This window comes from Pseudophryne corroboree, chromosome 6, assembly GCF_028390025.1.
Source record: "Pseudophryne corroboree isolate aPseCor3 chromosome 6, aPseCor3.hap2, whole genome shotgun sequence".
Classification (NCBI taxonomy): domain Eukaryota; kingdom Metazoa; phylum Chordata; class Amphibia; order Anura; family Myobatrachidae; genus Pseudophryne; species Pseudophryne corroboree.
In genome coordinates this window covers 71,414,615-71,558,793 of record NC_086449.1, presented here as the reverse complement: position 1 = coordinate 71,558,793, position 144,179 = coordinate 71,414,615, and the positions used below count along the sequence as shown (strand labels likewise).

Sequence of the window (144,179 nt, the reverse complement as noted above, 5' to 3'; positions counted from 1 at the left end):
TATCAATACATTCTGTGTGCAACCTATGTTGTGCTTCAGCTGTTGGGAGACTACAAGTCCCAGCATTAGTATAAAGTCGCCGCCGTGACTACGGCTAAAGACATTAAAGCCATTGCAGCAGCCTGCCATGTATACCCCTTTCAGACATAGTTCCCCGTCTTCATCCTGGCTCGGAACCGGAATAACTACCTTGGTTAATCCCGGGTCATCACCCTTCACACCGGAACAGGGTCTTCCAGTGACACGGGTCTTCTGGCTTTCAGTGGGCACTTGGTGATGATGTCATATCCAAACGCTGCTGTCCCCGGCCAAATGAATTTTTTTTTCCGGCATGATCTGGGTCATCAGGATCTAGGTTGCACCTTTCAGACATAAGTCAATGTTAGGCGCCGAGGGTCCGCCCGTCAGTGCGGCCCGGCGCCTAGCAACTAGGGACGCCGCATGCGGACAGCCGCCGGCTCTCTAGCAACGCTAGACGCCGGGCGCACGGAGCCGCTCAGACCCTAGCAACGGGGACGCCACTGTCGGACCGCGTTCCCCGTTGCTGGGTCTAGATTAATCACCTCATTGGTATCCTGGCCGTGCAGCATGCAGCTGCACGGCATGATTGTTAATTACCCTGTCTGGCTCCTGATTGGAGAGCTCCCAGTTAAAAGCACTCTCTGGACTTCTCACAGACGCCGGTAATAGCTTCCTGTTTGCTGTGTCTGTTGCAGAGAGTTTTCCAGTCCTGTCTATCCGGTCGTTCCTGTCCTCAGTGGTCCAATACTCGGAAGTTGTCATCTTTTCCTGGAGTCCTGACCGAGCACCTTTAACATCCTGTGGTGTTCGTGAGTCGCGGCGTAGCCGTGTGTTGCGGCTTAACCGCTTACTATTTATTATTTGGTTATATTGTGTTTCGGAGCTTTTGCGGAGGATTCCGCTCCCACAAATCCACTCTGGTATCCAGCGGTGCTGGATAGGAGTAACGGATTCGTGGATTTTTGGTTGTCCTTTTCCCTGGCGGTTTGTCCGCACATACTTCTGGTTTAAGTTAGTTAGCTTATAGCCCCTGGCCTGGTTGCTTAGTCAGAGGGCCCCTTGTTATCACCCTGTCTCGGATTTCCCTTTGTCTCCCATTAAGACCTGAGGGGGCATCGGAGTTGGGCAGACATAATCCGCCCTTCAAACGCGGCTGCCATGGGCTCAAGCAACCATAGTCTCGCAGGGGATTTCTGATAACACGGGCGAGACAACGGAGTTAGGGCGCCAGGGGTTACTAGGCTTTCCTGCTCCCGTAACCAGCATTCCATTCCAGTACTCTGACCTCCGTCATAAGATCACCTCTGGTCAGACGTACTGGTATCATAACATTATTACCGGCCAGACTAAAATTTAAAATTAAACAGGGTTTGATTTTTTCCCTTATTTCAGTTTGGAAGATTTGTCGGCCTCATGAATCCCACTGGTGTAGGGCCAAATCCTGGCCAGCTTCTAGTTAGTCAGATTCAAGAACTTACTCAGATGGTTCAGGATCTATCCCTTCGGGTGAGGTCACAGGAAGATCTGTTACGGACTTCCCTGAGGGTCGTTCCTGAACCAAAAATGCATTTGCCTGACCGTTTTTCTGGGGATAGAAAGCAGTTTTTTAATTTTAAAGAGTCTTGTAAACTTTATTTTCGTTTAAGACCAGTCTCCTCAGGTACGGAATCTCAGCGGGTCGGAATTATTATTTCTTTACTTCAGGGGGATCCCCAGACCTGGGCTTTTGGTTTAAGAACTGACGATCCGGCATTGTTGTCTGTAGACGCCTTTCTGGGGTCTTTAGGGCTATTGTATGATGACCCTGATAGAGAGGCATCCGCCGAGTGTCATTTGCGTGCTCTCAGACAGGGTAAGAATCCCGCAGAGATTTATTGTACGGAGTTTCGCCGTTGGTCGAACGACTGTGGATGGAATGACCCAGCCCTGCGCAGTCAGTTTCGCCTCGGCTTATCTGAGTCTATAAAAGACAGTCTCCTTCAGTATCCCGCTCCTGAGACTCTTGATAAACTCATGGAGCTTTCTATTAAGATTTCGTCGTCTCAGAGAGCGGAGGGCTGAAAAAGGAGCATCTGTCGGGTCTACTCCTGGTGTTTTTTCCATTCCTGTGGACATAGAGGAGCCCATGCAGATAGGTCTCTCCAAGCTGTCTCCTGAAGAAAGAACCAGAAGGCAAAATTCTGGTCTTTGTTTGTACTGTGGGAGTAAGGGACATTTTGCCCGTAATTGTCCGAACAAGTCGGGAAACGCCTCGACCAAGTGAATTGTGAGGGGGTTCACTTTGGTCTGCAGCTTATCTCCTCAAATAATTCACTGTTAGTCCCAGCTAAAGTTTCCTTTGGCAGCCTCTGTTCCTCGGTGTCGGCTTTTGTTGACAGTGGAGCTGCAGGGAACTTTATGGATTTAACGTGGGCCAAGGCCTTAGGTATTCCTCAGTTAGCCTTGGGTAGGTGTATCACCATTCATGGTTTAGATGGGAGTCCCTTGTCCAATGGGGTTATTTCTCTCTGTACACCTCCTGTACTATTTTCGGTAGGAGCTCTTCATTCCGAAAAAATTGAATTTTTCCTTACCCATTGCCCAGCAGTTCCAGTGGTTCTGGGTCACCCTTGGCTGGCCTTTCATAATCCAATCATTGATTGGCAGTCGGGGGAGATCTCACAGTGGGGTACCATCTGTAATAAAGAATGTATTACGCTTCCCATCAGAATAGCTGCTGTCATTCCCGCACCCATTCCTGTGGAATACCAGGATTTTGTTGATGTATTTTCCAAGGGCAATGCGGACATTCTGCCTCCCCATCGGCCTTATGATTGTGCTATTGAGCTAATTCCTGGTGCCACTTTGCCTAAGGGAAGGTTATATGCATTGTCCGGACCAGAAACTGTGGCTATGAATGAATATGTTAAAGAAAGCCTAGGGAAAGGATTTATCAGGCCGTCTAAATCCCCTTTAAGTGCAGGCTTCTTCTTTGTGGAGAAGAAGGATGGATCACTCAGACCTTGCATTGACTTTAGAGCCTTGAATAAAATCTCAGTAAGAAATACTTACCCTTTGCCGCTGATTTCTGTCCTCTTTGATCAGCTACGTTCGGCTGTGATTTTTTCTAAGATTGACCTGAGAGGAGCATATAACCTCATCCGAATCAAGTCAGGGGATGAGTGGAAAACGGCATTCAGTACTCAGTCGGGTCACTATGAGTATCTGGTTATGCCATTCGGCCTGTCTAACGCTCCGGCAGTTTTCCAGGATCTCATTAACGATGTGCTCCGTGATTTTCTTGGAAGATTCGTAGTAGTCTATTTAGACGATATCTTGATATATTCTGACTCTATTGAACAACACGTTACCCAGGTGCGTCAGGTTCTAAAAAAATTACGTGAAAATCACCTATATGCCAAGCTGGAGAAGTGTGAATTTCATGTCACGGAGGTATCCTTTTTAGGGTACATTATTTCCCCTCGGGGATTCTGTATGGAACCGAAGAAGCTCCAAGCCATCCTTAGTTGGGCGCAACCCACCAACTTAAAAGCAATTCAGCGCTTTTTAGGGTTTGCGAATTATTATAGAAGATTTATTCACTCTTTCTCCGACCTAGTTGCTCCCATTGTGGCACTGACTAAGAAGGGAGCGGATCCAACCAACTGGTCACGTGAAGCTGAGTTATCTTTTCAGGCCTTGAAACAAGCCTTTGTCTCAGCCCCGGTCCTCAGACATCCCAACCCAGAATTGCCTTTCATTGTTGAGGTTGATGCCTCGGAGGTTGGAGTAGGGGCTATCCTATCTCAGAAGGATCCGGATTCTCTAGAATTACATCCTTGTGCCTTTATGTCCAGGAAATTCTCATCTGCTGAATCCAACTACGATGTTGGTAACCGGGAATTACTGGCTATTAAATGGGCTTTCGAGGAGTGGAGGCATTGGCTTGAGGGAGCAACACATACCATTTCAGTTTTGACTGATCACAAAAATCTTCAGTACATTGAATCAGCTAAACGGCTGAATGCCCGGCAAGCTCGTTGGGCTTTATTTTTTACTCGTTTCAAGTTTATTATCACCTTCAGGCCAGGTTCCAAGAATACCAAGGCGGATGCCCTGTCACGCAGTTTTCTTCCAGTTCATGATAACAGTCCTGTTACTCCCATACTTCCGTCTTCAGTCATTCGGGCAGGCCTCACACAAGATTTATTTACCCAGTTAAAGCAGCTTCAACATCAAGCTCCTGGAAATACTCCTGCTGGTCGTCTTTATGTCCCTGAGTTTTTGAGAGCAACTGTTTTGACGGAGTTTCATGATAGCAAAGTTGCCGGGCATCCGGGGATCGCTAAGACTTTGGAATTAGTCTCCCGCTCAGTATGGTGGCCTGGTCTTTCCAAAGACATTAAGGAGTTTGTTTTTTCGTGTCAGGTCTGTGCACAGCATAAAGTTCCCCGTTCCTTGCCTATCGGTCAACTTATGCCCTTGAATGTTCCTCTCAGGCCATGGTCTCATATTTCCATGGATTTTGTGGTGGACCTCCCTCTGTCAGCCGGATGCCGAGTCATATGGGTGGTAGTTGACCGTTTTAGCAAGATGGCCCATTTCATTGCTCTTCCCCGATTGCCATCTGCCCAGGGATTGGCAGTTTTGTTCCTCCGCCATGTTTTCAGACTCCATGGGTTACCCACTGATATTGTTTCTGATCGGGGTCCACAATTCATTGCACAATTTTGGAAGTCTTTTTGTGCCTCTTTAAAGATGAAATTGTCTTTAACGTCTGGCTACCATCCCCAATCCAACGGGCAGACTGAGCGAGTTAATCAATCATTAAAACAATATTTGCGTTTGTACTCGGCCAAACTCCAAAATGACTGGTCCGAGTTTCTTCCGTTGGCGGAGTTTGCTTACAACAATGCCTGTCATTCCTCCACCAATGTGTCTCCATTTTTTACAGTTTTTGGTTTTCACCCCAGAGCTAATTCCTTTTTTCAACATTCCTCTGTCTCCTCACTGACCTTGACCGCTCATCTCAGACTCATTTGGAGAAAAGTGCACCTTGCTCTCAGAAAAGCGGCATTTCGGGAGAAAAATTTTTCTGACAGGCTCCGGCGGCCGTGCACTTTTAAAGTTGGAGATAGGGTGTGGTTGTCGACTCGCAACATTAGACTTCGACAAACCTCAGCCAGATTGGGCCCTAAATTTATTGGACCATTTCATATTATAAAAAAAATCAATCCAGTTGCTTTCCGGTTACGTTTACCAAGAACTCTCCGGATCGGAAATACTTTCCATTGCTCCCTGTTGAAACCATACGTTTCTTCCAGTAGATTTCCTCGGAAGATCTCTCAGGGGAAATCACCAATAGATGTACAGGGTCAGCAGGAGTTCTTGGTGGAGAAGGTTCTCGATTCCAAGTTGTCCCGGGGTCGGCTTTATTTTTTGGTACATTGGAGAGGTTATGGTCCAGAAGAAAGGTCTTGGGTCCTGGATAAGGATCTCCATGCCCCGAGGCTCAAAAAGGCATTTTTTCGAGAATTTCCTCAGAGACCTGGCCTTAGGGGTTCCTTGACCCCTCCTCAAGGGGGGGGTACTGTTAGGCGCCGAGGGTCCGCCCGTCAGTGCGGCCCGGCGCCTAGCAACTAGGGACGCCGCATGCGGACAGCCACCGGCTCTCTAGCAACGCTAGACGCCGGGCGCACGGAGCCGCTCAGACCCTAGCAACGGGGACACCACTGTCGGACCGCGTTCCCCGTTGCTGGGTCTAGATTAATCACCTCATTGGTATCCTGGCCGTGCAGCATGCAGCTGCACGGCATGATTGTTAATTACCCTGTCTGGCTCCTGATTGGAGAGCTCCCAGTTAAAAGCACTCTCTGGACTTCTCACAGACGCCGGTAATAGCTTCCTGTTTGCTGTGTCTGTTGCAGAGAGTTTTCCAGTCCTGTCTATCCGGTCGTTCCTGTCCTCAGTGGTCCAATACTCGGAAGTTGTCATCTTTTCCTGGAGTCCTGACCGAGCACCTTTAACATCCTGTGGTGTTCGTGAGTCGCGGCGTAGCCGTGTGTTGCGGCTTGACCGCTTACTATTTATTATTTGGTTATATTGTGTTTCGGAGCTTTTGCGGAAGATTCCGCTCCCACAAATCCACTCTGGTATCCAGCGGTGCTGGATAGGAGTAACGGATTCGTGGATTTTTGGTTGTCCTTTTCCCTGGCGGTTTGTCCGCACATACTTCTGGTTTAAGTTAGTTAGCTTATAGCCCCTGGCCTGGTTGCTTAGTCAGAGGGCCCCTTGTTATCACCCTGTCTCGGATTTCCCTTTGTCTCCCATTAAGACCTGAGGGGGCATCGGAGTTGGGCAGACATAATCCGCCCTTCAAACGCGGCTGCCATGGGCTCAAGCAACCATAGTCTCGCAGGGGATTTCTGATAACACGGGCGAGACAACGGAGTTAGGGCGCCAGGGGTTACTAGGCTTTCCTGCTCCCGTAACCAGCATTCCATTCCAGTACTCTGACCTCCGTCATAAGATCACCTCTGGTCAGACGTACTGGTATCATAACAGTCAAGTCATTGACCCAGCTTGCAAGTCCCTGGAAAAACCCTGATAGCAGCCAGGATCGCAGACACGGGTTGGAACTTTCATACATAAGCTGGATCTGGGTCAATGTGCATTCAGGTACAAAAAATATCTATCTGAAAGGGGTATTAGAAATAGCCCCATATATAGGTGAAATAAGTAGAAGGACGTTAGATGTGGTGAAACAAGGGGCTAAATGTAGCTCCACCCACCAAATACATTTTTCCCAGAAGTGTTTTTGGAATAATAATAATAATTTTTTTAAATCCAATCTTACTGTGGTGGCCCTAAAACAAGGAGAGGTCACTATCGGACGTCTTCAGTAAGGTCGAGCCCACCCGTGTCACCTACTCTCAGCTGTAGCAAAATCAACGGTCCAGGTTTCATGTTTATCCATGCTTGGCCACAGGTGACTTAATTTTCACCTCTGTCAGTTTGCCTTAACTATCTGTGCTGAGCCAGGGATATACCTAAAACCTGGACGTGCCTTGAGGACCGCACTTGACAACTTCTGGTGAAAGTTATTTTACACATTCACTAACAGAGTGCTATAAAAGTTGGGAATCAGGGCAGTATGGCCATAGAGTGTGGGTGTGGTGGCTCTAAGGTGTACACGACATATGAGAGGGGAACATGTAGGGGGGAGGTAGTTATGTGACCGGCGTTCTCCTGGCGGCTCCAGTGGTGTCTTTCATACCCTGGTGGTCATTTGCCACTTCCAGGTCAGAGCAAAGTGTTTATTTTTTATACATACCTTGAATGACGAATATTACTGGATAAGGACCATATCAGGTGATAAAGATACCTTAAACTGCGGGCATTCAAGATCAAAGAAGTAAGCGTTCATGTGAGCACCTATCTTTAAAGATACCTTTATATGTACCATCTCTTCACTTTTATGTAGGAAAAAAGTGAACAGTGTTTATTTGGATAGAATCACGCGTGGTGATCCTTTAAGCAATCCGTCAGGAATCGCCACCCCTTAAAGTTACTCATTTATGATAAAGGAGGGACCAATGTGTTTAGAGAATTCATGGAAAGGATTTACACTGTGGGGGGAATTCAAATGTTTGAAAACTGACTTTTCAAACAATTGAATACCGCCCTATGTGTGGTTTTTATCTCTTCACATGTGGTTCTCTGAGAAAAATTGATATAGCATCAGTCAGCGGAGGTCTGGGTCCACCGGAAATGCCCTCCATGCAGCTATATTAGCGGGCCCTCCTGGGACCCACAGGGCCCTAAGCAGCCACCTTGGTTGCCTTGTGGCATACTTGCCTACTCTCCCGGAATGGCCGGGAGGCTCCCGAAAATCGGGTGGTGCTCCTGGCCTCCCGGGAGAGTGGGCAAGTCTCCTGGCCAAGCGTCCCGTTGCCTTTAACCCCCCTGAATCCCCTGACAAAGTCCCGATGGCGCAGTCAAAGTTGGCGGTCGGGGGGTCAGTTGATGCGATTCGCGTCATCCCGGCCCCGCCCCCTGCCTTGCAATGGCAATATTGGCGTTGCTAGAGAGGGGGCGGGACCAAGGTGACGTGGACATGCGGTTACGCCCCCAATCCCACCCCTAAACATCGTCATCCATCCTCACCACGCCCCTGCTGCTCCGACCTGGCTGCCTCCTCCCGGAGGGGGCAGCCAGGTTGTCGGTAAGTATGCCTTGTGGTAAATCCTCCTCTGCTCTGATTGTAACTCACGGCATACTATAAGGCGCATTGTGGCTGTGGGCATTTGCCTGTGACCTCTCTCTCTGGTGCTACAACCCAGCCTCCCTTATCTGTCCTCCATAGAAGAGGTCAGTGTTACTCCCCGCACGGGTGCACAGAGTTGGCAGCTACTGAAAGTAATAGCAGGCAGTATCTTGCACAGCACACACAATGGGATGGAGACGGAGGGGGATTTGTTTTATCCTTTGCTTTGCCAACCAATATCAGCTCCTGTCAGACAGGGTGGCGGCTGCTGTGTAAGTGAGTAATGAGTATATGTAACACCTGCTCTATATATAACTCCACCGTGCATCTACGCCCCGCTGCCTATCACTATGTCCTTTGCAAACACAGGACTGTTTCCGCTGTGGCCTCACCCACACTCTCTCTTCTTATCCCCTCTGCCCTAAAACCAGCCTGATCTTAGCACTGTGCAGGTGGGCACGTCACTGGAGGTGAGGGGGCACTGCCAGATCCATCTGCCCCCTGGTCACACCTCAGTGCCTGAGACATGCGGCTCTCTGGGTGGAGAGCTGAGTGTTTGACATGAGATTAGGCAATGATTACTGAGCACTTATTATAACTAGCTGAGAGCTAGAAACCTGTGAGAGAGAGAAACTGGCTCACAGGATGACATCACCAACGGCGACCACAGGCAGCCAATCCTTCTGCTGCAGCCCACACACCTGGGAGAGCTAACCAGGTGCTGGAAGGTGACCGTGCGCACACACACAAGCTCTATAGCATGGGTCTTCAACCTGCGGCACTCCAGCTGCCGTGGAACTATACATCCCAGCATGCTCTGCCTCAGTTTTTGCTTGCCTTAATAGCAAAATTGTGGCAGGGCTTGCTGGTATGTGAACTTCCACAGCAGCTGGAGGGCCGCAGGTTGAAGACCCATGCTCTATAGGTTATATCTCACTGCCTAGGTGTGGGTGCTGCTTGCAGGGGAGCAAAAAGTTCTATAATACCTCCTAGAACAGGCATGTCCAAACTGCGGCCCTCCAGCTGTTGTGAAACTACATATCCCAGCATGCCCTGACACAGTTTTGCTGTCAGAGAATGCTAAAGCTGTGTCAGGGCATTCTGGGATGTGTAGTTTCTCAACAGCTGGAGGGCCGCAGTTTGGACATGCCTGTCCTAGAAGGATAAAGAGATACTGTGCAATGTTTAAGATGTCCGTCACTCTGACATGCCAAATAAATGTCACCCCTCAGCCTGATCCACAATATATAATGGGTGGATTTAAATAGCATTAATAATTAACTTCATTTATGGCTAAACACTCCATCCTGAGTTGAAACGTGTTGGTGATGAGACAGAGGGACCACCCATTTGTTTGGGGACATCAGGGGAATCACCCCTATGCTTTAGACAGTGCTGCAGATTCCTGAACCTGGGAGGTGTGAACACACGGACTTGCAAGCATAGGTGTACGCTGTATGGGTGTGGATTATAGGGTCGACAGTCATTAGGTCGACACCTGAAATAGGTCGACACAGCCATTAAGTCACCTGAAATAGGTTGACAGTCATTAGGTCGACCACTATTAATCGACACCTGAAATAGGTTGACACGGTCATGAGTTTTTTATTTATGTATATTTCTCTAACGTCCTAAGTGGATGCTGGGGACTCCGTAAGGACCATGGGGAATAGCGGCTCCGCAGGAGACTGGGCACATCTAAAGAAAGCTTTAGGACTAACTGGTGTGCACTGGCTCCTCCCCCTATGACCCTCCTCCAAGCCTCAGTTAGATTTCTGTGCCCGACGAGAAGGGTGCACACTAGGGGCTCTCCTGAGCTTCTTAGTGAAAGTTTTAGTTTAGGTTTGTTATTTTCAGTGAGACCTGCTGGCAACAGGCTCACTGCATCGAGGGACTAAGGGGAGAAGAAGCGAACTCACCTGCGTGCAGAGTGGATTGGGCTTCTTGGCTACTGGACATTAGCTCCAGAGGGACGATCACAGGTTCAGCCTGGATGGGTCCCGGAGCCGCGCCACCGGCCCCCTTACAGAGCCAGAAGAGCGAAGAGGTCCGGAGAAAGCGGCGGCAGAAGACGTTCCTGTCTTCAAATAAGGTAGCGCACAGCACTGCAGCTGTGCGCCATTGCTCTCAGCACACTTCATACTCCGGTCACTGAGGGTGCAGGGCGCTGGGGGGGGCGCCCTGAGACGCAATAATACATGACAGAAATACCTTACATGGCAAAAAAATGCATCACATATAGCTCCTGGGCTATATGGATGCATTTAACCCCTGCCAGAATATACAAAAAACCGGGAGATAAGGCCGCCGAATAGGGGGCGGAGCCTATCTCCTCAGCACACTGGCGCCATTTTCCCTCACAGCTCAGTTGGAGGGAAGCTCCCTGACTCTTCCCTGCACTACAGAAAGGGTTAAAAAAAGAGAGGGGGGCACTATTTAGGCGCAGTATTAAAACATACAGCAGCTATAAGGGGAAAAACACTTATATAAGGTTATCCCTGTATATATATATAGCGCTCTGGTGTGTGCTGGCATACTCTCCCTCTGTCTCCCCAAAGGGCTAGTGGGGTCCTGTCCTCTATCAGAGCATTCCCTGTGTGTGTGCTGTGTGTCGGTACGTTTGTGTCGACATGTATGAGGAGAAAAATGATGTGGAGACGGAGCAGAGTGTCTGTAACAGTGATGTCACCCCCTAGGGGGCCGACACCTGAGTGGATGTACTGTTGAAAATTACGTGACAGTGTCAGCTCTATATAAAAAAACAGTGGTTGACATGAGACAGCCGGCTACTCAGCTTGTGCCTGTCCAGACGTCTCATAGGCCGTCAGGGGCTCTAAAGCGGCCGTTACCTCAGATGGCAGATACAGACGCCGACACGGATACTGACTCCTGTGTCGACGGTGAAGAGACAACCGTGATTTCCAGTAGGGCCACACGTTACATGATTGAGACAATGGCAAATGTTTTTATACATTTCTGATAATACGAGTACCACCAAAAAGGGGTATTATATTCGGTGAGGGAAAAACTACCTGTAGGTTTCCTGAATCTGAGAAATAAAATGAGGTGTGTGATGATGCGTGGGTTTCCCCCTGATAACAATTGATAATTTCTTAAAAAGTATTGGCTGCATACCCTTTCCCGCCAGAGGTTAGGGTGCGTTGGGAAACACCCCCTAGGGGGGATAAGGCGCTCACACGCTTGTAAGAACAAGGGCTCTACCCTCTCATGAGATGGCCGCCCTTAAGGATCCTGCTGATAGAAAGCAGGAGGGTATCCAAAAAGGTATTTACACACATACTGGTGTTATACATGGTCGGATTCCCTGACTGGAAATATTGATATCCTAGATAAGGATAGTATATTATTGCCTATAGAGCATTTAAAAGATGCATTTCTATATATGCATGATGCACAGCGGAATATTTGCCGACTGGCATCAAGTATAAGTGCGTTGTCCAATTCTACCAGTAAAATGGTCAGGTGATGCGGATTCCAAACGGCATTTGGAAGTATTGCCTTTGAAAAGGGACATTTGGGGTCGGTCTTTTAGACCTGGTGGCCACGGCAACAACTGGGAAATCCACGTTTGTACCCCAGGTCGCCTCTCAAAATAAGACGCCGTATTATCAGGCGCAGTCCTTTGTTGGCAAGCGGACAAAAGGTTCCTCTTTTCTGCTCGTGACAGAGGGAGAGGAAAAAGGCTGAAGAGATTAGCCAGTTCCCAGGAACAGAAACCCTTTACCGCCTCTGCCAAGCCCTCAGTATGACGCTAGGGCCTTACAAGCTCAGGCACGATGGGGGCCCGTTCTCAATGAATTTCAGTGCGCAGTGGGCTCACTCGCAAGTAGACCCCTGGATCCTTCAGGTAATATCTCAAGGGTACATATTGGAATTCGAGACGTCTCCCCCTCGCCGTTTCCAAAAGTCGGCTTTACCGACGTCTCCCTCTGACAGGGAGGCAGTTTTGGAAGCCATTCACAAGCTGTATTCCCAGCAGGTGATAATCAAGGTACCCCTCCTGCAACAGGGAACGGGGTATTATTCCACACTATTGTGGTACCGAAGCCAGACGGCTCGGTGAGACCGATTCTAAATCTAAAATCTTTGAACACTTACATACAGAGGTTCAAATTCAAGATTGAGTCACTTAGAGCAGTGATTGCGAACCTGGAAGAAGGGGACTACATGATGTCTCGGGACATCAAGGATGCTTACCTTCATGTCAAAATTTACCCTTCTCACCAAGGGTACCTCAGGTTATGGTACAGAACTGTCACTATCAGTTCAGACGCTGCCGTAGGGATGGTCCACGGCACCCCGGGTCTTTACCAAGGTCATGGCCGAAATGATATCCCTTCGAAGGAAGGAAATTTTAGTTATCCCTTACTTGGACGATTCCCTGATAAGGGTAAGATCCAGGGAACAGTTGGAAGTCGGTGTAGCACTATCTCAGGTAGTGTTGCGGCAGCACGATTGGATTCTCAATATTCCAAAATCGCAGCTGGTTCCGACGACGTGTCTTCTGTTTCCTAGGGATGTTCCTGGACACAGTCCAGAAAAAAGGTGTTTCTCCCGGAAGAGAAAGCCAGGGAGTTATCCGAGCTAGTCAGGAACCTCCTAAAACCGAACCAAGGCTCAGTGCATCAATGCACAAGGGTTCTGGGTAAAAATGGTGGCTTCCTACGAAGCAATCCCATTCGCTAGATTCCACGCAAGAACTTTCCAGTGGAGCCTACTGGACAAATGGTCCGGGTCGCATTTTCAGATGCATCAGCGGATAACCCTGTCACCAAGGACAAGGGTATCCATCCTGTGGTGGTTGCAGAGTGCTCATCTTCTAGAGGGCCGCAGATTCGGCTTTCAGGACTGGGTCCTGGTGACCACGGATGCCAGCCTGCGAGGCTGGGGAGCAGTCACACAGGGAAGGAATATCCAGGGCTTAGGGTCAAGCCTGGATACATCACTTCACATAAATATCCTGAAGCTAAGGGCCATTTACAATGCTCTAAGCTTAGCAAGACCTCTGCTTCAAGGTCAGCCGGTGTTGATCCAGTCGGACAACATCATGGCAGTCACCCACGTAAACAGACAGGGTGGCACAAGAAGCAGGAGGGCAATGGCAGAAGCTGCAGGGATTCTTCGCTGGGCGGAAAATCATGTGATAGCACTGTCAACAGTATTCATTCCGGGAGTGGACAACTGGGAAGCAGACTTCCTCAGCACGACCTCCACCCGGGAGAGTGGGGACTTCACCCAGAAGTCGTCCACATGATTAAAAAACTCGACAGGTATTGCGCCAGGTCAAGAGACCCTCAGGCAATAGTTGTAGACGCTCTGGTAACACCGTGGGTGTACCAGTCAGTGTATGTGTTCCCTCCTCTGCCTCTCATACCCAAGGTACTGAGATTGATAAGATGGAGAGGAGAAAGCACTATATTCGTGGCTCCGGATTGGCCAAGAAGGACTTGGTAACCGGAACTTCAAGAGATGCTCACGGAGGATCCGTGGCCTCTACCTCTAAGAAGGGACCTGCTCCAGCAAGGACCCTGTCTGTTCCAAGACTTACCGCGGCTGCGTTTGACGGCATGCCGGTTGAACACCGGATCCTGAAGGAAAAAAGGCATTCCAGATGAAGTCATCCATATCCTGATCTAAAGCCAGGAAGGATGTAACCGCAAAAACATTATCACCGCAATTGGCGAAAATATGTTGCGTAGTGCGAGGCCAGTAAGGCCCGACGGAGGAAATTCAACTGGGTCGATTCCTACATTTCCTGCAAACAGGAGTGTCTATGGGCCTGAAATTGGGGTCCATTAAGGTTCAGATTTCGGCCCTGTCAATTTTCTTCCAAAAAAGAACTAGCTTCAGTCCCTGAAGTTTAGACGTTTGTAAAAGGGGTACTGCATATACAGCCTCCTTTTGTGCCTCCAGTGGCAATTTGGGATCTCAATGTAGTTTGGGTTCCAAAAGTCACATTGGTTTGAACCACTTAAATCTGTGGAGTTAAAATATCTCACATGGAAAGTGGTCATGCTGTTGGCCCTGGCCTGGGCCAGGCGCGTGTCAGAATTGGCGGCTTTATCCTGTAAAAGCCCTTATCTGATTTTCCATTCGGACTGGGCGGAATTGAGGACTCGTCCTCAGTTTCTCCCTAAGGTGGTTCCAGCGTTTTCACCTGAACCAACCTATTGTGGTGCCTGCGGCTACTAGGGACTTGGAGGAATCCAAGTTGCTGGATGTTATCAGGGCCCTGAAAATATTCCAGGACGGCTGGAGTCAGGAAATCTGACTCGCTGTTTATCCTGTATGCACCCAACAAGCTGGGTGCTCCTGCTTCTAAGCAGACTATTGCTCGTTGGATTTGTAGTACAATTCAGCTTGCACATTCTGTGGCAGGCCTGCCACAGCTAAAATCTGTAAAAGCCCGTTCCACAAGGAAAGTGTCTCATCTTGGGCGGCTGCCCGAGGGGTCTCGGCTTTACAACTTTGCCGAGCAGCTACTTGGTCAGGGGCAAACACGTTTGCTAAATTCTACAAATTTGATACCCTGGCTGAGGAGGACCTGGAGTTCTCTCATTCGGTGCTGCAGAGTCATCCGCACTCTCCCGCCCGTTTGGGAGCTTTGGTATAATCCCCATGGTCCTTACGGAGTCCCCAGCATCCACTTAGGACGTTAGAGAAAATAAGAATTTACTTACCGATAATTCTATTTCTCATAGTCCGTAGTGGATGCTGGGCGCCCATCCCAAGTGCGGATTGTCTGCAATACTTGTACATAGTTATTGTTACAAAAATCGGGTTATTATTGTTGGGAGCCATCTTTTCAGAGGCTCCTCTGTTATCATACTGTTAACTGGGTTCAGATCACAAGTTATACGGTGTGATTGGTGTGGCTGGTATGAGTCTTACCCGGGATTCAAAATCCTTCCTTATTGTGTACGCTCGTCCGGGCACAGTATCCTAACTGAGGCTTGGAGGAGGGTCATAGGGGGAGGAGCCAGTGCACACCAGTTAGTCCTAAAGCTTTCTTTAGATGTGCCAGTCTCCTGCGGAGCCGCTATTCCCCATGGTCCTTACGGAGTCCCCAGCATCCACTACGGACTATGAGAAATAGAATTATCGGTAAGTAAATTCTTATTTTTTGGTGTCATTTTCTTCGTAAAGTGACCGGGAATCCCAATTAATGTACCGTGTTCGCTCGCCATGCTTCGGGCAAGGTGCCACGCTCCACTACCGCTGCACTCGGCACAGGTTACCGTTCCAACCGTAGTCCACGTGGATCGTAAAGTATGGAAAAATAAGAATTTACTTACCGATAATTCTATTTCTCGGAGTCCGTAGTGGATGCTGGGGTTCCTGAAAGGACCATGGGGAATAGCGGCTCCGCAGGAGACAGGGCACAAAAAGTAAAGCTTTCCGATCAGGTGGTGTGCACTGGCTCCTCCCCCTATGACCCTCCTCCAGACTCCAGTTAGGTACTGTGCCCGGACGAGCGTACACAATAAGGGAGGAATTTTGAATCCCGGGTAAGACTCATACCAGCCACACCAATCACACTGTACAACCTGTGATCTGAACCCAGTTAACAGTATGATAACAGCGGAGCCTCTGAAAAGATGGCTCACAACAACAATAACCCGATTTAGTTAGCAATAACTATGTACAAGTATTGCAGATAATCCGCACTTGGGATGGGCGCCCAGCATCCACTACGGACTCCGAGAAATAGAATTATCGGTAAGTAAATTCTTATTTTCTCTATCGTCCTTGTGGATGCTGGGGTTCCTGAAAGGACCATGGGGATTATACCAAAGCTCCCAAACGGGCGGGAGAGTGCGGATGACTCTGCAGCACCGAATGAGAGAACTCCAGGTCCTCTTTTGCCAGGGTATCAAATTTGTAGAATTTTACAAACGTGTTCTCCCCCGACCACGTAGCTGCTCGGCAAAGTTGTAATGCCGAGACCCCTCGGGCAGCCGCCCAAGATGAGCCCACCTTCCTTGTGGAATGGGCCTTAACAGATTTAGACTGTGGCAGGCCTGCCACAGAATGTGCAAGTTGAATTGTGCTACCAATCCCACGAGCAATCGACTGCTTAGACGCAGAAGCACCCAGCATTGTTGGGTGCATACAGGATAAACAGCAAGTCAGATTTCCTGACTCCAGCCAACCTGGAAACTATATTTTCAGGGCCCTGATAACATCCAGCAACTTGGAGTCCTCCAAGTCCCTAGTAGCCGCAGGTACCACAATAAGCTGGTTCAGGTGAAACGCTGACACCACCTTAAGGAGAAACTGGGGACGAGTCCGCAGCTTTGCTCTGTCCGAATGGACAATCAGATATGGCTTTGTGAGATAAAGCCGCCAATTCTGACACTCGCCTGGCCGAGGCCAGGACCAACAGCATGGTCATTTTCCATGTGAGATATATCAAATCCACAGATTTGAGTTGTTTAAACCAATGTGATTTTTTAGGAATCCCAAAATTACGTTGAGATCGCCCAGTGCCACTGGAGACATCAAAGGGGCTGTATATGCAGTACTCCCTTAACAACTTCTGGACTTCAGGAACTGAAGCCAATTTCTTTCTGGAAGAAAATCAACAGGCCGAAATTTGAACCTTAATGGACCCAATTTGAGACCCATAGACACTCCTGTTTGCAGGAAATGTAGAAATTAACCTAGTTGAAATTCTTCCGTGGAGCCTTCCTGGACTCACACCCTGGCACATATTTTCACCTAAGTGGTGATAATGTTGTGCGGTCACCTCCTTCCTGGCTCTGACCAGGGTAGGGATGACCTCTTCCGGAATGCCTCTTTCCCTTAGGATCCGGCGTTCACCCGCCTTGGCGTCAACGCAGCTGCGGTAAGTCCCGGAACAGACACGGTTCTTGCCGAATCAAGACCCTTCTTAGTATCTCTTGAAGTTCCGGGAACCAAGTCCTTCTTGGCCAAACCGGAGCCACGAGTATAGTTCTTACTCCTCTCCTTCCTATCATTTTCAATACATTGGGTATGAAAAGCAGAGGATGGAACACATACACCGACTGGTACACCGACGGTGTTACCAGAGCGTCCCAGCTATTGCCTGAGTGTCTCTTGACCTGGCGCTTCAGGTGGGACGCCATCATAACCACCTTTGGTCTTTCCCAACGGTTTACAATCATGTGGAAACTTCCAGATTAAGTTTCCACTTTTCCGGGTGGAATTCATTTATGCTGAGGAAATCTTCCCAGTTGCCCACTCCCGGAATGAACACTGCTGACAGTGTTATCACATGATTTTCCGCCCAGCGAAGAATCCTTGCTGTCATTGCCCTCCTGCTTCTTGTGTCGCCCCGTCTGATAACGTGGGCGACCGCCATGATGATGTCCTACTGGATCAGCACCGGTTGACTTTGAAGCAGGAGTCTTCCTAGGCTCAGAGCATTGTAAATTGCCCTTAGCTCCAGTATATTCATGTGGAGAGAAGTCTCCAGACTTGACCACACTTCCTTGGAAATTTTTTTCCCTGTGTGACTACTCCCCAGCCTCTCAGGCTGGTATCCGTGGTCCCCAGAACACAGTCCTGAATGCTGAGTGTGCTGCCCTCTAAAAGATGAGCACTCTGCAGCCCCCACAGAAGAGACACCCTTGTCCTTGGAGACAGGATTATCCGCTGATGCATCTGAAAATGCGATCCGGACCATTCGTCCAGCAAATCCCCTGAGATCTGCCGAATGGAATCGCTTCGTAAGAAGCCACCATTTTTCCCAGGACTCCTGTGCATTGATGCACTGATACTTGGCCTGGTTTTAGGAGGTTTCTGACTAGGTCGAATAACTCCTTGGCTTTTTCCTCCCGGAGGAACACCTTTTTCTGGACTATGCCCAGAATCATTCCTAGGAACAGCAGACGTATCGTCGGAAAACAGCTGCGATTCTTGGAATATTTAGAATCCAGTCGTGCTGTCGTAGAACTACTTTAGATAGTGCTCTTCCGACCTCCAACTGTTCTCTGGAACTTGCCCTTTTCAGGATATCGTCCAAGTAAGGGATAATTTAGATGCCTTTTTTCTTTGAAGAAACATCTTTTCGGCCATTACCTTGGTAAAAGGCCCGGGGTGCCGTGGATAATTCAAACGGCATCGTCTGAAACTGATATTGACAGTTCTGTACCACGAACCAGAGGTACCCTTGTTGAGAAGGGCAAATTTGGACATGGAGGTAATCCTTGATGTCCAGGGACACCATATAGTCCCCTTTTTTCCGGTTCGCTATCACTGCTCTGAGTGACTCCATCTCGATTTGAACCTTTTATGTAAGTGTTCAAAGATTTCAGTTTAGACTATGTCTCACCAAGCCGTCTGGCTTCAGTACCACAATATAGTGTGGAAAAATAATACCCTTTTCCTTGTTGTAGGAGGGGTACTTTGATTATCACCTGCTGGATATACAGCTTGTGAATTGTTTCCAATGCTGCCTCCCTGTCGGAGGGAGCCGTTGGTAAAGCAGACTTCAGAAACCTGCGAGGAGAAGATGTCTCGACTCTCCAATCTGTACCCCTGGGATAATACTTGTACTATCTAGGGGTCAACCTGCGAGTGATCCCACTGCGCGCTGAGACTCTTGAGACTACCCCCCCACCTTGAGTCCGCTTGCACGGCCCCAGCGTCATGCTGAGGACTTGGCAGACGCGGTGGAGGGCTTCTTTTCCTGGGAAGGGGCTGCCTGCTGCAGTCTACTTCCCTTACCTCTATGTCTGGGCAGATATGACTGGCCTTTTGCCTGCATGCCCTCATGGGAAAGGAAGGATTGAGGCTGAAAAGACGGTGTCTTTTTCAGCTGAGATGTAACTTGGGGTAAAAAGGTTGGATTTCCCAGCTGTTGCCGTGGTCCCCAGGTCCGATGGACCGACCCCAACTAACTCCTTCCCTTTATACGGCAATACTTCCATGTGCCGTATGGGATCTGTATCACCTGACCACTGTCGTGTCCATGACATCTTCTGGGTGATATGGACAACGTACTTATCTTGATGCCAGAGAGCAAATATCCCTCTGTGCATCTCACGTACATATATATAGAATGCATCCTATTAAATGCTCTATATGAATAAAATATTTTCAGTCAGGGAATCCGACCAAGCCAACCCAGCACTGCATCTCCAGGCTGATGGCGATCGCTGGTCGCAGTATAACCACCGTATGTGTGTATATACTTTTTAGGATATCTTTCCAGCTTCCTATCAGCTGGCTCCTTGAGGGCGGCCGTATCTGGAGACGGTAACGCCACTTGATAAGCGTGTGAGCGCCTTATCACCCTAAGGGGTGTTTCCCAACGCGCCCTAATTTCTGGTGGGAAAGGGTATAACGCCAATATTTGCTATCGGGGTAACCCCACGCATCATCACACACTTCATTTTATTTTATCTGATTCAGGAAAAACTACAGGTAGTTTTTTCACTCCCACATAATACCCTTTTTTGTGGTACTTGTAGTATCAGAAATATGCAACACCTCCTTCATTGCCCTTAACGTGTGGCCCTAATGAGAAATACGTTTGTTTATTCACCGTCGACACTGGATTCAGTGTCCGTGTCTGTGTCTGTGTCGACCGACTGAGGTAAATGGGCGTTTTTAACGCCCCTGACGGTGTTTCTGAGACGCCTGGACCGGTACTAATAGTTTGTCGGCCGTCTCACGTCGTCAACCGACCTTGCAGCGTGTTGACATTCTCACGTAATTCCCTAAATAAGCCATCCATTCCGGTGTCGACTCCCTAGAGAGTGACATCACCATTACAGGCAATTTCTCCGCCTCCTCACCAACATCGTCCTCATACATGTCGACACACACGTACCGACACACAGCACACACACCGGGAATGCTCTGACAGAGGACAGGACCCACACTAGCCCTTTGGGGAGACAGAGGGAGAGTTTGCCAGCACACACCAAAACGCTATAATTATATAGGGACAACCTTATATAAGTGTTTTCCCTTATAGCATCTTTATATATATCTCAATATCGCCAAAATCAGTGCCCCCCCTCTCTGTTTTAACCCTGTTTCTGTAGTGCAGTGCAGGGGAGAGCCTGGGAGCCTTCTCTCCAGGCTTTCTGTGAGAGAAAATGGCGCTGTGTGCTGAGGAGATAGGCCCCGCCCCTTTTTCGGCGGGCTCGTCTCCCGCTATTTAGTGAATCTTGGCAGGGGTTAAATATCTCCATATAGCCTCTGGGGGCTATATGTGAGGTATTTTTCGCCAAAAAAGGTTTTCATTTGCCTCAAAGGGCGCCCCCCTCCCAGCGCCCTGCACCCTCAGTGACTGCCGTGTGAAGTGTGCTGAGAGGAAAATGGCGCACAGCTGCAGTGCTGTGCGCTACCTTTAGAAGACTGCAGGAGTCTTCAGCCGCCGATTCTGGACCTCTTCTTACTTCAGCATCTGCAAGGGGGCCGGCGGCGCGGCTCCGGTGACCATCCAGGCTGTACCTGTGATCGTCCCTCTGGAGCTGATGTCCAGTAGCCAAGAAGCCAATCCATCCTGCACGCAGGTGAGTTCACTCCTTCTCCCCTAAGTCCCTCGTTGCAGTGATCCTGTTGCCAGCAGGACTCACTGTAAAATAAAAAACCTAAAGCTAAACTTTCTCTAAGCAGCTCTTTAGGAGAGCCACCTAGATTGCACCCTTCTCGGCCGGGCACAAAAATCTAACTGGAGTCTGGAGGAGGGTCATAGGGGGAGGAGCCAGTGCACACCACCTGATCGGAAAGCTTTACTTTTTGTGCCCTGTCTCCTGCGGAGCCGCTATTCCCCATGGTCCTTTCAGGAACCCCAGCATCCACAAGGACGATAGAGAAAGTTCAAAAAATTTAGAAAGAAAAATGTGAAAAACTCACGTCAACCTTTTCCCATCTCGACATAGTGACCATGTTGACCTATAGACCATGACAACCTAATGCATGTTGACCAATAGTGGTCGGCCTAAAGACCGGATCCCACTCTGTATCCCCACACTATCCGGTGCACTTCCTGTCTGTCTAATGCTGGTTACATTTCGGTATGTTTATGCCTATTGGAATAGGGCTCATTTTATCCACCTATTGTATTTAAACAGTATCCTCACTATTGCAGATCATTCTCTCCTTTCTTTTCATGGATGGAAACCAGAATTACCGTATGAAGGTGGAGGAGATAAAGCAAATTTGACACTATTATATATTGTGGATCAGGCTGATGGGGGACTTATTTACTTGGAATGTCAACGTAACAGACATCTTAACCTTTGCACAATATCACTTCATCCTCTGTGAGCAGGGCCGGAGCTTCCACTAGGCAGCTTTAGGCAGCTGCCTAGGGGCGCCAGGACCTGAAGGGGCGGTCTGCTACAGCTGCATGAAAAAGGTAGTGTGGTCCTACATCTCATAGCCGCCTCAATCTCCCTGGCACTCGTATCTACAGTAGCCGTGACTGCCAAGCTCCTGTATTGCAGCATCCAGCTCCACCTGGCACAGGCAGTAACTTTGACAGCTCCCGGAGTCTTGGCTGGGGGTGACATGCGATGCTGCTCTTCCTTCCAGGCTCTTTCACAGACTACCCAGTCCCAACTCCTCATCGCATCCTGCAGGTAAGGTGGCTGCACAGTGCACTCTCTGCATTTAATAAGAAAAGAGGGGGAGAGCAGCAGTTGGGGGGGGGGGGGGGGGCGGAGATGAGCTGCTGGCATGCACACAGATGGTGGAGGGGATAGAACAGAATACATTCAAAAGAATGGGGTTGGGGTGGGGGGGGCAGCAGGAGACCACACAGACTGGCGAGATGGGGAGAAGAGAGCAGCCATACAACAGACAGGGTGGAGGAGAGCAGCAGTATGCCTTTCTCCTGAAGATCAGGTAGGGGGAAGGGGCAGTAGGCAGTTTTGCCTAGGGTGCCGAGAAACCTTGCACCGGCCCTGTCTGAGGTAATATATGGCTTTTTCCTCACCTACATGCAGCATCCACACCTTGGGAGTGAGGTATACGCTACTGAGTTGTGCGGGGTGGTATTTGTATTGTCATTGGCTTTTTGTGGAGGGTGTCCTGGGGGGAAATCTCCTATTTACCTCCAGCAGCACTCATTGTGAAGCGCAGGTTCTCAAACATTGTTACACCATTGTTTTTTTTCAGGTCAGGGTTAGACTGCGGCACTTGGGGACGGTTAGGCTGGGTACACAATAGATGGTGTGTACCCAGCATCATCGGCAGCGACTGGACACGGTGTCGGCAAATGCATACACACTTGCTGATGCTGGAAGCGACGTCGGGGGCCATGTTGCATTTGGCAGCATGGCCCTCACTAGCAATGTCTTCCGTCGGTCCTGCATATAGGACCAACAGAGGATGTCGCTGACACCGCGCGGGGAGCGCATAATCAGCAACATAGCAGGCACACCCTGGACGATGTGCCCGATATGTCGGTCTAATCCGCTGGATTGGACGACATATCGTCTAGTGTGAATGTGAACCCAGCTTTAGGGTTATGCAGCAGGAGGGGACATGTAGGGTTAGGCACAAGGGGATGTTAGGGTTAAAATATATATATTTTTTTTGAAATATGTCAACCATGATAATGTTGACCTATTGGCTGTCTATTTATGTTCGATCTTTAAATCCACACTCTTAATACTGATCTATTACATGACCCCTCATTCTATAATGTCCTATATCTATTACATTGGTCCCCATCCTATATATCTCCTGTTTCTATTAATGATCTATTAAATTACCCCTTTTCCTATAACTGACCTGTATCTACTGATTTATTGCATGACCCATTATCCTATTACTGTCCTGTATCTTTCACTTATTCTACATCTGTCCTCTTAACTATTACCCTTAATGCTACAGTTGTTCTCCATCACTAATTAATTGTTACATGAGCCGTTGTTCTATAACTCCTGTATTTATTACATTACATGAGCCTTCATTCTATAAATTCATATATGTACAGGTTGAGTATCCCATATCCAAATATTCCGAAATACGGAATATTCCAAAATACGGACTTTTTTGAGGGAGAGTGAGAAAGTGAAACCTTTGTTTTTTGATGGCTCAATGTACACAAACTTTGTTTAATATACAAAGTTATTAATAATATTGTATTAAATGACCTTCAGGCTGTGTATATAAGGTGTATATGAAACATAAATGCAATGTGTGAATGTACACACACTTTGTTTAATGCACAAAGTAAAAAAAAAATATTGGCTAAAATTACCTTCAGGCTCTGTGTATAAGGTGTATATGTAACATAAATGCATTCTGTGCTTAGATTTAGGTCCCATCACCATGATATCTCATTATGGTATGCAATTATTCCAAAATACGGAAAAATCCCATATCCAAAATACCTCTGGTCCCAAGCATTTTGGATAAGGGATACTCAACCTGTACTATATTACATGACTGATCAGAATATAATTTTTCTGTATGTACGGATGAGGGGCTATGTAATAAAACTATAATACATACAGGACAGTTCTAGAATGAGGGCAGGGGCGTATCTAGAGAGAAGGAGGACCGTTCGCAGGCTCCGTCAGGGCCCCCTCCTCTTGCTGGCGGCAGCGCTGTGACTCTGGGCACTAGGGTCCCTAGCGCTATCCCAGAGTCTACAGCGCATACGCAGATCTCCGGGAAAATGGCGCAGCTGCAAATTTTCCCAGTGTTTTTCCTATTGCACGAAGCACCGGGTAAATGGCACCGTACCATTTTCTCAGTGATTTCTGCAGCGCTGCTGCTTGGCCGCGGGACTCTGGAAGGTAAGTATTACAAATAATGGGTGCAGGGTATGCAGTGTGGGCCCCCCTGCACCTCACACACTGTACCCATTATAAATACAACAGTGAATGAGGGGCTATGTAATAAACGAATACATACAGGAAAGTTCTAGAATGAGGGACCGAACCCTACAAGTCATGAAAAACAAAACACACGTGTTGACCGTTTTTTTTTTTTTTGTGACAACCATTTGCACATTGACATTTTCACCATGTTGACCTTTTGACCCTATCGAGCTAAAAGGTGGGTACACACTGTGCAATACGCTTCATGAGAGATATTGCACAGTGTTTCCCCGCCCAGCCCAGCCCACAGACAGTGCGTACACACTGAGTAATATCGGTCACGATATCGCACAGTGATGTCATGGCATAGCTGAAATTGAGCTGCATGAACGGGTGACAGCAAGGATCGTTAACAACCCCCGGGAACACGCATCGGCAGTGGCTTGCAGCATACGCATTGTGCAATATTTTAGTAAATATCGCACAAAGAGGGTAAATGAGCGATATTGACTGAAATATAGCCCATGTCAACCGTTTAACTGTCGACCTTTTGACTGTCTATTTATTGCCTACCAACTAGGTACCTGTAGAAAGGGGGATTATGGATCTCGTTCAGTTAGGATTGCAAATTCTGCTTATTAGAAGAATTTGCAATCCTTTTGATAGGTTACTGGGGGCCGCCCATCGCAGGGCAATGCCGCCCAGCATGCTACCTGCCGCCTCCCCCCTGCGACCATACTGAAATTGTGGTCGCACCGCAATTTCAGCGTGATCGCAGGATTTGTTGATGCCTCTTGCCGCCACAGCCTGGCTGCGACTGCAGGAGGCCCACCGCCATTTTTGTGATCGCAGTGGCTGCATGTGACCTCACGCAGCTGCCCCTATTACGCCCATACCTCCGTTTTCCAGACCCCGCCCCCGCAATGTTCTGTCTCCGCCTAGGAAACGGAGCATTGCTGCCCCCTCCCACTGATTGACAGGCAGAGGAGTTAGCATTTACTGTGGGGTGAGCGCATGTGCCCGCATCTTCTTTGTAATTCGCGTTTTGCGAATGTGTGCCTGTGTATGGATTACTGTGTCTGTTACATGACCCCTCATTCTATAATTGTCCTGTATCTATTACTGTTCTATTGCACGGCCCCTTAATACAGTGATTGGTAATAGGCGGCCCGCCAAACTTTCACTTGAGGCATGTGACGTGTAAATACCTGTATAATGTTATTACAGAGAGGTGACTATTACCATAATTAGATGTATTGATATAATGGGTGGTCTTCAGTATGCCGGCGGTCGGGCTCCCGGCGACCAGCATACTGGCGCCGGGAGACCGACAGCCGGCATACCGACACTTATTCTCCCTCGTGGGGGTCCACGACCCCCCTGGAGGGAGAATAAAATAGTGTAGCGCGCCACCTTGCCGTAGCGTGGCGAGCGCAGCGAGCCCGCAAGGGGCTCATTTGCGCTCGCCACACTGTCGGTAAGCCGGCGGCCGGCCTCCCGGCGCCGGTATGCTGGTTGCCGGGAGGCCGACCGCCGGCAGATCGTAGTGAACCCGATATAATGTGTTACTGAGGTGAAGGGTAATCAGGAGCGGATCTTGGTGCGGGCAAGCAGTGCCTGTGCCTGGGGCACTGTGGCCTGCGGGTGCGACCGTAGTCACCCCGCAGTCGCCCACCACCTACCCGCACCCCGCGCTCCCCGGCTGCAGCAGACGCCGTGGGCTGTGTGGGCGTCCGCTGCAGCCGGCGCACCTGTCAGACACTAGAGGTCATTGACCTCTAGTGTCTGTGCGGCGCTGCTATGGGAGAGACGTCATGACGTCTCTCCCAAATAGAGGAGCCACGGGCAGCCAGATGGAGCAGCAGCAGTCGGGAAACAGGAGCGGGGCTGGTAAGTATTGGGGTTTTTTTGTGTGTGTTTGTAAGCGGCTACTAAGGGGCACAACTACAGTGGAAACTTTCACACTGGGCGCCACAAGGTGTACAACCGGCCCTGAGGGTAATGTGCCTCCTCATGCGGGCCAGCAAGTGTAACATATTGCCTACCGCCTCATTAATAGACACTTGTACTGGACAGTTGGTCCATTAGGAATACCCCTATGACAGGACACCTGCCGACACGCGCTCGCTTCCTTGTAGAACTAGTCATTACTCAACATTTCATGTATTTCGGGGCAGTCCCATTTTCTATAATTTATTACAAATAATTTATACAGGTTACAAAAGCTTGATTGGCAGATTAGATACTGATCACGAGATGTAGGAGGCTGGGCCGGTCGTCTGCTGAGGTCATTTCAAGCGCTGAGGTGAGGAAGAGGAAGATGGCAGTCCGATATTCAGTGAGAAGAAGAGGAGAGGTGGGGAAATCTCATCCAAAATGTCACAAGTTCTGTCCTGACAGTCCTCATCACTGCCTCTCCCTACTCGTCGTCGCCCAGAGGATTTGGGTTGCCAGACTCCCAGCTCTGGATCAAAGCGCTGCGCTGCCGCCGAGTGTAAGGGCTGTCCAAAACCTAAACGGGAGCACAAAAGACAAGTGTATCTGAGTGGAGGGGACCCTTCTATAAACAGCTGTGATAGACCGTATCTTTGGTACCAAGAGATGTTGTCAAAATGGACAAAGACCACAATGGCTCCCATTACAGTGCCCGTTTAGGGCCATACATAATCCAAGCCAGAGAGTGACATACAAAATATTTTACGGATGTTCTTAGACTAAACATTTCATATTTCATTCCCCCCCACCCCACTCCCCCACTCCTCAGTCTGCCTCATGGGATCAAGAGAATACACAACCCAGTTATAATAACCAGCCCTCACCCACACATGCCCCATCCCCAACACCGAGCACAAGCAGCCTGACACAAATAGGATCCTCTCCAAGCATTAGCCCTACAGCCATATTACTGCTGCTGTGGCAGACAGACCACGTGGTTACTAAGGTGACAGCCACAAGAGGGTGATAGGGCCCAGCTAGGCTTTAGATGTCCCTACCCACTCTTCTGATGATCGGAAAACCAAACTTGTTTGCATTTGTTTCATAATTATGTAGCTTTCTTATGGGACACTCTCTCAACAGTGTCTCATTTTGCCCATTACTAAACCATCTAACGTCATTATGTGAATCCAGATCTAATCTTCATCACACTGAAGTATATATAATAATATATATATATATATATATATATATATATATATATATATATATATAATATACCTAATACAATAATAAAAATGTAAAAAAATCTTATAACCAATAAATAGTTTTAGGAATGGATTTACAGTAGTGCCACAGTCCTCCCTGCTTATTGATACTTGAACAGAGAAGAATATTTTGCAACAGGTCATGGGCCCAGACACAACAGAAAAAAAAAAACCCAAAAAAACAAAAACCATTCAGTGTCATCTGCAAAGCGTGTAAGTGAGTAATTCAACACTGTAATTCAAAGTGAGGAAGAAGAGAAAATGAACAGTAACCCAGTGCTTAAACTGGGCTAAACTTAATAATAACAGTTATCAGCTGTGGAAATAGAAGGTTAAGATGGAGATATCCATAGAGGTCTTGTGGGAGGTTATTGCTACAGCAAACAAAGAGGACGACGGGGGGTGCTCCCCCCCACACACCTAGTATGCCCCCTGCATACTGACTAATACCCGTAACAATACCTGAAGCTATCTGGTAAAAGAATTTCAGAGATATTTGTTACTATGACCCCACCCCTTTTCTAGCGCCTGAAAAGTATCTCTAGAGCACAGGTTCTCAAACTCAGTCCTCAGGACCCCACAAGGTGCATGTTTTGCAGGTCTCACAGAATCACAAGCGAAATTAGTTCCACCTGTGGACCTTTTAAAATGTGTCAGTAATTAATACACCTGTGCACCTGCTTGGTTACCTACACAACATGCACTGTGTGGGGTCCTGAGGACTGAGTTTGAGAACCTGTGCTCTAGAGTGATTGAGCAGCTTCCACTGTTTGTTTGCATGTGTGAGAAGGCATTGAATGGTAGCAGCATTTGGAAGGCATGCTAGTCCTTGTAGTCCTAATGGGAGATCTTAGGGGTGGCTCTCAGGTAATAAAACCCTCAATCTGGATGTAATTTTGTATGAGCCTTTATCATGAGGCCTTACTGTAGACAAATCACATGTCCCTATGTGGGCACTGCTATTAGTTAGTGTAGGACTGCTGACATCAGAGAAGCCTTGAAGCGGCTCAGCAGCGAACCATGAATTTGCAAATTCATGTAACAAATATCTCTGAAATTCTATTACCAGATAGGTTCAGGTATTGTTACAGGTATTAGTCAGTTTGCTGGGGGAATACCAGGGGGGGGGGGGGGGGGGGGGGAAGCACCCTCCTCTCTGTTTGCCGTTTGCTGTGACCCCTCCCCTTTTCTAGCACTTGATAAGTATCTCTAGAGTGATTGAGCAGCTACCACTGTTTGTTTACAGGTTATTGCTACAGTCAGACCAACCAGTGGTTAATAAGCATGAATAGGATGAGAAAGACAGACTGACAACTGCTTACTAGTTTGAGAGGACCAGATAATTCATATAGGATATAAAACTACCACCATGAACATATGGAATACACAGCAAAAGCTCCAGTTTAAACTGTAACATGATTTTGCTGAGGAAACATATTAGGCTCGGCACACAAAACACACAGATTCACTTCTACAAGATTAACAAAACCAGGCTTGTATGTGAAAATCAGAAAAGTGACAAATTGGTCTTTAACTCCTTTACTTATCCTGCAGTACACATATCTCCCCCCTCACACACTACTACACCATGACATGTACACACAGCACAGGTACAGTACACACATCTCCCCTCACACACTACTACACCATGACATGTACACACAGCACAGGTACAGTACACACATCTCCCCCTCACACACTACTACACCATGACATGTACACACAGCACAGGTACAGTACACACATCTCCCCTCACACACTACTACACCATAACATGTACACACAGCACAGGAACAGTACACACATCTCCCCCTCACACACTACTACACCATGACATGTACACACAGCACAGGTACAGTACACACATCTCCCCCTCACACACTACTACACCATGACATGTACACACAGCACAGGTACAGTACACACATCTCCCCCTCACACACTACTACACCATGACATGTACACACAGCACAGGTACAGTACACACATCTCCCCTCACACACTACTACACCATGACATGTACACACAGCACAGGTACAGTACACACATCTCCCCTCACACACTACTACACCATGACATGTACACACAGCACAGGTACAGTACACACATCTCCCCCTCACACACTACTACACCATGACATGTACACACAGCACAGGAACAGTACACACATCTCCCCTCACACACTACTACACCATAACATGTACACACAGCACAGGTACAATACAGACATCTCCCCTCACACACTACTACACCATAACATGTACACACAGCACAGATACAGTACACACATCTCCCCCTCACACAGTACTACACCATGACATGTACACACAGCACAGGTACAGTACACACATCTCCCCCTCACACACTACTACACCATGACATGTACACACAGCACAGGTACAGTACACACATCTCCCCCTCACACACTACTACACCATAACATGTACACACAGCACAGGTACAGTACACACATCTCCCCTCACACACTACTACACCATAACATGTACACACAGCACAGATACAGTACACACATCTCCCCCTCACACAGTACTACACCATGACATGTACACACAGCACAGGTACAGTACACACATCTCCCCCCTCACACACTACTACACCATAACATGTACACACAGCACAGGTACAGTACACACATCTCCCCTCACACACTACTACACCATGACATGCACACACAGCACAGGTACAGTACACACATCTCTCCTCACACACTACTACACCATAACATGTACACACAGCACAGGTACAGTACACACATCTCCCCTCACACATTACTACACCATGACATGTACACACAGTACAGGTACAGTACACACATCTCTCCTCACACACTACTACACCATAACATGTACACACAGCACAAGTACAGTACACACATTTCTCCTCACACACTACTACACCATGACATGTACACACAGCACAGATACAGTACACACATCCCCCCCTCACACAGTACTACACCATGACATGTACACACAGCACAGGTACAGTACACACATCTCCTCACACACTACTACACCATGACATGTACACACAGCACAAGTACAGTACACACATCTCTCCTCACACACTACTACACCATGACATGTACACACAGCACAGGTACAGTACACACATCTCCCCTCACACACTAATACACCATGACATGTACACACAGCACAGGTACAGTACACACATCTCCCCCTCACACACTCCTACACCATGACATGTATACACAGCACAGGTACAGTACACACATCTCCCCCTTACACACTACTACACCATGACAGGTACACACAGCACAGGTACAGTACACACATCTCCCCCTCACACACTCCTACACCATGACAGGTACACACAGCACAGGTACAGTACACACATCTCCCCTCACACACTACTACACCATGACATGTACACACAGCACAGGTACAGTACACACATCTCCTCTCACACACTGCTACACCATAACATGTACACACAGCACAGGTACAGTACACACATCTCCCCCTCACACACTCCTACACCATGACATGTATACACAGCACAGGTACAGTACACACATCTCCCCTCACACACTGCTACACCATAACATGTACACACAGCACAGGTACAGTACAGACATCTCCCCCTCACACTACTACACCATGACATGTACACACAGCACAGGTACAGTACACAAATCTCCCCCTCACACACTACTACACCATGACATGTTCACACAGCACAGGTACAGTACACACATCTCCCCTCACACATTGCTACACCATGACATGTACACACAGCACAGGTACAGTACACACATCTCCCCTCACACACTACTACACCATGGACATATATACACAGTATAGGTACAGTACACACATCTCCCCTCACACACTACTACACCATGACATGTACACACAGCACAGGTACAGTACATACATCTCCCCCTCACACAGTACTACACCATGACATGTACACACAGCACAGGTACAGTACACACATCTCCCCTCACACACTACTACACCATGACATGTACACACAGCACAGGTACAGTACACACATCTCCCCTCACACACTGCTACACCATGACATGTACACACAGCACAGGTACAGTACACACATCTCCCCTCACACACTGCTACACCATGACATGTACACACAGCACAGGTACAGTACACACATCTCCCCTCACACACTGCTACACCATGACATGTACAGTACACACATCTCCCCCTCATACACTACTACACCATGACATGTACACACAGCACAGGTACAGTACAGATATCTCCCCTCACACACTACTACACCATGACATATATACACAGCACAGGTACAGTACACACATCTCCCCCTCACACAGTACTACACCATGACATGTACACACAGCACAGGTACAGTACAGACATCTCACACACTACTACACCATGACATGTACACACAGCACAGGTACAGTACACACATCTCCCCCTCACACACTACTACACCATGACATGTACACAGCACAGGTACAGTACACACATCTCCCCCTCACACAGTACTACACCATGACATGTACACACAGCACAGGTACAGTACAGACATCTCCCCCTCACACACTACACCATGACATGTACACACAGCACAGGTACAGTACACACATCTCCCCTCACACACTGCTACACCATGACATGTACACACAGCACAGGTACAGTACACACATCTCCCCCTCACACAGTACTACACCATGACATGTACACACAGCACAGGTACAGTACAGACATCTCACACACTACTACACCATGACATGTACACACAGCACAGGTACAGTACACACATCTCCCCCTCACACACTACTACACCATGACATGTACACAGCACAGGTACAGTACACACATCTCCCCCTCACACACTACTACACCATGACATGTACACAGCACAGGTACAGTACACACATCTCCCCCACACACTACTACACCATGACATGTACATACAGCACAGGTACAGTACACACATCTCCCCTCACACATTACTACACCATGACATGTACACACAGCACAGGTACAGTACACACATCTCCCCTCACACATTACTACACCATGACATGTACACACAGTACAGGTACAGTACACACATCTCTCCTCACACACTACTACACCATGACATGTACACACAGCACAGGTACAGTACACACATATCCCCTCACACACTACTACACCATGACATGTACACACAGCACAGGTACAGTACACACATCTCCCCTCACACACTACTACACCATGACATGTACACACAGCACAGGTACAGTACACACATCTCCCCTCACACAGTACTACACCATGACATGTACACACAGCACAGGTACAGTACACACATCTCCCCCTCACACACTACTACACCATGACATGTACACACAGCACAGATACAGTACACACATCTCTCCTCACACACTACTACACCATGACATGTACACACAGTACAGGTACAGTACACACATCTCCCCTCACACATTACTACACCATGACATGTACACACAGTACAGGTACAGTACACACATCTCCCCTCACACACTACAACACCATGACATGTATACACAGCACAGGTACAGTACACACATCTCCCCTCACACACTACTACACCATGACATGTACACACAGCACAGGTACAGTACACACATCTCCCCCTCACACACTACTACACCATGACATGTACACACAGCACAGGTACAGTACACACATCTCCCCTCACACACTACTACACCATGACATGTACACACAGCACAGGTACAGTACACACATCTCCCCTCACACACTGCTACACCATGACATGTACACACAGCACAGGTACAGTACACACATCTCCCCTCACACACTGCTACACCATGACATGTACACACAGCACAGGTACAGTACACACATCTCCCCTCACACACTGCTACACCATGACATGTACAGTACACACATCTCCCCCTCATACACTACTACACCATGACATGTACACACAGCACAGGTACAGTACAGATATCTCCCCTCACACACTACTACACCATGACATATATACACAGCACAGGTACAGTACACACATCTCCCCCTCACACAGTACTACACCATGACATGTACACACAGCACAGGTACAGTACAGACATCTCACACACTACTACACCATGACATGTACACACAGCACAGGTACAGTACACACATCTCCCCCTCACACACTACTACACCATGACATGTACACAGCACAGGTACAGTACACACATCTCCCCCTCACACAGTACTACACCATGACATGTACACACAGCACAGGTACAGTACAGACATCTCCCCCTCACACACTACACCATGACATGTACACACAGCACAGGTACAGTACACACATCTCCCCTCACACACTGCTACACCATGACATGTACACACAGCACAGGTACAGTACACACATCTCCCCCTCACACAGTACTACACCATGACATGTACACACAGCACAGGTACAGTACAGACATCTCACACACTACTACACCATGACATGTACACACAGCACAGGTACAGTACACACATCTCCCCCTCACACACTACTACACCATGACATGTACACAGCACAGGTACAGTACACACATCTCCCCCTCACACACTACTACACCATGACATGTACACAGCACAGGTACAGTACACACATCTCCCCCACACACTACTACACCATGACATGTACATACAGCACAGGTACAGTACACACATCTCCCCTCACACATTACTACACCATGACATGTACACACAGTACAGGTACAGTACACACATCTCTCCTCACACACTACTACACCATGACATGTACACACAGCACAGGTACAGTACACACATATCCCCTCACACACTACTACACCATGACATGTACACACAGCACAGGTACAGTACACACATCTCCCCTCACACACTACTACACCATGACATGTACACACAGCACAGGTACAGTACACACATCTCCCCTCACACAGTACTACACCATGACATGTACACACAGCACAGGTACAGTACACACATCTCCCCCTCACACACTACTACACCATGACATGTACACACAGCACAGATACAGTACACACATCTCTCCTCACACACTACTACACCATGACATGTACACACAGTACAGGTACAGTACACACATCTCCCCTCACACATTACTACACCATGACATGTACACACAGTACAGGTACAGTACACACATCTCCCCTCACACACTACAACACCATGACATGTATACACAGCACAGGTACAGTACACACATCTCCCCTCACACACTACTACACCATGACATGTACACACAGCACAGGTACAGTACACACATCTCCCCCTCACACACTACTACACCATGACATGTACACACAGCACAGGTACAGTACACACATCTCCCCTCACACATTACTACACCATGACATGTACACACAGTACAGGTACAGTACACACATCTCTCCTCACACACTACTACACCATGACATGTACACACAGCACAGGTACAGTACACACATCTCCCCCTCACACACTACTACACCATGACATGTACACACAGCACAGGTACAGTACACACATCTCCCCTCACACACTACTACACCATGACATGTACACACAGCACAGGTACAGTACACACATCTCCCCTCACACACTACTACACCATGACATGTACACACAGCACAGGTACAGTACAGACATCTCCCCCTCACACACTACTACACCATGACAGGTACACAGCACAGGTACAGTACACACATCTCCTCACACACTACTACACCATGACATGTACACACAGCACAGGTACAGTACACACATATCCCCTCACACACTACTACACCATGACATGTACACACAGCACAGGTACAGTACACACATCTCCTCTCACACACTGCTGCACCATAACATGTACACACAGCACAGGTACAGTACACACATCTCCCCCTCACACACTCCTACACCATGACATGTATACACAGCACAGGTACAGTACACACATCTCCCCCTCACACACTACTACACCATGACAGGTACATACAGCACAGGTGCAGTACACATCTCCCCCTCACACACTACGACACCATGACATGTACACACAGCACAGGTACAGTACACACATATCCCCTCACACACTAATTCACCATGACATGTACACACAGCACAGGTACAGTACACACACCTCCCCTCACACACTACTACACCATGACATGTACACACAGCACAGGTACAGTACACACATATCCCCTCACACACTACTACACCATGACATGTTCACACAGTACAGGTACAGTACACACATCTCCCCTCACACACTACTACACCATGACATGTTCACACAGTACAGGTACAGTACACACATCTCCCCTCACACATTGCTTCACCATGACATGTACACACAGCACAGGTACAGTACACACATCTCCCCTCACACACTGCTACACCATGACATGTACACACAGCACAGGTACAGTACACACATCTCCCCTCACACACTGCTACACCATGACATGTACACACAGCACAGGTACAGTACACACATCTCCCCTCACACACTGCTACACCATGACATGTACACACAGCACAGGTACAGTACACACATCTCCCCTCACACACTGCTACACCATGACATGTACAGTACACACATCTCCCCCTCATACACTACTACACCATGACATGTACACACAGCACAGGTACAGTACAGACATCTCCCCTCACACACTACTACACCATGACATATATACACAGCATAGGTACAGTACACACATCTCCCCTCACACACTACTACACCATGACATGTACACACAGCACAGGTACAGTACATACATCTCCCCCTCACACAGTACTACACCATGACATGTACACACAGCACAGGTACAGTACACACATCTCCCCTCACACACTGCTACACCATGACATGTACACACAGCACAGGTACAGTAGACACATCTCCCCTCACATACTGCTACACCATGACATGTACACACAGCACAGGTACAGTACACACATCTCCCCTCCCACACTGCTACACCATGACATGTACAGTACACACATCTCCCCCTCATACACTACTACACCATGACATGTACACACAGCACAGGTACAGTACAGATATCTCCCCTCACACACTACTACACCATGACATATATACACAGCACAGGTACAGTACACACATCTCCCCTCACACACTACTACACCATGACATGTACACACAGCACAGGTACAGTACATACATCTCCCCCTCACACACTACTATACCATGACATGTACACACAGCACAGGTACAGTACACACATCTCCCCCTCACACAGTACTACACCATGACATGTACACACAGCACAGGTACAGTACACACATCTCCCCCTTACACACTACTACACCATGACATATATACACAGCACAGGTACAGTACACACATCTCCCCTCACACACTACTACACTATGACATGTACACACAGCACAGGTACAGTACACACATCTCCCCCTTACACACTACTACACCATGACATATATACACAGCACAGGTACAGTACACACATCTCCCCCTCACACACTACTACACTATGACATGTACACACAGCACAGGTACAGTACACACATCTCCCCTCACACACTGCTACACCATGACATGTACACACAGCACAGGTACAGTACACAAATCTCCCTCTTACACAGTACTACACCATGACATGTACACACAGCACAGGTACAGTACACACATCTCCCCCTCACACACTCCTACACCATGACATGTATACACAGCACAGGTACAGTACACACATCTCCCCTCACACACTACTACACCATGACATGTATACACAGCACAGGTACAGTACACACATCTCCCCCTCACACACTACTACACCATGGCATGTACACACATCTTCCCTCACACACTACTAGACCATGACATGCACACACAGCACAGGTACAGTATACACATCTCCCCCTCACACACTACTACACTATGACATGTACACACAGCACAGGTACAGTACACATCTCCCCCTCACACACTACTACACTATGACATGTACACACAGCACAGGTACAGTACACACATCTCCCCTCACACACTACTACACCATGACATATACACACAGCACAGGTACAGTACACACATCTCCCCTCAAACACTGCTACACCATGACATGTACACACAGCACAGGTACAGTACACACATCTCCCCTCACACACTGCTACACCATGACATGTACACACAGCACAGGTACAGTACACACATCTCCCCTCACACACTGCTACACCATGACATGTACAGTACACACATCTCCCCCTCATACACTACTACACCATGACATGTACACACAGCACAGGTACAGTACAGATATCTCCCCTCACACACTACTACACCATGACATATATACACAGCACAGGTACAGTACACACATCTCCCCCTCACACAGTACTACACCATGACATGTACACACAGCACAGGTACAGTACAGACATCTCACACACTACTACACCATGACATGTACACACAGCACAGGTACAGTACACACATCTCCCCCTCACACACTACTACACCATGACATGTACACAGCACAGGTACAGTACACACATCTCCCCCTCACACAGTACTACACCATGACATGTACACACAGCACAGGTACAGTACAGACATCTCCCCCTCACACACTACACCATGACATGTACACACAGCACAGGTACAGTACACACATCTCCCCCTCACACAGTACTACACCATGACATGTACACACAGCACAGGTACAGTACAGACATCTCACACACTACTACACCATGACATGTACACACAGCACAGGTACAGTACACACATCTCCCCCTCACACACTACTACACCATGACATGTACACAGCACAGGTACAGTACACACATCTCCCCCTCACACGCTACTACACCATGACATGTACACAGCACAGGTACAGTACACACATCTCCCCCTCACACTACAACACCATGACATGTACACACAGCACAGGCACAGTACATACATCTCCCCCTCACACACTACTACACCATGACATGTACACACAGCACAGGTACAGTACACACATCTCCCCCTCACACACTACTACACCATGACATGTACACACAGCACAGGTACAGTACATACATCTCCCCCTCACACACTACTACACCATGACATGTACACACAGCACAGGTACAGTACAGACATCTCCCCTCACACACTACTACACCATGACATGTACACACAGCACAGGTACAGTACAGACCTCTCCACCTCACACACTACTACACCATGACATGTACACAGCACAGGTACAGTACATACATCTCCCCCTCACACACTACTACACCATGACATGTACACACAGCACAGGTACAGTACACACATCTCTCCTCACACACTACTACACCATGACATGTACACACAGCACAGGTACAGTACACACATCTCCCCTCACACACTACTACACCATGACATGTACACACAGCACAGGTACAGTACACACATCTCCCCCTTACACACTACTACACCATGACATATATACACAGCACAGGTACAGTACACACATCTCCCCCTTACACACTACTACACCATGACATATATACACAGCACAGGTACAGTACACACATCTCCCCCTTACACACTACTACACTATGACATGTACACACAGCACAGGTACAGTACACACATCTCCCCCTTACACACTACTACACTATGACATGTACACACAGCACAGGTACAGTACACACGTCTCCCTCTTACACAGTACTACACCATGACATGTACACACAGCACAGGTACAGTACAGATATCTCCCCTCACACACTACACCATGACATGTACACACAGCACAGGTACAGTACAGACATCTCCCCCTCACACACTACACCATGACATGTACACACAGCACAGGTACAGTACACACATCTCCCCTCACACACTACTACACCATGACATGTACACACAGCACAGGTAAAGTAAACACATCTCCCCCTCACACACTACTACACCATGACATGTACACAGCACAGGTACAGTACACACATCTCCCCCTCACACAGTACTACACCATGACATGTACACAGCACAGGTACAGTACACACATCTCCCCTCACACACTACTACACCATGACATGTACACACAGCACAGGTACAGTACACACATCTCCCCCTCACACACTACTACACCATGACATGTACACAGCACAGGTACAGTACAGACATCTCCCCCTCACACACTACTACACCATGACATGTACACACAGCACAGGTACAGTACATACATCTCCCCCTCACACACTACTACACCATGACATGTACACACAGCACAGGTACAGTACATACATCTCCCCCTCACACGCTACTACACCATGACATGTACACACAGCACAGGTACAGTACAGACATCTCCCCCTCACACACTACTACACCATGACATGTACACACAGCACAGGTACAGTACACACATCTCCCCCTCACACACTACTACACCATGACATGTACACACAGCACAGGTACAGTACATACATCTCCCCCTCACACACTACTACACCATGACATGTACACACAGCACAGGTACAGTACACACATCTCCCCCTCACACACTACTACACCATGACATGTACACACAGCACAGGTACAGTACCGACATCTCCCCCTCACACACTACTACACCATGACATGTACACACAGCACAGGTACAGTACACACATCTCCCCTCACACACTACTACACCATGACATGTACACACAGCACAGGTACAGTACAGACCTCTCCACCTCACACACTACTACACCATGACATGTACACACAGCACAGGTACAGTACACACATCTCCCCCTACACACTACTACACCATGACATGTACACACAGCACAGGTACAGTACAGACATCTCCCCCTCACACACTACTACACCATGACATGTACACAGCACAGGTACAGTACAGACATCTCCCCTCACACACTACTACACCATGACATGTACACACAGCACAGGTACAGTACACACATCTCCCCCTTACACACTACTACACCATGACATGTACACAACACAGGTACAGTACACACATCTCCCCTCACACACTACTACACCATGACATGTACACACAGCACAGGTACAGTACACACATCTCCCCCTACACACTACTACACTATGACATGTACACACAGCACAGGTACAGTACAGACATCTCCCCCTCACACACTACTACACCATGACATGTATACACAGCATAGGTACAGTACAGACATCTCCCCCTCACACACTACTACACCATGACATGTACACACAGCACAGGTACAGTACATACATCTCCCCCTCACACACTACTACACCATGACATGTACACACAGCACAGGTACAGTACATACATCTCCCCCTCACACGCTACTACACCATGACATGTACACACAGCACAGGTACAGTACAGACATCTCCCCCTCACACACTACTACACCATGACATGTACACACAGCACAGGTACAGTACACACATCTCCCCCTCACACACTACTACACCATGACATGTACACACAGCACAGGTACAGTACATACATCTCCCCCTCACACACTACTACACCATGACATGTACACACAGCACAGGTACAGTACACACATCTCCCCCTCACACACTACTACACCATGACATGTACACACAGCACAGGTACAGTACCGACATCTCCCCCTCACACACTACTACACCATGACATGTACACACAGCACAGGTACAGTACACACATCTCCCCTCACACACTACTACACCATGACATGTACACACAGCACAGGTACAGTACAGACCTCTCCACCTCACACACTACTACACCATGACATGTACACACAGCACAGGTACAGTACACACATCTCCCCCTACACACTACTACACCATGACATGTACACACAGCACAGGTACAGTACAGACATCTCCCCCTCACACACTACTACACCATGACATGTACACAGCACAGGTACAGTACAGACATCTCCCCTCACACACTACTACACCATGACATGTACACACAGCACAGGTACAGTACACACATCTCCCCCTTACACACTACTACACCATGACATGTACACAGCACAGGTACAGTACACACATCTCCCCTCACACACTACTACACCATGACATGTACACACAGCACAGGTACAGTACACACATCTCCCCCTACACACTACTACACTATGACATGTACACACAGCACAGGTACAGTACAGACATCTCCCCCTCACACACTACTACACCATGACATGTATACACAGCACAGGTACAGTACAGACATCTCCCCCTCACACACTACTACACCATGACATGTACACACAGCACAGGTACTGTACATACATCTCCCCTCACACACTACTACACCATGACATGTACACAGCACAGGTACACAGGGCCGTCTTAACAGCAGTGTAGGCCCCTGGGCACAGCAATGCACTGGGCCCCCTACCCACTCTCCAGCGGTAGGGGTGGGTGGGTGCTATCAGCGGCTGGTAGGGGGTGTTCTATCTTCCACTGAGCATGTAGGACCTGGAGCAGTAATTTCTGCTAATTACTCTATTACTGCACAGATGGGGCTAAACTGTAGAAGGGGGCATTGGGCTGAATGAAGATGCCCTGGTACATGACTTCCAGGGTTGTAGGGGGTGTTTAATACGTAGGGGAGGGGTAGATAGTGGAGTGGGCTTAATATTTATCATTTTCCAGTGGGAGCACAGCTTGCTTGACTGCAGATATCTCCAGTTCCTGAAAATATATTTCTTAGCTTTGAATGGGATAAAAAACGAGAGAGTCCCACCTTTCAGGAGGTACTGGGGACTTGGGGAACAGAGTTCAGGAGCCGGAGCAATTCACCAACGAAAATTTAAAACTGCATTTTAGGCGTGTGGAGCTGGTGCAGGGACCAGCTGCTGGAAGGCTGATATCTCTGGTTCTGGGCATAATAGAGACAAGCTGCCAGTGTCCAGCGAAAGGGGAAAGTCCCATCTTTTGGATTATACCCTCAGAAAAACTGTAAATCAGACAGAACCTGAGATATCTGGCTGGGAAGAGCAATTAACAGGCTCAGATGGGGTCCACTGCTTTCATGTTGGATATCTCTGGTTCCCCAGGGCCGATTTTCAAAAATCTGGTACCCCTGGAAAGAGGGGACCCTCAGCTATCAGCCTAGGGCCCTTATACTCCTGGGGCCCTTGGGCAAGAGCCCATTGAGCCCATACGAAAAGACGGCCCTGCAGGTACAGTACAGACATCTCCCCTCACATACTACTACACCATGACATGTACACACAGCACAGGTACAGTACACACATCTCCCCCTTACACACTACTACACCATGACATGTACACACAGCACAGGTACAGTACACACATCTCCCCTCACACATTACTACACCATGACATGTACACACAGCACAGGTACAGTACACACATCTCCCCCTTACACACTACTACACCATGACATGTACACACAGCACAGGTACAGTACACACATCTCCCCCTTACACACTACTACACCATGACATATATACACAGCACAGGTACAGTACAGACATCTCCCCCTCACACACTTCTACACTATGACATGTACACACAGCACAGGTACAGTACAGACATCTCCCCCTCACACACTTCTACACCATGACATGTACACACAGCACAAGTACAGTACACACATCTCCCCCTTACACACTACTACACCATGACATATATACACAGCACAGGTACAGTACAGACATCTCCCCTCACACACTACTACACCATGACATGTACACACAGCACAGGTACAGTACAGACATCTCCCCTCACACACTACTACACCATGACATGTACACACAGCACAGGTACAGTACAGACATCTCCCCCTCACACACTACTACACCATGACATGTACACACAGCACAGGTACAGTACACACATCTCCCCTCACACACTACTACACCATGACATGTATACACAGCACAGGTACAGTACACACATCTCCCCCTTACACACTACTACACCATGACATGTACACACAGCACAAGTACAGTACACATATCTCCCCCTTACACACTACTACACCATGACATATATACACAGCACAGGTACAGTACACACATCTCCCCTCACACACTACTACACCATGACATGTACACACAGCACAGGTACAGTACACACATCTCCCCCTCACACACTACTACACCATGACATGTACACACAGCACAAGTACAGTACACACATCTCCCCTCACACACTACTACACCATTACATGTACACAGCACAGGTACAGTACACACATCTCCCCCTCACACACTACTACACCATGACACGTACACACAGCACAGGTACAGTGCACACATCTCCCCCTTACACACTACTACACCATGACATGTACACACATCTCCCCCTCACACACTACTACATCATGCATTACCTGTTCTTGTTGCTGTCCGTTGGTAATGACTCCGGTGCTAGGGGGCCAGTTCACATCTAATCTCCTCCAACTTGGGCGTTCTGAAACACAAAATATGGGTAAACATTTAGTAACTACGTTCAAACTATTAATATCTTATAAATCGTGAAATATATAGCTCAGACATATTTTCCCCAAATATGAACCACCATTTACTCTCTATTGGGTTATAATAATAACATTCATTGTTTACAGTACAGTATACTAATGATAAGACATGGGGAATACATGGTAATGTACTAAACATCCACTTACTTAAAGCCCTTGTTTCTACTTCTAATTTACCCCAGTCCTTCATCACAATTTCCTTAGTCATTACATTTTATTAGCAGCGCTCCTTTCAGTGCCATTTGTGACAGCTCAGAGCAAGTGAGCGCTAGTAGTGAGTAGTAATGACTGCAATGTTAATATGAAGCTGTATTCTTGGCTCTACTGAAGAGTGATTAATTGGACCATTTTGTTAGCATAACCAATATCTTAAGAATGACTGGCGGCATCAGAGGTACAAGTCGCCAGTTCTTAGTGACTAGGCTGAATATGGCTCCACCCACAAATTGGCCAAACCCACTTCGTGTCGGTGTTGGGTGCACTTTAAAATGACACAGCACAAGTTAGGCTCATGCTCTCACCTGGTTGGTAGATCCCACTTTGAACGTCGCTTCTGTTCTCTGGTTCCTTCTGTGTAGTCTCCATGGTGCTGTCGTCTCTCCCGTACACACTGTTCCTCTGTCTCCTGAGTTCTCGCTCTCTCTCCTGCACTTCCTCTATCTCTCTCTCCAGCAGAGATCGTGGGCTGGGTGAACGGAGCAGCTGAAAGGGGCTCCCGGGAGCAGCAAGAGGGGAATCGGCAGAATTAGGGGGAGGGGAACCTCCTGAGTTTGCACGTGAGGCCTCTGCTGAGGGGAAACGCCTGAAATCTGCTGGCGTGGAGCGACGAGAATCTGCAGGGGCGGAACGATATGAATCTGCAGGGGCGGAACGATATGAATCTGCAGGGGCGGGGCTGAAGACGTTTCCTGGGGCAGATCTACGGAGTAAAGAGCTGTGGTCTATGATGATGACATTGCTTCCATTAGCCTCAGCATATGAGGGCCCTTTCTTGCTTTCTACGGGTGCCACATAGTCAGATGCTACAGGGACCTCTGTTGCCGTAGCTACCAAGAACGTAGACTGTTGGAATTCACTTTGACTCTTCTTAATTGGAGGATCTGAGGACTCTGTGCAGGGAAAAAATAAATAAAAAATGATAGAGATATTTGACTAGTTAAAAGGGACAGTAAATATTTTCGACAAAAAAAAGAAAAGAAAAGAATTATGGGGGTAATTCCAAGTTGATCGCAGCAGGATTTTTGTTAGCAATTGGGCAAAACCAGGTGCACTGCAGGGGAGGCAGATGTAACATGTGCAGAGAGAGTTCGATTTGGGTGGGGTGTGTTCAATCTGCAATCTAATTTGCAGTGTAAAAATAAAGCAGCCAGTATTTACCCTGCACAGAAACAAAATAACCCACCCAAATCTAACTCTTTCTGCACATGTTATATCTGCCTCCCCTGCAGTGCACATGGTTTTGCCAAATTGCTAAAAAAAATCCTGCTGTGATCAACTTGGAATTACCGCCTAAATGCAGTGCTGGACTTTGTACTTTGAAATCAGAACCCCCCCCCCCTCCCCCACAGACACACACACACACACACACACACACACTTATCATTAGACTCAATTATAAGGTGCTCTGTGAAATTTTATATTAAAGGCTGAGCAGTCAAAACACCTCTAAATATATATGAGTGTCACCACAGTAACGCCTTACAGAGTAATTAGTAAATTTACCTTTGTGTTTTATGGGAAATACGAAGGCTAGGCAGTGTTCAGGAAACTAGCATCTGTGTCACTCCCAGTATAGACTGGTTTCGCTGCATCGTGTAATTACTGTGACATGCAGCACAGGCAGCGAGCGACAGACTAACAATTTAAAAAACCCGTAGCCTATGGTCAGACCAGACCAAAGAACGGTGATCCTTCTGGAGTGGTCTACCACAATACTTAAAGCTGTCCAAATGTGTAGTGATTTCATCGGACAATTTGGTTAATGTAAACTAAATCTGCCTGAAATGCAGACGGACAGTGATGGCCAATGCTATACGTGGTCACTAGTCTATCGTACTAAATAGAGTCTCTTAGGACCCGGCTCCTTGTCCTGACCACTAAACTCTTTGAACAGTCCAACTTTGATTTCTAGGGGATGTTCCTTTTCAGGTGGTTATGGCTCATCTGCACATGGGTGCTGCCCCATCGATACAGACCATACCTCTTCGTACATATATTAAGAAGATGGAAATATTTTCCTCTGGGACACTATGCTGCCCATAGCAGTACCACAAATTATTATTTCTGTAGTTATTCCTTGTTACAGTCACATAAGTATAAGAGTACAAGCCTGTTTACCCACAAAAAAACCCCATAACAATATAAGCAAGTGCCAATGGCCATGAATGTTCAAGTGGTCCAGAAGAAAGAAACCGCCTAGCCTTATGTTCGGTGATGCGACTGTACCATAAATGCCAACTCATAGAATATGTAAAATGGTAACGATATGGATAACTACTGTACATATCAAACTAGAGAAGTAACAGGCCTACTGTGCAAGTAGTCAATATCATAAAAGTAGGAGCATTTCCAGACTTAGGGGTCTATTTACTAAACCTTGAAAAGAGATAAAGTGGATGGAGATAAAGTACCAAACAACCAGCTCCTGTCATTTTTCAACCACAGGGGTCTATTCATGAAGCAGTGAAAAGAGTGGAGAAGTGAACCTGTGGAGCAGTTGCCCATGGTAACCAATTAGCTGCTCCATAAAATTGTATAGTATGCAAATTATAAATGTTACTTCAATGCCGATTGGTTGCCATGGGCAAATTCTCCACTGGTTCACTTCTCCACACTTTTCACTGCTTCATGAATAGACCCCATAGTCTGTTACATGGTAGTTAGGAGCTGATTGGTTGGTACTTTATCTCCATCTAAGGTTTAGTAAATAGATCCTACAGCCTGCAACATGGCAGAGTGGATTGGCTGGTACTTTATCTCTGTACACTTTCTCTCTCTCCAAGGCTTAGTAAATAGACCCCTAAAAGCTTAAAAATACAGGGACTGTCCATGAAAATTTGCAAGTCAGGGGCAAATGGCAGCCAAGGCTGTTTTAACAGCAGTGTAGGCCCCTGGGCAAAGCAATGCACTGAGGCCCCTACCCATTCTCCAGCAGGGGGTGGGGGGGAGGTGTGTGTGGTGTGTGTGTGTGTGTGTGTGTGTGTGCGCACGCGCTATCAGCAGGAGCTTTGATGTTCCGTAGGTGTTAGATCTTCTGCTCAGTATGTAGGACCTGGAGCATTAATTGCTGCTAATTACTCCTTTACTGTACAGATGGTGGGAGATGGGGCGGGAGGGAGAACACTAATCTGTAGAAGGGGACATTGGGTTGAATGAAGGGGCCCTGGTACATGACTTCCAGGGTAGTAGGGGGTGTTTAATATGCAGGGGAGGGGTGGATAGGCTTAATATTCATCATTTTCCAAAGGGAGGGCAGCTTTCTTGACTGCAGATATATCCAGTTTTTGGAAATAGAGGTGATAATGGGATAAACTAGAGAGTCCCACCTTTCAGGAGGTACTGGGGACTTGGGGATCAGAGTTCATGATCCACCGATGAAAATATAAAACTGCATACCAGGCGTGTGGAGCTGGAGCAGGGACAAGCTGATGGATGGCTGATATCTCTGGTTATGGGCATAGTAGAGACAAGTTGCCAGTGTCCACCGAAAGGGAAGAGTCTCAGCTTTTGGGATATACCCTCAGAAAAACTCTAAGTCAGACAGAACCCGAGATACTGTATCTACCTGGGAAGAGCAATTAACAGGCTCTGATGGGGACCACCGATTTGAAGTCAGATATCTCCGGCTCCCCAGGGCCAATTTAAAAATATCTGGTACCCCTGGAAAAAGGGGACCCTCAGCTATCAGCCTAGTGCCCTTATACTCCTGGGGCCCTTGGGCAACTTCCCGTTGAGCCCATACGAAAAGACGACCCTGCTGGCAGCTACTGCTTTTATCTTAACTTTGCAAGGCTCATGTCTATAATAATTTATTGCATTTCTGCAGTAAATTTGCCAAGTCCACCTTCAGACGACATTAGAAGTGACAACGCCTTTAGCTATTTTTACCTTCTCAGCAGATTTGTTTATTTTGCCAGTGGAATTAACACCTAATAATTGTAACTGTGCGCGGAATATAATTAGCTAGACAGAATCACTGTGAATGTAGGCAAGGGCCGATAAATCTGTGAGGATGGCAAAAATAATTGAAGGTGGAGATTCCCCTTTAATTTGTTGGCTAGTAAATACTGTCTCCTCTAATCTGTACTAGAAAAGAAATGTGGGACCAGTTTATCCAATATCAAATTGCAGTTAGTTAATAGATAAAAGAACTGGGGGCAGATTTACTAAAACCTTTACTAGGTGGTGGTGTCGCCCATAGCAACCAATTACATTCTAGCTATAACTGTTCTAGACTGTGCAAGATAAATGATAGCAACAAATCAGCTTGTAGCTATCTATCACTTTCCTTTTTATAAGACTTAGTAAATCTACCACCCGATCTTGCCTTATCATTAGTGGCTTTGGGGGCCCCAAAAATCATTTGTTATCGTCATATATCGCAGCAATAAAGTATTCATTTCTGGGGCTATTTATTAATTTGCAATTCTGAGCAGTTTTAAAAACTAATTAAGTCTGATTGTAAACATGTTTACGAAACCTGCCATCAAATCTATTCAATTGTAGCTCCGTTCAGGCGTGAATGGCTGCAGCCATGTACATTTCAGTGCCCCCCCTGGGGGTGGAGAGCTGAAATGTGCGAAAAGTGACCCATTTTTTCTTTTCGCGATTGCGCCCAGCGCTTTGGTCGGGTTTAGCTGCTTTAAGCTGAAGTAGGTGACAGGTAAGTACAGGTGAGATTGTACTGCAGCCACAGGTGGGGAAGCTGAGATAGGGGATAGGAAAGCACAGGTGAGTATGTACTGCAGTCACAGGTGGGGAAGCTGAGGTAGGTGACTGGTAGGAAAGCACAGGTGAGTATGTACTGCAGTCACAGGTGGGGAAGCTGAGGTAGGTGACCAGAAAGCATCGGTGAGGCTGTACTGCAGACAGGTGGGGAAGCAGAGGTAGGTGACTGGTAGGAAAGCACAGGTGAGTATGTACTGCAACCCTCAGGTGAGGAAGCGGAGATATGCGACAGGTAGGAAAGCACAGGTGAGTATGTACTGCAGTCACAGGTGGGGAAGCTGAGGTAGGTGACCAGAAAGCACAGGTGAGGCTGTACTGCAGACAGATGGGAAAGCACAGGTGAGTATGTACTGCAGCAACAATTAGGGATGCTGAGGTATGTGACAGGAAAACACAGGTGAGAATCTACTGAAGCCCACAGATGGAGAAGCTGAGGCGACTGATCGTAAAAGCACAGGTGAGTATGCAATGAAGTCCACAGGTTAACATGATGCAGGTGACCAGAAGGTTAGCACAGGTAAGTATGTAGGACAGTCCACAGGTGGGTACACCAATGTAGGTGTCAGGTAGGTAGGCACAGGGGAGTAAGTAGATAGCCCATAGTTGAGTAAAAGGATTTAGAGGACATGTAGCTAAGCACAGGGCAGTATGTAGATTATCCCATAGGTGGATAAAATTATGTAGGTAACAGGTAGGTAACCACAGGGAAGTATGTTTTTTAGCCCATACAAGTTGGCAAGATAAAGTCGATGACAGGTAGGTAAACACAGGTGAGTATGTAGATTAGCCCACAGATGGGTAACATGATGTAGGTAAGCACAGGTGAGTATGTAGATTAGCCTGTAGGTAGGTAAGATGATGTAGGTAAGCACAGGTGAGTATGTAGATTAGCCTGTAGGTGGGTAAGATGATGTAGGTAAGCACAGGTGAGTATGCAGATCAGCCTGTAGGTGGGTAAGATGATGTAGGTAAGCACAGGTGAGTATGCAGATCAGCCTGTATGTGGGTAAGCAGAGGTAGGTAAGCACAGGTGAGTATGCAGAGTAGCCCACAGGTGGGTAAGCAGAGGTAGGTAAGCACAGGCGAGTATGCAGATCAGCCTGTAGGTGGGTAAGCAGAGGTAGGTAAGCACAGGTGAGTATGCAGAGTAGCCCACAGGTCGGTAAGCAGAGGTAGATGGAAGGTAGAACAATGACACTTCTGATAGGTAAGGTGAGATAAGTGTTATCACGCACAATCCAAACAGAAAAACAGGTGTATGAGAATTCCTGATTGTATGCAGGAACAGGTTAGAACAGAAAGTCAGGTCCCTGATTGAAGAAGTCATTGTAGCTGGCTGGCACAAATGAACAGGCTGGGAGAGAATAACGAGAGCACAATGAATAACCAGGGACAGGTAGGAACACACTGTATCAGGGAGAGGATACATAGGTGTGGAGCGGAGAGGACTGTGATCACTGAGGTTCTGCTGGGTAGAATATAGACAATGATTATAGCTGCTGGGGTCTATACAGTATAGGGGGGCATAGCACAGGTGACAGGTGTGGGCAGAGACATACAGACAGTATCAGAAAGGGACTAACCTGTGTTCAGACTCTCAAAGATCAGTTTCCTCTCCTGCAGCTCCTGCTGGGGCCCACGGTCATAGGTGCCCATCACTTTGCCTAAGTCCACCAGGTCCTGTTCCCTGCGCGTTTCCAGCTGGATCTCTCTCAGCATCTGTGCCCCTGCCAGCTGCCGCTCGTTGCCAGCTTGTGCCATGGGCTCCACAGTTATGGTCTTTCTGCGCACCTCCACAAACTCGGGCTGCCCAACAGGGACGCTGATCCCCCTCTCCTGGCGCAGGACCAGCTCCCTCTCCATGGTCAGGCGTATCTCTCGCTCTATGGGGGTCTCAGGGGCCAGGGTTTCCCCTTCCAGCACAATCTCCCTCTCCTTCATCTCAGGTGTCCTGTGACACAGTTTTTCCTCAGTGACCGTCCCTTGCTCTGTCTCTCCTTGCTCAGCAGTGTCTGCCCAAACCTCCCTGCCAGTACAAATAAGAGGCGGCCACTCCTTCTCCCGGCATGCTACTGGGCGTTGTGGGTCTGGTGTCCCCTCCCTGCCAGGGTCAGATACCATATCAGGTGTCACTTTCCTCTCTGCTTCCTCGCCTGAGGCTGTTACCTGTCTACCTGTTTCCACCTTACACGCTGCATCTGTATTTACTTCCTCACCTGAGGCGCATACCTGTGCACCTGCTGCCTCTCTCAGGTCTACGTCTGGTTCCTCACCGGAGAGTTCTACCAGATTACCCCCACCTGTCTCCTCTCTATTTAGCACTACAGGTGTATCAGTCACTTCTACTCGCCCCTCTCTGCTCACCTGTGTACTCTGCTGCTCACCTGGCACAGGTACAGTTATGTCTGTGCGTTCATCACACACCGGTACATGCGCATTTGTCTCCTGTACATTCCCCTGTACAGCTGCACCTGCTCCCTCCGTCACCTGCTCACTTGTCGTTCTGTTTGTCTCTGTCACTTGTACAATGGATCGTGTTCCCTCTTCTGTCAGTGGAACACTGGCATCTGCTACCTCTCCAGGTATTTCCAGCCGCTCACCTGTTCCCCCACCTGCACGAGCCCCCTCTTTTGCCACCTCTGTCACTAGGTTTCTTACCAGCGTCTCTATCCACTTTTCACCTGCATCAGTTACATGTACAGGTACTTTTTCAGGTACATCGGCGTCTGTCTCCTCAACAGGTCTTGACTCCTTGTTTGTGACTCGTTGATCTGTCTCATTAGCTGTTTCCTGGGGATCTGTCACCTCACCTGTCAGGTGTGGAGCCGTCTCTTCATCGGTCACTCGCTCACCAGTCACTTGTGGATCTGATTCATCTCTCCCTAGTAGAACCGTCTCTACATCTGTCACTTGTGGACCAGTCTCATTATCTGTCACTTTGGGAATAGTCTCCTCATCTGTCCCCTGTTGACCTGTCTCTCCCAACGGCAAGACCTCTGTATTTGCCTCCTGGCCTGTCCTGGCCTCACAGGTCACCTCTTTCCCTTGCTCTGTAGCTGCCCCCTCTCCCTCTACATTCTTCACTATATCCTGCCCCTCGCTGCCTGCCCCTTCTAGCTGCACCTCCCTACTGATCTCCAGATCCCCAGTACCTGACCCCTGCTCCTCGCCATCTGTTCTCTGCCCTACTGCACATACTCCATTCTCTAGAGTAGCTGTGGCTGGATGGGTCACTGGCTCCCCCTTGTGTTCAGTGTCGGATGGACAACAGTTGGGTAATTCACAGCCACTCTGAGGATCCAGTGTTTGATGAGAGATGACAGTAGCTTGATTGGGGTCAATTGGGTGATTTTCGCCGATATCTAATCTCTGCTCTGAGGCCATTGGATGTTCCAGTTAATATCTGTGAGGGGGATAAAAAAAAAAAAAAAAAATTTTTTTTTTTTTAGATATATATATATATATATATATATATATATATATATATATATATATATATATATATGTATATGTATATGTGAACAGTGGTGCAAATAGCGCTGCTACCAATAAAACAAGACTATTGTAGGCAAGTATAATGATAAATCCCGTTTAAAGTTCAAAAACACATCCCCTAATTCTGGGGGGCTGCTAGGCAGGTTCTCTTGTGTGGACTCTATTTCCAAAGTCCGGTTAAATTAAAATGTGAAAGAGTGGTAGAACCCGGCGCCTTCTGTGTTGTGTGGTTTCCAAGTGAAGCTAGAATAATACTAAGCGTACCGCATCTCAAGTGTGTACAAGCCTGTAGAATGGATGTAACTTCTCCTGGTTGCGATCTTCTTACTTCCCCGGTTACTCCGTGGGTGGACCGTGAGGAGATTTAAAAAACCACAATAGTGTAATATTGCAAAACAATAACAGGTGTGCTGGTATAGAAAACGTTTTTCAAATGTGATGAATAGTGAAAGAATAATTCACCCAGTGTCAATTACATAAACACAGTGGTGTATCCGCAACCTAAGGTAGTTTAAAAATAAGTACCATCAGGACTTGTAGATCTTGCATATAGTATGTTCCTTTAAGGTGTTCCTCTCCCGTATATATATATATATATATATATATATATATATATATATATATATATATAATATTAATGTTTGCAAACAATATATATTTTTTTAAATAAATACTTTTTTTCCCTACCCGATATTGCTATGTAACCCCATCCTTCCGGGGTGCGATTACATGGTTTGGAGTCGTGCACTATCACCAGTGCGCAGACCCTATGAACGCAGCCGCTGTATGCGGACGCAGCGGCCGCTTCCAAATCTGAATAAGGCCCTTATTACTGCAGCTGGAATGGATCACTATTTGAAGGGTTGTGGGGGTGCTTTTCTACAGACCTGTCCCGTGTCTCAAAGGGGCTGTCAGTCTGTACCTGTGCAGCAGCTGCTGTCTCTTGCCTGTTCCGCCACTCCACCCCGCTGGAGTAAGAGCCACCACCAGGTTCCGGGAACCGCCAATCTGCACAGGATAGATGAGCATCACTCCCGCACACTGCCAGTCGTCATCTCTCCTACAAGGTGGCTGCTAGTCTCCATTGGATGAGCTGCATCACCTCTCCCCTCTCACCTAAGATGGCCGCTCCAACTGCCACCAACTGTCACACTAGCCAGCCTCTCCCTGAAGCTGCATGTCACCTCCAATTGTCACACTAGCCAGCACAAGCCATATTAGATCCTCCCGAGGCGGTGTATTATTGTAGCATGGGGGTCCGTGGGGGCACAATGGCACTATACATAGTTTGGGCATCACAGACTTAAAGCACAGTTCCAGTAGATGCTTTGGACTTTACACACAAACACAGGTTCACCTGCCCGTTCACTGGCCGGGGTCAGTAGTCTCCAGCTACACAGGTTTCACACTCCTCTCTTGGGTTCTGTTGCAATCTGACCCGCTTTGGGGGGAGAGGTCTCAAACCATTGAGAGAGATAAAGTGGAGAAGTTGCTCGTACAGCCAATCAGCTACTAACTGTTTACATAGACCGTGCCAGATGAATGATAACTGGAATCTGATTGGTTGGTATGGGCAATTTCTCCACTGTAAGGTTTGATACCTCTCTCCTATGACGATGTACAGAGTGGTTCGCACCCAGTCTCCATCTCTGCTCCCTAAGGACCAGCAACATACAGATGTCGCCCCCCACCCATCACATCTGCTTCTCTACACATTCACCATCACATGGGACAGCAGTATTCAGACTCGTGTAGCCAGTTCTCCAACAGTGAACTCCCCATTAATGGCTGCTGCAGAGCTTTTATGCATAGAGGTCCCTTCTTCCCCCTTAAAAATAAAGCCATTACTCCTACTTTGCTAAAGTTGAGTCTGGGACATTTGTGCGTGACGAAAGCATGCCCTCCCTCTTCCCATTTTTGGAACGCTGGAGGCATGCCCAGCACTCCGGGAGCTGCCCCCAGTCCCTTTCTCCAGTGACTAGACACTTTGCGCATGCGCACGGCATCTAGTCACTGCTTGCACTGCCATGCAGAACGGCTGGTGAAAGGGTCCCCACCCCACCTGCCGCCCATATATGGGATGGTGGGACAGTGCCTGAAAAGCAGTACTGTCCCGCCCAAATCAGGACAGTTGGGCGGTATGCTTAGCCCATCATTGGTGCTGCAGGATAGCACATGGCTGCTCACACTACAGGGCTTCGAGCTGCAGCCTCTCATCCCCCAGACTTTCTCAAGGGCTCTCTCCAGACTTCTCTATTGGTGTTTCTCCTCTGGCAGAAGATGGGCAATGCCCCCCCCCCCCCCCCCCCTTTGGGGGAGTACAGGAGCTCCCTCCCTGCTCCTTAGCTCTCAGATGTTTCTCCAAAGTAGGAATGGTCATCGACAATCTAAGGCAGGTGTTAGCCATCAATGTCAGGACTCAGATGCCACACCATTGGTTCCTATTCACCCCCATTCCCGATGGGGAAGAACACTGGTGGCAGCCTGAAGTCTGCACATGCCCAACACTCAGCCATCGATAGCTGAATTGGTCCTGTGCATGCGCTCCACCATCGGAGATGGGTTTATGAACTTTATGTACATCTATATCAGGCCCTCAATCATACCTGGGCGTGGGGTTATTTATAGAGGAACACCCCATCTATGGTCAATGGTTTTTAACCATCAACAGGAAACCATCAATCGTTGGGTGCCTCACATGTAGAGACCGTGGTTGCGCATGAACAAAACCTTCGCCATCCGACCTCCGCCACCAAAGCGTAACATTATAAACATAGAATTTGATGGCAGATAAGAACAAGTGGGCCATCTAGTCGGCCTCCTTTTTTTTTACCATATTTTTACCTCAAACCTTATTTGCCTCCTCTACCAGTGGCGAGACCATTGGGTGCTGACCAACGGTGGTTGATCACCATCCCTACCTGGGAAATAGAGAAGAATCAGATTATGCAGAGACCATCACCATATACGCCAACGGAGCCAACAGCACTTAAAAGGGGGTTTGGACTCTTGAAAAGGGCATGACCACGTCCCGATTTATCCGTGAAAGTCAGCTACACATCTGCTACGTCTCTATGACCTGTTCACGCAGTCACAACACTTAGCATGAGCAGTGGACTAGTGACCCGATGCTCCGCTCATGTGTGAACAAGCTTTGTAAACATGCTGCGTCGGCACTATTACATCACGGTTACCACGGAGAAAGGAATTTGGGGGGGGGGGGCTAAAATGTAAGTCTCTCGTGGTGGGGGCTCAGTTACCAGTCACTGCTGTACGTTACTGTATATTGTATATAGAACCATGTCAACGTGCAGCAGGTGGAGAGTTGATTAACCCCTTAATGACCTGTGTCTTTTAGAACTCTGCTGTGCGCTGGTTATGTAGGAAATAAATGTTTGACTACTGCTATGTACTAAAGTAAATTTGACATCGCTCTTATTAGAGCACACAGGAGTTTCCTTTCAGAGTCGATTTGAACAAATAGATCTTTATTTAACTTGGCCTATCCAGGGAAGGCTGAAAAATAATGATAAATAATTCACGAGGGACCTGCCCTTGTTTGCTTTCACACATTTAGTGCAATGCGACAAATCTACTCTTAACTCATAGTGGCTGGCGGTGAGAGATCTTCTGAAAGAGGGCGGCAATATGCCCTGTGCCAGCACCGCCCCATAAACATGAGATCATGAAGCCACTCATAGGGGACAGGGACACTGGCATTGGGAAATGGGACACTGCCTACTGGAGTGCTCCTTGGAAGCTCCAGGTGGCTTTGCAGTAGTGCTGCTGGCTGCAAGATGAAGATACAGGGACCCCGCAAGCCCTGCACAACAGCACCGCTCTCACACAACCGCCAAGAGAGGGGGAACAGGTACTAATTACCTGGGCCTTAAGGGGGCAGCAGCTGCTTCTGTGTGTGTGCTGGCTGGCTAAAGAGGCTTTTTTTTTTTAAAGGGGCGTGACCAGGGCTTGCTTAGGGTCCACATGGACCTGGGGCTGAAAACATTCAAGGGCCTATACGAAGAAGAGGTGCTGTGACCGGTGCTGTGTGGGTGTGGTCAGCATTGTAGGGGTGTGGCCAGTGCCAAGTGGGCATGCACACTCCCTACCCCATCTGCCCCAAATGTGTGGGTCTGAAAACTGCAAATTCACTTCATCTAGCCCCACCCCAAGAATCGCAGCATTTTCCCACTAATGTGACAGCCTGGCCCCGCCGCCTGAAGTTGCCTATAGTGTCCCCTCTCCGGGCTTTTCCTTGAGAGGAGTCCAAGAAAGTAAAGCAAGCAGAACGACCATGCCTCCAAATGTGCAAGGTTTCAGAAGCCATCTTTCCGTGTTAGACGCCTGTCACCACCCGTACGGCGATTCTATGCGCTAGTAATCAGGACTCATTTGCAGTGCGACTTAGACGTATGCACAGTAGAAAAACATTGCTCCACCACGTCCTAGGCCTCTGCCTGACCAGACAGAGCAATGGTGGGTGGGATCAGGGCTTTTACTCTGGCAGTACTCAAAAGCACACATCTGCAAGGTTTATTTTGGTTCCATTTATTCTATTTCCGGAAACAGGAAGAAAAATCGGAAAAAATATTTCAGAAGTGAATTAAATAAGCATCTGAAGACTTGACCACACTGTGAGCAACTATAAATCTTGCATCAGCTTTGAGTCGCATGCTGGCGAATCCCCCTCTCCCACCCCTAGTACTGGCCCATTCCCCCCTCTCCCCCGTGGTACTGGCCCATCCCTCCCCCCCCCAGTACTGGGGCACCCTCCCCCCCCCACCACCCCCCTTAGTACTGTTGGCGCACCCCTCTCCTCCCACACCCCATTCCCCCCCAGCACTGGCACATCCGTCTCCCCCCTAGTACTGGCCCATCCCCCCTCTCCCCCTGGTACTTGTGATGTTAGTGTATTAGAATGCTTAATATGTGTAAGCCTGAATCTTCAGTGATGGTCCCTGGGACCAGGGGGATGCTGGGAAGTGGGTGGTCCAGTGTGCAGGGTGTCTGGAGTTGATGATGGAATAAACAGCACAGCAGTGAACTCACATGTCTGTGTCCTTATGACTGGATTTACAAACATGAACAAAACAGTACTGGCCCATCCTTCTCCCCCCCTAGTACTGGGGCACCCATCTCCCCTCCCCCCCCCCAGTACTGGTGGTGCATGCCTCTCCTACCACACCTCATTACCCCCTTTCCACCCAGTACTGGCACTTCCCTCTCCCCCCTAGTACTGCTGGTACACACCCGCCGACGTGCCCACGATATATCGGCAGTTCAATCGAGCAATCTATATATCGACCAGTGTGTACCCAGCTTAAGTGACACTAAAGCCCGCAGACTTCTGGCCCAGGTGGGACTTCATTATGTGACCGGCCTCATCACGTCCCTGAAACTCTTGTGGTTACTACTAACTGACTAGATTTCGGTGGGATAGTCCTGAATCATGGAAGGGTGGGGAGGGGGTTTGGGCGGAGTTTTGTAACATGCGAGACTATGGCCAGGTTTGGGTAGATCCGGCTTATTTTGTGGTGATTTTCCAGGTTTCAGTCGTTTGAGGCATGGTTTACTGAAGTGGGTGGGGCTTAATGAGACAATTCACACTATGCCCCCCTCCCCCCTTACACACACACACACACACAGTGGCAGGTAGGTGCTCTGAAGGAAAATTAGTTGCTCTCTCAGGAGTCCAGGAGGTCTCCCCCCAATTCTGGAGTCTCCCGGACATTCTGGTAGTGTAGGCGCTTATAACCTAGAGCAGTGGTTCTCAAACTCGGTCCTCAGGACCCCACACAGTGCATGTTTTGCAGGTAACCCAGCAAGTGCACAGGTGTATTCATTATTCACTGACACATTTTAAAAGGTCCACAGATGGAGCAATTTTCACTTGTGATTCTGTGAGGAGACATGCAAAACATGCACTGTGTGGGGTCCTGAGGACTGAGTTTGAGAACCTGTGACCTAGAGTAAAGCATTTGATGTTTATGGTAAAACGTAATGAAGTGGTACAGGTAAGTATAAAGTCGTGGTAAGAACAGGGCCGGTTCTTGCCCTTGTGGCGCCCCGGGCAAAAATATGGGGGTGTGGCTTCATATGGGGGCGTGGCCAGTTGCGCCCCATTTTCCCCCCTTGAAGCGCCGCTGAAAAAGAAAAAAAAAAAGATACATTTATACTTACGATCCCCGCTCCTGATTCCAGACCGCTGCAGACCTCCGCCGGCGCCGCTCTTCTCCTCTCCTCACCTCCGATCTATATGAGAGACGTCAGTCATGACGTCTCTCCCATAGCACAGCATAGACACTAGAGGTCAATTATGACCCCTAGCGTCTGTGCCACAATGCTGTGCGGTGCGCGATGATGTCATCGCGCACCGCACAGCAAAGGTCCTTTCCACGAAGGGAAACTAGACGCGTAGCATCTGGTTCCCTTCGCAGCGGGGGGCACAGTGGCGGATCTTGCCATGGTGCGGTGCCCTCCAGATGGCTCCGGCTCCCTCCGGAAGGCGGCGCCCCGGGCAAAAATCCTGCTTGCCCGTGGCAAGATCCGCTACTGGGTAAGAAGTACTTACAGGAGATGAGTATCCCTTTCCCCGAAAGTGACCATTAATGGCGCAGGCACCGCCCGCTGCACTGAATGGGTACCCGTTAGCCGCGCACATCTTCCGTCTGTCTTGGAATTGGGAGAAAAGTCTCCATCAGCAGAACAGTCCCTCTTAAAGTTGGGATGTATTATCACCGAGGAGTCCCGCCATAGAGAAGTCAGACAGACTTTTCATACAGGGCAGAAATCTGTATAATATATGTACAGTTATAAGTTACAGTAGGGGCCAGTTATTTATTATAATACACAAGTTTTCTTAATTAGTACTAAAATGTTGACATCCGAACTCACCGATTTATTATTCAGTTATTATCTAAGCAGTTTACTTTATACATGTAGTAGCATCACTTGTACATTACAGGGCCATATCACTACTGTATAAGGTCCTGTATGCACAAACGTTATTTCAAAGAGTTTAATTTCAGTGTTGATGCACTAACACAGGCATTCCCAACCTCGGTCCTCAAGGCACACTAACAGTCCTGGTTTTAGTGATATCCAGGCTTGAACACAGGTGACTTAATTAGTAGCTCAGTTATGTTGATTTAACCATCTGTGCTGAAGTCTGGATATCACAAAAACCTGCACTGTTGGTGTGCCTTGAGGACCGCGGTTGGGAATGCCTGCACTAACAGATGACAATAGTGAGAAAGTGAATCTAGCACTTTTTGCTCTGGGGCTCCCTCTGCTGTCCTCTTTTATAGTTGCTAGCAAAGAGCTCCTGACATGTAGGCTGTTGACCTGCCAGTCAATTGAAGGTCAATGAGCCTTTACCAACATCTATACAGCAACAACATTTACCTCAGCATTGTACACGAGCAATACTTTATTTATTTTAACTTAATGCTTTCTTTTTATCATCAAGTTTTACTTTAAGATTTTTAAATGCTGTCCATCTTAAGAATGCCAATAACCAATTTTATTTTTTTAACAAATTAAGTGAGCATTTGATACACCAGATTGTCCAGAAAAAAAAAATTCAATTGCAATTTTGTAGCTAAGGCTGCAGGTATATTAAGCGATGTCGGGACTTACCTCTCCGGCGAACGTCTGGGCTAGGCGTGATTCACTGGTGACAAGGCAACACAAGGCCTGCAGGTCTTGCCGAGAGGAGAGTCACACTGTGCTAGCAAAAAAAGACAGTCACCTTGTGAGAGAGGAGAGGACTGTACTTATTAACTAGTATACAGCTAATGCACAAACACATGTACAGTATGTGCACGATCTCCCTGACCCAACAATCTGGAGGTTGCCTACCTCTTACCTAGGTGCTTCTGCCTACACTAGAGAGCAGCGTTCAGCTTACATTATACAGTAAGAATGTTTCTGTAAAGGTTCAGCTCTGCGAGACTGACAGTGTTCCTTCCCCTGACCAGTCATCCAGGTCACAGAACAGGTAAAACACTCATTAGCACAGACTATAATCTTCAGGACCACAAACAGAAGGCACAACATACAGTATTTACACTAATAACACAGCATTGTACACCTATCTCCTCACCCTTCTGCCATCGTGCTGTACTCTCCACCATGGTACACTGCTTCCAGCTAACTGCGCATCCCTATCACACTCCCCCTCCTGTGCACGCTTCCAAGTAACCGCTCATCTCCATCACACTCCCCCTCCTGTGCACGCTTCCAAGTAATCGCACATCCCCATCACACTCACCCTCCTGTGCACGCTTCCAAGTAACCGCTCATCCCCACCACTCACCCTCCTGTGCACGCTTCCAAGTAACCGCTCATCCCCATCACACTCCCCCTCCTGTGCACGGTTCCAAGAAACTGCGCACATCCCCATCACACTCCCCCTCCTGTGCACGGCTCCAGGTAACTGCGCATCCCCATCACACTCCCCCCTCCTGTGCACGCTTCCAAGTAACCGCACATCCCCATCATACTCCCCCTCCTGTGCACGCTCCAAGAAACTGCGCACATCCCCATCACACTCCCCCTCCTGTGCACGCTTCCAAGTAACCGCTCATCCCCATCACACTCCCCCTCCTGTGCACGCTTCCAAGTAACCGCTCATCCCCATCACACTCCCCCTCCTGTGCACGCTCCAAGAAACTGCGCATCTCCATCACACTCCCCCCTCCTCTGCACGCTCCAAGAAACTGTGCATCCCCATCACAATCCCCCCTCCTGTGCACGCTTTCAAGTAACCGCTCATCCCCATCACACTCCCCCTCCTGTGCACGCTTCCAAGTAACCGCTCATCCCCATCACACTCCCCCTCCTGTGCACGCTCCAAGAAACTGCGCATCCCCATCACACTCTCCCTCCTCTGCACGCTCCAAGAAACTGCGCATCCCCATCACACTCCCCCTCCTGTGCACGCTTCCAAGTAACCGCTCATCTCCATCACACTCCCCCTCCTGTGCACGCTTCCAAGTAATCGCACATCCCCATCACACTCACCCTCCTGTGCACGGTTCCAAGTAATCGCACATCCCCATCACACTCACCCTCCTGTGCATGCTCCAAGAAACCGCATCCCCATCGCTCACCCTCCTGTGCACACTTCCAAGTAACTGCGCATCCCCATCACACTCACCCTCCTGTGCACGCTTCCAAGTAACTGCGTATCCCCATCACACTCACCCTCCTGTGCACGCTTCCAAGTAACTGCGCATCCCCATCACACTCACGCTCCTGTGCACGCTTCCAAGTAACCGCACATCCCCATCACACTCACTCTCCTGTGCACACTTCTAAGTAACCGTACATCCCCATCACACTCACCCTCCTGTGCACGGTTCCAAATAACTGCGCATCCCCATCACACTCCCCCCTCCTGTGCACACTTCCAAGTAACTGCGCATCCCCATCACACTCCCCCTCCTGTGCACGCTCCAAGTAACTGCGCATCCCCATCACACTCACCCCCCTGTGCACGCTCCAAGTAACTGCGCATCCCCATCACACTCCCCCTCCTGTGCACGCTTCCAAGTAACTGCGCATCCTCATCACACTCCCCCTCCTGTGCAGGGTTCCAGGTAACTGCGCATCCCCATCACACTCCCCCTCCTGTGCACGCTTCCAAGTAACCGCACATCCCCATCACACTCCCCCTCCTGTGCACGCTTCCAGGTAACTGCGCATCCCCATCACACTCCAATCTTTTTATAACTGCCCACTTCTTACTCATTCATCTTTCACTGCTTTCCCCATACATGTTCTGCATCCTACCACTGCTTCTTTACATATTCTGCATTATCACTTGTCACCTACATACACCCAGCATTCCCTCCCCGCTCCTCACACTCAGCATTCCGTCCCCGCTCCACTCCGCACACTCAGCATTCCCTCCCCGCTCCACTCCTCACACTCAGCATTCCCTCCCCGCTCCACTCCTCACACCCAGCATTCCCTCCCCGCTCCACTCCTCACACCCAGCATTCCCTCCCCGCTCCACCCCTCACACCCAGCATTCCCTCCCCGCTCCACTCCTCACACTCAGCATTCCCTCCCCACTCCACTCGTCACACCCAGCATTCCCTCCCCGCTCCACTCCTCACACTCAGCATTCCCTCCCCGCTCCACTCCGCACACCCAGCATTCCCGCCCGCTCCACTCCGCACACCCAGCATTCCCTCCCCTCCCCACTCCGCACACCCAGCATTCCCTCTCCTCCCCACACCCAGCATTCCCGCCCCGCTCCACTCCCAGCATTCCCTCCCCGCTCCACTCCTCACACCCAGCATTCCCTCCCCGCTCCACTCCGCACACCCAGCATTCCCTCCCCTCCCCACACCCAGCATTCCCTCTCCTCCCCACACCCAGCATTCCCGCCCCGCTCCACTCCTCACACCCAGCATTCCCTCCCCGCTCCACTCCTCACACCCAGCATTCCTTCCCCGCTCCACTCCGCACACCCAGCATTCCCTCCCCGCTCCCAACATTCCCGCTCCACTCCGCACACCCAGCATTCCCGCCCCGCTCCACTCCGCACACCCACCATCCCCTCCCCACACCCAGCTTTCCCTCCCCACCCCACACCCAGCATTCCCGCCCCGCTCCGCACACCCAGCATTCCCGCCCCACTCCGCACTCAGCATTCCCTCCCCTCACCCAGCATTCCCTCCCCTCCCCGCACACCCAGCATTCCCTCCCCGCTCCACTCCGCACACCCACCATTCTCTCCCTGCGAGTGCACACCCAGCATTCCCTCCCCTCACCCATCATTCCCTCCTCCCCACACACCCACCATCCCCTCCCCGCACCCACCATCCCCTCCCCGCTCCGCACACCCACCATCCCCTTCCCGCTCCACTCCGCACACCCAGCATCCCCTCCCCACTCTGCACACCCAGCATCCCCTCCCCGATCCACTCCGCACACCCAGCATCCCCTCCCCGCTCCACTCCGCACACCCAGCATCCCCTCCCCGCTCCACTTCGCACACCCAGCATCCCCCTCCCCGCTCCACTCCGCACACCCAGCATCCCCTCCCCGCTCCACTCCGCACACCCAGCATCCCCTCCCCGCTCCACTCCGCACACCCATCATCCCCTCACCGCTCCATTCCGCACACCCAGCCTTTCCTCACTACTACCTCCACACACCCCGCATTCCCTCACTGCTACCTCCACACCCAGCATTCCCTCACTACTACCTCCACACACCCCGCATTCCCTCACTGCTCCCTCCACACACAGCATTCCCTCACTGCTCCCTCCACACACCCAGCATTCCCTCACTGCTCCCTCCACACACCCAGCATTCCCTCACTGCTCCCTCCACACACCCAGCATTCCCTCACTGCTCCCTCCACACACTTTGGACCTAATTCATGTTTGTACGCAATGCAGATGTTCACACAATGGCGCAATTATCGTCAGCCTGTGCCACAATCGCACTGCATACCTGCCAAGGTGCCGTTGTGATCACTTTTGCACTGATTGGACTGTTTGGGGGAGGTAACGGGGAGTGGCAGAAAAGCACAGGTGTGTCATGGCTGTATATCTCATCAGCTGTGATCATGTATGTACAAAAACATGGTACCTCCGTCGCTACTACGGCATCTAATCTGCGTGGCCATAAGGCAACCCTAGCAGTCGATGTTCCTTGTAATTGCGGATACAGTAGGCTGCGTCTGTGTACACCGTTGCTAATGATTTGCAATGGCTCCGGTAGACGTCTATCATCTTGCTTGGGTGGCAGCTTCACTTGCTAAGATTAGCAGTTCCATAGTGTATACATTCACAGCTGCAGTGTCGTAACTACAGACTCGGCAGCCACTACATTTGTTGGATTTGATTAACACCTTTTGCTGGAGGTGGAGAGTTGTTGTGTGAGGGTTATAATCTGGATGGACACACGTTTCAGTAGTCCTATTTATTCAGTATAGGTTAGGACGCACAGGGCCTAGCAGGGGTGTAGCGAGGGTGGCTCCGGGCACCGAAAAATTTAGAGGGCGCGCTACTCTACAGTGTGGCATAACGTGTATAATAAGGGGTACTTCTCTGTAATGTGAATAACGGACACTACATTGCGGTGTAATGTGAATTGGTACTATTCTGTGGCCACACACTTTCCCAATGAAGCCATGCCCCTATATTGTTGTTGCAAGCCTTCGGCACGCACTGACCCTATTTTAAACATTGAGGGAACCAAAAGGAAAAACTTTTGCCCTGAGCTCCACAAGGTCTAGAACCGGACCCAGAGGCTGGCTGGCAACTTTAAGCATGGGGGGCAGACTCGAGCAAGTGGCCAAGCTTTTCACAGGGAATGCAATGGAATAATGGCCCTGGAACACTTAAATTGCACTGGCCTGGGGGGTGGGGTCAGATGGCACCCGGCCCAGCCAGCTCCTGACTGGCCCTGTCACCAATTTAGGATTTTTAAATATTCTCTTTTAAATGCAACATACTGCCACATGTTGGCTAAGCCCCCAATTCATTACAGGGCAGGGGGAGCCAAAACATACCCTTGCTCCGGGCACCATGGCGCCTAGCTACACCTCTGGTGCCTAGTATATGCAATGGCTAGTTATAAAGTGGCAGCTTAAGATCAATAATAGCGTTATACCTGCGTTACACCGAAGGCAAACAGACCAACATTACTACAGAAGGACTGGGCTACAATCACAAAGCTCAGAGTCATTATGTGGCCTCTCCACACCTCTGCAATGACAACTCCAGGACCAGGCTTACCCCTCCAGCTGAGAACATCACTACTAACCCTCAACATAATGCCTCACCTGTTTAACGTTTCCGAACATCTGATCAAATCTCACCAAATTTCCAGGAGTTTATACTGCTGTACCTGTGTATAATGCCCAGATGTATGCTTTGGCTCAAAAATTGCATGAAAATCTGGCTCTGGTTCTAGCCAGTGCCTCCTGAGCTATTTAGCTCACCGCACGTCCCTGATTCCTGTAATGTGTACCTCCACTGATTGCACACCCTGCAACCTACACAGTGCACCTCAGATGGTGGCCTTGGATGGTTACTCCGTGAAACAAGAAGAGCGACCGTGCACCGGTATGTATAAATTGCAAAGATTATATGAAACCAAAAATTGGACAATTATATTACTAGAAAGGAAATTTAAACCTTTCTAATTATGTCCCTATTGGTGGTGCGCCCAGAGCTAAAAAGTACAAGTACTGGCAAAGGGAGAGAAAGAAAGCTCTTGTGTGGGCGCACTCTTAGGAAAGAAGAAAATATTGCTCACTTAATTACTGAAAGTTATTAAAATTTATATTTATTGTTTAAGAGTTAAAAACAGAATACCCCTCTACGATCCAAAGAAAAAATGTAAACATAATAAAGACATGAGAAAATGTAAAAATGTTCTGGTCTGTTAATCACATGAGAAGGATTAGAAAGGCTGCAGACACCTAATAGTCTAACACCCGTTTCTCCTGACCAGTACAGATAATCTGTATTAATGAGACCGGCCAAGGAGGTTACTGACTGTAGGAGGTCAAATAATGTGTGTTAGAGAACCACTGAAATCAGGTTGATTCTAAGCAATTTATTATTCACCTATTATACCATGTTACTCAGAATTGGAGATATCTGTATTAATGTACCCTGAACGCAGAAAGAAGAGAAGAAAGTTTTGAAGGAACAAATAGTGGTGATACTGCTGTTGGTGTCCACCCTTCTGAGGAAGGGGAATAGTCCCTACTCTACAACACCGGGTATTCCCAAGGAGTCTCCTCTCAAAGTACTGACCCGGCCCAACGCTGTTTCGCTTCCAAGATCAGACGAGATCGGGCATTAGCAGCGTGGTGTGATAGTAGAGAGGCTATCTACCAATGAGAGTGCACCTATATACAGATGGTAGAGTAAGGATTTAGAAAGATAAGACCATGTAGATCTGCTTTCCACGTTAGGCGGGGTAGGCAAAATGTCACTTAATGGCAAAGTGCACCCTGGATCGTGAATGAGAGTCTACGGAAAATAGTAAGTGATAAAAAGAAAAAAGATATAGTCACTCTTGAATTGGACTGGTGGTTATTAACCCTGGTGGGAGACCACGTCACAGAGTATGCAGCGTCAGGTAAAATAGTACATGTGGATATACTTCACATATGTATGCATTTTTGTGCAAAGCAACACATCATTACTTTGAAAAAAACCTAAAGAGGTATAGCATACTATATACAAAGAAAATGAAATGGTATAAAAAATGAGTACAGTCTGCAATCTATGGGGTTTATCAGGCTGTATTATGCACAGAAAATCCAAAATAATTGGCTTGCGGTGTGAGTGGTGTGTCAAGCATTATTAGTATACTACTAATGCCTTGAGTTCTGTTGGATAAAGAGCGCTATATTAAAAATTTTTTTTTTAATAATAATAATTTATTATTTTTATTATTAAATCATGTTACAATGCAAGGAGGTGCAAATATATTTTTCTTTTTATCCATACACAATAAATACAGTCTGTCTTTACATGTAGCCCACACAGCTTTATTTTTATACTGCAATTAAGATTTGAATTCTACACACCCACCCAAATCTAACTCTCTGCACATGTTACACTGCTCCACCTGCAGATAGGATGTGTTTAATTTGTCGGCTGTCAGGATACAGATGCCGGAATCTTGACAACAGACAATGCCACCAGCCAGAATCCTGGAGCAACAGGACTATTCCCACTCGTGGGTGTCCACGACACCCATATAGTGGGTGGAGATCCTTTGGCGAGCGCAGCGAGCCACCGAGCCCGCAGCGTGGGGAGCGCAGTGGGCCCGCAAGGGGACTCTTTGCGCTTGCCCTACTGCTGGCATTCTGGCCGGTGGGATGTCACTGTCGTGATTTTGAAAGCCGGCATCCCGTCCACCGGTAAATCATACTAAATCCCTGCAGATGTAACTTGTTCTTTGTTTTTCTACAAACACAGAATCAGCCCCTCTATTATTGGTTACATGCATTCTCATCATTCTACCACTGCTCCCCTACACTCCCAGTATTCTGCCACTGATCCACCACTGCTTCCTTACACTCAGCATTCTACCACTGCTCCCCTACACTCCCAGTATTCTACCACTGATCTACCACTGCTTCCTTACACTCAGCATTCTACCACTGCTCCCCTACACTCCCAGTATTCTACCACTGCTTCCTTACACTCAGCATTCTACCACTGCTCCCCTACACTCCCAGTATTCTACCACTGCTTCCTTACACTCAGCATTCTACCACTGCTCCCCTACACTCCCAGTATTCTACCACTGATCCACGGTCTACCACTGCTTCCTTACACTCAGCATTCTACCATTGCTCCCCTACACACTCCGCATTCTGTCACTGCTCCCCTATGTACTCGGCATTCTATCACCGCTCCCTTGCAGACTCCACATTCTACCACTGCTCCCCTACACTCCCAGTATTCTACCACTGATCCACGGTCTACCACTGCTTCCTTACACTCAGCATTCTACCACTGCTCCCCTACACACTCCGCATTCTGTCACTGCTCCCCTATGTACTCGCCATTCTATCACCGCTCCCTTGCAGACTCCACATTCTACCACTGCTTACATACACCCCCACACACCCAACATTATTTCACTGCCCCCCTACACACCCAACATTCTATCACTTCTCCCTGTGTACTCATTCTACCACTGCTTTCTTACACACTCAGCATTCGGTCACTCCTCCCCTACACACCCATTATTCTATCACTACTCCCTTGCAGACTCCACATTCTACCACTGCTTTCTTACACACCCATTATTCTATCTCTGCTTCCCTACACACTCAGCATTCTATCACTGCTGTCCTACGTACTTCACATTCCATCACTGCACCCCTATGTACCCCACATTCCATAACTGCACCCCTTCGTACCCCACACTGCACTCCACATTCCATCACTGTATCCCGCATTCCATCACTGCACCCCTACGTACCCCGCATTCCATCACTGCACCCCCTACGTACCCCACATTCCATCACTGCACCCCCTACGTACCCCACACTGTACTCCACATTCCATCACTGTACCCCGCATTCCATCACTGCACCCCACGTACCCCGCATTCCATCACTGCACCCCTACGTACCCCACATTCCATCACTGCACCCCTACGTACCCCACATTCCATAACCGCACCCCTTCGTACCCCACACTCCATCACTGTACTCCACATTCCATCACTGTACCCTGCATTCCATCACTGCACCTCTACGTACCCCACATTCCATCACTGCACCCCTACGTACCCCACATTCCATAACCGCACCCCTTCGTACCCCACACTCCATCACTGTACTCCACATTCCATCACTGTACCCTGCATTCCATCACTGCACCTCTACGTACCCCACATTCCATCACTGCACCCCTACGTACTCCATATTCCATCACTGCACCCCTACGTACTCCACATTCCATCACTGCACCCCTACATACACACCATTATCACTGCACCCCTGCACACCCAACATTCTACCACTGCTCCCCAATATACCCAACATTCACCCAACATTCTATCACTGCTCCCCAATATACCCAACATTATATTCACTGCTCCCCTACATACCCAGCATTCTATTCACTGCTCCCTTACATACCCAGCATTCTATTCACTGCTCCCCTCCACACACTCAGAATTCTGTGACTGTTCCCCCTACATCTTTAGCATTCCATCACTGCTCCCCTCCACACTCAGCATTTCTTCACTGCACCCCTGTATACCCAGCATTCTATCACTGCTTCCCGAAATACCCAACATTCTATCACTGCTCCGGGCTCCCCTATATACCCAGCATTCTATCACTGCTTCCCGAAATACCCAACATTCTATCACTGCTCCCCTACATACCCAGCATTCTATCACTGCTTCCCGAAATACCCAACATTCTATCACTGCTCCCCTACATACCCAGCATTCCATCACTGCTGCCCGAAATACCCAACATTCTATTACTGCACCTGAATGTACACAGCATTCTATCACTGCTCCCCTATATACCCAGCATTCTATCATTGCTCCCCTACATACCCAGCATTCTATCACTGCACCCCTATGTACTGTACACAGCATTCCATCACTGCTCCCCTCCACATACTCAGCATTCTATCACTACGCACTCAGAGACATTGGTCCTCATTTTAGCATTTTTCTACACACTCCTTTATTGCTATTTTACAAGCCCTGGATTCTGCCATTACCACTCTCTAATACTTTAAGGACATTCCTCTATGCACAATGTTCTATCCATACACACACACACACACACACACACACACACACACACACACTTCCAAGCACTTTGCTCTATATTATACGCTTCACGTATGCAGCCCCCTCGCAGAGCTACTGACTGACAGGGGTCCCTGCCCAGTATACACTGAGCTCTTACCTGGCTGCCTCTGTCCCTGCACCAATTCCTCAGCTTTCTGACGCTTTCACCTTGAGTTTGTCCTGTGTCACACTGTCGTACAATGAACTGATTGTGTAATTTGGTGACTGGTTGGGACTGCCTGGTACTAAGGACAGAGAAGGGCAAAAAAGGTATGCGCATTCACCTAGCCTCTCACTTACCTTTATAATACATACCTGTACTGTCACTCCTACAGTATATACCTATATATGTACTGACCTGTAGTAGTAATACCTGTATAATATACCCCTGTATTACCTTCCATACACTGCACTTACCTTTATAATACATACCTGTACTGTCACTCCTACAGTATATACCTATATATGTACTGACACTTCATAGTACTGACTTGTAGTAATACCTGTATAATATACCCCTATATTACCTTCCATACACTACACTTAACTCTATAATGCATACCTGTACTGTCACTCCTATGGTATGTACCTATCCTCAGCCACTTACCTTACAGCACGTCACTGGCACCTACACATGTACCGACACTTCATAGTACTGACCTGTACTAACACCCGTATGATATACCCATATATTTTCATCCATACACTGCACTTACCTGTATAATACATACCTGTAATGTCACTTCTACATTATGTATATATATATATATATATATATATATATATATATATATATATATATATATATATATACACATACACACACACACATATATATATATATATATATATATATATATATATATATATATACTCACATATATATATATATACATACATACACACACACACACACACACACACACACACACACACACACACACACACACACACACACACACACACACCCCTCATGCAGCTGATGGATTGTTGAATGGTTAAGACAGCTTTCTGTGATTATTATTGAAAATCTCCTGATGATGGTCTGCAAGGACCGAAAACGTTTGAGATACCGTGTATGCTGGAAGGTACATTTGTTATCGTATGGGCTGTGAGGTACAGCTGAATGATGCTGTCAACATAATAAATCTGGTGCATATTTAATATTGAGACTGGTGAGTGCTCCATTTTTTTGCTATATACAATTGGATGTTCGTGAGAACCTCTTTGGATGACACCCCAGCGGATGGACTATGATCTAAACGTGAGTGCGACCCATATATCTATATATATACATATATATATATATACATATATATATATATATATATATATATATATATATTACACATACATACATACACACACACACACACACACACACACACACACACACACACACACACACACACACCTCATAGTACTCACCTGTACTAATACCTGCATAATATACCCCTATATTACCTTCCATACACTGCACTTACCTGTATAATACAATACTTAAATGCACTAATACACTTGTACATGGGTATACTACGATATACCAGTGCTCAGAACACCAAGAGGTAGACTAGTTGTCGTCTCCCGGCGCCGGTGTGCAGAACACCGGGATTCCGACCGCCAGGATATGGCTTGCCTCCCCTTGTACATATATGTATGGTACATGCATGTGCTGTGCTATTACCTTTACAGAATATACCTATACTAGTACTGACTTGCATATCTGAACATTTATCTGTCTAATACATACCTATGCTAGAACTTACCTATACAGAGTACGCCTACAGTACACACTAATACAGTACGGTACTCACATCTACACCTTATAATACTCCAGTGTAGGCTGACCATACTATCCCTTTAAACCGGGACACTCATGAATTACACAGGTTCCGTGGCTGGCTGGCATCAAGCCTGCATTTCACCTGGTTTTAATCAGCCACAGAACCTGTGTAATCCATGTGTCCCATTTTCTCCGACGTCCTAGTGGATGCTGGGGACTCCGTAAGGACCATGGGGAATAGACGGGCTCCGCAGGAGACTGGGCACTCTATAAGAAAGATTTGGTACTATCTGGTGTGCACTGGCTCCTCCCTCTATGCCCCTCCTCCAGACCTCAGTTAGATTTCTGTGCCCGGCCAAGCTGGATGCACACTAGGGGCTCTCCTGAGCTCCTAGAAAGAAAGTATATGTTAGGTTTTTTTATTTTACAGTGAGACCTGCTGGCAACAGGCTCACTGCAACGAGGGACTAAGGGGAGAAGAAGCGAACCTACCTGCTTGCAGCTAGCTTGGGCTTCTTAGGCTACTGGACACCATTAGCTCCAGAGGGATCGACCGCAGGACCCGTCCTTGGTGTTCGTTCCCGGAGCCGCGCCGCCGTCCCCCTTACAGAGCCAGAAGCAAGAAGATGGTCCGGAAAATCGGCGGCAGAAGACTTCAGTCTTCACCAAGGTAGCGCACAGCACTGCAGCTGTGCGCCATTGCTCCTCATACACACTTCACACTCCGGTCACTGAGGGTGCAGGGCGCTGGGGGGGGCGCCCTGAGCAGCAATAAAATCACCTTGGCTGGCAAAATAACCACAATATATAGCCCCAGAGGCTATATATGTGGTAATTACCCCTGCCAGAATACAGAAAAAAGCGGGAGAAAAGTCCGCCGAAAAAGGGGCGGAGCCATCTCCCTCAGCACACTGGCGCCATTTCTCCCTCACAGTTCCGCTGGAAGGAAGCTCCCTGACTCTCCCCTGCAGTCTACACTACAGAAAAGAGTAAAAAAGAGAGGGGGGGGGGGGGGGGCACTAAATTGAGGCGAGGTAAATATTATAGCAGCTATAGGGGACATAATTCAGTTAGTCCCTGCATTATATAGCGCTCTGGTGTGTGCTGGCATACTCTCTCTCTGTATCCCCAAAGGGCTTTTGTGGGGTCCTGTCTCCTTTAAGAGCATTCCCTGTGTGTGTGTGCGGTGTGTCGGTACGGCTGTGTCGACATGTTTGATGAGGAGGCTTATGTGGAGGCGGAGCAGATGCCTATAAATGTGATGTCACCCCCTGCGGGGCAGACACCTGAGTGGATGGACTTATGGAAGGAATTACGTGCAAGTGTCGACTCCTTACATAAAAAATTTGACGACATGCCAAATGTGGGACAGCCGGCTTCTCAGCTCGTGCCTGCCCAGGCAATTCAAAGGCCATCAGGGGCTCTGAAACGCCCACTACCTCAGATGGCAGACACAGATGTCGACACGGATACGGATACCAGTGTCGACGACGATGAGTCAAATTTAATGTCCACTAGGGCCATTCGTTGCATGATTGAGGCAATGAAAGAGGTATTACACATTTCTGATATAAACCCAGGTACCTCAAAAAAGGGTATTATGTTTGGGGAGAAAAAACTACCAATAGTTTTTCCCCCATCTGAAGAATTAAATGAAGTGTGTGAAGAAGCGTGGGCTTTCCCCGATAAAAAATTGGTGATTTCAAAAAAATTACTAATGGCGTTCCCTTTCTCGCCAGAGGATAGGTCACGTTGGGAAACTCCCCCTAGGGTGGATAAAGCGCTCACACGTTTGTCTAAAAAGGTGGCACTACCGTCTCCGGATACGGCCGCCCTAAAGGAACCTGCTGATAGAAAGCAGGAGGCTATCCTAAAGTCTATATATACACACACTGGTGTTATACTGAGACTAGCTATTGCTTCAGCGTGGATGTGCAGTGCTGCTGCTGCTTGGTCAGATTCCCTGTCGGAAAATATTGACACCCTAGACAGGGACACTATATTGCTAACCGTAGAGCATATAAAAGACTCAGTCTTGTACATGAGAGATGCACAGAGGGAGATCTGCCGGCTGGCATCTAGAATAAGTGCATTGTCCATTTCTGCTAGGAGAGGCTTATGGACTCGGCAGTGGACAGGGGATGCAGATTCTAAAAGGCACATGGAAGTTTTGCCTTATAAGGGTGAGGAGTTATTCGGGGATGGTCTCTCAGACCTTGTTTCCACAGCAACAGCTGGGAAGTCAGCATTTTTGCCCCATGTCCCCTCACAGCCTAAGAAAGCGCCGTATTATCAGGTACAGTCCTTTCGACCCCAGAAAAACAGGCGGGGAAAAGGCGGATCCTTTCTGTCTAGAGGCAGAGGAAGGGGAAAAAAGCTGCAACACGCAGCAGGTTCCCAGGAACAAAAGTCCTCCCCCCGCTTCTTCCAAATCCGCCGCATGATGGTGGGGCTCCACAGGCGGAGCCAGGTACGGTGGGGGGCCGCCTCAAAAATTTCAGCGATCAGTGGGTTCGCTCACGGGTGGATCCCTGGATCCTTCAAGTAGTATCTCAGGGGTACAAGCTGGAATTCGAGGCGCCTCCCCCCCGCCGTTTCCTGAAATCAGCCTTACCAACAACTCCCTCGGGCAGGGAGGCTGTACTAGAGGCAATTCACAAGCTGTATTCCCAGCAGGTGATAGTCAAGGTACCCCTACTTCAACAAGGACGGGGTTACTATTCCACACTGTTTGTGGTACCGAAACCGGACGGTTCGGTGAGACCCATTTTAAATTTGAAATCCTTGAACACATACACAAAAAGATTCAAGTTCAAGATGGAATCGCTCAGGGCGGTTATTGCAAGCCTGGACGAGGGGGATTACATGGTATCCCTGGACATCAAGGATGCTTACCTGCATGTCCCAATTTACCTTCCTCACCAGGAGTACCTCAGATTTGTGGTACAGTATTGCCATTACCAATTCCAGACACTACCGTTTGGACTGTCCACGGCACGAGGGTGTTTACCAAGGTAATGGCAGAAATGATGAAACTCCTTCGAAAAAAGGGAGTTTTAATTATCCCGTACTTGGACGATCTCCTAATAAAGGCGAGGTCCAGGGAGCAGTTACTGGTCGGAGTAGCACTATCTCGGGAAGTGCTACAACAGCATGGCTGGATTCTAAACATTCCAAAGTCACAACTGGTTCCTTCCACACGCTTACTGTTCCTGGGGATGATTCTGGACACAGAACAGAAAAAAGTGTTTCTCCCGCAGGAAAAAGCCAAGGAGCGGTCATCTCTAGTCAGAGACCTCCTAAAACCAAAACGGGTATCGGTGCATCACTGCACACGAGTCCTGGGAAAAATGGTGGCTTCATACGAAGCAATTCCATTCGGCAGGTTCCATGCAAGGACCTTCCAGTGGGACCTCTTGGACAAGTGGTCGGGATCGCATCTTCAGATGCATCAACTGATAACCCTGTCTCCAAGGACCAGGGTGTCTCTACTGTGGTGGCTGCAGAGTGCTCATCTTCTAGAGGGCCGCAGATTTGGCATACAGGACTGGGTCCTGGTGACCACGGATGCCAGCCTTCGAGGCTGGGGCGCAGTCACACAGGGAAGAAATTTCCAGGGACTTTGGTCAATTCAGGAGTCGTCCCTACACATAAATATTCTGGAACTGAGGGCCATTTACAATGCCCTAAGTCAGGCAAGGCCCCTGCTTCAAAACCAGCCGGTTCTGATCCAATCAGACAACATCACGGCAGTCGCCCATGTAAACCGACAGGGCGGCACAAGAAGCAGGATGGTGATGGCAGAAGCCACAAGGATTCTCCGATGGGCGGAAAATCACGTACTAGCACTGTCAGCAGTGTTCATTCCGGGAGTGGACAACTGGGAAGCAGACTTCCTCAGCAGACACGACCTACACCCGGGAGAGTGGGGACTTCACCCAGAAGTCTTCCTACTGTTGGTAAACCGTTGGGAAAGGCCACAGGTGGACATGATGGCGTCCCGCCTCAACAAAAAGCTAAAGAGATATTGCGCCAGGTCAAGGGACCCTCAGGCGATAGCTGTGGACGCTCTAGTGACACCGTGGGTGTACCAGTCGGTTTATGTGTTCCCTCCGCTGCCTCTCATACCAAAGGTACTGAGAATAATAAGAAAGCGAGGAGTAAGAACGATACTCGTGGTTCCGGATTGGCCAAGAAGAGCTTGGTACCCAGAACTTCAAGAAATGTTATCAGAGGACCCATGGCCTCTACCGCTCAGACAGGATCTGCTACAGCAGGGGCCCTGTCTGTTCCAAGACTTACCGCGGCTGCGTTTGACGGCATGGTGGTTGAATTACGGATCCTAAAGTAAAAGGGCATTCCGGAGGAAGTCATTCCTACGCTGATAAAAGCCAGGAAAGAAGTAACCGCAAACCATTATCACCGCATTTGGCGAAAATATGTTGCGTGGTGTGAGGCCAGGAAGGCCCCTACAGAGGAATTTCAGCTGGGTCGTTTTCTGCACTTCCTACAGTCGGGAGTGACTATGGGCCTAAAATTGGGTTCCATTAAGGTCCAGATTTCGGCTCTGTCGATTTTCTTCCAGAAAGAACTGGCTTCACTGCCTGAAGTTCAGACTTTTGTAAAGGGAGTGCTTCATATTCAGCCCCCTTTTGTGCCTCCTTTGGCACCTTGGGATCTCAATGTGGTGTTGAGTTTCCTAAAATCACATTGGTTTGAACCACTTAAAACTGTGGATCTGAAATATCTCACGTGGAAAGTGGTCATGTTATTGGCCTTGGCTTCGGCCAGGCGTGTGTCAGAATTGGCGGCTTTGTCATGTAAAAGCCCTTATCTGATTTTCCATATGGATAGGGCAGAATTGAGGACTCGTCCCCAGTTTCTCCCTAAGGTGGTATCAGCTTTTCACTTGAACCAACCTATTGTGGTGCCTGCGGCTACTAGGGACTTGGAGGATTCCAAGTTACTGGACGTAGTCAGGGCCTTGAAAATTTATGTTTCCAGGACGGCTGGAGTCAGGAAAACTGACTCGCTTTTTATCCTGTATGCACCCAACAAAATAGGTGCTCCTGCTTCTAAGCAGACTATTGCTCGCTGGATTTGTAGCACAATTCAGCTGGCGCATTCTGCGGCTGGATTGCCGCATCCTAAATCAGTGAAAGCCCATTCCACGAGGAAGGTGGGCTCATCTTGGGCGGCTGCCCGAGGGGTCTCGGCTTTACAACTTTGCCGAGCTGCAACTTGGTCAGGGGCAAACACGTTTGCTAAATTCTACAAATTTGATACCCTGGCTGAGGAGGACCTTGAGTTCTCTCATTCGGTGCTGCAGAGTCATCCGCACTCTCCCGCCCGTTTGGGAGCTTTGGTATAATCCCCATGGTCCTTACGGAGTCCCCAGCATCCACTAGGACGTCAGAGAAAATAAGAATTTACTCACCGGTAATTCTATTTCTCGTAGTCCGTAGTGGATGCTGGGCGCCCATCCCAAGTGCGGATTGTCTGCAATACTTGTATATAGTTATTGCCTAACTAAAGGGTTATTGTTGAGCCATCTGTTGAGAGGCTCAGTTATATTTCATACTGTTAACTGGGTATAATATCACGAGTTATACGGTGTGATTGGTGTGGCTGGTATGAGTCTTACCCAGGATTCAAAATCCTTCCTTATTGTGTCAGCTCTTCCGGGCACAGTATCCTATCTGAGGTCTGGAGGAGGGGCATAGAGGGAGGAGCCAGTGCACACCAGATAGTACCAAATCTTTCTTATAGAGTGCCCAGTCTCCTGCGGAGCCCGTCTATTCCCCATGGTCCTTACGGAGTCCCCAGCATCCACTACGGACTACGAGAAATAGAATTACCGGTGAGTAAATTCTTATTTTAAAGGGGTAGTATGGTCAGCCTGTCCAAGTGTAGTAACACCCGGGTAATATAGTCTTTCATTATCTAGTGCCTAATTGTATAATACCTACATTTACCATCGTCCTTCTAACGATGCAACTTCTGCCACTTTCTAATAATCATATGAACTAACACCTGGGTAACATAATAATAAATAATAATAATAATAATAATAAATATAGCACCACAAGGGGTTAAGCAGCACCTTACAAAGTGCATAAACAGAAACCGTAAAAGGTGACTTACAGTACAGAACATTGCATGACAAGTACATGGTTTATAAATGCTGCATTAGTAGTTATAATGCCCAAATAAGGCAGTGGGCGGCAGTACCCAAGGGTTAGATGCTGGAGCTGGCAGTAGGGAGGAGATGATGGTAAAAGTGAGGAAAGGAAAAGCACATGAGGGAAGAGGGCCCTGCTCGTGAGAATGTAAAGGGGAGGGGCAGATGGGTAACACTGGGCCTGATTTCAGAGGTGAACGCAGTAGCAGCTGTGACTCTTTAGGCAGTGGCAACTACAAAATTATTTTAATGCCGCAGCCAGTGGTGAAGCACAGGAGACAGCGGAGTCGGTTGCTGCTAGGCACCGGTGCTAAAGGGGCACAGACACCATTGCTCCAGTGTCAGGGTCACATTGCCTGCAGTACGTGCCCCATACTATGGTTTTGCCAGAGGGAGCATGTGGCAGATACTTGCTGAGCCATTGGTGGTGTGGGCAGAGCGACGCTCGCTGCTCCCGTTATGTCCCCAGTATGGAGGCACCCCACTGATCTTAGTCTATTCATCGGGCTCAGCAGGTGATCCTCCCTGCGGTGGAAGCAAAAGCCGGCGGTTAGGACTCGGGAGGGGGGGGGGGGGTATCTCAGTATAGAGAGGTGGAGCAGATCTGGGGAGAGCCGTGCCCGTGTGTGGGGATCTGTATGAGGAAAGTAGAGGGGGAGTTTGGGGGTAGAATCTGTGTGAGGGTGGTGCGCTTAGTGTTTGATGAGATCAGAGTAAAATAGGGGGGGGGGGGAGAGTGTGTGATGAAGGGATTGCTATAACAGTGGAGATAGTGTGTGTGTGTGTGTGTGTGTGTGTGTGTGTGTGTGTGTGTGTGTGTGTGTGTGTTAGAGATGTGCACCGGAAATTTTTCGGGTTTTGTGTTTTGGTTTTGGATTCGGTTCCGCGGCCGTGTTTTGGATTCGGACGCGTTTTGCCAAAACCTCCCTGAAAATTTTTTGTCGGCTTCGGGTGTGTTTTGGATTCGTGTGTGTTTTTTTACAAAAAAAACCCCTCAAAAACAGCTTAAATCATAGAATTTGGGGGTAATTTTGATCCCATAGTATTATTAACCTCAATAACCATAATTTACACTCATTTTCAGTCTATTCTGAACACCTCACAATATTATTTTTAGTCCTAAAATTTGCACCGAGGTCGCTGGATGGCTAAGCTAAGCGACACAAGTGGCCGACACAAACACCTGGCCCATCTAGGAGTGGCACTGCAGTGTCAGGCAGGATGGCACTTCAAAAAAAATAGTCCCCAAACAGCACATGATGCAAAGAAAAAAAGAGGTGCACCAAGGTCGCTGTGTGACTAAGCTAAGCGACCCAAGTGGCCGACACAAACACCTGGCCCATCTAGGAGTGGCACTGCAGTGTCAGACAGGATTGCACTTAAAAAAATAGTCCCCAAACAGCACATGATGCAAAGAAAAATTAAAGAAAAAAGAGGTGCAAGATGGAATTGTCCTTGGGCCCTCCCACCCACCCTTATGTTGTATAAACAGGACATGCACACTTTAACGAACCCATCATTTCAGCGACAGGGTCTGCCACACGACTGTGACTGAAATGACTGGTTGGTTTGGGCCCCCACCAAAAAAGAAGCAATCAATCTCTCCTTGCACAAACTGGCTCTAGAGGCAAGATGTCCACCTCATCATCATCCTCCGATTCCTCACCCCTTTCACTGTGTACACCCCCCTCCTCACAGATTATTAATTCGTCCCCACTGGAATCCACCATCTCAGATCCCTGTGTACTTTCTGGAGGCAATTGCTGGTGAATGTCTCCACGGAGGAATTGATTATAATTCATTTTGATGAACATCATCTTCTCCACATTTTCTGGAAGTAACCTCGTACGCCGATTGCTGACAAGGTGAGCGGCTGCACTAAACACTCTTTCGGAGTACACACTGGAGGGAGGGCAACTTAGGTAGAATAAAGCCAGTTTGTGCAAGGGCCTCCAAATTGCCTCTTTTTCCTGCCAGTATACGTACGGACTGTCTGACGTGCCTACTTGGATGCGGTCACTCATATAATCCTCCACCATTCTTTCAATGGTGACAGAATCATATGCAGTGACAGTAGACGTCATGTCAGTAATCGTTGGCAGGTCCTTCAGTCCGGACCAGATGTCAGCACTCGCTCCAGACTGCTCTGCATCACCGCCTGCGGGTGGGCTCAGAATTCTTAGCCCAGTTGCGGGAGAATGTGAAGGAGGAGCTGTTGACGGGTCACGTTCCGCTTGACTTGACAATTTTCTCACCAGCAGGTCTTTGAACCTCTGCAGACTTGTGTCTGCCGGAAAGAGAGATACAACGTAGGTTTTAAATCTAGGATCGAGCACGGTGGCCAAAATGTAGTGCTCTGATTTCAACAGATTGACCACCCGTGAATCCTGGTTAAGCGAATTAAGGACTCCATCCACAAGTCCCACATGCCTAGCGGAATCGCTCTGTTTTAGCTCCTCCTTCAATGTCTCCAGCTTCTTCTGCAAAAGCCTGAGGAGGGGAATGACCTGACTCAGGCTGGCAGTGTCTGAACTGACTTCACGTGTGGCAAGTTCAAAGGGTTGCAGAACCTTGCACAACGTTGAAATCATTCTCCACTGCGCTTGAGTCAGGTGCATTCCCCCTCCTTTGCCTATATCGTGGGCAGATGTATAGGCTTGAATGGCCTTTTGCTGCTCCTCCATCCTCTGAAGCATATAGAGGGTTGAATTCCACCTCGTTACCACCTCTAGCTTCAGATGATGGCAGGGCAGGTTCAGGACTGTTTGCTGGTGCTCCAGTCTTCAGCACGCAGTGGCTGAATGCCGAAAGTGGCCCGCAATTCTTCGGGCCACCGACAGCATCTCTTGCATGCCCCTGTCGTTTTTTAAATAATTCTGCACCACCAAATTCAATGTATGTGCAAAACATGGGACATGCTGGAATTTGCCCAGATGTAATGCACACACAATATTGCTGGCGTTGTCCGATGTCACAAATCCCCAGGAGAGTCCAATTGGGGTAAGCCATTCTGCGATGATGTTCCTCAGTTTCCGTAAGAGGTTGTCAGCTGTGTGCCTCTTATGGAAAGTGGTGATACAAAGCGTAGCCTGCCTAGGAACGAGTTGGCGTTTGCGAGATGCTGCTACTGGTGCCGCCACTGCTGTTCTTGCTGCGGGAGGCAATACATCTACCCAGTGGGCTGTCACAGTCATATAGTCCTGAGTCTGCCCTGCTCCACTTGTCCACATGTCTGTGGTTAAGTGGACATTGGGTACAACTGTATTTTTTAGGACACTGGTGACTCTTTTTCTGACTTCTGTGTACAATTTCGGTATCGCCTGCCTAGAGAAATGGAACCTAGATGGTATTTGGTACCGGGAACACAGTACCTCAATCGGGTGGTCTTCTGTATGCCGAATGTCGGGATCCCAGCTCACAGTATACCGGCGCAGGAATCCCGACACCCGGCATACCGACAACTATTCTCCCTCGTGGGGGTCCACGACCCCCCTGGAGGGAGAATAAAGTAGTGTGGCGCGCGTAGCGCGCCACCGTGCTCGCAGCGTGGTGAGCGCAGCGAGCCCGCAAGGGGCTCCTTTGCGCTCGCCACACTGTCGGTATGCCGGCGGTCGGGCTCCCGGCGCCGGTATGCCGGGTGCCGGGAGCCCGAGCGCCGGCATACCGTACGACACCCCCTCAATTAAGTCTCTAGTTGCCTGTGAATTAACGGTGGATACCGGCCACACGTTTCTCACTACCCAGGCTGACCAGACCCGAGTTATCCGCTTTGCAGCAGGATGACTGCTGTGATATTTCATCTTCCTCGCAAAGGACTGTTGGACAGTCAATTGCTTACTGGAAGTAATACAAGTGGTCTTCAGACTTACCCTCTGGGATGACGATCGACTCCCAGCAGCAACAGCAGCAGTAGGCGTTACACTCAAGGATGCATCGGAGGAATCCCAGGCAGGAGAGGACTCGTCAGACTTGCCAGTGACATGGCCTGCAGGACTATTGGATTTCCTGTCTAAGGTGGAAATTGACACTGAGGGAGTTGGTGGTGTGGTTTGCAGGAGCTTGGTTACAAGAAAAAGGGATTTAATGGTCATTGGACTGCTTCCGCTGTCATCCAAAGTTTTTGAACTTGTCACTGACTTCTGATGAATGCGGTCCAGGTGACGTATAAGGGAGGATGTTCCTAGGTGGTTAACGTCCTTACCCCTACTTATTACAGCTTGACAAAGGCAACACACGGCTTGACACCTGTTGTCCGCATTTGTGTTGAAATAATTCCACACCGAAGAGGTTTTTTTTTTGTATTTTTTTGACCAGGCATGTCAATGGCCATATTCCTCCCACGGACAACAGGTGTCTCCCCGGGTGCCTGACTTAAACAAACCACCTCACAATCAGAATCCTCCTTGTCAATTTCCTCCCCAGCGCCAGCAACACCCATATCCTCATCCTGGTGTACTTCAACAGTGACATCTTCAATTTGACTATCAGGAACTGGACTGCGGGTGCTCCTTCCAGCACTTGCAGGGGGCGTGCAAATGATGGAAGGCGCAAGCTCTTCCCGTCCAGTGTTGGGAAGGTCAGGCATCGCAACCGACACAATTGGACTCTCCTTGGGGATTTGTGATTTAGAAGAACGCACAGTTCTTTGCTGTGCTTTTGCCAGCTTAAGTCTTTTTTTTCTAGCGAGAGGATGAGTGCTTCCATCCTCATGCGATTCTGAACCACTAGCCATGAACATAGGCCAGGGCCTCAGCCGTTCCTTGTCACTCCGTGTCGTAAATGGCATATTGGCAAGTTTACGCTTCTCATCAGACGCTTTCAATTTTGATTTTTGGGTCATTTTACTGAACTTTTGTTTTTTGGATTTTACATGCTCTCTACTATGACATTGGGCATCGGCCTTGGCAGACGACGTTGATGGCATTTCATCGTCTCGGCCATGACTAGTGGCAGCAGCTTCAGCACGAGGTGGAAATGGATCTTGATCTTTCCCTATTTTAACCTCCACATTTTTGTTCTCCATTTTTAATGTGGCGGAATTATATGCCAGTATCAATAGCAATGGCCTACTACTATATATACTGCGCACAACTTAAATGCACCACAGGCATGGATGGATAGTATACTTGACGACACAGAGGTAGGTAGAGCAGTGGCCTTCCGTACCGTACTGCTATATATACTGGTGGTCACTGTCAGCAAACTGCAAAACTAAAATGCACCACAGGTATAGAATCTAGATGGATAGTATACTTGACGACACAGAGGTAGGTAGAGCAGTGACCTTCCGTACCGTACTGCTATATATACTGGTGGTCACTGTCAGCAAAACTCTGCACTGTACTCCTCCTATATAATACTGCTGGTCCCCAGTCCCCACAATAAAGCAGTGTGAGCACAGATATACGCAGCACACTGAGCACAGATATGGAGTGTTTTTCAGGCAGAGAACGTATAATACTGGTGGTCACTGGTCAGCAAAACTCTGCACTGTACTCCTCCTATATAATATACTGGTGGTCCCCAGTCCCCACAATAAAGCAGTGTGAGCACAGATATATGCAGCACACTGAGCACAGATATGGAGCGTTTTTCAGGCAGAGAACGTATAATACTGGTGGTCACTGGTCAGCAAAACTCTGCACTGTACTCCTCCTATATAATACTGCTGGTCCCCAGTCCCCACAATAAAGCAGTGTGAGCACAGATATATGCAGCACACTGAGCACAGATATGGAGCGTTTTTCAGGCAGAAAACGTACAATACTGGTGGTCACTGGTCAGCAAAACTCTGCACTGTACTCCTCCTATATAATACTGCTGGTCCCCAGTCCCCACAATAAAGCAGTGTGAGCACAGATATATGCAGCACACTGAGCACAGATATGGAGCATTTTTCAGGCAGAGAACGGATAAAACTGGTGGTCACTGATCAGCAAAACTCTGCGCTGTACTCCTCCTATATAATACAGCTGCTCCCCAGTCCCCACAATTAAGCAATAAGCACAAATATTTGCAGCTACATTAATAAACGGAGAGGACGCCAGCCACGTCCTCTCCCTAACATTTCCAATGCACGAATAAAAATGTCGGCGACGCGTGGCTCCTTATATAGAACACGAATCTCGCGAGAATCCGACCGCGGGATGATGACGTTCGGGCGCGCTCGGGTTAACCGAGCCATACGGGAGAATCCGAGTATGCCTCGGACCCGTGTAAAATGGGTGAAGTTCGGGGGGGCTCGGTTTCCGAGGAACCGAACCCACTCATCACTAGTGTGTGTGTGTGTGGGGGGGGGGGGGGGGCTCTTTGTTCTGTGTGTCTGTACTAGGGGCAAAGGAGGCCAAAGATAGTGCCGGAGACAGCTAAGGGGGTCTGCTGACCACTAGCGGCCGCAGCAGGAAGGGAGGAAGAGGGAAGATAAGGTGCAGCAGGAAAGAGGGGGAGGCAGGCGGCTTTCTGTTGGGGGATTGTGTGGGAGTGATGCACTGTATGTGTGCTAGTGCTTGCACTGTATGCAAGCACTAGCAGCAGAGTATATCATTCTCCACGCGGCAAATACCAGTATGTGATATCAAGACCTTATTGGGTCATTGCCATGGCAATGTAATGCTGGTGAAACAGGTGGGCGGGGCCTGCTGACAGGGTCTATCCTTGTACGGTTGTCATTTACATCCTGGGCACCGGTGGAGGAGCTCTCTTATCTTGTTCTGTCCTCGCATGGACAATTATCACCTTAGGGACCTGTCTACCAGGCCGGCAAAGGAAACACAACTTTGTTCTTCCTTTGTTGATGTTCACTTTACTATATTTCTCATACGTCCTAGAGGATGCTGGGAACACCATTAGAACCATGGGGGTATAGACAGGATCCGCAGGAGACATGGCAAGACTTTGAAAGGGTGTGAACTGGCTACTCCCTCTATGCCCCTCCTCCAGACTCCAGTTTTAGAATTGTGCCCAGGCAGACTGGATGCACTCTGAGGAGCTCTACTGAGTTTCTCTGAAAAGACTTATGTTAGGTTTTTTTATTTTCAGGGAGAACTGCTGGCAACAGTCTCCCTACTTCGTGGGACTAAGGGGAGAGAAGTATGACCTACTTCCAGTGAGTTCAAAGGCTCTGCTTCTGGCTACAGGACACCATTAGCTCCTGAGGGTTTGATCGCTAGGTACGCCTAGATGCTCGTTCCCAGAGCCGGCTGTTACCCCCCTTACAGAGCCAGAAGTCAGAAGACCGGTGAGCAGAAGAAGATCAAGAAGACTTCAGTGACGGCATTTCTGAGGTACCGCACAGCAAGGGTGCACCCTGGGCAGCAGAAAAGCCTCAAAATAAAACTGGCAAGGGAGGACATAAGTGCCTAGGCACTGTCCTAACCCCCGCCAGTATAAATATATAGTTAAAAAGAGCGGGACTGAAGCGCGCCATTACGGGGACGGGGCTTCGTTCCTCACAGCTCAGCGCCATTTTCCTCTACACAGGCTGCAGGAACGCTGGTCCTTCCTCACACTTCTGAATAAGTATCAGGATGCAAAACGGAGGGGGGTGGGGGTGGGGGCAGCATATTGGTGCAATATATATATATATATTTATTAATATAAAGCGCTGCAGGTCTGGGGCATTCTTTAGTGTTTCAGAACCGGTGATTGGGCGCTGGGTTACATAGTAACATAGTATCTAAGGTTGAAAAAAATGACAATTGTCCATCGAGTTCAACCTATTTGTGGTCTCCTATGCACGATTATTTTGTATAAAATTTTGACTGAAGTTGATGACTGCCGTTACGTTTTACCCCTCTTTTTTATAATAACCATAGTGCGTGACTATGCCCCGTAACCCTGGATATCCTTGTCCATTAGGAATTTATCTAACCCATTCTTAAAGGTGTTGACTGAGTCGGCCATTACAACTCCCTCAGGCAGGGAATTCCAAACACGTATCGTCCTTACCGTAAAAAAGCCTTTACGCTGTATTGTGCGGAATCTCCTCTAACCTGAGCGAGTGTCCACGAGTTCCCTGTGTTGATCTAACCAAAAACAGGTCCTGCGCAAGATCTTTATATTGTCCCCTTATATATTTGTAAATGTTGATCATGTCCCCTCTTAATCTCTTTGCCAGTGTAAACATGCCTAGTCTTGCAAGCCTTTCCTCGTATTCCAGCGTCTCCATACCCTTAATTAGTTTGGTCGCCCTGCCTTTGAACCTTTTCTAGCTCCAGGATATCCTTTTTGTAGTAAGGTGCCCAGAATTGTACACAGTATTCAAGGTGTGGCCTCACAAATGATTTATATAACGGGAGTATAATACTCTCGCCCCTAGCATCAATTCCCCGTTTTATGCATGCTAATATCTTATTAGCCTTCTTTGCTGCAGTCCTACTTTGGGTAGTACTGCTTAGTTTGCTATCTATGAGGTCACCTAAGTCCTTTTCCAGTACAGAATCCCCTAATTTTACCCCATTTAGTAGGCAGGTGTTATTTTTGTTCTTGTTACCACAGTGCATTACCTTACACTTGTCTGTATTGAAGCGCATTCTCCATTTCGCTGCCCAAGCTTCTAATTTAACTAAGTCGTTCTGAAGTGACTCAGCATCCCCCTCCGCATTAATAACTTTACACAATTTGGTATCATATGCAAAAATTGACACCATGCTCTCTAGACCTGCTGTTAGGTCGTTATTGAAAATATTGAACAATAGCGGTCCTAATACTGAGCCTTGCAGCACACCACTTAGCACTTCAGTCCAAGTTGAAAAAGATCCATTAACCACAACGCGCTGCTCCCTATTATCTAACCAGTTTTTGACCCAAGTGCATATTGTGCTTCCTAGCCCTGATTCTTGTAGCTTGTAGATAAGTCTCATGTGTGGTACAGTGTCGAATCCTTTGGCAAAATCTAAAAAGATTACATCCACCTCTTTACCCTGATCTAGTTTTGCGCTTACTGTTTCATAAAAGCCAAGTAAGTTGGTTTGACAGGATCTGTCCTGCATAAACCCATGTTGATTCCTTTTAATGACCTTATTGACTTCAAGGAACTTCTGAATACTATCTCTTAGAATACCTTCCAATACTTTCCCCACTATAGATGTAAGACTAACTGGTCTATAATTACCTGGTTCAGCTTTACTTCCCTTTTTTAATATAGGCACTACTTCCGCTATACGCCAGTCTTTGGGAACCATACCTGATATTACTGAATCCTTAAAGATCAAAAATAGCGGTTTTGCAAGTTCAGAGTGAAGCTCCATTAGAACCCTTGGGTGAATAATACCATCGGGACCTAGTGACTTATTAATCTTTAAATGTTTTAATCGGTCACAGACTACTTCCTCGCTTAAATAAGTACCTATCAGTGGGATATTCTCATTATTGAGATTATGTGTTAGTCCCTGAATTGGGTTCTCTCTAGTAAATACTGTTGAAAAAAAACTCATTTAGTGTGTCCGCTATGTCATTATAATTTTTGCTTAAGACTCCCAACTTGTCTTTTAAAGGGCCTATACTCTCCTTCTTTAATCTCTTGCTATTAATGTATTTAAAGAATTTTTTGGGATTCGCTTTGCTTTCCTTTGCTACTAGTTTTTCAGTTTCTATTTTAGCCGCTCTTATTTCCTTTTTGCATATTTTGTTACATTCCTTATAGTGCTGAAATGACTCTGCTTCCCCGTCAGATTTGTATTTTTTAAATGCTCGCCTTTTCTTGCCCATAAGTTCCTTTATCTTTTTGTTAAGCCACATCGGTTTATGATTTTTACTCCTTTTTTTGCTGCTCTAGGAATTTTAGTACCTCCCATTTCTCCGTAGTATTTTTTCCTAAAAACAAACCTTCCCATTCAATATCCCTGAAAAATACCCTCATCTTTTCAAAATTCGCTTTGCTAAAGTTTAGAGTCCTAGTTGAGCCAGTATAGGGCTGTTTATGAAAACGGATATTGAATGTGACTATATTGTGGTCGCTGTTTCCTATGGGTTCCCCTACTATAATACCCGATACCAAATCCCCATTGTTAATACCAGGTCTAAGATTGCATTGTACCTAGTTGGTTCCTCAATTAGTTGAACTAAGTAGTTATCATTAAGTGTGTTTAAAAACATATTGCCCCTAGCAGTATCACATGAATCGTTTTTCCAGTTTATCTCTGGATAGTTAAAATCTCCCATCACTACTATGTCTCCTACTCCTGCTGCTCTTTCAATTTGCTTTAGTAACAATTCCTCATCAGATACGTTGATACCAGGCGGCCTATACCATACACCCAATACTAACTTTTTTTATTCCTTTTTCCCCGCATGCAATTTCTACCCATAATGTCTCGACAGTGTCTACAGTCCCCTCCTGAATATCTTCCCGTATATCAGGTTTTAAAAACGGCTTTACGTAAAGACACACCCCTCCACCCTTTTTATTTAGTCTGTCTCTCCTAAACAGTGTATAGCCCTCTAGATTGACTGTCCAATCATGAGATTTGTCCCACCAAGTTTCAGTAATGCCTGTAATATCATACTGTTTGCTTGCTGCAAGTATTTCTAGTTCGCCTTTTTTACCAGTAATGCTTCTGGCGTTTACATACATACAACTAAGATAAGTATTTTCCCTTGCGTTAGGGACATCTTTCACCTTATGTAGCAATGATGACCTGTAATCGTCATTGGTTAGTGCTTTGGTAAAATCTCTTTTAGTACCCATGTTAGTAACCTTACCGCCTGCTCTTACCCTCCCCCCAACTTCTCCCCCATTTCGTTTACTACCGCCATCCCCACTATTCTCACTGCATGACCCGTAGTTTCTAGCTAAACCCTCCCCCCAGGCTCCTAGTTTCAAATCTCCTCCAACCTTCTAACCATCCTTCCCCCCAGCACCGCTACCCCCTCCTCAGATGCAATCCATCACGACAAAAGAGATGGCGCCTGACTGAGAAGTCTGCCCAGTGTTCCAGGAACACAAACCCCTCTTTCCTGCACCAATCCCTAAGCCACACATTTACCTTCCTAATCTCCCTCTGCCTCCCTGGACTAGCGCGTGACACGGGTAATAATTCCGAGAATATTACCTTAGATGTCCTTGCCTTAAGTTTCTTTCCTAAGTCCCTATAGTCTTTCTTAAGGACATGTGAGCTGGCAAACTCTGTGTCCGACAGACTTTACTGTGGGTCTGTCCCCTATATGCCCGGTGTGTCTGTGGGCGTTTGGTGCACGAGTGTTGACATGTCTGAGGCTGAAGGCTCTTCCCAGGAGGAGGCTGTATTAGGAACACAGACAGCTGCGGGGATGACCCTGTCGGCACCATCGACACCTGATTGGGTAAATGTGTTGAACGCCTTGAATGCTAATGTGGCTCTTATTAGTAAGAGGCTAGATAAGTCTGAATCGCAAACACAGGCATGGAAGAAATCTGTGGAAGATATGTTATTCCAAAGTTAGGTCCCCTCAGGGTCATAAAAACGTACGTTGTCCCAGTTGGCTGACACCGATACCGACACGGACACTGACTCCAGTGTCGACTATAGCGATTCCAGGTTAGACCCAAAATTGGCAAAAAGCATTCAGTACATGATTGTGGCAGTTAAAGATGTGTTACACATCACGGAGGACCCAGATATCTCTGATAAAAGGGTCTGTATGTATAAAGAAAGGAAACCTGAGATAACGTTTCCTCCCTCTCATGAACTGAACACGCTATTTGAAAAAGTTTGGGAAGGTCCTGACAGAAAGTTTCAGATTCCCAAAAGAATTATGGCAGCTTATCAGTTTCCCTCGACGGATAGAGAAAAGTGGGAGTCACCCCCCACTGTGGACAAAGCCTTGTCTCGTTTGTCTAAAAATGTGGCTCTCCTGTCACCTGACACGGCGGCCCTTAAGGATCCTGCGGATCGTAAACAAGAGACTACGTTCAAGTCCATTTATGTGACCACGGGTACTCTACTCCGACCTGTCATTGCATCTGCATGGGTAAGTAGTGCTATCAAAAAGTGGGCAGATAACTTGTCATCTGATAAAGATACCCTAGACAGATATAACATCCTCTTGACGCTGGGTTATATCAAGGACGCTGCAGCATACCTTAAGGAAGCTGCGAGAGATATTGGTCTTTTGGGATCAAAGGCCAATGCCATGGCTGTCTCAGCTAGGCATGCGTTGTGGATTCACCAATGGAATGCTGATGCCGACTCCAAGAAAAGTATGGAATCTCTACCATATAAAGGGAAGGCCTTATTTGGAGACGGCCTTGATGATTTGGTGTCTACAGCTACCGCGGGTAAGTCGTCCTTTCTACCTTATGTTCCTCCACAACAAAAGAAAACGCATCATTATCAGATGCAGTCCTTTCAGCCCAATAAATTCAGAAAGGGCCGAGGTTCTTCCTTCCTTGCTACTAGAGGAAGGGGAAGCGGTAAACGATCTCTAGCTTTGTCAGGCTCCCAGGAGCAGAAGTCTCCCAGGCTTCTGCCAATTCCACCGCATGACATTGGGGCTCCTATGCGGGAGTCCGCACCGGTGGGGGCCCGTCTCAAACTCTTCAGTCAGTTTTGGGTTCGTTCGAACCTAGACCCTTGGATTTTACAAATAGTATTCCAAGGGTACAAGCTGGGGTTTCAAGACGTCCCCCCTCGCCGTTTTTTCAAATCGGCCTTAACAGCTTCTCTTCCCGACAGGGAAGTAGTTTGCGACGCAATACGAAAATTGTGTAAAAATCAAGTTATCGTCAAGGTTCCCCAGTCACAACAGGGAGAAGGTTTTTATTTGAGCCGGTTTGTGGTCCCGAAGCCGGACGGCTCAGTCAGACCAATCCTAAACCTGAAATCCCTGAATTTCTACCCAAGGAGATTCAAATTCAAGATGGAGTCTCTCCGAGCAGTGATCTCCAGTCTGGAGGAAGGGGATTTTATGGTGTCGGTGGACATAAAAGACGCTTACTTACATGTCCCCATTTATCCTCCGCATCAGGCTTACCTGAGATTTGCAATTCAGAATTGTCATTATCAGTTTCAAACGTTGCAGTATGGTCTATCCACGGCTCCGAGGATTTTCACCAAAGTGATGGCGGAGATGATGGTTCTCCTTCGCAAGCAAGTAGTCACAATTATCCCATACTTGGACGATCTCCTAATAAAGGCGAGATCCAGGGACCAGATGGTCCAAAACGTTGCACTCTCCATGACAGTTCTTCAACAACATGGTTGGCTCCTAAACTTGCCAAAATCACAGTTGATTCCGACGACGCGGTTGTAGTTTTTGGGAATGATATTGGACACAGAACTACAGAGAGTCTTTCTTCCAGTGGAAAAGGCTCTGGAACTCCAGAGTCTGGTCAAACAAATTCTGAAACCAGCAAGAGTGTCAATCCATCAATGCATTCGGTTGCTGGGGAAGATGGTTGCGGCCCATGAGGCCATTCAGTTTGGCAGGTTCCATGCCAGAGTGTTCCAGTGGGACCTGTTGGATAAGTGGTCCGGGTCCCATCTACACATGCACCAGAGGATAATCCTGTCTTCCAAGACCAGGGTATCACTTCTGTGGTGGCTGCACAGCTCTCACCTCCTAGAGGGGCGCAGGGTCGGGACACAGGACTGGGTCCTAGTGACCATGGATGCAAGCCTCCGAGGCTGGGGGGCAGTCACAAGAGGAGAAAACTTCCAAGGAAGGTGGTCAAGTCAGGAAACTTGTCTCCACATACATGTTCTGGAGTTAAGAGCCATTTACAACTGCCTTCTGCAAGCAGAACATCTTCTTCGAGATCTCCCTATACTGATCCAGTCGAACAATATAACAGCAGTAGCGTACATAAACCATCAGGGAGGAACGAAAAGCAGAGCGGCGATGACAGAAGCCACAAGGATTTTCCGCTGGGCGGAAAAATATACAAACGCTCTGTCAGCGGTATTCATTCCAGGAGTGGACAACTGGGAAGCAGACTTCCTCAGCAGACACGATCTCCATCCAGGAGAGTGAGGACTCCACCAAGAAGTCTTCACAGAGTTAACAAGTCGTTGGGGAGTTCCTCAAATAGATATGATGGCATCTCGTCTCAACAAGAAGCTTCAGAGATATTGTTCCAGGTCAAGGGACCCTCAAGCAATAGCAGTGGATGCACTGGTGACACCGTGGGTATTTCAGTCGGTGTATGTATTCCCTCCACTTCCTCTCCTTCCAAAAGTTCTAAAGATCATAAGAAGAACAAAGATCCGGCCGATCCTCATTGTCCCAGACTGGCCAAGGAGGGCCTGGTATCCAGAGCTTCAGGAATTACTCATAGGAGATCCCTGGCCTCTTCCTCTGCACGAGGACCTGTTACAACAGGGGGCGTGCGTGTATCAGGACTTTCCGCGTCTGCGTTTGACGGCATGGCGGTTGAACGCAAAATCCTAGCCCGTAAGGGTATTCCCAATGAAGTCATTCCCACACTTATTCAGACCAGAAAAGGGGTAACGTCTAAACATTACCACCGTATTTGGAGAAAATATGCTTCTTGGTGTGAATCCAAGGGGGCTCCTATGGAAGAGTTTCGCTTAGGACGTTTTCTCCATTTTCTACAAGCAGGTGTGGATGCAGGCCTAAAATTGGGCTCGATTAAGGTACAGATTTCAGCCTTATCGGTTTTCTTTCAGAAACAATTGGCTTCCCTTCCAGAAGTTCAGTCTTTCGTAAAAAGGCGTGTTGCACATCCAACCTCCATTTGTGCCTCCAGTGGCACCATGAGATCTTAATGTGGTGTTGCAGTTCCTTCAATCACATTGGTTTGAACCTTTACGGAAGGTGGAGTTAAAATTCCTCACTTGGAAAGTGGTCATTCTGTTGGCCTTGGCATCTGCAAGGCGGGTGTCTGAGTTAGCGGCCTTGTCTCACAAGAGCCCTTATTTAATCTTCCATGAAGATAGAGCTGAATTGAGAACACGTCAGCAATTTTTACCGAAGGTGGTTTCCTCTTTCCACATAAACCAACCTATTGTGGTACCTGTGGCTACTGACGCCTTCGCGGAGTCGAAATCTCTGGATGTGGTCAGAGCTTTGAAGATTTGTCGCCAGAACGGCTCAGATTAGGAAAACTGAGGCTCTGTTTGTCCTGTATGCTCCCAACAGGGTTGGGTGTCCCGCTTCCAAGCAGACCATTGCACGCTGGATCTTTAACACGATTCAGCATGCTCATTCCACGGCTGGATTGCCGTTACCGGAATCGGTGAGGGCCCATTCTACTAGAAAGGTGGGCTCGTCCTGAATGGCTGCCCGGGGGGGTCTCGGCATTGCAACTTTGCAGAGCAGCTACTTGGTCGGGGTCAAACATTTTTGCAAAGTTCTACAAGTTTGACACCTTGGCCGATGAAGACCTTAAGTTCGGTCAATCGGTGCTGCAGAGTCATCCGCACTCTCCCGCCCATTCTAGAGCTTTGGTATAACCCCATGGTTCTAATGGTGTCCCCAGCATCCTCTAGGACGTATGAGAAAATAAGAATTTACTTACCGATAATTCTATTTCTCATAGTCCGTAGTGGATGCTGGGAACTCCGTAAGGACCATGGGGAATAGCGGCTCCGCAGGAGACTGGGCACAAAAAGTAAAAGCTTTAGACTAGCTGGTGTGCACTGGCTCCTCCCCCTATGACCCTCCTCCAAGCCTCAGTTAAGATACTGTGCCCGGACGAGCGTACATAATAAGGAAGGATCTTGAATCCCGGGTAAGACTCATACCAGCCACACCAATCACACCGTACAACTCGTGATCTGAACCCAGTTAACAGTATGATAACCGTAGGAGCCTCTGAAAAGATGGCTTCCAACAATAAACAACTAGAGATGAGCGCCGGAAATTTTTCGGGTTTTGTGTTTTGGTTTTGGGTTCGGTTCCGCGGCCGTGTTTTGGGTTCGACCGCGTTTTGGCAAAACCTCACCGAATTTTTTTTGTCGGATTCGGGTGTGTTTTGGATTCGGGTGTTTTTTTCAAAAAACCCTAAAAAACAGCTTAAATCATAGAATTTGGGGGTAATTTTGATCCCAAAGTATTATTAACCTCAAAAAACATAATTTACACTCATTTTCAGCCTATTCTGAACACATCACACCTCACAATATTATTTTTAGTCCTAAAATTTGCACCGAGGTCGCTGTGTGAGTAAGATAAGCGACCCTAGTGGCCGACACAAACACCGGGCCCATCTAGGAGTGGCACTGCAGTGTCACGCAGGATGGCCCTTCCAAAAAACCCTCCCCAAACAGCACATGACGCAAAGAAAAAAAGAGGCGCAATGAGGTAGCTGACTGTGTGAGTAAGATTAGCGACCCTAGTGGCCGACACAAACACCGGGCACATCTAGGAGTGGCACTGCAGTGTCACGCAGGATGTCCCTTCCAAAAAACCCTCCCCAAACAGCACATGACGCAAAGAAAAAAAGAGGCGCAATGAGGTAGCTGACTGTGTGAGTAAGATTAGCGACCCTAGTGGCCGACACAAACACCGGGCCCATCTAGGAGTGGCACTGCAGTGTCACGCAGGATGTCCCTTCCAAAAAACCCTCCCCAATCAGCACATGATGCAAAGAAAAAGAAAAGAAAAAAAGAGGTGCAAGATGGAATTATCCTTGGGCCCTCCCACCCACCCTTATGTTGTATAAACAAAACAGGACATGCACACTTTAACCAACCCATCATTTCAGTGACAGGGTCTGCCACACGACTGTGACTGATATGACGGGTTGGTTTGGACCCCCCCCAAAAAAGAAGCAATTAATCTCTCCTTGCACAAACTGGCTCTACAGAGGCAAGATGTCCACCTCATCTTCACCCTCCGATATATCACCGTGTACATCCCCCTCCTCACAGATTATCAATTCGTCCCCACTGGAATCCACCATCTCAGCTCCCTGTGTACTTTGTGGAGGCAATTGCTGCTGGTCAATGTCTCCGCGGAGGAATTGATTATAATTCATTTTAATGAACATCATCTTCTCCACATTTTCTGGATGTAACCTCGTACGCCGATTGCTGACAAGGTGAGCGGCGGCACTAAACACTCTTTCGGAGTACACACTTGTGGGAGGGCAACTTAGGTAGAATAAAGCCAGTTTGTGCAAGGGCCTCCAAATTGCCTCTTTTTCCTGCCAGTATAAGTACGGACTGTGTGACGTGCCTACTTGGATGCGGTCACTCATATAATCCTCCACCATTCTATCAATGTTGAGAGAATCATATGCAGTGACAGTAGACGACATGTCCGTAATCGTTGTCAGGTCCTTCAGTCCGGACCAGATGTCAGCATCAGCAGTCGCTCCAGACTGCCCTGCATCACCGCCAGCGGGTGGGCTCGGAATTCTGAGCCTTTTCCTCGCACCCCCAGTTGCGGGAGAATGTGAAGGAGGAGATGTTGACAGGTCGCGTTCCGCTTGACTTGACAATTTTGTCACCAGCAGGTCTTTCAACCCCAGCAGACCTGTGTCTGCCGGAAAGAGAGATCCAAGGTAGGCTTTAAATCTAGGATCGAGCACGGTGGCCAAAATGTAGTGCTCTGATTTCAACAGATTGACCACCCGTGAATCCTTGTTAAGCGAATTAAGGGCTGCATCCACAAGTCCCACATGCCTAGCGGAATCGCTCCGTGTTAGCTCCTTCTTCAATGCCTCCAGCTTCTTCTGCAAAAGCCTGATGAGGGGAATGACCTGACTCAGGCTGGCAGTGTCTGAACTGACTTCACGTGTGGCAAGTTCAAAGGGCATCAGAACCTTGCACAACGTTGAAATCATTCTCCACTGCACTTGAGACAGGTGCATTCCATCTCCTATATCGTGCTCAATTGTATAGGCTTGAATGGCCTTTTGCTGCTCCTCCAACCTCTGAAGCATATAGAGGGTTGAATTCCACCTCGTTACCACTTCTTGCTTCAGATGATGGCAGGGCAGGTTCAGTAGTTTTTGGTGGTGCTCCAGTCTTCTGTACGTGGTGCCTGTACGCCGAAAGTGTCCCGCAATTTTTCTGGCCACCGACAGCATCTCTTGCACGCCCCTGTCGTTTTTTAAAAAATTCTGCACCACCAAATTCAAGGTATGTGCAAAACATGGGACGTGCTGGAATTTGCCCATATTTAATGCACACACAATATTGCTGGCGTTGTCCGATGCCACAAATCCACAGGAGAGTCCAATTGGGGTAAGCCATTCCGCGATGATCTTCCTCAGTTGCCGTAAGAGGTTTTCAGCTGTGTGCGTATTCTGGAAAGCGGTGATACAAAGCGTAGCCTGCCTAGGAAAGAGTTGGCGTTTGCGAGATGCTGCTACTGGTGCCGCCGCTGCTGTTCTTGCGGCGGGAGTCCATACATCTACCCAGTGGGCTGTCACAGTCATATAGTCCTGACCCTGCCCTGCTCCACTTGTCCACATGTCCGTGGTTAAGTGGACATTGGGTACAACTGCATTTTTTAGGACACTGGTGAGTCTTTTTCTGACGTCCGTGTACATTCTCGGTATCGCCTGCCTAGAGAAGTGGAACCTAGATGGTATTTGGTAACGGGGGCACACTGCCTCAATAAATTGTCTAGTTCCCTGTGAACTAACGGCGGATACCGGACGCACGTCTAACACCAACATAGTTGTCAAGGACTCAGTTATCCGCTTTGCAGTAGGATGACTGCTGTGATATTTCATCTTCCTCGCAAAGGACTGTTGAACAGTCAATTGCTTACTGGAAGTAGTACAAGTGGGCTTACGACTTCCCCTCTGGGATGACCATCGACTCCCAGCGGCAACAACAGCAGCGCCAGCAGCAGTAGGCGTTACACGCAAGGATGCATCGGAGGAATCCCAGGCAGGAAAGGACTCGTCAGACTTGCCAGTGACATGGCCTGCAGGACTATTGGCATTCCTGGGGAAGGAGGAAATTGACACTGAGGGAGTTGGTGGGGTGGTTTGCGTGAGCTTGGTTACAAGAGGAAGGGATTTACTGGTCAGTGGACTGCTTCCGCTGTCACCCAAAGTTTTTGAACTTGTCACTGACTTATTATGAATGCGCTGCAGGTGACGTATAAGGGAGGATGTTCCGAGGTGGTTAACGTCCTTACCCCTACTTATTACAGCTTGACAAAGGGAACACACGGCTTGACACCTGTTGTCCGCATTTCTGGTGAAATACCTCCACACCGAAGAGCTGATTTTTTTGGTATTTTCACCTGGCATGTCAACGGCCATATTCCTCCCACGGACAACAGGTGTCTCCCCGGGTGCCTGACTTAAACAAACCACCTCACCATCAGAATCCTCCTGGTCAATTTCCTCCCCAGCGCCAGCAACACCCATATCCTCCTCATCCTGGTGTACTTCAACACTGACATCTTCAATCTGACTATCAGGAACTGGACTGCGGGTGCTCCTTCCAGCACTTGCAGGGGGCATGCAAATAGTGGAAGGCGCATGCTCTTCACGTCCAGTGTTGGGAAGGTCAGGCATCGCAAACGACACAATTGGACTCTCCTTGTGGATTTGGGATTTCAAAGAACGCACAGTTCTTTGCGGTGCTTTTGCCAGCTTGAGTCTTTTCAGTTTTCTAGCGAGAGGCTGAGTGCTTCCATCCTCATGTGAAGCTGAACCACTAGCCATGAACATAGGCCAGGGCCTCAGCCGTTCCTTGCCACTCCGTGTGGTAAATGGCATATTGGCAAGTTTACGCTTCTCCTCCGACAATTTTATTTTAGGTTTTGGAGTCCTTTTTTTTCTGATATTTGGTGTTTTGGATTTGACATGCTCTGTACTATGACATTGGGCATCGGCCTTGGCAGACGACGTTGCTGGCATTTCATCGTCTCGGCCATGACTAGTGGCAGCAGCTTCAGCACGAGGTGGAAGTGGATCTTGATCTTTCCCTAATTTTGGAACCTCAACTTTTTTGTTCTCCATATTTTATAGGCAGAACTAAAAGGCACCTCAGGTAAACAATGGAGATGGATGGATTGGATACTAGTATACAATTATGGACGGACTGCCACGGTTAGGTGGTATAAAAAAACCACGGTTAGGTGGTATATATTATAATAATAATACAATTATGGATGGACGGACTGCCTGCCGACTGCCGACACAGAGGTAGCCACAGCCGTGAACTACCGCACTGTACACTGGTTGATAAAGAGATAGTAGTATACTCGTAACAATTAGGATGACACTATGACGGTATAAAGAATGAAAAAAAAACCACGGTTAGGTGGTAGGTATATAATAATAAATAATACAATTCTGGTCGGACGGACTGCCTGCCGTGTGCCGACACAGAGGTAGCCACAGCCGTGAACTACCGCACTGTACACTGGTTGATAAAGAGATAGTAGTATACTCGTAACAATTAGGATGACACTATGACGGTATAAAGAATGAAAAAAAAAACCACGGTTAGGTGGTAGGTATATAATAATAAATAATACAATTCTGGTCGGACGGACTGCCTGCCGTGTGCCGACACAGAGGTAGCCACAGCCGTGAACTACCGCACTGTACACTGGTTGATAAAGAGATAGTAGTATACTCGTAACAATTAGGATGACACTATGACGGTATAAAGAATGAAAAAAAAAAACCACGGTTAGGTGGTAGGTATATAATAATAAATAATACAATTCTGGTCGGACGGACTGCCTGCCGTGTGCCGACACAGAGGTAGCCACAGCCGTGAACTACCGCACTGTACACTGGTTGATAAAGAGATAGTAGTATACTCGTAACAATTAGGATGACACTATGACGGTATAAAGAATGAAAAAAAAAAACCACGGTTAGGTGGTAGGTATATAATAATAAATAATACAATTCTGGTCGGACGGACTGCCTGCCGTGTGCCGACACAGAGGTAGCCACAGCCGTGAACTACCGCACTGTACACTGGTTGATAAAGAGATAGTAGTATACTCGTAACAATTAGGATGACACTATGACGGTATAAAGAATGAAAAAAAAACCACGGTTAGGTGGTAGGTATATAATAATAAATAATACAATTCTGGTCGGACGGACTGCCTGCCGTGTGCCGACACAGAGGTAGCCACAGCCGTGAACTACCGCACTGTACACTGGTTGATAAAGAGATAGTAGTATACTCGTAACAATTAGGATGACACTATGACGGTATAAAGAATGAAAAAAAAACCACGGTTAGGTGGTAGGTATATAATAATAAATAATACAATTCTGGTCGGACGGACTGCCTGCCGTGTGCCGACACAGAGGTAGCCACAGCCGTGAACTACCGCACTGTACACTGGTTGATAAAGAGATAGTAGTATACTCGTAACAATTAGGATGACACTATGACGGTATAAAGAATGAAAAAAAAAACCACGGTTAGGTGGTAGGTATATAATAATAAATAATACAATTCTGGTCGGACGGACTGCCTGCCGTGTGCCGACACAGAGGTAGCCACAGCCGTGAACTACCGCACTGTACACTGGTTGATAAAGAGATAGTAGTATACTCGTAACAATTAGGATGACACTATGACGGTATAAAGAATGAAAAAAAAAACCACGGTTAGGTGGTAGGTATATAATAATAAATAATACAATTCTGGTCGGACGGACTGCCTGCCGTGTGCCGACACAGAGGTAGCCACAGCCGTGAACTACCGCACTGTACACTGGTTGATAAAGAGATAGTAGTATACTCGTAACAATTAGGATGACACTATGACGGTATAAAGAATGAAAAAAAAACCACGGTTAGGTGGTAGGTATATAATAATAAATAATACAATTCTGGTCGGACGGACTGCCTGCCGTGTGCCGACACAGAGGTAGCCACAGCCGTGAACTACCGCACTGTACTGTGTCTGCTGCTAATATAGACTGGTTGATATTTAAAGAGATATTAGTAGTATACAACAATACTATACTGGTGGTCAGGCACTGGTCACCACTCCTGCAGCAAAAGTGTGCACTGTTAATTAATATAATTGTACTCCTGGCTCCTGCTAACAACCTGCAGTGCTCCCCAGTCTCCCCCACAATTAATTATAAGCTTTTAATTTATACATTGATGACTGTGCAGCACACTGGGCTGAGCTGAGTGCACACAGACTGAGTCACACTGTGTGACTGACTGTGCTGTGTATCGTTTTTTTTTTCAGGCAGAGAACGGATATAGCAGAGAGAAGTGAACGGATATATTATATTAAATAAAAGTTAACTAGCAACTGCACTGGTCACTGACTGTGGTAAACTAACTCTGTCTGCGACTCTGCACAATCTCTCTCTCTCTATCTAATCTATCTCTATTCTAATGGAGAGGACGCCAGACACGTCCTCTCCCTATCAATCTCAATGCACGAGTGAAAATGGCGGCGACGCGCGGCTCCTTATATAGAATCCGAGTCTCGCGATAGAATCCGAGCCTCGCGAGAATCCGACAGCGTCATGATGACGTTCGGGCGCGCTCGGGTTAACCGAGCAAGGCGGGAAGATCCGAGTCGCTCGGACCCGTGAAAAAAAACATGAAGTTCGGGCGGGTTCGGATTCCGAGGAACCGAACCCGCTCATCTCTATAAACAACCCGATTTGTTTGTAACAATAACTATATACAAGTATTGCAGACAATCCACACTTGGGATGGGCGCCCAGCATCCACTACGGACTATGAGAAATAGAATTATCGGTAAGTAAATTCTTATTTTCTCTGACGTCCTAGTGGATGCTGGGAACTCCGTAAGGACCATGGGGATTATACCAAAGCTCCCAAACGGGCGGGAGAGTGCGGATGACTCTGCAGCACCGAATGAGAGAACTCCAGGTCCTCCTCAGCCAGGGTATCAAATTTGTAGAATTTAGCAAACGTGTTTGCCCCCGACCAAGTAGCTGCTCGGCAAAGTTGTAAAGCCGAGACCCCTCGGGCAGCCGCCCAAGATGAGCCCACCTTCCTTGTGGAATGGGCTTTTACAGATTTTGGCTGTGGCAGGCCTGCCACAGAATGTGCAAGTTGAATTGTACTACAAATCCAACGAGCAATCGTCTGCTTAGAAGCAGGAGCACCCAGCTTGTTGGGTGCATACAGTATAAACAGCGAGTCAGATTTTCTGACTCCAGCCGTCCTGGAAACATATTTTCAGGGCCCTGACTACGTCCAGCAACTTGGAGTCCTCCAAGTCCCTAGTAGCCACAGGTACCACAATAGGTTGATTCATGTGAAACGCTGAAACCACCTTAGGGAGAAATTGAGGACGAGTCCTCAATTCCGCCCTATCCGAATGAAATATCAGGTAAGGGCTTTTATAGGATAAAGCCGCCAATTCTGATACGCGCCTGGCTGAAGCCAGGGCCAACAGCATTACCACTTTCCATGTGAGATATTTCAAATCCACTGTGGCAAGTGGTTCAAACCAATGTGATTTTAGGAACCCTAAAACTACATTGAGATCCCAAGGTGCCACTGGAGGCACAAAAGGAGGCTGTATATGCAGTACCCCTTTGACAAACGTCTGAACTTCAGGCACTGAAGCCAGTTCTTTCTGGAAGAAGATCGACAGGGCCGAAATTTGAACCTTAATGGATCCTAATTTTAGGCCCATAGACAATCCTGCTTGCAGGAAATGTAGGAAACGACCCAGTTGAAATTCCTCCGTAGGGGCCTTCTTGGCCTCACACCACGCAACATATTTTCGCCAAATGCGATGATAATGTTTTGCAGTTACATCCTTCCTGGCCTTGATCAGGGTAGGGATGACTTCATCTGGAATGCCTTTTTCCTTCAGGATCCGGCGTTCAACCGCCATGCCGTCAAACGCAGCCGCGGTAAGTCTTGGAACAGACAAGGTCCCTGCTGGAGCAGGTCCTTCCTTAGAGGTAGAGGCCACGGGTCCTCCGTGAGCATCTCTTGCAGCTCCGGGTACCAAGTTCTTCTTGGCCAATCCGGAGCCACGAGTATCGTTCTTACTCCTCTCCTTCTTATGATTCTCAGTACTTTTGGTATGAGAGGAAGAGGAGGGAACACATATACCGACTGGAACACCCACGGAGTTACCAGAGCGTCCACCGCTATTGCCTGAGGGTCCCTTGACCTGGCGCAATATCTGTCCAGTTTCTTGTTGAGACGGGACGCCATCATGTCCACCTTTGGTTTTTCCCAACGGTTTACAATCACTTGGAAGACTTCTGGATGAAGTCCCCACTCCCCCGGGTGGAGGTCGTGTCTGCTGAGGAAGTCTGCTTCCCAGTTGTCCACTCCCGGAATGAACACTGCTGACAGTGCTATCACATGATTTTCCGCCCAGCGGAGAATCCTTGCAGCTTCTGCCATTGCCCTCCTGCTTCTTGTGCCGCCCTGTCTGCTATTTAAACTTTTACTTCTAAGCAGCTCAGGAGAGCCACCTAGCTTGCACCCTTCTCGTTCGGGCACAAAAATCTAACTGAGGCTTGGAGGAGGGTCATAGGGGGAGGAGCCAGTGCACACCAGCTAGTCTAAAGCTTTTACTGTTTGTGCCCAGTCTCCTGCGGAGCCGCTATTCCCCATGGTCCTTACGGAGTTCCCAGCATCCACTAGGACGTCAGAGAAAATAGGATTTCTCCGACGTCCTAGTGGATGCTGGGAACTCCGTAAGGACCATGGGGAATAGACGGGCTCCGCAGGAGACTGGGCACTCTAAAAGAAAGATTAGGTACTATCTGGTGTGCACTGGCTCCTCCCTCTATGCCCCTCCTCCAGACCTCAGTTAGAATCTGTGCCCGGCCAGAGCTGGATGCACCTAGTGGGCTCTCCTGAGCTTGCTAGAAAAGAAAGTATTTGTTAGGTTTTTTATTTTCAGTGAGATCTGCTGGCAACAGACTCACTGCTACGTGGGACTGAGGGGAGAGAAGCAAACCTACCTGCTTGCAGCTAGCTTGTGCTTCTTAGGCTACTGGACACCATTAACTCCAGAGGGTTCGAACACAGGGCCTGACCTCGATCGTCCGTTCCCGGAGCCGCGCCGCCGCCCCCCTTGCAGAGCCAGAAGACAGAAGAGAACGACGAAAACGGCGGCTGAAGACTCCTGTCTTCATTAAGGTAGCACACAGCACCGCAGCTGTGCGCCATTGCTCCCACAGCACACCACACACTCCGGTCACTGTAGGGTGCAGGCAGGGCCGGAGCTTCCACTAGGCAGCTTTAGGCAGCTGCCTAGGGGCGCCGGGACCTGAGGGGGCGACCTGCTACAGCTGCCCTACCTTTTACAGCCACTGCAATCCCCCAGAATGCGTATCTTACAGTAGCCGTGACTGCTAAGCTCCCGTATTGCAGCCTCCAGCTCCACCTCCACCTGGCACAGGCAGTAACTTTGACAGCTCCTGGAGTCCTGGCTGGGGGTGACATGAAGCACTGCTCTTCATTCCAGGCTCTTTCACAGACTACTCAGTTTCAACTCTGCACTGCAGCCTGCAGGTAAGTTGGCTGCACAGTGCATTCTCTGCATTGATAAGAAAAGAGGGCGAGAGCAGCGGTGTGGTGAGGGGGTGGGGGGAGGAGATAAGGAGCAGGCATGCACACAGTCTGGGGGTATGAGCAGTAGCATGCACACAGAATTTGGGGGGATAGAACAGCAGACATTTACCAGAGTAGGGGAGAGGGGGTGAGAGCAACATGCCTTTCATCTGAAGTGTGGGTAGGGGGTGTAGTATGGTATGCCGGCGGCCCGACCGCTGGCATACCGACAGCGTGGCAAGTGCAAATGAGCTCCTTGCGGGCTTGCTGCACTCGCCGCGCTGCAGCACGCTATTTATTCTCCCTCCAGGGGGGGGCGTGGACCCCCACGAAGGAGAATATGTGTCGGTAGCCTGGGTGTCGGGATTCCGGCGCCGGTATACTGTGCGCCGGGATCCCGACATTCGGCAACCAGAAGACCACCCGGGGGAAGGGGCAGAAGGCAGAAGTTTTGTCTAGGGTGCCGAGAAACCTTGCACCGGCCCTGGGTGCAGGGCGCTGGGGGGGGGGGGGCGCCCTGGGCAGCAATTATAATACCTTTTGGCACAAATTATACACATAATACAGTCCGGCACTGTATATGTGTGCAAACCCTCGCCATTAAGTTACACAAAACACGGGACAGAAGCCCGCCGCTGAGGGGGCGGGGCCTTCTTCCTCAGCACACCAGCGCCATTTTCCCTTCACAGCTCCGCTGGAAGCAGCTCCCCAGGCTCTCCCCTGCAGTATCTGGATACAAGAAGGGTAAAAAAGAGAGGGGGGGGGGCACTTAAATTTAGGCGCAAATAAGATAAGTAAGCAGCTATTGAGAAAAATCACTTATTATAGTGTACATCCCTGTGTTATATAGCGCTGTGGTGTGTGCTGGCATACTCTCTGTCTCCCCAAAGGACTTTCTGGGGTCCTGTCCTCAGTCAGAGCATTCCCTGTGTGTGTGCGGTGTGTCGGTACGGCTGTGTCGACATGTTTGATGTGGAGGGTTACGTGGAGGCGGAGCAGGGGCAGATTAGTGTGGTGTCGTCCCCGACACCTGATTGGATGGATATATGGAAGGTCTTAACCGACAGTGTCAACTCCTTACATAAAAGGTTCGATGACGCAGCAGCCTTGGGACAGCCGGGGTCTCAGCCCGCGCCTGCCCAGGCGACTCAGAGGCCGTCAGGGGCTCATAAACGCCCTTTGGCTCAGATGGTAGACACAGATGTCGACACGGAGTCTGACTCCAGTGTAGATGAGGATGAGACAAATGTACAGTCTACAAAGGCCATCCGATGCATGATTACTGCAATGAAAGATGTATTGCACATTTCTGACGTTAACCCGGTTACCACCAAGAGGGGTATTATGTTTGGGGAGAAAAAGCAGCCAGTGACTTTTCCCCCATCTGATGAATTATATGATTTGTGTGAAGAAGCGTGGAGTTCCCCTGATAAGAAACTAGTGATTTCTAAGAGGTTACTGATGGCGTACCCTTTCCCGCCAACGGATAGGTTACGTTGGGAAACATCCCCTAGGGTGGACAAAGGCGCTCACACGCTTATCTAAAAGGGTGGCACTGCCGTCTCAGGATACGGCCGCCCTAAAGGAGCCGGCGGATAGAAAGCAGGAAGCTATCCTGAAGTCTGTGTATACACACTCTGGTACTCTACTGAGACCTGCTATTGCTTCAGCCTGGATGTGTAGTGCTGCAGCAGCATGGACTGATACCCTGTCAGACAACATTGATTCCCTCGACAGGGATACTATTTTGCTAACCATGGAACATATAAAATACGTCGTCTTATATATGTGGGATGCCCAGAGGGACATTTGCCTGCTGGCATCTAGAATTAATGCAATGTCCGTTTCTGCTAGGAGAGTATTATGGACTCGGCAGTGGACAGGTGATGCTGATTCTAAAAAACACATGGAGGTTTTGCCTTATAAGGGTGAGGAATTGTTTGGGGACGGTCTCGGACCTCGTATCCACAGCAACAGCTGGGAAGTCGACTTTTTTACCTCAGGTTCCCTCACAGCCTAAGAAAGCACCGTATTATCAAATGCAGTCCTTTCGGCCTCAGAAAGGCAAGCGGGTCAGAGGCGCATCCTTTCTGGCCAGAGGCAGGGGTAGAGGAAAGAAACTGCACCAGGCAGCCAGTTCCCAGGAACAAAAATCCTCCCCAGCTTCCACTAAGTCCACCGCATGACGTTGGGGCTCCACTGGCGGAGCCAGGGGCGGTGGGGGCGCGTCTCCGAAACTTCAGCAACCAGTGGGTTCACTCACAAGTGGATCTCTGGGCTGTACAAATTGTATCTCAGGGATACAAGCTGGAGTTCGAGGCGACTCCCCCTCGCCGTTACCTCAAATCAGCCTTGCCAGCTCCTCCCAGGGAAAGGGAGATAGTACTGGCGGCAATTCACAAGCTGTACCTCCAGCAGGTGATAATCAAGGTCCCCCTCCTTCAACAGGGAAGGGGTTACTATTCCACAATGTTTGTGGTACCGAAACCAGACGGTTCGGTGAGACCCATTCTAAATTTAAAATCCTTGAACACTTATATAAAGAAGTTCAAGTTCAAAATGGAATCGCTCAGGGCGGTTATTGCAAGCCTGGAAGAGGGGGATTTTATGGTGTCGCTGGACATCAAAGATGCTTACTTGCATGTCCCCATTTACCCACTTCACCAGGAGTACCTCAGGTTTGTGGTACAAAACTGTCATTACCAATTCCAGACGTTGCCGTTTGGTCTCTCCACGGCTCCGAGAATATTTACCAAGGTAATGGCCGAAATGATGATACTCCTTCGAAGAAAGGGAGTTATAATTACCCCGTACTTGGACGATCTCCTCATAAAGGCGAGGTCCAAAGAGCAGTTGTTGGTCAGCGTAGCACTCTCTCAGGAAGTGTTGCAACAGCACGGCTGGATTCTGAATATTCCAAAGTCGCAGCTGATTCCTACGACGCGTCTGCTTTTCCTGGGAATGATTCTGGACACAGAACAGAAGAAGGTGTTTCTCCCGGAGGAGAAGGCCCAGGAATTGTCATCTCTGGTCAGGGACCTCCTGAAACCAAAACAGGTGTCGGTGCATCACTGCACGCAAGTCCTGGGAAAGATGGTGGCTTCTTACGAAGCAATTCCCTTCGACAGGGTCCATGCAAGGATCTTTCAGTGGGATCTGTTGGACAAATGGTCCGGATCGCATCTTCAGATGCATCGGTTGATCACCCTGTCCCCAAGGGCCAGGGGGTGTCTGCTGTGGTGGCTGCAGAGTGCTCATCTTCTTGAGGGACGCAGGTTCGGCATACAGGACTGGATCCTGGTGACCACGGATGCAAGCCTCCGAGGATGGGGGCAGTCACTCAGGGAAGAAACTTCCAAGGACAGTGGTCAAGTCTGGAGACTTCTCTACACATAAATATACTGGAACTAAGGGCCATCTACAACGCCCTGTTTCAAGCAGAGCCCCTGCTTCAAAACCAATCAGTACTGATTCAGTCAAACATCACGGCGGTCGCCCATGTAAACCGCCAGGGCGGCACAAGAAGCAGGATGGGGATGGCAGAAGCCACAAGGATTCTTCGTTGGGCGGAGAATCACGTGCTAGCACTGTCAGCAGTGTTCATTCCGGGAGTGGACAACTGGGAAGCAGATTTCCTCAGCAGGCACGACCTCCACCCGGGAGAGTGGGGACTTCATCAAGAAGTCTTCACACAGATTGTAAATCGTTGGGAACTGCCACAGGTGGACATGATGGCGTCCCGCCTCAACAAAAAGCTAAAAAAAATATTGCGCCAGGTCACGGGACCCTCAGGCAATAGCTGTGGACACACTAGTGACACCGTGGGTGTACCAGTCGGTTTATGTGCTCCTTCCTCTTCCTCTCATACCCAAGGTACTGAGGATAGTAAGAAAGAGAGGAGTAAGAACTATACTCATCGTTCCGGATTGGCCAAGAAGAACTTGGTACCCTGAACTACAAGAAATGATCTCAGAGGACCCATGGCCTCTGCCTCTCAGACAGGACCTGTTACAGCAGGGGCCCTGTCTGTTTCAAGACTTACCGCTGCTGCGTTTGACGGCATGGCGGTTGAACGCCAGATCCTAACGGAAAAGGGCATTCCAGGTGAAGTGATTCCTACGCTGATAAAAGCTAGGAAGGATGTGACAGCAAAGCATTATCACCGCATATGGCGGAAATATGTTGCTTGGTGTGAGGCCAGGAAGGCCCCAACAGAGGAATTCCAGCTGGGTCGATTTCTGCACTTCCTACAGTCAGGGGTGAATATGGGCCTAAAATTGGGGTCCATAAAGGTCCAGATTTCGGCCCTATCTATTTTCTTTCAAAAAGAACTGGCTACACTGCCTGAAGTTCAGACGTTTGTTAAGGGAGTGCTGCATATTCAGCCCCCTTTTGTGCCTCCAGTGGCACCTTGGGATCTTAACGTTGTGTTGGATTTCCTGTAATCACACTGGTTTGAGCCACTTAGGACCGTGGAGCTAAAGTATCTCACGTGGAAGGTGGTCATGCTGTTGGCCTTAGCTTCAGCTAGGCATGTGTCAGAATTGGCGGCTTTGTCATGTAAAAGCCCGTATCTGATCTTCCATATGGACAGGGCAGAATTAAGGACTCGTCCCCAATTTCTCCCAAAGGTGGTATCAGCGTTTCATTTGAACCAACCTATTGTGGTGCCTGCGGCTACTCGGGACTAGGAGGATTCCAAGTTGCTGGACGTAGTCCGGGCTTTGAAAATTTATGTTTCCAGGACGGCTGGAGTCAGGAAAACTGACTCGCTATTTATCCTGCATGCACCCAACAAGCTGGGTGCTCCTGCTTCAAAGCTAACTATTGCTCGCTGGATCTGTTGCACGATTCAGCTGGCACATTCTGCGGCTGGACTGCCACATCCTAAATCAGTGAAAGCCCATTCCACAAGGAAGGTGGGCTCTTTTTGGGCGGCTGCCCGAGGGGTCTCGGCTTTACAGCTTTGCCGAGCTGCTACTTGGTCGGGTTCAAACACATTTGCTAAATTCTACAAGTTTGATACCCTGGCTGAGGAGGACCTTGAGTTTGCTCATTCGGTGCTGCAGAGTCATCCGCACTCTCCCACCCGTTTGGGAGCTTTGGTATAATCCCCATGGTCCTTACGGAGTTCCCAGCATCCACTAGGACGTCAGAGAAAATAAGAATTTACTCACCGGTAATTCTATTTCTCGTAGTCCGTAGTGGATGCTGGGCACCCGTCCCAAGTGCGGACTCTCTGCAATACATGTATATAGTTATTGCTTAACTAAAGGGTTATTGTTATGAGCCATCTGTTACTGAGGCTCAGTTGTTGTTCATACTGTTAACTGGGTATGGTTATCACAAGTTGTACAGTGTGATTGGTGTGGCTGGTATGAGTCTTACCCTGGATTCCAAATCCTTTCCTTGTTGTGTCAGCTCTTCCGGGCACAGTTTCCTTAACTGAGGTCTGGAGGAGGGGCATAGAGGGAGGAGCCAGTGCACACCAGATAGTACCTAATCTTTCTTTTAGAGTGCCCAGTCTCCTGCGGAGCCTGTCTATTCCCCATGGTCCTTACGGAGTTCCCAGCATCCACTACGGACTACGAGAAATAGAATTACCGGTGAGTAAATTCTTATTTTTAATACCTACCGGTAAATCCTTTTATCTTAGTCCGTAGAGGATGCTGGGCGCCCGTTCCGGTGCGTACTGTATCTGAAGTTAATAGTTATGGTTACACTTATGTTGTGTTTAGTGATGTGCACCGGAAATTTTTCGGGTTTTGTGGTTTGGATTCGGTTCCGCAGGCGTATTTTGGATTCGGACGCGTTTTGGCAAAACCTCCCTGAAAATTTGTCAGATTCGGGTGTGTTTTGGATTCGGATGTTTTTTTTTTTACAAAAACCCCTCAAAAACAGCGTAAATCACAGAATTTGGGGGTCATTTTGATCCCATAGTATTATTAACCTCAATAACCATAAAGTCCACTCATTTCCAGTCTATTCTGAACACCTCACAATATTTTTAGTCCTAAAATTTGCACCGAGGTTGCTGGATGGCTAAGCTAAGCGACCCAAGTGGCCGACACAAACACCTGGCCCATCTAGGAGTTGCACTGCAGTGTCAGACAGGATGGCAGATTTAAAAAATAGTCCCCAAACAGCACATGATGCAAAGAAAAAAAGAGGTGCACCAAGGTCGCTGGATGGCTAAGCTAAGCGACCCAAGTGGCCGACACAAACACCTGGCCCATCTAGGAGTTGCACTGCAGTGTCAGACAGGATGGCAGATTTAAAAAATAGTCCCCAAACAGCACATGATGCAAAGAAAAAAAGAGGTGCACCAAGGTCGCTGGATGGCTAAGCTAAGCGACCCAAGTGGCCGACACAAACACATGGCCCATCTAGGAGTGGCACTGCAGTTTTCTAGCGAGAGGATGAGTGCTTCCATTCTCATGTGAATCTGAGCCACTAGCCATGAACATAGGCCAGGGCCTCAGCCGTTCCTTGCCACTCCGTGTCGTAAATGGCATATTGGCAAGTTTACGCTTCTCATCAGACACTTTTAATTTTGATTTTTGGGTCATTTTACTAAACTTTTGTAGTATATTTGATGACACAGAGGTAGAGCAGTGGACTACTGTACCGTACTGCTATATATATATATATACACATACTGGTGGTCAGCAAAATTCTGCACTGTCCTCCTACTATATACTGCGCACAACTAAAATGCAGCACAGGTATGGATGCATAGTATAATTGACGACACAGAGGTAGAGCAGTGGACTACTGTACCGTACTGCTATATATATACTGGTGGTCAGCAAAATTCTGCACTGTCCTCCTACTATATACTACAATGCAGCACAGATATGGAGCGTTTTTCAGGCAGAGAACGTAGATATTTGCAGCACACTGAGCACAGATATTTGCAGCACACTGAGCACAGATATTTGCAGCACACTGAGCACAGATATTTGCAGCACACTGAGCACAGATATTTGCAGCACACTGAGCACAGAAACTGAGAGAACGCAGCCACGTTCTCTCCCTATCATCTCCAAAGCACGAGTGAAAATGGCGGCGACGCGCGGCTCCTTATATAGAATACGAATCTCGCGAGAATACGACAGCGGGATGACGTTCGGGCGCGCTCGGGTTAACCGAGCAAGGCGGGAAGATCCGAGGCTGCCTCGAAACCGTGTAAAAGGGGTGAAGTTCGGAGGGGTTCGGATCTCGAGGAAACGAAGCCGCTCATCACTAGTTGTATTACGTTTGTTGTCAGCATGTTGCTGCAATTGTTCATGCCGTTGGCCTGTGTTCTGTTGAATGCCATGTTCTGCGGCATGGTTGAGGTGTGAGCTGGTATGAATCTCACCTTAATTTAACAATAAATCCTTTCCTCAAAATGTCCGTCTCCTTGGGCACAGTTCCTATAACTGGAGTCTGGAGGAGGAGCACAGAGGGATGAGCCAGTTCACACCCTTTCAAAGTCTTAAAGTGCCCATGTCTCCTGCGGATCCCGTCTATACCCCCATGGTTCTAACAGTGTCCCCAGCATCCTCTACGGACTAAGAGAAAAAGATTTACCGGTAGGTATTAAAATCCTATTATAAGTGTCACTCTGGAGTATATTCTTCCTCATCACCAGCTCCATTTAAAGCTAGTTTTGGAATGTGTGCAGCAGGCAGTAGAGGGTGCAGTAGTGGGGCAACTAATGACAGTTTTAGCTACCGCCATGTTATCAGGCAACAGGCTCAAAATCCTTATGGCAGATATAGAGGTCTATTTATTAACATTATTTTTACTAAAATAATGTGAAAAAGGGTGTTTTCTGTTTTCACACCCTTTTCACATTATTTTAGTATCACCTGAATGTATTAAAGGGCATTTTTTTCACTTTTATTTAGTAAGCCACATAGCATTCCTCATACTTATAATGGGAATTGTGATGTGGCAACATTTACTAAAAAAAGAAAAAAAGTGAAAAAATACTAGTGATGAGCGGATTCGGTTTTACTCTGTTCTCAAAACGGCATCTTATTGGCTATCCAAAACACGTGACATCCGTGAGCCAATAAGATGCCGTTTTGAGAACCGAGTAAAACCGAATCCGCTCATCACTAAAAAAAATACCAGTGTGCCCTGTGATAATCTCGCCAGGCTGGCAAGATCACAGGGCAGCACTGTGATATAGAGGCATTTGCCCAGCTTTCTCTGCCACTGGCAGAGAAAGCTGTGCGGGACCCGGCTCCAGTGATCAGCTCTGTGTGTCCGATGGACACACTGTTAGGGTCTCCTGCCCTGTGCTGCCACGTCGTCATGGCAACCGGGAGACAAGTGCTAGTGGAGTAACCTGAGCGCAGCTGATACTCCGGTTCGGGTCTTTTGCTGTGCAGTGGTTATAGGCTCTGTGCACGGCAGGGGATCCGGTGCTGGTTTTTGTGCTCACAGTCTGTGAGGTCTGAGTGGGGCGTGGACAGCACCTGCTTTATAAGGCCTCTTTTCAGGGTAAGCAGATGCTGCTGAATCTTTGTTGGTTAGTCAGTTCATGAAAGTTAGCCAGTACTGTGTAGCTTTGTATTTGTTTGTTGCTTACTGCAAATAGGCCTGGGGATTTGGTATTACACTCTGCCAATCCAGACCTAGCAGTAAGACTGGAGTCAGTCGTTTAGCTTGCTGGGGTTCTGTTACTACTCTGTGAACTTAGCAAGTTTGCGGCTGTATTCTAAGACTTGCCTGTCTAATCCTGTCTCACTGTGCTAGGTGTCAGGGGTCAGTTTAGTGGCAGTAAGCTAAAACCTGTGCACTGCAAGTGAGAAATAGGATTGTGGAGACTCTCCTTGTGTCTATCATTCCATCTCTGACCAAGGAGTTTACTGCCACACCCGTTGGTAACCCTTTAGGGTTTTGCTGTTGCCCTTAGCAACAGCATTTCGGGTTCTCTATGTATTAAAACACAACATCTTGCTTTTACCATCTGTGCAGTTCTAATACAAGGGAGATACCCAGTTCCTTAGCCTCTGGGCTTCTCTGTTCACTTTGTGTGTATTTTGTTACCCTATTACCTTCTGTGTACGTTATGTCATATTCCCCAGTTTGTCTGCGAGTCCATTTGTTTTGCATAACAGTTCAAACACCAGTACATTCCTGCAGACACTGGAGTGCATGACAGTTCTGACACCAGTACTTTCCTGCAGGCACTGGTGTGCATAACATATTCAGCAGCCTAATATACTCCTGTTGAAATTTTGTGGGAATATGGAGCATACCCCTCAAAATACGTTGCAACAGGTGGTCGATCAGGTGCAGGTCCTGACTCGACAATTTAATGATTTGTCCATTAAAATGCACACCTCCCAGGCTGCTGGTGGAGCTCCCGCAGCAGCAGCACCTGCAGGGGTTAAGGAGCCGAAAGTAAATCTCCCGGATCGTTTTTCTGGAGATCGCTCGCAGTTCTTTTGTTTCAAGGAGAGCTGCAAGCTATACTTCCGGCTTAGGCCTCAGTCTTCTGGGTCGGAGATTCAGCGGGTGGGCATAGTGATTTCCTTGCTACAAGGAGACCCACAGGTCTGGGCATATGGGTTGCAGCCTGACTGTCCGTCGCTTAAAAGTGTTGATGTTTTTTTTACGGCACTGGGCATGTTGTATGATGACCCTGACAAGACGGCCTCAGCCGAGGCTCAGATTTCGATCCTTAAGCAAGGGCGAAGGCCAGTTGAGGTTTACTGTACGGAGTTTCGGAGGTTGGCCCATGATACCCAGTGGAATGACCCAGCCCTGAGACACCAGTACCGAAGAGGTCTTTCTAACCAGATAAAGGACCAACTGGTACAATATCCCTTGCCTGATAGCTTGGATCAGCTCATGCAGTTATCCATCCGGGTGGATAGACGGCTGAGAGAGCGTAGGCTTGAAAGGGAGACTGAGATTTCCTTCCTTCCCAAGGGAACCTCAGACTCTGAGGAATTTTCTGAGGAGCCTATGCAGATTGGGGCTACCCTCCTCTCCTCGCGTGAGAAGACGCGGAGGAGACAGCAGGGGTTGTGTTTGTACTGTGGGAATAAAGGTCATGTGGTAGTATCATGCCCAGAAAAGCCGGAAAACTTCAAGGCCTGAGGGTGATGGGAAATATCCTGTCAGGCCAGAAGTCAGAATTTCCCAAGAAGACTTTTATCATTCCGGTGACCTTGAAGATCCTCGGTCAAACTGTCAAGACTGAGGCCTTTGTGGACAGTGGGGCCGACGGGGTTTTTATAGACCGCCAATTCGCCCTGAAACACTCTGTTCCCTTAGTACCCTTGGCATCGGAAATTGAGATTTGTGGGTTAAACGGGGAACCATTATCCCAAGGTAAAATTACCTCTTGCGCTAGCCAGATTTCTTTGTTTATTGGAGCCACACACTCTGAAAAATTGTCCTTTTATGTGACTGTCTGTACTTTTGCCCCATTGGTGTTGGGGTTACCCTGGTTAAGGGCCCACAATCCTCAATTTGACTGGGTCTCTGGGGAGATTCTTAGTTGGGGTACTGATTGTTTCAGGAGTTGCTTGAGCCTTCCAGTCAGGCTCTCGCAGCTAAGTTTGCCAGGATTGCCAGGGTGTTATGCAGATTTTGCGGACGTGTTCTCCAAAAAAGTTGCAGAGGTACTACCTCCCCATCGCCCCTATGACTGTGCCATTGATTTGTTGCCAAATGCTAAGCTTCCCAAGAGCAGGTTGTACTCCCTGTCACGTCCTGAGACTCAGGCTATGGCAGAGTACATTCAGGAGAACTTGGCTAAGGGATTTATCAGACCTTCACAGTCTCCAGTTGGGTCGGGGTTCTTCTTCGTGGGTAAAAAGGACGGTTCGTTGCGACCCTGCATCGACTTCAGGGAATTGAACCGTATCACGATTAAAAACTCATACCCACTGCCTCTCATTTCGGTCTTGTTTGACCAGCTTCGTACTGCCACCATTTTTTCTAAGATTGACCTACGCGGTGCGTACAATCTAATCCGAATAAGAGAGGGGGATGAATGGAAGACTGCCTTTAATACCCACTCAGGGCATTATGAATATTTGGTGATGCCTTTTGGGCTCTGTAATGCCCCGGCAGTCTTCCAGGATTTCATGAATGATGTGCTCAGGGAATATTTGGATAGATTCTTAGTTGTATACTTAGATGACATCCTAATCTTCTCCCATTCCCTGGAGGAACATCGGAAGCATGTACGCTTAGTCCTCCAGAAACTCAGAGACCACCGGCTTGGGGCGAAGCTGGAGAAGTGCGAATTTGAAGTTCTGCAAATCGCATTTCTAGGATATATTATCTCCCCAGAAGGTTTCCAAATGGAGGGTTCCAAGGTACAGGCAGTCCTGGATTGGGTGCAGCCCACTAGTTTGAAGGCGCTTCAGCGTTTCCTGGGCTTTGCGAATTTTTATAGACGATTTATCGCTGGATTTTCGTCTATAGTGGCGCCCTTGGTGGCACTCACTAAGAAAGGGGCGGATGTTGCTCACTGGTCTTGTGAGGCTAAAGCGGCTTTTGCCCGTCTCAAAAGGGCATTTGTTTCGGCCAAGGTGCTGCGACACCCAGATCCAGAGCGTCCTTTTGTGGTGGAGGTGGATGCCTCTGAGATGGGTATTGGGGCAGTGCTTTCTCAGATGGGAGTGTCTGATAATCGCCTTCATCCCTGTGCTTACTTTTCCCGTAAATTTTCGCCTGCCGAGATGAATTATGACGTGGGTAACCGGGAATTGTTGGCTATTAAGGATGCACTCTAAGAGTGGAGACACTGGCTTGAGGGGGCTAAGTTTGTGGTCTCAATTCTCACTGACCATAAGAATCTGGCATATTTAGAGTCAGCGAAGCGTCTCAATGCCAGGCAGGCACGATGGGCTTTGTTTTTTGCTCGCTTTAATTTTTTGATAACATATCGCCCTGGGTCAAAAAACATCAAGGCTGATGCGCTCTCGCGGAGTTTTGCTCCAATCCAGGAGACCACCGAGGAGTCGTTGCCCATTGTTTCCCCATCATGTATTAAAGTGGGCATTACCCAGGACCTCTTATCATTAGTCCTTAGAGCACAGGAGCAGGCTCCTCCAGACCTTCCGGTAGGTCTTTTGTTTGTGCCTCCTAGGTTAAGACAGCGAGTGTTCCTGGAATTCCATGCCAAGAAGTCGGCAGGTCACCCGGGTATTGCCAGAACTCGGGAGTTGCTATCTAGGGCGGTGTGGTGGCCCTCGGTGGCTAAGGATGTTGATCAGTGGGTTCGGGCATGTGACATCTGTGCCCGAAATAAGACTCCTAGAGGGGTTCCTGTTGGCTCATTACATCCACTCTCTATCCCATCTAAGCCATGGACCCACATTTCAATGAATTTTGTGGTGGACTTGCCCAAATCCTCGGGGATGACAGCCATCTGGGTTGTCGTTGACAGGTTTTCGAAGATGGCGCACTTCGTTCCACTGGTTGGGCTGCCATCAGCCAGACGCCTGTCTGAATTATTTATGCTGCATGTTGTGCGTCTCCACGGGTTGCCACTTGATGTGGTCTCTGACCGCGGATCCCAGTTTGTGGCCAAATTCTGGAGGGCATTTTGTTCCGATCTCCAGATTTCTGTCAGCTTGTCGTCAGGCTACCATCCGCAGTCTAATGGGCAGACTGAAAGGGTGAACCAGTCCTTGGAGCAGTTCCTCAGGTGTTATGTCTCCAAGTGTCAGACTGACTGGGTTGCTCATCTGTCCATGGCGGAGTTTGCCTATAACAACGCGGCTCACTCTGCTACAGGGATCTCTCCCTTCCTTTGTGTGTATGGGCATCATCCTAAGGCCAATTCTTTTGACCCCCTGGACTCCACGCCTGGTGGTTCCTCTGTAGTTTCGGTCCTTAGAGGTATTTGGCGGAAAGTGAAGAAAGCCCTTGTGTCTGTGTCATTAGTGACCAAAAGGGTTTTTGATAAGCGGAAAAGACCCTGCAGCTTCAAATTAGGAGACTTTGTCTGGTTGTCTACCAAGAATTTGAAGTTGAGACAGCCATCTCATAAGTTAGGCCCCCGGTTCATCGGCCCTTATAAGATCACCAGGGTTATCAATCCGGTGGCATTTCAGTTAGATCTGCCCCGTTCTTTGGGTATCAATAAAACATTTCATTGTTCCCTTTTAAAACGGGCGATTAGTAATCCTTCTTCCAGTGGAAGACCTTCCCCTCTTCTGATACGTGGCCAGAGGGAGTTTGTTGTTGAAAGGATTCTTGACTCCAAGATGGTTCGGGGTCGGCTGTCATTTTTGGTGCACTGGAAGGGGTATGGCCCGGAGGAGCGGTCGTGGGTGCGCAGTTGTGATCTTCATGCCCCCAGACTGATACGCTCTTTCTTCTCGCAGTTCCCCGATAAACCCGGTGGTAGGGGTTCTTTGACCCCTCGTCAGAGGGGGGGTACTGTTAGGGTCTCCTGCCCTGTGCTGCCACGTCGTCATGGCAACCGGGAGACAAGTGCTAGTGGAGTAACCTGAGCGCAGCTGATACTCCGGTTCGGGTCTTTTGCTGTGCAGTGGTTATAGGCTCTGTGCACGGCAGGGGATACGGTGCTGGTTTTTGTGCTCACAGTCTGTGAGGTCTGAGTGGGGCGTGGACAGCACCTGCTTTATAAGGCCTCTTTTCAGGGTAAGCAGATGCTGCTGAATCTTTGTTGGTTAGTCAGTTCATGAAAGTTAGCCAGTACTGTGTAGCTTTGTATTTGTTTGTTGCTTACTGCAAATAGGCCTGGGGATTTGGTATTACACTCTGCCAATCCAGACCTAGCAGTAAGACTGGAGTCAGTCGTTTAGCTTGCTGGGGTTCTGTTACTACTCTGTGAACTTAGCAAGTTTGCGGCTGTATTCTAAGACTTGCCTGTCTAATCCTGTCTCACTGTGCTAGGTGTCAGGGGTCAGTTTAGTGGCAGTAAGCTAAAACCTGTGCACTGCAAGTGAGAAATAGGATTGTGGAGACTCTCCTTGTGTCTATCATTCCATCTCTGACCAAGGAGTTTACTGCCACACCCGTTGGTAACCCTTTAAGGTTTTGCTGTTGCCCTTAGCAACAGCATTTCGGGTTCTCTATGTATTAAAACACAACATCTTGCTTTTACCATCTGTGCAGTTCTAATACAAGGGAGATACCCAGTTCCTTAGCCTCTGGGCTTCTCTGTTCACTTTGTGTGTATTTTGTTACCCTATTACCTTCTGTGTACGTTATGTCATATTCCCCAGTTTGTCTGTGAGTCCATTTGTTTTGCATAACAGTTCAAACACCAGTACATTCCTGCAGACACTGGAGTGCATGACAGTTCTGACACCAGTACTTTCCTGCAGGCACTGGTGTGCATAACACACACAAGCTGATCAGAGTGTAAAAAAGAAAAAAAAAAGAAAAGAAAAAAAACTATACTCACCTGTCCAGAAAGTCGGTGTCTGCTGCTCCGGTGAGCGCTGCCGGGCGCCGGGTCCCCCATATGCTGAAAAGTGACCCTGATGCTGTAAAGTGACGCTGCAAAGCGGCAGTGCACTTTACAGCACCGGGGGTCACTGCAGTACACAGGATCCGGCAGCCCAGCAGGAGCTGCACGGACCGGCTCCCTGGACTGGTTAGTATATTTATCTGCTGGAGGGGGTCGACCGGGCGGTAGCGGCGCATGCGCAGCAGGACATCGGGCTATTTTTTACGAAAAATACCCTGATGATGTTGCGGAGTGTCATCGCAGGGGCAGAGCTTGACCACAAGCTCTGTCCCTGCATGCGTTGATTGATACATCCCTGCGATGTAATTCATTATCGCAGTGTGAGATTGGTTGTTTTTATCACCTGTCACCCACATCCTGGATGCGGATGGTGATAAATAGGCCCCATAGTTATATGGCCAGCCCAAGCTGCCATTCACAGCTATGCGTTGCTGGCTAGAGAGGAGGGGGGCCCAGACAGATACTGCACACAAACCCCCTCCACTCTCTTGGCATTTGCCAGATGGGTAGCATGACCCTGAGTGTGCCCCAGATGGCTGTCTCTTGTGGTACCTCCACTGGCAGGAAGAACAAAACGTGGAACAGTTTATTCTTGTTTGTCATTTTCCATTCTACCCTTATACGTCTTCCATCCGTGTATTGGTTACCTTACACATTGTTGCCAATGTACTGTGCCCAAGATGGCTGCCTCACCTAGTATGATAAGCAATACATGGATCTAAAGGATTTTGTAACGATCCTGCATCACACTGTAGTATGCTGCAGCTACCCCATTATGTGTCCTCGTGTCGGGATCGCCTACTCTGCCCGAAGTACCCTATGTAATGCACCCAAGATGTCTGCCTCTTACGGAACCTTCGTGGGTAGGCTGAATAATCCTTGGAATTTATGACCCAAAATGGCTGTCTCATCTCAGTATTGTTAGGATATGGTGCGCTCTGTGCCAGTCTCCTTCTAAACAGAAGTCTATGGGCGCATCCCCTAGTGTTAATTCCCTAGTGCCAAGAGTCACTCGGAGGCGGAGCTGTGTGATGTAATCCCTGCTTCTCCATCTTAGAGTGAGTAAGAGAGACTGAGTCCTGGGGGTAAATTTACTAAAATGGGAGTTCTATTTAAGATGGGATTTTGCCTATAGCAACCAATCAGATTCTACTTCTCATTTATCTAGCACCTTCTAGAAGATAATACATGGAATCTGATTGGTTGCTATGGGCAACATTCCTTCTTAAATAGAACTCTCATCTTAGTAAATTTACCCCCTGGTGTGTGCAAGCGTGTAGAGCTGAGACTGGGAGCGTATCTCAGCTACAGAGACTCAGTGTTCCATTGCATGTATCGCGACTCCAGAGCCAATGCGGAGCGCCGCATCTTCTCTACAGCGGGAGTCAAACTGCATGGCTGTGCAGTCCTCCATCCCTCACCACCGGAGACAACTCCTGATAAGTACCGCTACCACTGCTGTTACCTTGTATGATATAAGGGCCCCTAATTGCCTATATCAGTATTACATCTGAGTCACCTGTGTTCACTGAATAAACCTACATTTTCTGTTTAGGTCATTAAGTGTGTGGACTGACGTCACTGCACCAGACAATTTCAATACACCATGCCAACAGATTATAGGCCCAGTCCTGCGTGTGCCTGAAGATTAACCCTTGAGTGCTTTTAAATAACACTGACAAAGTTTAAAGTGACATTTTATACAAGTGCAGAAAGGATGTATAGCACAGGACACAGCATGATATTTGCTAAGATGAAAGGTTCAGAGAACTATGTTAAATGGAAGTTTGCCATGGAGATGCAGCTTAAGCGGGAAAAGTTGTGGAAGGTTACTAAAGACCCAGGAGCAGGTCCAAACTAGATGACAGACAGAGCCATCGGGACGATAGGTTTAGCTGTGGAGCAGCATGTCTATTCAATAGTAAGTGGGAAAGTGTCAGCGAAGGACATGTGGACAGCCCTGCAAAATTCATATGAAGACAAAGGTCTAATGAGAAGGATAAGTTTGAGAAGCATGCTATATGGTATGAAACTGAGTGCCTGCAAGGACATGAACGCTTACATTGATAAGTTATTGTTGATCTCTCAGCAGTTGGCATCTGTGGAGGCACAGGTGGACGAGGAAGAAGTGGCAATGGCTATGTTACAGAATCTGACGCCAGAATTAGATTTTTTGGGTGGTTGCATTAGAGTCAAATGACACTAAGGTGACAACGGAGATTGTAAGGGTCAAGTTGCTGCAGTTCCAAGAACGTATTTCAGTCATGACTATAGCTGAGGGTTCTGCCTTGATCACAAAGGGCACAAAGTCCAAAAAGCACAAATTCAAAATGTTTTGTATGTCACAAGATAGGAGATAAAGCTTCAGATTGCAGAATGAGAAGTTCCCGTGGCGTGCAGAAGCAGCGTGACAAGCCATACGAATCAGCACTGAATGTAGCATACAGTCACAGGAAGGATTGCTGGTACATGGACTCAGGGGCCACTATACATTTCAGTTGCAATAAGCATTGGTTCAATTCTTTAACACAGTGTGTTCCCACTACAGTTACAGGGACTGGAAATAAGGTCCTTACTGCATCACAAGCTGGGACAATCACAGTACGTTTAAGAATTGGAGGTGAGACAGTTGTTACAGATGTCCAAGATGCGTTGTACGTGCCTGATTTAGGAAGCAATCTCATTGCTATCAGCTTCCTAGAGAAAGAAGGCTACAAAGTCCAATTTCAGAAGGGCAAGTGTATGGTGCAGAATAAAAAAAAAAAAAAAAAAGAAGAGGGACTGTTATTGCATCAACAACCTGGTGCAACCAACTATATGTCCTGGACACTGAGGAGTGTACTGCAATGATGGCTACTGATGAAAAACAGTCAATGGAGCTGTGGCACAAACGCTTGGGTGATCTGGGATATGACAACGTCCAGAAACTGCTAGATGGAATGGAAACCAGGATCACCATGAACAATGCTGAAAGACCCATGTGTGAGAGTTGCATGAAAGGCAAGCAAACTCATAACCCATGTCCAAAGTCATTTAATAGCGCAGAAACCCCATTAGCTCTAGTGCACACAGATGTGTGTGGTCCAATAGAGGAAGAATCAATCAGTGGCTGCAGGTATTTATTAGAGATGAGCGGGTTCGGTTCCTCGGAATCCGAACCCGCCCGAACTACATTTTTTTTTTACACGGGGCCGAGCGTCTCGGATCTTCCCGCCTTGCTCGGTTAACCCGAGCGCGCCCGAACGTCATCATCCCGCTGTCGGATTCTCGCGAGACTCGGATTCTATATAAGGAGCCGCGCGTCGCCGCCATTTTCACACGTGCATTGAGATTCATAGGGAGAGGACGTGGCTGGCGTCCTCTCCGTTTATAGAGAAGAGAGTGAGACTAGAGTAGAGAGAGACACAGTAGTAATTTTGGGGAGCATTAGGAGGAGTACTACTACTTGCTGAAGTGATAGATAGATAGATAGTGTGACTGTATAATGTATATCTGACTTGTGGGGGAGACACTGACAGTGGGGAGCAGTTAGAGTCTGAGAGCAGGACTCAGGAGTACATATAACGTACAGTGCACACTTTTGCTGCCAGAGTGCCACACTGCCATTGTGACCACACTGACCACCAGTATAATATATATTGTGATTGTCTGCTTAGGAGTACTACTTGCAAGTTGCTGATAGTGTGACCAGTGACCTGACCACCAGTTTAATAATCACCACCAGTTTAATATATATAATATATATATATATATATATATATATATATATTGTATATAATATATATATATAATATTGTATACCACCTACCCGGTTTTTTTTTTTTTTCTTTCTTCTTCTTTATACATACTACTATAGTAGCTTACTGTAGCAGTCTGCGGTGCTGCTGAGCTGACAGTGTCCAGCAGGTCCGTCATCAGTCATTACATAATAAATATATCTACCTGTCCGGCTGCAGTACTAGTGTGATATTATATATATATATATATATTGATTTCATCTCATTATCATCCAGTCTATATTAGCAGCAGACACAGTACGGTAGTCCACGGCTGTAGCTACCTCTGTGTCGGCAGTCGCTCGTCCATCCATAAGTATACTAGTATCCATCCATCTCCATTGTTTACCTGAGGTGCCTTTTAGTTGTGCCTTTTAAAATATGGAGAACAAAAATGTTGAGGTTCCAAAATTAGGGAAAGATCAAGATCCACTTCCACCTCGTGCTGAAGCTGCTGCCACTAGTCATGGCCGAGACGATGAAATGCCAGCAACGTCGTCTGCCAAGGCCGATGCCCAATGTCATAGTACAGAGCATGTAAAATCCAAAACACCAAATATCAGTAAAAAAAGGACTCCAAAATCTAAAATAAAATTGTCGGAGGAGAAGCGTAAACTTGCCAATATGCCATTTACCACACGGAGTGGCAAGGAACGGCTGAGGCCCTGGCCTATGTTCATGGCTAGTGGTTCAGCTTCACATGAGGATGGAAGCACTCAGCCTCTCGCTAGAAAAATGAAAAGACTCAAGCTGGCAAAAGCACCGCAAAGAACTGTGCGTTCTTCGAAATCCCAAATCCACAAGGAGAGTCCAATTGTGTCGGTTGCGATGCCTGACCTTCCCAACACTGGACGTGAAGAGCATGCGCCTTCCACCATTTGCACGCCCCCTGCAAGTGCTGGAAGGAGCACCCGCAGTCCAGTTCCTGATAGTCAGATTGAAGATGTCAGTGTTGAAGTACACCAGGATGAGGAGGATATGGGTGTTGCTGGCGCTGGGGAGGAAATTGACAAGGAGGATTCTGATGGTGAGGTGGTTTGTTTAAGTCAGGCACCCGGGGAGACACCTGTTGTCCGTGGGAGGAATATGGCCGTTGACATGCCTGGTGAAAATACCAAAAAAATCAGCTCTTCGGTGTGGAAGTATTTCAACAGAAATGCGGACAACATTTGTCAAGCCGTGTGTTGCCTTTGTCAAGCTGTAATAAGTAGGGGTAAGGACGTTAACCACCTCGGAACATCCTCCCTTATACGTCACCTGCAGCGCATTCATAATAAGTCAGTGACAAGTTCAAAAACTTTGGGCGACAGCGGAAGCAGTCCACTGACCAGTAAATCCCTTCCTCTTGTAACCAAGCTCACGCAAACCACCCCACCAACTCCCTCAGTGTCAATTTCCTCCTTCCCCAGGAATGCCAATAGTCCTGCAGGCCATGTCACTGGCAATTCTGACGATTCCTCTCCTGCCTGGGATTCCTCCGATGCATCCTTGCGTGTAACGCCTACTGCTGCTGGCGCTGCTGTTGTTGCTGCTGGGAGACGATGGTCATCCCAGAGGGGAAATCGTAAGACCACTTTTACTACTTCCACCAAGCAATTGACTGTCCAACAGTCCTTTGCGAGGAAGATGAAATATCACAGCAGTCATCCTGCTGCAAAGCGGATAACTGAGGCCTTGGCATCCTGGGTGGTGAGAAACGTGGTTCCGGTATCCATCATTACTGCAGAGCCAACTAGAGACTTGTTGGAGGTACTGTGTCCCCGGTACCAAATACCATCTAGGTTCCATTTCTCTAGGCAGGCGATACCGAAAATGTACACAGACCTCAGAAAAAGAGTCACCAGTGTCCTAAAAAATGCAGCTGTACCCAATGTCCACTTAACCACGGACATGTGGACAAGTGGAGCAGGGCAGGGTCAGGACTATATGACTGTGACAGCCCACTGGGTAGATGTATGGACTCCCGCCGCAAGAACAGCAGCGGCGGCACCAGTAGCAGCATCTCGCAAACGCCAACTCTTTCCTAGGCAGGCTACGCTTTGTATCACCGGTTTCCAGAATACGCACACAGCTGAAAACCTCTTACGGCAACTGAGGAAGATCATCGCGGAATGGCTTACCCCAATTGGACTCTCCTGTGGATTTGTGGCATCGGACAACGCCAGCAATATTGTGTGTGCATTAAATCTGGGCAAATTCCAGCACGTCCCATGTTTTGCACATACCTTGAATTTGGTGGTGCAGAATTTTTTAAAAAACGACAGGGGCGTGCAAGAGATGCTGTCGGTGGCCAGAAGAATTGCGGGACACTTTCGGCGTACAGGCACCACGTACAGAAGACTGGAGCAACACCAAAAACGCCTGAACCTGCCCTGCCATCATCTGAAGCAAGAAGTGGTAACGAGGTGGAATTCAACCCTATATATGCTTCAGAGGTTGGAGGAGCAGCAAAAGGCCATTCAAGCCTATACAATTCAGCACGATATAGGAGGTGGAATGCACCTGTCTCAAGCGCAGTGGAGAATGATTTCAACGTTGTGCAAGGTTCTGCTGCCCTTTGAACTTGCCACACGTGAAGTCAGTTCAGACACTGCCAGCCTGAGTCAGGTCATTCCCCTCATCAGGCTTTTGCAGAATAAGCTGGAGACATTGAAGGAGGAGCTAACACGGAGCGATTCCGCTAGGCATGTGGGACTTGTGGATGGAGCCCTTAATTCGCTTAACAAGGATTCACGGGTGGTCAATCTGTTGAAATCAGAGCATTACATTTTGGCCACCGTGCTCGATCCTAGATTTAAAACCTACCTTGGATCTCTCTTTCCGGCAGACACAAGTCTGCTGGGGTTCAAAGACCTGCTGGTGAGAAAATTGTCAAGTCAAGCGGAACGCGACCTGTCAACATCTCCTCCTTCACATTCTCCCGCAACTGGGGGTGCGAAGAAAAGGCTCAGAATTCCGAGCCCACCCGCTGGCGGTGATGCAGGGCAGTCTGGAGCGACTGCTGATGCTGACATCTGGTCCGGACTGAAGGACCTGTCAACGATTACGGACATGTCGTCTACTGTCACTGCATATGATTCTCTCCCCATTGAAAGAATGGTGGAGGATTATATGAGTGACCGCATCCAAGTAGGCACGTCACACAGTCCGTACTTATACTGGCAGGAAAAAGAGGCAATTTGGAGGCCCTTGCACAAACTGGCTTTATTCTACCTAAGTTGCCCTCCCACAAGTGTGTACTCCGAAAGAGTGTTTAGTGCCGCCGCTCACCTTGTCAGCAATCGGCGTACGAGGTTACTTCCAGAAAATGTGGAGAAGATGATGTTCATTAAAATGAATTATAATCAATTCCTCCGTGGAGACATTGACCAGCAGCAATTGCCTCCACAAAGTACACAGGGAGCTGAGATGGTGGATTCCAGTGGGGACGAATTGATAATCTGTGAGGAGGGGGATGTACACGGTGATATATCGGAGGATGATGATGATGAGGTGGACATCTTGCCTCTGTAGAGCCAGTTTGTGCAAGGAGAGATTAATTGCTTCTTTTTTGGTGGGGGTCCAAACCAACCCGTCATTTCAGTCACAGTCGTGTGGCAGACCCTGTCACTGAAATGATGGGTTGGTTAAAGTGTGCATGTCCTGTTTATACAACATAAGGGTGGGTGGGAGGGCCCAAGGACAATTCCATCTTGCACCTCTTTTTTCTTTAATTTTTCTTTGCGTCATGTGCTGTTTGGGGAGTGTTTTTTGGAAGGGCCATCCTGCGTGACACTGCAGTGCCACTCCTAGATGGGCCAGGTGTTTGTGTCGGCCACTAGGGTCGCTTATCTTACTCACACAGCTACCTCATTGCGCCTCTTTTTTTCTTTGCGTCATGTGCTGTTTGGGGAGTGTTTTTTGGAAGGGCCATCCTGCGTGACACTGCAGTGCCACTCCTAGATGGGCCAGGTGTTTGTGTCGGCCACTAGGGTCGCTTATCTTACTCACACAGCTACCTCAATGTGCCTCTTTTTTTCTTTGCGTCATGTGCTGTTTGGGGAGTGTTTTTTGGAAGGGCCATCCTGCGTGACACTGCAGTGCCACTCCTAGATGGGCCCGGTGTTTGTGTCGGCCACTAGGGTCGCTTATCTTACTCACACAGCTACCTCATTGTGCCTCTTTTTTTCTTTGCGTCATGTGCTGTTTGGGGAGTGTTTTTTGGAAGGGCCATCCTGCGTGACACTGCAGTGCCACTCCTAGATGGGCCCGGTGTTTGTGCCGGCCACTAGGGTCGCTTATCTTACTCACACAGCTACCTCATTGCGCCTCTTTTTTTCTTTGCGTCATGTGCTGTTTGGGGAGTGTTTTTTGGAAGGGCCATCCTGCGTGACACTGCAGTGCCACTCCTAGATAGGCCCGGTGTTTGTGTCGGCCACTAGGGTCACTTAGCTTAGTCATCCAGCGACCTCGGTGCAAATTTTAGGACTAAAAATAATATTGTGAGGTGTGAGGTATTCAGAATAGACTGAAAATTAGTGGAAATTATGGTTTTTGAGGTTAATAATACTTTGGGATCAAAATGACCCCCAAATTCTATGATTTAAGCTGTTTTTTAGTGTTTTTTGATAAAAACACCCGAATCCAAAACACACCCGAATCCGACAAAAAATATTCGGTGAGGTTTTGCCAAAACGCGGTCGAACCCAAAACACGGCCGCGGAACCGAACCCAAAACCAAAACCCGAAAAATTTCAAGTGCACATCTCTAGTATTTATTGACTCTTAAAGAAAAGAGTGAAGTGGTCAACAAAATTGTGGAATACAAAAACCTGGTGAAGAATCAGACAGGTCTGAAACTAAAGATCCTGAGATCAGACAACGGTGCAGAGTATGATAATAAAGTCTTAGCCGCATTCCTTAGGAAATATGGCATAAAGCATCAGCTAACAATTTACTACACACCGGAACAAAATGGCACGAGTGAGCGGGCAAACCGCACAATTGTTGAGAGAGCACGTACTATGCTAAGTGATGCTGGCCTGGAAAAAGTTTTGGGCAGAAGCAGTATACCTAAAGAATCGTGCACCTACAGTGGCCGTCAAAGGAAAAACGCCACTGGAGGCGTGGTCCAGCAAAAAGCCAAGTGTCCGTCATCTTCCCGTCTTCGGGAGCTAAGCTTTGGCAAATATACCAAAGGAGAAAGCTAGTTCCAAAATCCATAGAATGGATAATGCTCGGATACTGCGAAGAAAGCAAAGGATACAGATTTTGGAATGTTATAAATAAACGTCTTCTTAAATCCAGAGATGTGGTATTCTACAAGACAGCACCACTAACCGGAGCAACAAGTGGAGCAACAAGAAAAGGTCTCATTGGATGTAGAGGCAACAGAAAGCGTGTCGGAATCGGAGAGTGTCAAAGCAAACGAGTCGGGGAACAGAACTTCCATGAGGAGCAACAAAGGTGTTCCAGCCAAGAAATACAGGGGGTAATTCAGACCTGATCGTAGCTGCAAATTTGTTAGCAGTTGGGCAAAACCATATGCACTGCAGGGGGGGGGGGGGGGGGGGGGGGCGCAGATATAACATGTGCAGAGAGAGTTAGATTTGGGTGGGGTGTGCTCAAATTGAAATCTGAATTGCAGTGTAAAAATAAAGCAGCCAGTATTTACCCTGCACAGAAACAAAATAACCCACCCAAATCTAACTCTCTCTGCAAATGTTGTATCTGCTACACCTGCAGTGCACATGGTTTTGCCCAACTGCTAACAAATTTTCTGCTACGATCAGGTCTGGATTACCCCCCAGTGAGGAGTATGCAAATGTAGCTTGCTGTGAACCTCAAAACATACAAGCAGCAAAGTAATGCAGTGATTGGACAGAGTGGAAGTCAGCAATTGAGACAGAACTGTCAGCACTAAATAACAGTACATGGACTATGGTTGATAGACCAACCGTAAAACAATTAAAAACAAGTGGGTTTTCTACAAGAAGTTGAATGCAGACGGGACAGTGGCTCGTTATAAAGCTCACCTTATTGCCAAGGGATATACCCAGAAGTATGGAATAGATTACGGAGAGATCTACTCACCAGTCGCAAGGTATAGCACCTTAAGGTTAGTGATTGCTACACTACATGATCTACTGTTATATCAGCTAGACTTTGGTTCTGCATTCCTGAATGGAGATTTAGTTGAGGAAATTTACATGGAGCCACCTGAACACTATGATATGGACTTACTCCAAAATGGGAAAGTTTGTCTCTTAAAGAAGTCATTATACGGCCTCAAGCAAAGTGGTCATTGCTGATATGTAAAGTTGGATCCAACGTTACTAAAAATGAACTTTGGGCCTAATTCAGACCTGATTGCAGCAGCAAATTTGATAGCTAATGGACAAAACCATGAGCACTGCAGGGAGGGCAGATATAACATGTGCAGAGAGTTAGATATGGGTGGGTTTTATGGTTTCTGTGCAGGGTAAATACTGGCTGCTTCATTTGTCCACTGCAATTTAGATTTCAGTTTGAACACACCCCACCCAAATCTAACGCTCTCTGCACATGTTATATCTGATGTTCAAGGACACGTCACCAAGTAGCAAAGGGGAGATAGAGGAATGCAAGAAATCCCTTATCAAAATGCTATTGGTAGTTTGATGCATGCAAGTATTGGGACACGACCAGACATCACACATACAGTGAGTCAGGCAGCCAGTTCGCAAATAATCCTGGGAGACAACACTGAACTGCAGTAAAGAGAATACTAAGGTACCTCAAAGGTAAAAGTTCACTAAAGCTGAGATTTACAAGATCAACAGATACCAGCTTAAAAGTATTCTTTGACGCAGACTGAGGATCAGATGAGGATGATAGATGTTCTTATACTGGATACCCGTTTGCACTGGCAGGCACAGCCGTAAGTTGCTCTTTCTACAACAGAGGCAAAGTACATGGCGCTCACAGAAACTTCAATAGAAGCGCTTTGGATAAGAGAGACTTTATGTGAATCAGGTCTTCTTTACCACAGTGAGATCATAAACATAAAGTGTAAAAACAAGGGAGCAACTGATCTTTCTGGTAGCACAAAGCATCATAGATGGTCTAAGCACATTGCTATAAGACATCATTTCATCCTTGAGTTGGTGGAAAACAAGTCCGTCAATGTGGAATATGTTGCAAGTGAAGAAAATATTGCCGACATGTTGACAAAAGGACTGTCATCACACTTGTTACATGCATTCCTGATGGAATGTGGACTAGAATATGGTTAATGTTGATTTATTCTTACCGTTTTGCTTCACATATTTTCGGTTACAGGAATTACTTTATTGATTTGTTTGATAAAATGTAATGTTCTTTCAAATTTGTGATAGGAGACAGTCTTAAGCGAGGGGGGAGTGTTAGGATATGGTGCGCTCTGTGGCCGTCTCCTTCTACACAGCAGTCTATGGGTGCATCCGCTAGTGCCAAGAGTCACTCGGAGGCGGAACTATGTGATGTAATCCCTGCTCCTCCATCTTAGAGTAAGAGACTGAGTCCTGGTGTGTGCAAGCGTGCAGAGCTGAGACCAGGAGAGGATCTCAGCTACAGAGACTCACAGTGTTCCATTGCATGTATCGCGGCTCCGGAGCAGACGCTGAGCCAGGCGCCGCATCTTTTCTATAGCGGGAGTCAGATAGCACGGCTGTCAGTCCTCCATCCCTCACCACCAGAGATAACGGCTGATAAGTACCACTACTGTTACCTTGTATGATATAAGCGCCCCTAATTGCCTATATCAGTATTACATCTGAGTCTCCTGTGTTCACTGAATAAACCTTCATTACTGTTCAAGTCATTAAGGGGGTAATTCAAAGTTGATCGCAGCAGCAAAGTTGTTAGCAGTTGGGCAAAACCATGTGCACTGCAGAGAGGGGCGGGGGCAGATATAACATGTGCAGAGAGAGGTAGATTTGGGTGGGGTGTGTTCAAACTGAAATCTAAATTGCAGTGTAAAAATAAAGCAGCCGGTATTTACCCTGCACAGAAACAAAATAACCCACCTGTTAGCAAATTTGCGATCAACTCTGAATTACCCCCTAAGTGTGTGGACTGATGGTACTGCACCAGGCAATTTCAATACACTCTGCCAACAGGTATTATGTTCATGATTTCTGTATGGCTCCTAGAGTCCTTTTGGAGATAAGCCTAATATAAATAAAATTATCAGAAATTGTTATTATAATAAGGCAAAGATAGAAGCTAGCAAGCAAGGCAGCGTTCAGTGGAAGCTGCTTGAGGGTGTACACAAGCCAATAAATGAAAGACTGAAGGTGTATACCACAATGCATTTCAATGTCTGACACCACTAATGACATTTGCTAGGCCGCAGCATCTGCAGTTTAGTTTCATTCCAACACTGGCCGGCAAGACACCATACTGTCTCTAGGACTCCCACAGATACAATGCATACTTGCCTACTCTCCCGGAATGGTGGCCGGGAGGCTCCTGAAAACCGGGTGACCCTCCCGGCCCCCCGGAAGAGCAGACAAGTCTCCCGACTTTTCACTTCCCTCCTGCCCGGCCGCCCACTTTAAGAGTAAAGTGGGCGGTCCGGACACTCGATGACGCGATTCAACAAGAATCGCGTCATCGTAGTCACACCCCCTGCTGTAAAAGGCCGGTTTAGCGGCATTACAGAGCGGGGGCGTGGCTTAAACACAGAGTCGATGTAACCCCGCCCTCGTACCGCCTCCGACCCGCCTCCACCACGCCCCATTCCACCTCCTCCTCTCATCATTGTCCCGGACAGCCCCTCCACTGAGCCGACCTGGCAGCTCTCTCCCAGAAAGGGCTGCCAGAAAGTAGGTTACTATGATACAATGCTAAACATTGAGCCACTGATAAAACCAATGACAGATTGGGCTTTACCTTTGTGCCACTCAGTGTATTGTGAAAGCCAGGTACACTAGGGTATTACATTTCAGTTTAATCATATTCCGTATCAGTAAATTCAGTAGAGCATGAAAGGATTCCAGCAAAATCTGTATACCTAGTATTGTGCAATACCTCAGGCATGCAACGTTCTACCGCAACACTATAACACAGCCTTGCCTGCAGTCAGTATCTGTACACTAGTCACCGTGCCACAACCCAATAATACTGCCCCTGACTGAAGTCAGAGCACCTGTACGCTAGTCACCACAACCGTATAATACAGCCCTGCCTGCAGTCAGTATCTCTATACTAGTCACCATACCACCACTCCATAATACTGCCCCTGACTAAAGTCAGAGCACCTGTACGCTAGTCACCACAACTGTATAATACTGCCCTGCCTGCAGTCAGTATCTCTATACTAGTCACCATACCACCACTCCATAATACTGCCCCTGACTAAAGTCAGAGCACCTGTACGCTAGTCACTGCAACCGTATAATACAGCCCTGCCTGCAGTCAGAGGGGAAGCGGTTAACATACCACCGCACGGGATACCGGCGATCACAATGCTGACTCCAGAATCCAGCACAGCGGTACAATGCCGGCGCCGGAATGCCGGTTAGGTATAGAGGGAGAATATAACCTGTGGCAAGCGCAGAGAGCCCTCAAGGGGCTTACTAGCGCTTACCCCGCTGCTGGCATACTGGTGGCTGGGATGCCACTGTCGGTATATTGACAGCCGGCATCCCAGCTATTGGTAATTCATACTGAGCCAAGGGGGTATGTCATACTTGCCTACCTGACCCTCTCCATGAGGGAGAAAATGCTCTGTTCCTGGACTTTCCTGGTAATGTATGATTGCCATCACCTGTGGTGAAACACCTTTCTTATCAATTAACTAGCTCACCACAGGTGATGGCAATCATACATTACCAGGAAAGTCCAGGAACAGAGCATTTTCTCCCTCATGGAGAGGGTCAGGTAGGCAAGTATGGGGTATGTACTAAACAGTGATAAAAGTGGAGAAGTGAGCCAGTGGAAAAATTGCCCATGGCAACCAATCAGCTCCTCTGTCTATTATTATAGTATGCAAATTCTAAGTGTTACATCAATGCTGATTGGTTGCCAAGGGCAACTTCTCCACTGGCTCACTTCTCCACTTTTATCACTGCTTAGGCCATATCCCCCCCCAAGTCAGAGTACCTGTACACTAGTTACCATAAGTCTAGAAGAAAGCCCTGACTGCAGTCAGGAGTACCTGTACGCTAGTTACTACAACCCTATAATACAACCGTGCCTGCAATCAGAGTACCTGTACGCTAGTTACCACAACCCATAGGCGTTTCTCGTACAATGGGTGCAGAGTGTGTGGTGCACACGGGCCCCTAAGTCCAGGGGGCCCACACGGCACCCATAGAGTATACTTTCCCCTCCGGAGTCCCACGGCGGCGGCTCTCAGTCAGGGCAGTATTATGGAGTGGTGGTATGGTGACTAGTGTCACTTGGAAAATGCCCACCATGACAGCTGATTGATTGCCATGGGCAACTTCACCACTGTTTCATGAATAGACCTCTATTTTTGAAGGGGTATTATAACTGTGCTGACACGCACTTGTATAATGTAAGAGCTTAGTATACTCACATGTGTACCACACACCTATTCTCACACACAGGTATGCACGTCACATGTACGGACACTCACCTGTATGACATGCATATACATTGACATTAGTAAATCAGTATAATAAATCCCTGTACAGACACTCACCTGTGTAATATACACTTGTACTGAAAATCACCTGTGTACTATACAGTGCTGTACATCTGTACTGAAACTCCCCAATATAATATACACCTGAACTGTACATTATTAGGGAAGTCCAGGAGCAGAGCATTCTGTCCCTCCTGGAGAGGGTCATGTTTGGAGGTATGGAAGAGCACATTATGGGGGGAATTAAAATGTTTGAAAAGTCGGATGGGTGTATGTTTTTCCCTGTCTATTAGAAAAAAACAGACACCCCAGTGGCGCACGCAGGGGGTTGGGGGGGGGGGGTTGGGGGTCCGAGCACCCAGAAACCCCCCTCCTCCAAAAAAAAATGTAAAAAAAAATATATTTTTTGCTGCATGAGTATTATTAATGGCTGTCTAGCATCCTCTGCAGCCTGCTGTCTTCCTGGTGGCACTTGTAAGTGCTTAATAAAAGTTTACTTTATTTTAATTATAGTACATATATATCCATGTGCATACATATATACACATACATATAAACACACACATATGATATATACATGCGTGTATATATATATATATATATATATATATACACATACATACACACACACACACACACACACACACGTGTACTCTCTCTCTCTCTATATATATATATATATATATATATATATATATATATATATATTTTTTTTTTTATATACACATTCATGTTTAATATGCTATGTGTATATGTATGTGTGTATGTACATACATACTTATACAGGTGAGTGACAGCACAGGTGTATATTACACAGGTAATTCAGTGCATGTGCATAATATACAGGTGAGTGTCAGTTCATCTGTATAACATGCACTGAGTCACCTGTGTAATATACACCTGTGCAATATACACCTGTGCTGTCACTCCCCTGTATAATATACACCTGTGCTGTCACTCACCTGTATAATATACACCTGTGCTGTCACTCACCTGTATAATATACACCTGTGCTGTCACTCACCTGTATAATATACACCTGTGCTGTCACTCACCCTAATAATGTATGATTGCCATCACCTGTGCTGAAACACCTTTCTTCTCCATTATCCTGTTCAACACAGGTGCCGGCAATCACAAATTAAGAGAAAAGTCCAGGAGCAGAGCATTGTGTCCCTCCTGGAGAGGGTCATGTTGGGAGGTATGTACTTCTATATTAACCCCCTATACTTCGATCACCTCCAGTGTGTTTACCTGCTTATAATACATGTGTACTAACCCTCACTTGTATATACCCCAGTACTAACCTTCATCTGTACTATATATACAGTGCATGTACTGACATTTGGCTGTATAATAACACCTGTACTTACATTGTATCATGTACATCCCAGGTAATGTACAATTTACCCCTGTCACCTCTATAGGTATGCACCTGCACTGTCCTGCAAATCACATGCACCTGCATAGACCCTCCCCTTTATAGTGTTCACCTGAACAGCACACAGCTGCACTGGTCCTTCCCTCTACAACAATTCCTGTGTCCTATACCAACATTTACCTGTATAACCTATAGCCACTTTTACCTTTCCTCACACAGTACTCAGCTGCACTTACACACACTTATATCTCATTGTTTACTTGACACCAATTACCTGAGACATTTATTCACATTCTGTCATCCACTTGCACAAGTAATGTTTTCTCAGAGCTCACCTGCCAGTACACAGTTTGTCCAGCAGGTGGCATATTTGTGTGTATCTGACACACACTATACAACTGTACATAGAAAATACAGCCAAGAAGGTGATTGGGGGTATAAAAGGAGCAAGTACAGGGTGTTTAAACAAAATAAAAAGTAATTGGTCCTCACACATTACTTGTGGTACCGCGGGGTCTGACAGAATGTCCTTTATTATGATTAGCCACGGACCCTGTTTTCTGGGGCATCCGGTTGATAGGTCGACAGTTCAAAGGTCGACAGTCAATGGGTTGACAGCAAATTTTCAACATGCATATGGCCGACATGACAATGGTTGACACGGCATATGGTTCACATCAGCTTTTCTCTAACGTCCTAAGTGGATGCTGGGGACTCCGTAAGGACCATGGGGAATAGCGGCTCCGCAGGAGACTGGGCACATCTAAAGAAAGCTTTAGGACTATCTGGTGTGCACTGGCTCCTCCCCCCATGACCCTCCTCCAAGCCTCAGTTAGATCTCTGTGCCCGAACGAGAAGGGTGCACACTAGGGGCTCTCCTGAGCTTCTTAGTGAAAGTTTTAGATTAGGTTTTTTATTTTCAGTGAGACCTGCTGGCAACAGGCTCACTGCATCGAGGGACTAAGGGGAGAAGAAGCGAACTCACCTGCGTGCAGAGTGGATTGGGCTTCTTAGGCTACTGGACATTAGCTCCAGAGGGACGATCACAGGCCCAGCTTGGATGGGTCCCAGAGCCGCGCCGCCGGCCCCCTTACAGAGCCAGAAGGCAGAAGAGGTCCGGAAAATCGGCGGCAGAAGACGTCCTGTCTTCAACAAGGTAGCGCACAGCACTGCAGCTGTGCGCCATTGCTCTCAGCACACTTCACACTTCGGTCACTGAGGGTGCAGGGCGCTGGGGGGGGGCGCCCTGAGACGCAATAAAAACACCTTGGATGGCAAAAAAAATGCATCACATATAGCTCCTGGGCTATATGGATGCATTTAACCCCTGCCAGAATCCATAAAAAAGCAGGAGAAAAGTCCGCGAAAAAGGGGCGGAGCCTATCTCCTCAGCACACTGGCGCCATTTTCCCTCACAGCTCCGTTGGAGGGAAGCTCCCTGGCTCTCCCCTGCAGTCACTACACTACAGAAAGGGTTAAAAAAAGAGAGGGGGGCACTAATTAGGCGCAGTATTAACTATACAGCAGCTATAAGGGGAAAAACACTTATATAAGGTTATCCCTGTATATATATAGCGCTCTGGTGAGTGCTGGCAAACTCTCCCTCTGTCTCCCCAAAGGGCTAGTGGGGTCCTGTCCTCTATCAGAGCATTCCCTGTGTGTGTGCTGTATGTCGGTACTTTTGTGTCGACATGTATGAGGAGAAAAATGATGTGGAGACGGAGCAGATTGCCTGTAATAGTGATGTCACCCCCTAGGGGGTCGACACCTGAGTGGATGAACTGTTGGAAGGAATTACGTGACAGTGTCAGCTCTGTATAAAAGACAGTGGTTGACATGAGACAGCCGGCTACTCAGCTTGTGCCTGTCCAGACGTCTCATAGGCCGTCAGGGGCTCTAAAGCGCCCGTTACCTCAGATGGCAGATATAGACGCCGACACGGATACTGACTCCAGTGTCGACGGTGAAGAGACGAATGTGACTTCCAGTAGGGCCACACGTTACATGATTGAGGCAATGAAAAATGTTTTACACATTTCTGATAATACGAGTACCACCAAAAAAAGGGGTATTATGTTCGGTGAGGAAAAACTACCTGTAGTTTTCCTGAATCTGAGAAATTAAATGAGGTGTGTGATGATGCGTGGGTTTCCCCCGATAACAACGGATAATTTCTAAAATGTTATTGGCATTATATCCTTTCCCGCCAGAGGTTAGGGTGCGTTGGGAAACACCCCCTAGGGGGGATAAAGCGCTCACACGCTTGTAAGGGCTCTACCTTCGCCTGAGATGGCCGCCCTTAAGGATCCTGCTGATAGAAAGCAGGAGGGTATCCTAAAAGGTATTTACACACATACTGGTGTTATACTGCGACCAGCAATCGCCTCAGCCTGGATGTGCAGTGCTGGGTTGGCGTGGTCGGATTCCCTGACTGAAAATATTGATACCCTAGATAGGGACAGTATATTTTTGCCTATAGAGCATTTAAAAGATGCATTTTTATATATGCGTGATGCACAGCGGAATATTTGCCGACTGGCATCAAGTCTAAGCGCGTTGTCCGTTTCTACCAGTAGAGGGTTATGGACACGTCAGTGGTCAGGTGATGCGTATTCCAAACGGCATTTGGAAGTATTGCTTTATTAAGGGAGGAGTTATTTGGGGTCGGTCTTTCAGACCTGGTGGCCACGGCAACAGCTGGGAAATCCACGTTTGTACCCCAGGTCGCCTCTCAACATGAGAAGACGCCGTATTATCAGGCGCAGTCTTTTCGTGGACAAGCGGGCAAAAGGTTCCTCATTTCTGCCCCGTGACAGAGGGAGAGGAAAAAGGCTGCAGAAATCAGCCAGTTCCCAGGAACAGAAACCCTCTCCCGCCTCTGCCAAGCCCTCAGTATACGCTGGGGCTTTACAAGCAGAATCAGGCACGGTGGGGGGCCCGTCTCAATGAATTTCAGCGCGCAGTGGGCTCACTCGCAAGTAGACCCCTGGATCCTTCAGGTGATATCTCAGGGGTACAAATTAGAATTCGAGACGTCTCCCCCTCGCCGTTTCCTAAAGTCGGCTTTACCGATGTCTCCTTCTGACAGGGAGACAGTTTTGGAAGCCATTCACAAGCTGTATTCCCAGCAGGTGATAATCAAGATACCCCTCCTGCAACAGGGAACGGGGTATTATTCCACACTGTTGTGGTACCGAAGCCGGACGGCGCGGTGAGACCGATTCTAAATCTAAAATCTTTGAACACTTACGTACAGAGGTTCAAATTCAAGATTGAGTCACTCAGAGCAGTGATTGCGAACCTGGAAGAAGGGGACTACATGATGTCTCGGGACATCAAGGATGCTTACCTTCATGTCAAAATTTACCCTTCTCACCAAGGGTACCTCAGGTTTATGGTACAGAACTGTCACTATCAGTTCAGACGCTGCCGTATGGATGGTACACGGCACCCCGGGTCTTTACCAAGGTAATGGCCGAAATGATGATATTCCTTCGAAGGAAGTGAATTTTAGTTATCCCTTACTTGGACAATTCCCTGATAAGGGTAAGATCCAGGGAACAGTTGGAGGTCGGTGTAGCACTATCTCAGGTAGTGTTGCGGCAGCACGATTGGATTCTCAATATTCCAAAATCGCACCTGGTTCCGACGACGTGTCTTCTGTTCCTAGGGATGATCCTGGACACAGTCCAGAAAAAGGTGTTTCTCCCGGAGGAGAAAGCCAGGGAGTTATCCGAGCTAGTCAGGAATCTCCTAAAACCGAGCCAAGTCTCAGTGCATCAATGCACAAGGGTTCTGGGTAAAATGGTGGCTTCCTACGAAGCAATCCCATTCCAGTGGGACCTGCTGGACAAATGGTCCGGATCGCATCTTCAGATGCATCAGCGGATAACCCTGTCACCAAGGACAAGGGTGTACCTCCTGTGGTGGTTGCAGAGTGCTCATCTTCTAGAGGGCCGCAGATTAGGCATTCAGGACTGGGTCCTGGTGACCACGGATGCCAGCCTGCGAGGCTGGGGAGCAGTCACACAGGGAAGGAATATCCAGGGCTTATGGTCAAGCCTGGAGACATCACTTCACATAAATATCCTGAAGCTAAGGGACATTTACAATGCTCTAAGCTTAGCAAGACCTCTGCTTCAAGGTCAGCCGGTGTTGATCCAGTCGGACAACATCACGGCAGTCACCCACGTAAACAGACAGGGTGGCACAAGAAGCAGGAGGGCAATGGCAGAAGCTGCAAGGATTCTTCGCTGGGCGGAAAATCATGTGATAGCACTGTCAGCAGTATTCATTCCGGGAGTGGACAACTGGGAAGCAGACTTCCTCAGCACGACCTCCACCCGGGAGAGTGGGGACTTCACCCAGAAGTCTTCCACATGATTAAAAACTCGACAGGTATTGCGCCAGGTCCAGGGACCCTCAGGCAATAAGCTGTAGACGCTCTGGTAACACCGTGGGTGTACCAGTCAGGGTATGTGTTCCCTCCTCTGCCTCTCATACCCAAGGTACTGAGATTGATAAGATGGAGAGGAGTAAGCACTATATTCGTGGTTCCGGATTGGCCAAGAAGGACTTGGTAACCGGAACTTCAAGAGATGCTCACGGAGGATCCGTGGCCTCTACCTCTAAGAAGGGACCTGCTCCAGCAAGGACCCTGTCTGTTCCAAGACTTACCGCGGCTGCGTTTGACGGCATGGCGGTTGAACGCCGGATCCTGAAGGAAAAAAGGCATTCCGGATGAAGTCATCCCTATCCTGATCAAAGCCAGGAAGGATGTAACCGCAAAAACATTATCACCGCAATTGGCGAAAATATGTTGCGTGGTGCGAGGCCAGTAAGGCCCGACGGAGGAAATTCAACTGGGTCGATTCCTACATTTCCTGCAAACAGGAGTGTCTATGGGCCTGAAATTGGGGTCCATTAAGGTTCAAATTTCGGCCCTGTCAATTTTCTTCCAAAAAGAACTAGCTTCAGTCCCTGAAGTTCAGACGTTTGTAAAAGGGGTACTGCATATACAGCCTCCTTTTGTGCCTCCAGTGGCACTTTGGGATCTCAATGTCGTTTTGGGTTCCAAAAGTCACATTGGTTTGAACCACTTAAATCTGTGGAGTTAAAATATCTCACATAGAAAGTGGTCATGCTGTTGGCCCTGGCCTGGGCCAGGCGCGTGTCAGAATTGGCGGCTTTATCCTGAAAAAGCCCTTATCTGATTTTCCATTCGGACAGGGCGGAATTGAGGACTCGTCCTCAGTTTCTCCCCAAGGTGGTTTCAGCGTCTCACCTGAACCAACCTATTGGTGGTGCCTGCGGCTACTAGGGACTTGGAGGCCTCCAAGTTGCTAGACGTTGTCAGTGCCCTGAAAATATATGTTTCCAGGACGGCTGGAGTCAGGAAATCTGACTCGCTGTTTATCCTGTGTGCACCCAACAAGCTGGGTGCTCCTGCTTCTAAGCAGACTATTGCTCGTTGGATTTGTAGTACAATTCAGCTTGCACATTCTGTGGCAGGCCTGCCACAGCCAAAAATCTGTAAATGCCCACTCCACAAGGAAGGTGGGCTTATCTTGGGCGGCTGCCCGAGGGGTCTCGGCTTTACAACTTTGCCGAGCAGCTACTTGGTCAGGAGCAAATACGTTTGTAAAATTCTACAAAATTGATATCCTGGCTGAGGAGGACCTGGAGTTCTCTCATTTGGTGCTGCAGAGTCATCCGCACTCTCCCGCCCGTTTGGGAGCTTTGGTATAATCCCCATGGTCCTTACGGAGTCCCCAGCATCCACTTAGGACGTTAGAGAAAATAAGAATTTACTTACCGATAATTCTATTTCTCATAGTCCGTAGTGGATGCTGGGCGCCCATCCCAAGTGCGGATTGTCTGCAATACTTGTACATAGTTATTGTTACAAAAATCGGGTTATTGTTGTTTGTGAGCCATCTTTTCAGAGGCTCCTCTGTTATCATGCTGTTAACTGGGTTCAGATCACAGGTTATACGGTGTGATTGGTGTGGCTGGTATGAGTCTTACCCGGGATTCAAAATCCTTCCTTATTGTGTACGCTCGTCCGGGCACAGTATTCTAACTGAGGCTTGGAGGAGGGTCATGGGGGGAGGAGCCAGTGCACACCAGATAGTCCTAAAGCTTTCTTTAGATGTGCCCAGTCTCCTGCGGAGCCGCTATTCCCCATGGTCCTTACGGAGTCCCCAGCATCCACTAGGACTATGAGAAATAGAATTATCGGTAAGTAAATTCTTATTTTTTTACATTTCTTTCAACATTTTCATACTTTACCATCCACGTGGACTACGATTGGGAATAGTAACCTTTCTGAAGCATGGCGAGCGGATGTGGTACACTATTTGGGGTTCCACATGCTGAAAGGGAAAATATGACACACACAAAAAAAAAAACCGATGAAAAATTCATATCGATCTTTTCATGTGTCGACTATTACCGTGTTGACCTTTTGACCCGTTCGACCTTGTGCATGTCAACCAAGACACTGTAGACCTTTTGACTGTTGACCTATTATACCATAACTGTTTGCAGGAACATTTCTACCCAAGACTGGATAGTTGTGTTTGGTGGTGCAGGTCTCTGGAGATTGTCCTGGAACCCAGTCGTTACGGATGCCAGGGAAGGCCCGCCATTACGTCCTGTCCTGTAACTTTGGAAATAATGTTCCACACACCATGCACATACGTGGATGCAGGGCCGCCATCAGGGGGGGGGTGCTGGGGGCACAGCTGTCCCGAGTCCAGACTCTCTGACAGAGAGAGGAGGGCCCGGGATGCTCATGCAGCCACCTGCCCGCCCGCCGCCATCCCTGCCGTTCCGCGGTCATCCCTGCTGTTCTGCCGCTGTCCTCCGACCCTCCAGCTGCTCTGTATTGAAAACTTCCCTCCCAAAATGGCCGCCACCACAGAGGAGACAGTTATTCAAGATACTAGAGGAGCCCTCTAGTATCTTGAATAACTGTCTCCTCTAAGGTGGCCGGCCATTTTGGGAGGGACGTTTTCAATACAGCTGCAGGAGAACGGAGGAGAGCAGCAGAACAGCAGGTATGGAGGCTGGCAGGCAGCGGCATCAGCATCCCGGGCCCTCCCGACAGCGACACATGTATGTATGTATGTATGTATGTATGTATGCATGCATGCATGCATGCATGCATGTATGTATGTATGTATGTATGTGTGTGTATATATATATATATATATATATATATACATACATACATACATACATACATACATACATACATACATACATACATACACACACACATTAACTGGTGCAATTCAAAAGCTGACTCCTCCACAGTGAAGGGGCACTGCCTATTTTGTCAGTCCCGGGCCCTGCAATTTCTGATGCCAGCCCTGCGTGGATGGCGTACTGTGGCATACCGGCAGTCACTCAGCATCTGCTGTAACAGATAAGAGACACAGAGTTCTATTCAATGTGGGATGTTGCCCATAGCAACCAATCAGATTTTACTTCTCATGTATCTAGTTCCTTCTAGAAGATAATACCTGGAATCTGATTGGTTGCTGTGGGAAACATCCCATCCTCAATAGAACTCCCATCTTAGTAAATGTACCCCACATAGGGGTAAATTTACTAAGGTGGGATTTTTTTTAGAACTGGTGATGTTGCCCACAGCAACCAATCAGATTCTATCTATTATTATCTATCTATAGAAGCAGCTAGATAAATGTTAAGTAGAATCTGATTGGTTGCTATAGGCAAAATCACAAGTTCTAAAAAAAATCTCACCTTAATAAATTTACCCCATACATGTTTCAGTTCCTGTACATTTAAATGTATTATTATACAATAAATAAATAAAAATTGGCTTGATGTGTTAAATGTAATGGCAAGTAATGGCATTCATGGAACATAATATACTGACACTCACTCTCTCAAAATTGCGAGTGCTTAGCATTACTCCCCTGTATATGTATGACACACAAGTGGTATAACACACCTCTACTGACACTGATCAGCCTATGAACCCCTGAAGAACATTTTATATTGCTGCTTTATTCTATCCTGCGCTGTCCTGCCTGATGTCTAATGACCAGAGAGCTTTTGTCCCTTCGTCCCCAGACCAGAAGTTTGATTCGGAGATTTTGACACCCCCTGCCCCCATACATATGCAGTGATAGACAGCTGATATTCCACCTAGCAATAAGGGGTCTATTCATGAAGCAGTGAAGAGTGGAGAAGTGAGCCAGTGGAGAAGTTGCCCATGACAACACTGGCTTACTTCTCCACACTTTTCATTGCTTCATGAATAGACTAGTGATGAGCGGGTTCGGTTTCTCGGAATCCGAACCCCCCCGAACTTCAGCCTTTTTACACGGGTCCGAGGCAGGTTCGAACCTTCCCGCCTTGCTCGGCTAACCCGAGCGCGCCTGAACGTCATCATCCCGCTGTCGGATTCTCGCGAGGCTCGGATTCTATCGCGAGACTCGGATTCTATATAAGGAGCCGCGCGTCGCCGCCATTTTCACACGTGCATTGAGATTGATAGGGAGAGGACGTGGCTGGCGTCCTCTCCGTTTATAGAGAAGAGAGTAGAGAGTTAGAGACACTATTTGGTATTTACTAATTTTGGGGAGCATATTAGGACTGGAGTACTACTACTTGCTGATAGTGTGACCATTGACCACCAGTTTAATTAATCCGTTCTCTGCCTGAAAAAAAACGATACACAGTGTGACACAGTCACATACCATATCTGTGCTCAGCCTCAGTGTGCTGCATCATCATATGTAATACTGTATATCTGACTGTGCTGAGTGCTCACTGCTCACACAGCTTAATTGTGGGGGAGACTGGGGATCAGTTATAGCAGGAGTACATATTTTAAGTACAGTGCACACTTTTGCTGCCAGAGTGCCACTGCCAGTGTGACTGACCACTGACCACCAGTATATTGTGATTGTCTGCTTTCCACCAGTATATTGTGATTGTCTGCCTGAAAAAGTTAAACACTCGTCGTGTGGTGTTTTTATAAACGCATTCTGCAGACAGTGTCCAGCAGGTCCGTCATTACATAATATATATACCTGTCCGGCTGCAGTACTAGTGTGATATATATATATATATATATATTTTAATTTTATCTCATTATCATCCAGTCTATATTAGCAGCAGACACAGTACGGTAGTCCACGGCTGTAGCTACCTCTGTGTCGGCAGTCGCTGGTCCATCCATAATTGTATACCACCTACCCGTGGTTTTTTTTTCTATCTTCTTGATACTAGTAGCTTACTTTAGGAGTCTGCAGTGCTGACAGACAGTGTCCAGCAGGTCCGTCATTACATAATATATATACCTGTCCGGCTGCAGTACTAGTGTGATATATATATATATTTTATTTTTATCTCATTATCATCCAGTCTATATTAGCAGCAGACACAGTACGGTAGTCCACGGCTGTAGCTACCTCTGTGTCGGCAGTCGCTGGTCCATCCATAATTGTATACCACCTACCCGTGGTTTTTTTTTCTATCTTCTTGATACTAGTAGCTTACTTTAGGAGTCTGCAGTGCTGACAGACAGTGTCCAGCAGGTCCGTCATTACATAATATATATACCTGTCCGGCTGCAGTACTAGTGTGATATATATATATATTTTATTTTTATCTCATTATCATCCAGTCTATATTAGCAGCAGACACAGTACGGTAGTCCACGGCTGTAGCTACCTCTGTGTCGGCAGTCGCTCGTCCATCCATAAGTATACTAGTATCCATCCATCTCCATTGTTTACCTGAGGTGCCTTTTAGTTGTGCCTATTAAAATATGGAGAACAAAACTGTTGAGGTTCCAAAAATAGGGAAAGATCAAGATCGACTTCCACCTCGTGCTGAAGCTGCTGCCACTAGTCATGGCCGAGACGATGAAATGCCAGCAACGTCGTCTGCCAAGGCCGATGCCCAATGTCATAGTACAGAGCATGTAAAATCCAAAACACCAAATATCAGTAAAAAAAGGACTCAAAAATCTAAAATAAAATTGTCGTCGGAGAAGCGTAAACTTGCCAATATGCCATTTACCACACGGAGTGGCAAGGAACGGCTGAGGCCCTGGCCTATGTTCATGGCTAGTGGTTCAGCTTCACATGAGGATGGAAGCACTCAGCCTCTCGCTAGAAAAAAGAAAAGACTCAAGCTGGCAAAAGCACAGCAAAGAACTGTGCGTTCTTCGAAATCCCAAATCCACAAGGAGAGTCCAATTGTGTCGGTTGCAATGCCTGACCTTCCCAACACTGGACGTGAAGAGCATGCGCCTTCCACCATTTGCACGCCCCCTGCAAGTGCTGGAAGGAGCACCCGCAGTCCAGTTCCTGATAGTCAGATTGAAGATGTCAGTGTTGAAGTACACCAGGATGAGGAGGATATGGGTGTTGCTGGCGCTGGGGAGGAAATTGACAAGGAGGATTCTGATGGTGAGGTGGTTTGTTTAAGTCAGGCACCCGGGGAGACACCTGTTGTCCGTGGGAGGAATAGGGCCATTGACATGCCTGGTGAAAATACCAAAAAAATCAGCTCTTCGGTGTGGAAGTATTTCACCAGAAATGCGGACAACATTTGTCAAGCCGTGTGTTGCCTTTGTCAAGCTGTAATAAGTAGGAGTAAGGACGTTAACCACCTCGGAACATCCTCCCTTATACGTCACCTGCAGCGCATTCATAATAAGTCAGTGACAAGTTCAAAAACTTTGGGCGACAGCGGAAGCAGTCCACTGACCAGTAAATCCCTTCCTCTTGTAACCAAGCTCACGCAAACCACCCCACCAACTCCCTCAGTGTCAATTTCCTCCTTCCCCAGGAATGCCAATAGTCCTGCAGGCCATGTCACTGGCAATTCTGACGAGTCCTCTCCTGCCTGGGATTCCTCCGATGCATCCTTGCGTGTAACGCCTACTGCTGCTGGCGCTGCTGTTGTTGCTGCTGGGAGTCGATGGTCATCCCAGAGGGGAAGTCGTAAGACCACTTTTACTACTTCCACCAAGCAATTGACTGTCCAACAGTCCTTTGCGAGGAAGATGAAATA

The 144,179-nt window shown here is 47.9% G+C and overlaps 1 protein-coding gene and 1 pseudogene across 4 annotated transcripts; both read right to left on the bottom strand.

Annotated features, from left to right (window-relative positions):
• Positions 1–26,220: 26,220 nt before the first annotated feature.
• On the bottom strand, positions 26,221–133,181 carry MISP3 (MISP family member 3). 4 transcript variants are annotated; one of them, XM_063931130.1, is made up of 6 exons: positions 133,108–133,181; positions 59,827–59,912; positions 50,277–52,096; positions 44,268–44,855; positions 43,600–43,679; positions 26,221–26,575 (listed from the first exon to the last, which is right to left on the bottom strand). In XM_063931130.1, the coding sequence occupies exons 3-6, from the start codon at positions 52,075–52,077 to the stop codon at positions 26,483–26,485; spliced, it is 2,562 nt and encodes an 853-aa protein (XP_063787200.1). In that variant the 5' UTR covers positions 52,078–52,096; positions 59,827–59,912; positions 133,108–133,181; the 3' UTR covers positions 26,221–26,482. The 4 variants fall into 4 exon arrangements, with proteins under 4 accessions (XP_063787200.1, XP_063787201.1, XP_063787203.1 ...); XM_063931131.1 differs by having other exon boundaries at positions 59,827–59,917; positions 133,108–133,169; XM_063931133.1 differs by lacking the exon at positions 59,827–59,912.
• Positions 65,930–66,048, bottom strand: LOC134938938 (5S ribosomal RNA; annotated as a pseudogene).
• Positions 133,182–144,179: the final 10,998 nt, after the last annotated feature.

What these genes read in the sequence shown, in the direction of transcription:
- MISP3 (XM_063931130.1), bottom strand. Translation starts at nt 52,077, where the DNA reads ATGGCCTCAGAGCAGAGATTAGATATCGGCGAAAATCACCCAATTGAC. An exon ending in CTTTGAGAGTCTGAACACAG is followed by an intron (nt 44,856 to 50,276) that starts GTTAGTCCCTTT and finishes TTCCCTGCACAG; the next exon opens with AGTCCTCAGATCCTCCAATT. An exon ending in ACGGACAGCAACAAGAACAG is followed by an intron (nt 26,576 to 43,599) that starts GTAATGCATGAT and finishes GCTCCCGTTTAG; the next exon opens with GTTTTGGACAGCCCTTACAC.